Source organism: Poromitra crassiceps, assembly GCF_964638095.1.
Source record: "Poromitra crassiceps genome assembly, chromosome: 4".
In the NCBI taxonomy this organism is placed as follows: Eukaryota; Metazoa; Chordata; class Actinopteri; order Beryciformes; family Melamphaidae; genus Poromitra; species Poromitra crassiceps.
The window spans coordinates 1125878-1270056 of record NC_139626.1 but is presented as its reverse complement, the minus strand read 5'-3'; the positions used below and the strand labels follow the sequence as shown (position 1 = coordinate 1270056).

General features: G+C 44.4%; 5 protein-coding genes and 1 pseudogene across 7 annotated transcripts; 3 read left to right on the top strand and 3 right to left on the bottom strand.

Moving 5' to 3' along the window:
- The first annotated feature begins 2347 nt into the window (after positions 1 to 2347).
- Positions 2348 to 3376, top strand: LOC310775343 (UDP-glucose 4-epimerase pseudogene; annotated as a pseudogene). The gene has a single exon. The product of its transcript is annotated as a UDP-glucose 4-epimerase pseudogene (transcript).
- A 1910-nt stretch (positions 3377 to 5286) lies between these two features.
- LOC310774962 (protein phosphatase 1 regulatory subunit 1B-like) lies at positions 5287 to 14811 on the top strand (the record flags this gene model as incomplete). The annotated part of the gene is made up of 5 exons (XM_083635051.1): positions 5287 to 5424; positions 11750 to 11833; positions 13123 to 13198; positions 13707 to 13820; positions 14663 to 14811. The coding sequence occupies 5 exons, from the start codon at positions 5287 to 5289 to the stop codon at positions 14809 to 14811; spliced, it is 561 nt and encodes a 186-aa protein (XP_083491177.1).
- A 5176-nt stretch (positions 14812 to 19987) lies between these two features.
- LOC310774961 (UDP-galactose translocator-like) lies at positions 19988 to 21061 on the bottom strand (the record flags this gene model as incomplete). The annotated part of the gene is made up of 1 exon (XM_083635050.1): positions 19988 to 21061. The coding sequence occupies one exon, from the start codon at positions 21059 to 21061 to the stop codon at positions 19988 to 19990; it is 1074 nt and encodes a 357-aa protein (XP_083491176.1).
- Positions 21062 to 23234: 2173 nt separating this feature from the next.
- aldh18a1 (aldehyde dehydrogenase 18 family, member A1) lies at positions 23235 to 67891 on the top strand. Of its 2 annotated transcripts, none has more exons than XM_083635487.1 (18): positions 23235 to 23438; positions 23808 to 23886; positions 26026 to 26177; positions 28885 to 29034; positions 40914 to 41018; positions 41177 to 41329; positions 43192 to 43282; positions 52495 to 52619; positions 52961 to 53105; positions 53316 to 53389; positions 53698 to 53797; positions 55474 to 55694; positions 58318 to 58455; positions 58840 to 59035; positions 59875 to 59996; positions 62021 to 62207; positions 64273 to 64368; positions 66766 to 67891. In XM_083635487.1, the coding sequence occupies exons 2-18, from the start codon at positions 23829 to 23831 to the stop codon at positions 66960 to 66962; spliced, it is 2310 nt and encodes a 769-aa protein (XP_083491613.1). In that variant the 5' UTR covers positions 23235 to 23438; positions 23808 to 23828; the 3' UTR covers positions 66963 to 67891. The 2 variants fall into 2 exon arrangements, with proteins under 2 accessions (XP_083491613.1, XP_083491612.1); XM_083635486.1 differs by having other exon boundaries at positions 41177 to 41335.
- Positions 67892 to 72565: 4674 nt separating this feature from the next.
- On the bottom strand, positions 72566 to 76931 carry crygmx (crystallin, gamma MX; the record flags this gene model as incomplete). Its single annotated transcript, XM_083635495.1, has 3 exons — positions 72566 to 72841; positions 73451 to 73693; positions 76923 to 76931. The coding sequence occupies 3 exons, from the start codon at positions 76929 to 76931 to the stop codon at positions 72566 to 72568; spliced, it is 528 nt and encodes a 175-aa protein (XP_083491621.1).
- crygmxl2 (crystallin, gamma MX, like 2) lies at positions 75155 to 76265 on the bottom strand (the record flags this gene model as incomplete). Its single annotated transcript, XM_083636205.1, has 2 exons — positions 75155 to 75430; positions 76011 to 76265. Coding segments are annotated over 2 exons (531 nt in total), but the record flags the coding sequence as incomplete, so codon positions are not given.
- Positions 76932 to 144179: the final 67248 nt, after the last annotated feature.

Genomic DNA, 144179 nt, shown 5'->3' with positions numbered 1-144179 from the left:
TCCATCATCACGTGATTCCTAATAATATGTATATGATATCATGTTTTATGGTAAGTTATATGATGATCAAGTAAAACCTTTATTCAAACTTCAAAACATCAGAGGGTTTACATAGTGTAAATACTTCCTTAAGCTCTGTCCCATCTTCCTGTCATGTCAAAATAACATCAATAAATACTTGACATCTTGTTAACTAATAGCTATGTTTTATTAAAAAAAAAAATCCCATTCAATTCCATCAGCTGTATTTATTGAGGAAAGTATGATGTAGAAGACAGAGTGAATTTTAAGGCAGCTCACAAGAGTGAAAGAAATAATTTCTTGTACTGCCTGGGTTTGGGGTTTATTTTCCCCATAATTTATCTTTTGCATTTGACACTGTTCTTGTGTAGGTTATCATTCAAGTGGCAAATGTGCTTGAACAGGAATTGCTGCTTTCTCAAATAATATGTGGGTGACATCTACTGGCAATGAAAAGCTAGTGCACAACTGTCTGAAAACACTGATCTGATGTAATTCTAGCAGGACTTTTATACAGTATTGATCTTGTGTTTGTGTTTGCTTACCACTTGCTGGTCTAAAACTGATTATGATGATTTTGTGATGATGATGATGTTCGAATGATGAATCAATCGTCACAAGATGTTTTTGGAACGCAGCTGTTTTTTTTCTAAGGGCCATCTACCTACCATCTTTAGTAACTTGTAGTATTAATCATATATATTGTTGTTATTTTTGGATTACAATTTTGTCCACAATCTTGCAATCAAAACTTGTTTCTCAGTAATCCAATAAACAATTATTGGTTTAGCAAAAGTATCAGTAGATAATAGGTAACTCTAACAGATTACACTTTCAAGATATTTTGTCATCACAATGGAATGTTTCCTCCTTTTTAAACACTAGTTGCTGCTTAATTGTGCCAGGCACGGTTTAAAACATTATAAAAGGTCACAAATGTATGTCCAGTGAAACTGAAATTGAACTGAGCCACAGATTATATTTCCAAATTGTAAAGTCTGCTTTTTGTCTGCATCCTGTCAGCAGCAGCAGAGATCCCTGCCTTGCTCAAAGGCACTTCAGTGCAGATAAGGGTGGACCCTTGAGCTCACAAAGCCCATCTTTTTCCAGTCATGAGATCTGAGAGGAAAACGATCAGTCAGAATGATCACTGATAATTCAACTGGCAATTAAAGTGCATTAAAGGTGTCTGTGGACATTGTTATGTGTAGTGTATGGAGTGACATGAGCAAGTGCAAAAACAGCATTTAAATCCTCAGGGGAAACAACACACTCCTCTTCCACACTCTGCAACGTTACAGGCTGTGACATTTGTGCAGGTCACACGTACAGTTATTAGGCTGACTGTTATATTATTTAAATGTACTTATATTTCTATAGGGATATCAAGGCTACAAAAGGATTTCGAGACAAACAGGACATGATTCAGGTGTTCCTAGATTTACTCACCAACTATCAGGTCGCGGGGCCCCGGGGAATACTGCATCAGGTTGTTTCTGTCTGGGCTCCATCACGCTGCCTGCAGGGGGTCTGCTCCTGTTTTGGGGAAGGGAGGCTGGCCGTTCTCCCTTAACTTTGCCATGGTAGCTTCTTGTGCATGTTTTTCAAACGGACTTTCATGGCATTTCCCCTTGAGCAATGTCCCACATTTGATCACGTTCCACTACAAGACAATTGCTCTTATCAGACTGTATGTATATACGATGTATACTATACTGGGGGCCATATAGAAGAAGTACAAGACAAATGATTAGAACAAATTGAAATAAAGTTATGTTATGGTTCTGCCTCTTATACTGGGGACAGAAGGACCACTGGCATAGGGCCTATGTCTATCCTAATGGCTGAACAAACTGCAGGTCAGGTTGGCCAGCTTCACTTGCAGTGTTTAATCTTATTAGACTGATACATCCTTGGCTGGCACTAAGTCACTCTTTTAGCCTTCTGTTTAGTTTTTGTAATATAGGGATGTTCTTGTTGTTTCTCTATAACCCGGCATGAATGTATTTACTGTATATGCCATTTCCACCTTACATGGCACAACGCTGATGTCTGTCCCAGATGCTTATTAAACATTCTAGAGTGCTGGCCTTGCTTCCTTTACTTATGACACCAGTGATGTCACAATGGCTCGAGTGATGTCATCAGTGCAGAGTTACGACTGATTATGACTGATGACATCACTGATGACATCACAATTGCTTGAGTGACATCACTGATTAGATCAGGCACTGATTATGTCATAGGCACTGATCATATCATATCTCTCTCATATCTCTTTGCCAGGAATGAGAATTCAAAGGTTTTAACGGCTACTTGAGTGAGGATGGCCGAGAAGGTCCTGGTCACAGGTGGAGGTGGCTACATTGGCAGCCACTGTGTGGTGGAGCTCATTGAAGCGGGCTACTACCCCATCATCATGGACAACTTCAGCAATGCTGTGCGAGAAGGGGATGCACCAGGGAGCCTCCGCAGGATAGAGAAGTTCATGGATACCAGCATTGAGTTCCATGAACTAGACCTTCTGGACCGACCCGGCTTGGAAAAACTCTTCAAAAAGCATTCCTTCAGCGCTGTGATGCACTTGGCTGGTCTGAAGGCTGTCGGGGAGTCGGTGGAGCAGCCGTTGCGCTACTACAGGGTCAATCTCACCGGCTCCATCAACCTACTGGAGGTGATGCAGGCTCACGGAGTGCACAATCTGGTGTTCAGCAGCTCTGCCATGGTGTACGGAGACCCGCAACGCCTGCCCATCGACGAGCAGCACCAGGTGGGAGGCTGCACCAACCCCTACGGCAAGTCCAAGTACTTCATTGAGGAGATGATTGTGGACCAGTGCAAGGCTAACAAGGAGTGGAATGCGGTCCTGCTGCGTTATTTCAACCCAATCGGGGCTCATTCTTCTGGCCTGATAGGAGAGGATCCTCAGGGCATCCCCAACAACTTGCTGCCATATGTGGCTCAGGTTGCCATTGGGAGAAGAAAGCACCTCAGCGTGTTTGGGAACGACTACAACACGCTTGACGGGACCGGCGTGAGAGATTATATCCACGTTGTAGATGTGGCAAAGGGACACATAGCAGCTCTCAAGAAGCTTAAGGATAACTGTGGCTGCAGAACAGGCTACTCTGTGCTCCAGATGGTGAAAGCTATGGAGAAGGCCTCAGGAAGAGAGATCTCGTACCAGATCGCCCCTCGGAGGGGGGGTGATGTCGCGTCCTGCTACGCTGACCCTCGCCGTGCCGAGAAGGAGCTGGGCTGGAAGGCCAACTTGAACCTGGAGAGAATGTGTGAGGACCTGTGGCGCTGGCAGTCCAAGAACCCCACTGGATTATCCAACGGCCCAGCCTCTTGATCCAACTCCACCCTCTTCTAGTTTACATCATCCTCCATGTCATCGGGCCGGAGCAATCCATAAAGTTACTCATTTACTATCTCACATTCACAGGTTTGCATGATTCGCCATATTTAATTATTTTGATTCTGTACTGACTGTGATCTCTTAAAATTACCACACATGTTAGATGCAACGTGTAAAATGTCTCGTCTCTCTGTTTTCTGTCTTGCCATTTCAGTGTTGATGATGGTATTTCCTCTAATTACGTATTGCTCAATTAGGGAATAAATACATTTTCTTACTGAAGAAATTGTATGTCATATCACTACTACACCATTATGAAACCATCTGTGCTTTAATGAAAATGATTATGAAAACTTCTTCTGGTGTTGTATTGTAGTTGGCATCCTTTATGATCCATTACCGCCTCCATCTGGATTTATCCATCAACTATTTGCCTACATTCTGTCCCTTGTCCATCGATTATGAAAACAAGCGCAAACCCCGCTATATGCCAGGCCGCATGGGTGTTACTGATGACATCACTGATGACCTCATCCATCATCTGGCGAATCACATCTCCCGCTGCTGTTTGTTGTTGTCGATATGTGGCCTGATTCCACACGAGCGGTAATGGAATTGAAACATCCATAATCTTGACATCAGATATCTATAATACTGCCAAGCTAGAAGCTAAGCTAACAACAACACAAGTCAACTGTGATCTGCCCCGGATGGGGTTACAGTGCTTAGCTTCTTCTTCTGTGGAAACCACACTTCTTCAGAGAAACCACAGAAGAAGAAGCTAAGCACTGTAACCCCATCCGGGGCAGATCACAGTTGACTTGTGTTGTTGTTAGCTTAGCTTCTAGCTTGGCAGTATTATAGATATCTGATGTCAAGATTATGGATGTTTCAATTCCATTACCGCTCGTGTGGAATCAGGCCACATATCGACAACAACAAACAGCAGCGGGAGATGTGATCTATGGGATCGACACCCGGACAGCAAACGGAGTGGGCTGTCGGGACTCGCAGCAGAGGATGGTTCGTTAGATATCGATGTCATGTTCTCATAATTATATTTACAACCATAATGAACCGCGATGTCACAGAAAAGTGTCATTTACAGGGCGCGTGAATCTTGCCCCGTCTGCTCTCGTTATAGCCTGTTTGAGGATGATACGACGAGCTCAAAATCTTCCGTGGGCATCCGATTGAAGCCAAACGTATTTGGGTGAGTAAAACATCATATTTTAAGCTGGAAATGAGGACCGTGGTGTAAAAAACCGAAATTCTCCTTTAACCCTAAATGTTTGAAAATAAGAAAACCATGTGGCTTGACCAGGAATTGAACCCCTGTCCTCAGTTTGGAAGGCAAGTGTCTTACCCATTAAGCCACCATGAGGCGAAGCCAAGCTAAACTGAACTTCCTAACCTTAATCTTACCCCCCCTCCCCCCTCCCCCTAAAAAAAGGGGAAAAAGCAGTTGCGGCGACCAATCAAATGAGTTCGGGGCGTGGACATCCCGCGTTTGGGTCGCTCGGTTGGTCGCTCGTTGGTCGTTCTATGATCGTTCTGCACCTCCGAATTGCGATATTCCCGACAGCAATTGAAAGCAGCACAACGCGAGCCGAGGAGAGAGAGAGATAGAGAGAGAGAGGGGAGAGAGAGAGAGAGAGGGGAGGGGGAGAGGGGAGAGAGGGAGGGAGGGAGGGAGGGAGGGAGGGAGGGAAAGACAGAGACAGAGAACCGAAACAGGCGTAACTCAGTCAGAGTCCAGAGACACAACAGAAGGAAGGATGCTGCCCGCCACCAAGAAGCAAACTTATTCGAAAATATTTTTTAGTTTCGTGTAGAAATCGACTCTTCCAAGACTTGCTTTTTTCTCCTGGATTTCTCCGTGTGCCTGGCTGAGGCTGGGTGCCATGGACCCGCTGCTGCCCGCAGACGACGAGGCGCTGGAGCCAGAGACGGCCCAGGCCCGGGACGAGACCCGGAGAAGGATCCAGTTCTCTGTCCCCTCCTCCACCCCCATCCAGCTCGACCCGCGACAGGTGGAGATGGTGAGGCTCTGTGTGTGTGTGTGTGTGTGTGTGTGTGTGTGTGTGTGTGTGTGTGTGTGTGTGTGTGTGTGTGTGTGTGTGTGTGTGTGTGTGTGTGTGTGTGTGTGTGTGTGATGAGAGAGTGATGAGAGGGAGGTCTTACCTGGGTCACACCGTCCAACCCGTTTTTGCCTCTGCAGAGCAGTGTGCCACTTTGTGCAGCCTAAAAATAAACAGTTCTACATTACAGTTAGCCTAACACATAATCTGTGTGTGCTGTCATTTCAGATTTGTACTTATAATAATATTTTTGCCACATGCTCTTTTATATTGGTGTGGAATGTCACAATTGACTATAGTGCAGATTATCAGATTTATTTGTGGACATTTCCAGGCCAGCAGTAGGCTATTATTGAGCAGTTAAAGTGCTTCAGCCTAGCCTACAGGCCTATATGGTTATATTTCAGGTTTCATGCCAAAACAGTGTTTAGGGAAATATAAGATTTCCAATTTGAATAATCAGTTTAACAGAACACACAAGTTATTGTTACTCTGGGCGTGAGAATCAGTGTATGGTTTGCTGTGGCATCTGAAGCAGCATGCAGTGTCAGTGAGGCTGACAGAGCGTTTGCGTTTAGTGTATTTCTTGTGTTGGGTAGCCTATGACTCTGTAGGGCAGCTGAGTATGAGAGCAGCCACAGTTTTAGTAAGCCAGAAAACAAGTGATGAGGTCATTCAGAAGATGATGCACAGCGGAAGGGAAGGTGTGTGTGTGTGTGTGTGTGTGTGTGTGTGTGTGTGTGTGTGTGTGTGTGTGTGTGTGTGTGTGTGTGGGTGTGTGTGTGTGTGTGTGTGTGTGTGTGTGTGTGTGTGTGTGTGTGTGTGTGTGTGTGTGGTGTGTGTGGGTGTGTGTGTGTGTGTGTGTGTGTGTGTGTGTGTGTGTGTGTGTGTGTGTGTGGATGTGTGTGTGTGTGTGTGTGTGAGTGTGAGTGAGTGAGTGAGTGTGTGTGTGTGTGTGTGTGTGTGTGTGTGTGTGTGTGTGTGTGTGTGTGCGCGTGCGTGCGTGCGTGCGTGCGGTAATAAATAAATAAATAACAGTAATAAAGCCCTTATTATCACATCTGACAAATCCAATGAAAAAGGCCACAATTATTATTAGTAGGAGGGAAATGGAAGGTGTCAAATAAAGCATACATCAGTATTTATTTTTGAGCTTAGAGCTCAGTGAAAAGAGCTCTCATCTGAGCGTATTCTAGCGGTGGCCGTCCGCTCCCTACGGGGTCGGGGAGATCTCCACTGGAGGGTAAGTACTAACCAGGTGCACTGGCAAGAATGCTTACTTCTCCACGGCAGAGAATGCTGGATCTGGAATGTAAAAAAAATAAAAAAATATGTCAACTAGACACTCAAATATTTCTCACACATCTGGTGTTTACAGCCCAACGTACAGCCCATGGGGCTTTGGACTGCATTCTTCGCCCCCATGTGGAACCATCCACTAAGTTGCTTTTCTTGGAGATTAAAGGGCTATGGCACTCAGGAGGATTCCCCTCTGCCCGCCACCACAATAGAGAGGCAAAGTGAACATTACTTCCTGCTTCAGCACTGTACCAGAGATTTTCTTCCGCAAATGTATTTTTCCCATAGACATTTCGTAAAATGCTTATAAAAATAGTTTTATGTGGTCAAACCAAACGGCTCAGCTATATTTAGAATCGGGAGAGACCATAGAACATTTAACTAGGACCAAAACCTTTCTTTAAACCCGCATTTCTTTTAACGTTTTGGTCCGAGTGAAATGTTATGCGATCTCTCCTGTTTCTAAATATATCAGAACTGTTTGGTTTGAACAAGTAAAACTATTTTTATAAGCATTTTACGAAATGTCTATGGGAAAATAAATGGCGGATGAAAATCTCTGGTACAGTGCTGAAGCAGGAAGTGGCGTTCCACTTTGGCTCTCTATGTGGCTCTGCCGTGCTTTCACAGAAATCTCTCTGGCAGTTGGGAAGAAGCTCTCCCTGTGACGAGAGGTTCTGGTACTGCCAGACATCAGTCTTCTGCCATGGGGGAGGACCCTGAATAGTTGATGTCCTAGGTGGGTGGGGTTGGCCATCATTTTCTGAGGCCGCTTTAGCATCCTGGCAGTGTGTAGGTCCTGAACGGCTGGCAGGCTGCACCTGACCACCTTTTCAGCGCGGCGGATGATGCACTGCACTCTGGAGATGTCCTTGCGGGCAGCAGCAGCCTACCAGACAGTGATGGAGGGGGTGAGGAGGGACTTGATGGTGGAGGTTTAGAAAAGTACCAACGTTGCCTTTGGCACCTTGAACTTCCTCAGCCACTGATAAAAGTCCTCTGTTGTGCCTTATTGGTGGGAGCTTTGATGTTCAACTCCCATTTCAGCCCAGGAAGCGAAGGGACTCCACAGTGTTGACTGGGGAGTCACCCAGGGTGATGGTACATTCTTCCTGTAGTCCACAACCATCTCCACTGTCTTTTGAGCATTGAGCTCCAGGATGTTTTGACTGCACCAGGTCATCAGGTGGCTGATCTCCTAGCCTGAGTAAACCCAGCCTCCACGTGACCTCTATGTACTATCAGTCACAAAAGTGACGCTACAGGCATAGCCTGTGACGTCACGTTGAAGGCTGGCTTTACCCAGGCTATCGATCTCCTGCCTGTACGCAGACTCATCAACATTACAGATGAGCCCAATGAGGGTGGTGTGATCCACGAATTTCAGGAGCTTGACGAACTGATGGCTGGAGGTGCAGCTGTTGGTGTGTACAGGGAGAAGTATGGAGAGAGGACTACGCTTCCCAGCCTTACATGCTGCTTCCTGTTTGTTAGGAGGTATGTGGACCATCTGCAGATGGATTCGAGCACACCCAGCTGGGAGAGCTTCTCGTGCAGTACGGCCGGGATGATCGTGTCGAAGGCCGAGCTAAAGTCCACAAATAGGACCCTGGCATAGGTTCCTGTGGTGTCCAGGTGCATGAGAATGTGGTGGAGGGCCATGTTTGTTGCATCGTCCACAGAGCTGTTGGCTCTGTAGGCAAACTGCAGGGGGTCAAGGAGTGGGTCCAAGATGGATTTTAGGTAGGACAGAAGAAGGCGCTCGAAGGACTTCATGACCACAGAGGTCAAGATGACAGGTCTGTAGTCTTTTAGTGCCACGGGGAGCTGACAGGTCTGTAGTCTTTTAGTGCCACGGGGATTGTCTTTTTCAGGATGGGGATAATACCGTAGTTGAGGGGGACGAGGGACAATATTATGACTCTAAAACTTGATAACATTGAACCGGAAGCACCCGCAACTGTAATGGCGGTGACTGGTGCTGCTACTTCCGCTCTAGACCAGACAAGTTTAACAAAGAGGGAACAGACACACAGAGAACAGCGCCCTCTGGACCAGACAACCAGTTTAACAAAGAGGGAACAGACACACAGAGAACAGCGCTGCAGAAAGGAGCGATGCGGGCAATGCTTATGACGATGGACGGCAGAAATGAGTGAAGAAGAGTATGAGGGAATGGAGGAAGACGACAACGCTATAACACGCTTTATTTCTAGTAAATAAATAAATAAATAAAATGGCGGCCCAATTAATAGATTATGGTGATTGGATCGTGTTTCGGTGGTCTTGTGTAGCCACGATTGGACGATATGAAAATAGAAAGGATTGCCCAACCCTAGGCTCCATTATACTTTGGACCAAGTCTCTGAAGTCTTTCCTGATTAATTTGTCCAGTTAAGACTGAATGACTAAACCTCTTCAGCAATGCTTAACTTGACATTACAGTCACAATGAAACAGCTTTTTGTGAGCATCTTGCTCACAAAAAGTGAGCAAAATGTGCTAAATGTGCTAAAGTTCCTCTTGAAACTGGATATCGGGGTGGGACAAAAGGAGGGATCATTCAAAAGTTAAACCAATAAGATATCAGGTAGTGAGAGAAATGCAGTTTAACTGTTTAAGTAGAAATGTATGTCTTTATAATATAACACTTATTTTGAAAGACTGGGTAAAAAACCCATTGAAATATCCTAATATCAACCTGAGGGCTCGTTGATGCAGCTGTGTTTGAGCTGAAAGCAAAGTGGGCAAAAGGGACTTTTCAGGAGCATTCATCATTTTTGACAGTACAGAGATTTGATGTGCTATGTTCTCTGCTTCTCCAGATACTGCTTTTCACTTCTATTTCCATCCGTTTTCTCCTAAATTAGCCTACTGGCTGGAAATCTAAGGACAGCAAACGCAGTAACAAGATCACAGATCCATATTTTACACTTGCCCCAGTTTGATTTAATGATGCATTCAAGGGCTTCTTGTCGGCTCCTCCTACTTCCCGGCTCCGGATCAAATCATGCATTCTGCCAAAAAAAAAGTTTATTGCCTTAAATCTGTGTGCTCCGTTATACTTTGGACCAAGTCTCTGAAGGCTCTCCTGATTCATTTGTCCAGTTAAGACTGAATGACTAAACCTCTTCAGCAATGCTTAACTTGACATTACGTCACAATGAAACAGCATTGTGTGTGTGAGCATCTTGCTTTGTAAATCTGCTAAAGTTCCTCTTGAAACTGGATATCGGGGGTGGGACAAAAGGAGGGATATCAGGTAGTGAGAGAAATGCAGTGGCCTCACCTGCCCTATTGGTGCGCAGGTGTGTGTGTTGCTCACAAAATGTTATTGCCCTTGTTTACATGCAGGTGGGTGTGTATGTGTGTGTGTGTGCCCCTTAAGTTCACATCAGTGCCTATGATATCATCAGTGATGTCATAACAAGATGACTGTTCTTATATCACTATCATCAGTGATGTCATAAGATGATTGTTCTTATATCGCTGATGACATCATCAGTCTTATGACATCACTGATGACATCATCAGTGATGTCACAATGCCTATGCCCCATCAGTGGGACAAAAATCGAAACAGAGAACAGAGAGAGAACAGTGCCCACTTGCTCCGCTTTATATAATAAAGATGCTTATACAAAATAGTTTTACTTGGTCAAACCCAGCTCTATTTAGAATCATGAGAGACCATCATAACGTTTCACTCGAGAGAAAAAACAGTGTTGTCCCAGTGTGGTCCCCCCCCCCCGGGGGGGACCTAATGGAGATACTCCATTCTCTTAGCAGCATAAGTACATGCTTGACCTTCTTGTAGGCAGTCAGTGTAGGCAGTCAGTCAGGTGCTCCAACAGCGCTTTGGTCTTTTCACTGCACATGCCTTTTGTAGTATGAGGGATCTCTGTTAAACCAGTTAGGCTTTTTAAATTGACAGTATATTTAAAATGTTATATTTGCACACTACCCAGCAATTGCCTGCCTTTAATAGTTCATAATTAAAATTGAAATTTCCCTCACACAATGAAAGCATCTTCAAATCCAGTGTGTGAATGCCTTGAATGTGAGCTATGAATTTGCTGTGCTGAGTGATCCAGAAGCGTGAGAGTAACTCCAGTGTACCCACACATCTCACGCCTACACTCTTAGCCGTGATTGGCTTAGCAGCCACTTGTATCTCACAAAGGCCATAACACTTCTTAAAATAGAAACAGAGCTAAATCAATAGTGTTTTTCAAAATTCTTTCACACTATTCACTCCGAGTTATCCAGGAATCGGTTAAAGCCTTTTATGTGTAATCAAATGTCAAATAGATTGAACCTCATCATCAAAATAAGTGGGAATAACATCTCATCAAAGTAAGTGGGAATGACATTTTCTCTGTAGTATTTTTTCTTTGTTTATTTTGAAATTTTAGCACCTAAACTCACATGCAAGCATGTGAGTTTAGAAACAGTCAGCCACCCACTGATATTCCTCAGCCAATATCACAACCACCACCTTGCTTTCCTTTTGAAAACCTAAATCTTTAAATCATGTCTCTGTACACACACATTACATACATGTAAATTACTGTTGTGTTGTGTTGTGTTGTGTTGTGTTGTGTAGACCCTGACAATGTTTGTATTCCTAAAGATGCAATTGATTCTGCCGGCTGTCGTCAGTAACGAGGGGGGAGGTGGTACAAAGCCTGAATATTGGGCTGCAGGGCTGGTGGGTTTATGAACTCACATGGAGCTTTATTGCTTTCAATGTCAGCTATGTTTACAACATTAAAATATGTCTACATTCAGCAGTTTTCTTGTTTTTGACTTTGACTTTTACAAATGGTCACTCAGATATTAGCAGTGATTTATGCCTGATAATTTGTAGGCTTTATAAATATAGGGCTGCTTGATCTTGTGATACACATCACATCACACCACACACATATAAAATACACAGACATTGTGGGTTGATCTTTGAGGCTTTCTCTCTCTCTTCTCGCTAAGATTCGACGGCGGAGGCCAACACCAGCCACACTCTTCAGACTGACAGACGGCCCGTCGCCAGAGGAAGAAGGCAGCCCTCATCAGGTAGGTCACCTTGTGTGCTCTATGCAGTGATTCCCAACCAGTGGTACGTGTTCCCCCATAGGGTACTTCAGGAGGTACGTGTTCCCCCATAGGGTACTCGAGCAGTTTACAGGAGGTACATGGAAAGATTGCGGATTACAATTTGTTTCCACAAAAATATTCCAAGTCATTTCATAGACTCATTGCTAAAATGGATATATGTGCTCGCCACGATCACAGCAACTCAACCTGGCTTTGATTCTCATTCAGACATAACTCAGCTCAACAGGGCTCACTACCGTCTGAGGAGAAGTGCGCAAACCAAACAGGAAGTGACATGGGGTCACATAGCTAAAACACAATGAATTAAAAGCTCCCAAAATAAATATACAGAACAGGTGTATAGCCTACATGAAAAGCAACAACAAAATATGAACAGAAACTAAATGCGATTTTTGGTTAAATATAAACGAATTAACACATTGGTTACAGTGGATCCAACATGACCGGTGACAGGCAGTGGCTGATCTGCAGCTGCTGTATCCACATTACAACATGACCGGTGACAGGCAGTGGCTGATCTGCAGCTGTATCCACATTACAACATGACCGGTGACAGGCAGTGGCTGATCTGCAGCTGTATCCACATTACAACATGACCGGTGACAGGCAGTGGCTGATCTGCAGCTGTATCCACATTACAACATGACCGGTGACAGGCAGTGGCTGATCTGCAGCTGTATCCACATTACAACATGACCGGTGACAGGCAGTGGCTGATCTGCAGCTGCTGTATCCACATTACAACATGACCGGTGACAGGCAGTGGCTGATCTGCAGCTGTATCCACATTACAACATGACCGGTGACAGGCAGTGGCTGATCTGCAGCTGTATCCACATTACAACATGACCGGTGACAGGCAGTGGCTGATCTGCAGCTGTATCCACATTACAACATGACCGGTGACAGGCAGTGGCTGATCTGCAGCTGTATCCACATTACAACATGACCGGTGACAGGCAGTGGCTGATCTGCAGCTGCGGTGATGTGGACTGGAGAAGGCAGATGGCAGCAGGTCGGGGGAATGCGTATCTCACTGGACAGGGGCTCCATAGTGTGTAAACGTGATTACATGATTTTATTTTTAAACGTGTAAAAATTTTGAAAACAAATTGACAAATAAAATCATCTTAAAGTGATAGCCTTTACTAATTTATGAGACTGTGGATTGTGATGAACTCCATTACTGTAATATGACACACACAAAATCTGTTTTTAATCATAAATTGTATCCTTGTCCTCGGCAGTGGGTTTCAGGGGAAAACGGAGCCTTGAAGGCCAAACTGGTTAACACATCAGTCTACCAGCCACCCTCGCTCAAAGGTACATGTCTTGTGTGTTGTGTGTTGTGTGTTGTGTGTGTGTGTGTGTGTGTGTGTGTGTGTGTGTGTGTGTGTGTGTGTATGTGTGTGTGTGTGTGTGCGTGCGCACACACACACACACACACACACACACACACACACAGGGTGAGATTAGGGGCAGAGGCAGCTGTGAGTCTTTTCTGGATCATCCTGGATTATAAGATGGGCACACAGCTGCAGCATGGTCACAACACACACACACACACACACACACACACACACACATACATACTCTCTCTCTCTCTCTGTCTCTCTCTCTCTCTCTCTGTCTCTCTCTCTCGCGCGCACACACACTCTCTATCTCGATCGCTCACCTAAATTCAAACAAGCTCATGTCTTCACTTATCCCTCCCCTATCATATATGGGCAGTTTGGTTACGCAGTAAGTATTTTTTTAAACTCTGGGGAGCACTGTTCCTGCTTGTAATGTTAGAGTTTAGAATGTTAAATCATGACCCATGTCTTGCCAGCTGTCCAAAGGATGGCCCAGGCCCACCTGCCAACCCTTGGCATAGGCTCTGTGGAGAAAGATGAGCCCTCTTCTGGGGACGAGGGTGTGGAAGAGAGCCACCGCACAGCTACAGGTGGGTGGTGGACAGAGATGCCCAAATATCTAACACATCAATCTACCAGACACAGACTCTCTCACATTCTGTCATATCCTCTCCCTGTCAATTCTGCTATCTCAGATGCACACAAGACTCGTCAGTCTAGTAGTAGCCGCCAAGTATGCGGGTACAACGACGCTGGGCTCTGCGAGTCACGGGGCTGTAAAAAAAGAACGTCACATGTGACATGATGAGTCACATGATTTTAGATGGGTCAAAGTAATATTTCCGGTGTATCTTGCCCATTCTATGGTCAGACGAGTTGTAATATATTGTCATGTCATGGTGTTTTGGGGTCATTAATAAACGCGATTGATTCTGTTATTTTTCGATACATTTTTGGGTAGTGCTATTTTACATTGAAGTCAATGGGGAGAGGCTTGTGTTTCCCCCGTAAAAGGGGGGGGGGGGGACATGTGCCGCCTACAAAATGACGTATTGCCGATCTGATGTATTAGCCTTTTTAAAAAGGCAGGAAGTAACACAGGTGCAAGTAAAACAGTAACAAGGGCCCCGGCACTGCATCACCAAATGGATTGGAAGTTGGAAACCCTCATTAATGTTCTGCTAGCACCTGTGTTACCTACGGGTTTGGGTGGGGAAACATGGGAAATTAAAAAGGCTAATGGACCCATTTCACAGCAACTGTTTTGAGGTGGTAAAAGCAATAAAGCAGGTGTAACCAATACCATTAATTATGGTTTCATTCCGTTTAGGTGTTCCAGTGCCAAGGGGCCTCATTAATGTTATTGGCTATGGTTACACCTGCTTTACTTCCCGCTTTACCCCCTTTTGTCTCTAAATCCGTTTATCTTCAGATCTACCAGAGGAAAGCGGACCAATCAGGGGTCAGTCTGGCCTGCTGGATGCCTCCGGCGGCTACACCGTCCTCAGCCATGACCACAGAGAGGGGGAGGCGGAGGAGGCAGAGGAAAGGAAGGGAGAATGCCAAAGTGAGGGACAGTGATGGAGACAGAGGTGTGTGTGTGTGTGTGTGTGTGTGTGTGTGTGTGTGTGTGTGTGTGTGTGTGTGTGTGTGTGTGTGTGTGTGTGTGTGTGTGTGTGTGTGTGTGTGTGTGTGTGTGTGTGTGTCTGTGTGTGTGTGTGTGTGTGTGTGTGTGTGTGTGTGTGTGTGTGTGTGTGATAAGTGAGACGAATGTGTACAGGATTCAAGACATCCAAATGTCGTTTTTTTTAGACTTGCAGGTTTTCCAGGAAACTATCCGTCCGGCGTGTCGAGGCGTGTCGATCCCTATTGGAGTTGAACCTGCAGCCTTCATTTAAATTACAACTCTTTTAGCTCAATAATACCAGACTAATCCAACTTAACATTATAATGCATGCTTTGATATGATATAAAGTCTTTTTGTAACATGTTGATGGTGATAGGAGGAGGTGATGATCTGTGTGCATTTGGGATGTGGGACACACATGGGTGGGCATAGGGACATTTTTCTTCAATCAAATAATGTGTCTTTTCTAAATTTATTAAGCATATAAATTACATTCTGTGTTGATTGCTAATAAAACACCTATATTACTATGCTGATGGTGTTTGTGTGCTTTTATGTTCATAGGAGTTGAGTTTGTAATCTTGCACAATTACAGCACAATATTAAGGAAAGAATCAAATCCACAAAGTTGTAAAATAAGTCAAGGAAAGAAGTAAAGTCAAGTAAAAGAGTTTTTCAAGATTCAAGATTCAAAAACTTTATTGCCTGTCGCAACGCAACAGAATTCCTTCGTTTGACCAGGCTCAGGTGCATGTTACAAAACACATTAAAAACACACAGACACATATAATAAAAAACAAAACTGACAAAAACAGTGTTAAGATGTTAAAAGTGCAGTGACCATTTAAAAGACAATAGTAGAGGGTCCCATTTAAAAGACAATACTAGGGGGGAAGTGCAGTAGTTAAAAAGTAAAAAAATGTTAAAAAGTTAAAGTGCAGTTCCTACTTTAAAAGGTTGAGGGCGGTGATTGCGGATGGGATGAATGATTTTTTGTGAGTGTTTTTCCCGGCCAGTGGGACTTTGTAGCGTCGACCTGAGGGGAGTAACTGAAAGGATTGGTGAAGGAGGTGAGAGACCTGAGGGAGTAACTGAAAGGATTGGTGAAGGAGGTGAGAGACCTGAGGGGAGTAACTGAAAGGATTGGTGAAGGAGGTGAGAGACCTGAGGGGAGTAACTGAAAGGATTGGTGAAGGAGGTAAGAGACCTGAGGGGAGTAACTGAAAGGAATGGTGAAGGAGGTGAGAGACCTGAGGGGAGTAACTGAAAGGATTGGTGAAGGAGGTGAGAGACCTGAGGGGAGTAACTGAAAGGATTGGTGAAGGAGGTGAGAGACCTGAGGGGAGTAACTGAAAGGATTGGTGAAGGAGGTGAGAGACCTGAGGGGAGTAACTGAAAGGATTGGTGAAGGAGGTGAGAGACCTGAGGGGAGTAACTGAAAAGATTGGTGAAGGAGGTGAGAGACCTGAGGGGAGTAACTGAAAGGATTGGTGAAGGAGGTGAGAGACCTGAGGGGAGTAACTGAAAGGATTGGTGAAGGAGGTAAGAGACCTGAGGGGAGTAACTGAAAGGATTGGTGAAGGAGGTGAGAGAGACCTGAGGGGAGTAACTGAAAGGATTGGTGAAGGAGGTGAGAGACCTGAGGGGAGTAACTGAAAGGATTGGTGAAGGAGGTGAGAGACCTGAGGGGAGTAACGGAAAGGATTGGGGAAGGAGGTGAGAGACCTGAGGGGAGTAACTGAAAGGATTGGTGAAGGAGGTGAGAGACCTGAGGGGAGTAACTGAAAGGAATGGTGAAGGAGGTGAGAGACCTGAGGGGAGTAACTGAAAGGATTGGTGAAGGAGGTGAGAGACCTGAGGGGAGTAACTGAAAGGACTGGTGAAGGAGGTGAGAGACCTGAGGGGAGTAACTGAAAGGATTGGTGAAGGAGGTGAGAGACCTGAGGGGAGTAACTGAAAGGATTGGTGAAGGAGGTGAGAGACCTGAGGGGAGTAACTGAAAGGAATGGTGAAGGAGGTGAGAGACCTGAGGGGAGTAACTGAAAGGATTGGTGAAGGAGGTGAGAGACCTGAGGGGAGTAACGGAAAGGATTGGGGAAGGAGGTGAGAGACCTGAGGGGAGTAACTGAAAGGATTGGTGAAGGAGGTGAGAGACCTGAGGGGAGTAACTGAAAGGAATGGTGAAGGAGGTGAGAGACCTGAGGGGAGTAACTGAAAGGATTGGTGAAGGAGGTGAGAGACCTGAGGGGAGTAACTGAAAGGACTGGTGAAGGAGGTGAGAGACCTGAGGGGAGTAACTGAAAGGATTGGTGAAGGAGGTGAGAGACCTGAGGGGAGTAACTGAAAGGATTGGTGAAGGAGGTGAGAGACCTGAGGGGAGTAACTGAAAGGAATGGTGAAGGAGGTGAGAGACCTGAGGGGAGTAACTGAAAGGATTGGTGAAGGAGGTGAGAGACCTGAGGGGAGTAACTGAAAGGATTGGTGAAGGAGGTGAGAGACCTGAGGGGAGTAACTGAAAGGATTGGTGAAGGAGGTGAGAGACCTGAGGGGAGTAACTGAAAGGGTTGGTGAAGGAGGTGAGAGACCTGAGGGGAGTAACTGAAAGGAATGGTGAAGGAGGTGAGAGACCTGAGGGGAGTAACTGAAAGGGTTGGTGAAGGAGGTGAGAGACCTGAGGGGAGTAACTGAAAGGATTGGTGAAGGAGGTGAGAGACCTGAGGGGAGTAACTGAAAGGATTGGTGAAGGAGGTGAGAGGGGTCCTGTGTGATGTGGGTGGCTTTCCTGATGACTGACCGTTTGCATATCTGGCTGAGACACAGGCAGTTGTAGGTAAACTGTCCTGGTAAGAAACTAAGATTTATTATGTGGGTTTTCAACAAGTGTTTGCTTTTATTCATCTCTCTATTTGAGGCCTGCATGGTCTAAAATTTAAGCTTTTACCGCCATTATTAAAGTGGGGTAAGAGGATCCTTGTGGGGCTTCCTCAGGGGAAAAAATAATAGTTTATATTGACTGATAAGCTATTGATCAATCAGTCTGACATATTAGCCCAATAAAAAATAGACTGATTCTGATCATAGATTTCACTTTCTGCACTATACAGTATTACCTATAATACAGACTTTTACATCTAATGTGGATCTATTTGGGGGTCCTTCACATAAAAAGCTAGCCAAGTACTGTACCTAGTGTTCAATACTTACGCTGTAATGTTATTTATTACCATCATAAATTATAATAATATTGTTTGGTTTAATAATATGAATACTAATAATAATTAAAATAATAGCCTATTAGATTTTATAATAATAAGCCTTAGGTATCGAAGAAACTGAAATGCCATTTAAATAAGAAAAAAACTGGCTCACAACCAAAATGATGTGTCAGCTATTAAAGACATACAAAGGGAAAATAAAAGACAGATAAAGATGGACAAGAACATCTACAAACAAAAAGTAGAGGACAATATGGAGATGCATGGCAGAGGGAGCGGAGGGGGGAGTGGGGGAGACGCCATCGCATTCCTCCAGCGACATCTAGCGGTTTGGCTCCCGAGGGAAGATTGGGATTGAAAGAGCTCAACAAAATCTGATGGCAAGAGCTCCAACAGAACAATGATCTTCAAACTGCTTTGCTATTCTGACAGGAAAGCTATCATGGATGCATACAGAGCTGCTGGCTCTTCCCTCTCAACGTGAGTGACCATAAAACATTTCACTTGGAGCAAAAATAAAAACGATCAAAGAAAATGAAATATTAGATTTTTCATCGTTCATGCTTCATCATTAACAAAACGTGACATATTTTTTAGATACATTACTAATTGCATGGGCGTAGGATATGGGTGGGAAGGGTGGGACATGTCCCACCCACTTTTCTGAGGAGCTAAAATTGTTCCCACAACTTTTTTCAACTTGAAAAAATCTGCGACTGGTATTACTGTCTTTCAGAGGCTGTGCCGGGCTCATTTTTAAAGCTAGCGTGATAGTTCTTATATAGTCTCTTAAAACAGACTGTTTCATCTACATCCGGCGAATGCAGCTATACACAGTCTGTACGTTACACCCCCAGAACATGCACAAGGAAGTTGGGAAAAAAAACCTTCAGACAGGAAAGAAGTTAGACGGAATCCGACCAATCAAAATGCGGCATATTGGATTCTGATTGGACTAATGAGCGGAAAACCCGCCTTTCTACTTCCCATTCCGGTTGGTGCATGATTCTCCCCCAAGTACAGACGGTATGGTGGAAGCATTTGAAAATTGCGGAAGCCAACTCGTCTGTTCTAAGAGACTTATACCATATGAACCATGTCAACCTACCATGTCGGAAAGGGGGCTAAATAACGCTCCAAAGTTAGGCAAAATGTTGGCGAGGGAAAAAATGGGCATAGCCATTTTCAAAGGGGTCCTTGACCTCTCACCTCAACATATATGAATGAAAATGGGTTCTATGGGTAGGGTTAGGGCTGCACACCTTGAGTTGCATGCACTTTCTGTCAGAAAGGTGTCTTTGCCTTTGAACATGTTTAAGCTTTTTTCAATCAAGTCTAAATCTAACTTTAATACAAGTTTCTAAAAAAAGTTCTAATAATGTTTTTATTATTTTGAGAATTTATTTTAGATTTAGAACACAAATTGTCTATAAATTATAATACATTTTAATCTCATGTAATTTCACGTAACACCAGGCCACATCCTTCAGAGGCTGCGGGCCCTGATTTGAGACACAGCTAAAGAGAGAGACTGTCAGGCTTCAAGCAGGAAAAAACCCAAAAGCAGACGGACAACCAGGTAACCAGGTGTCAAAAATCAACAAAGGTTTATTTATTTATTTAACACAGGGGAAAGTGGATCAGGCAGGCAAAACAGGCAGGCAAAAAGATTCTCAGCAAGGTGCAAATGAGGGTTAGAAGCTTCATAGCGATGCTCAACTGGCTGGGTACAAACCGTGAATGGCAATGTTCCAGCAAGGACTGACAGGCCGAGGCAGTACTTGTAGGCCAGTGCTGATTGGTGGTGATTGAACACTGATGCTGGCCAGGTGTGTGGAGCCTGTGGAGCCTCCCACAGGTGGCGTCACAGGCAGAGTCATAGGTGGAGTTGTGACAGAGGCACAGAGAGGGATATTCAAACTGTTTTCACCAGGACTGTCTCCATCTCCTCTCCTCCGTCTATCCTGCTGCCGTGCGGCGGCGGCGGCGGCGAAGATGCGAGGGGCAGGCTGTACATGTAGACTGCTCCGAGAACAAGCCCCGCCCCCGCTGTGAACATGAGGTCGACGCGAAAAGAGAACAGGTAGATGGATGCGATGGTGGACACGATGATGGAGAAGGCACCTGCGAAGCCCTTCAGGATGTTGTCGGCATACTTCACCACCATGGACACCAGCAGGCCGCCGAACGCCTGGTTGAAGATGACGCACCACACCATGGGCGTGTAGCCAAACAGGAAGCCATGCTCGGCCACGGCTACCCCATCGTTCCACCACAGAGCGAGTGCGGCCAGCACCGTGCCGAAGATCCCCAGCTGCACATTCCTCACCCACACGGTGGCCGCGCGTCCCTTCAGGATCTTCTCAAAGTAAACTCCGGTGAAGCCCGACGACAGGCAGCTGAACAACACGGCAGCCAGCCCCACCGAGTAGTTCTGGCTGGAGCTGTCCAGCACCGACGCCTCCTTGTTCCCCTCCTGCTGCACCTGGACCACAGCCACACCGACAAACAGCAGCAGCAGAGACAGCCACTGAATTCTGGACAGAGACTTCCTCAACATCAACTCACTGAACAATGCTGTGGTCAGGATCTTCAACTGGTACGTGACCTGGAAGGTGGCAACAGGCAGGTTGGAGATGGCGACGTACAGCAGGTTGTTCTGCAGTGTGTAGATGAGAGACGGGACAGCCATCTTCAACGTGTCTTTATACTGAAATACTATGGAGTCCACCAGGAAGAAGACTGTCTCCTTCACATTAGATCTCCTCTGCAGCGTGATGATGAGCAGGCAGGTCACGACCTTCAGGACCTCGACCATGACGACGGCGGAGCTGGTGAAGAAGCGGTCACCGGGCAGCGTGCGCACGTATCTGATGCTGAGGACGAGCAAGGAGTTCTGTACCACTAGCACCGCCAGGCTGATGTACTTCAGCCGACTGTTCACGTCACTCTCTCTCCAGCTCGCTGCCTTCTCAATTCCTCCAGCCATGTTGAGCTGTCAACTATTATAGTAGTAAATGCCAGCCTATTATAAAGGCAGGAGCGTCTGTCTGTCTGTCCTTTGCGTATCTCGAGAACTGATCTCTGGATCGACTTCAAACTCTGGGAGTGCGCTTATAGGGGGACCTGACAGAGTACAGTGCAAAAAATAAATAAAAGAAATGCACACAACAGAAGTCCAAAATGTATGACTCACATAGCTACAGTTTAGTGTGTGCGGGGGAATAGTTCCATTGGAGTGAACGGAGATGACGCAAGTCCTATATTTCTATGGCTCTGGGGGATGCTACAGCGATATTTTACGTCAACCAATCACAGCTCACGCTGCTATGACATCATCTTCCATAGACCAATCACAGCTCCCGCTGCTATGACATCATCGATTTTGGTCAATAATGATGTCACTGATGATGTCATAGACATTGTGACATCATCAGTGGGACAAAAAAATGAAACAGAGCCCACTCAGTGGGACGAAAAATTTAAACAGAGCCCACTACAAAACTTGCTCCCATATAAGATAGATAGATAGATATTAATCCACATTTTCTTAAATTACCTTTAAACAAGTAAATGTAGAGGTAAAAACAATAACACTATATACTGTGGCGATTCGGGGTTTTAGCTAGGAACTGATGTGTGGGGTTGTTCCTGGGGGAACGGTGTGTTAGTGGGACTTCCTGTCTGAGCATGAGCCAGTCAAGATATGTGAGGGAGCGGAGTGGATGTGTGTGTAGCTGGGAGCATAGCCATGAGTGTAAAGCCGTGAATAAAAGCCTGTACCAACTATAAGTCTCCTGGTTCCTGGAGGAATACCTGATTCGTTACAATACGTACGCTCGCATCTCCCATCATCACCCATCATACTCTAGCCAGTGGAATAGTCTGCCCATGACCAATAAAAATGTCTCTAAAGTTGCTGAGCAATGAGTGAGCCGGGGTTTTCATTATTTGATTGCATAGTGAACAATAACTCATCAGTGTTTAAGGAGAGCGCTGTTGTAAAATGCTGTGTCACTGGCTTTATTAACTGTCAGCATTGGTCAGCATTACATTTTCTGCCTGTATGGCATTGGCAAAAACACAAATACAAATACGTCAACAAGGAACACTGGTAGGCTACTATTAGCCTACAGCTTAGTAACAACATGATAATAGGGGTAATATTGTGATAATAAAGATGTAATAATAATTATAATAGACCATGTATATAGAAATGTAAAAGCTGTGTTTCATCTTAAGGAACACCTCACCCTATAAGATCAAACATATAGGCTACATTTTCCTCTTACCTGTAGTGCTATTTATCCATCTAGATCGCTTTGTGAAGAGCTTATGTAACACATGCCATATTTTTTGTGTGTAACATTTATGTAACATTTTCTTGTTTGGGAAGGGACGCTTTGCACTGTTTGTTTGTTTCAGGTAACCTCGCGTCACTCTGGGATTCGGCATGTGTGGGAACGGAACGCCCACAAAATGTTAAACGGCTGGCGTGCGAGTGGGGTAAAACCGCCGATATATCTTATGGGCTGACTCACCAAAAGACGTGCTGCGGCTCTAAACTACATGTTTGGGGGTTCTAGAGCAGAACACAAGACGTCTGCTCAGATGTGAGTTTACTGCGGTGGTTGAATCCCCGATCGTGTCTGCCTGGGCTGGGCTATCAGCTAAATTCTAACTTTGTTGAATGGATAGAACGGGGGATTTACCCCACCCTGACCACGCCCCCAGCCAGGCTGAGCAGCTAACCCAGCGTATATTGTGGGCGTTCCTAGAGCCTGTATGGGCGTTCCCAGACGTGCCGACTGTCTCTATGGGCGTGCCGTGTACTTAGGGGGCGTGCTCTGTATGGGGCGTGCGCTCTGTACTAGCTACCACCACTAGCTAGCGCGAGCGGCTAACTTCGTGAATGCAGGACATGCAAAGGCATAATTAATGACACAGGAAACAACGCCTGAGCTTTCCCTGCGGAAAGGACATTTTGTAATTGAATGTGGAGCGGTAGGCTACTGGGCATTACACCTGACTGTATGTATGACCTGGTATAACCTCGCCTCGCGTCGTCACCAGGCACTTCTCGGCGAAGACCCGGTATGACTCGTACCGAAACTTCCATTTACGAGTCGTGAAATGACGTTTGAGCAAACCGGACAAGCGTGCTACACAACTGCAAGCTGCGATGGCAGTTTCATCAGCATCCGTTCGGAGGTGGAGCTCGTGTCTACGAGCCGAGCCCACCGGCTGGAAGCATACAGACTGCTGCTTCTCTTCTGCCAAACAAGATGGACATGAAGACCTGACCCAACAATAGAAGCCATTGCACAGGATAAATAACACACACTGGAACTTGAAGAACATTTTTAGTAAGAATAATACACGTTATTTATTTATTTATTTTACCAGTGAACCACTTAGCTTAGCGGCTATCTAGCTAGATAGTTAGCCAATACTTTTAGCTGTACATGTAGCCTACGACGTTAATGGATAAAATATAGTAAGCACTAGAGATATCCTTCAGCCAGATGTGCTATTTACAGATAGATACTTCATGTTTGTTTTTTCATGGAAGTAGATTTAACAACAGTTTTTGACCTAGAACTATTCTGACGCGAAATCCATGCCTGTATGGAGTTTTCTGGCCTATTACTGTAAGATGACTTGTTGCTTCACACCTCTCTATGTCTTTCATCTCTCTCTCTCTCTCTCTCTATCTCTCTCTCATTGTCCACTAGTTGTTACACGTGGGACTGACCATGCTGGTGATGCGGATGCTGTCCCTGTGCTCCAGGCTCACCAGACCACTGACACAAGGCAAGCCATGCTAGATTGGCATGAATATGTATCACATGTATAACCTGGTTGTCGTGCAGCCAGATGTGCTATTTACAGATAGATAATCAGTGTTTGTTTTTTCATGGAAATTGATTAAAAAAAAATCTCTTTAACACGTTGACATAATCAATACAGTCTGGTCAGGCTGGAGGTGGTGAAGTCCATGCCTCTATGGAGTTTTCTGACCTATTAGGCTACTGTAAGGATGACTTGTTGCTTCACACCTCTCTCTCTCTGTCTACCTCTCTCTCTGTCTCTCTCCCTCTCATGCGCTTCATTGCTCCAGTGGGATGTGTGTTGTCAGCACTGGGGTTTCAGCTTGTTGTGCTGATGTGGCAGTTTGCAGGCTGTGATTTCCTGTTTCCCAGGTTACAGCAGGATTTAGGGGAGGGCTCAATCATGTCATCAATGAAACAGGAGCCCAGCAAAACATGCACGTTTGCACAACAATTGTCTGTTATGTCCACTGACCTACATGACATCATGTCTTGTGTCTCGTTTTGGCACAAGATCCATAGAATAGTGTGCATTAATTTGCATGTACCATGTTTGTGTGTGTGTGTGTGTGTGTGTGTGTGTGTGTGTGTGTGTGTGTGTGTGTGTGTGTGTGTCACTGGTGGTTAGCCTAATCCTATTTTTATGCCTCCGCCGGCGATAGCCAGGCCGGAGGCATTATGGATCCGGGTTGTCCGTCCATACGTACGTCCGTCCGTTCGTTAACGCGATATCTCAGGAATGCCTTGATGGAATTTCATCAAATTTGCCTTCAAACATCACCTTGGACTCAAGCATGAACTGATTAGATTTTGGTGGTCAAAGGTCAAGATCACTTTGACCTCTCGAACGGCATTTTCAAGCTTGTTAACGCGATATCTCAGGAATGCCTTGACGGAGTTTCATCAAATTTGCCTCAAACATCGACTTGGACTCAAGGATGAACTGATTAGATTTTTGCGGCCAAAGGTCAAGATCACTGTGACCTCACAAATGCCATTCCCAAGTTTGTTAAAGCGATATCTCAAGAACGGCTTGATGGAATTTCTTCCAATTTGGCTCAAACGTCGACTTGGGCGCAAGGATGAACAGATTACATTTTGATGATCAAAGGTCAAAGGTCAAGGTCACTATGACCTCTCCAACGCCATTTTCAAGCTTGTTAACGCTATATCTCAGGACGGAATTTCATCAAATTTCCCTCAAACATTAACTTGGCCTCAAGGATGAACTGATTACATTTTGGTGGTCAAAGTTCAAGGTCACTGACCTCACGAACGCCATTCCCAAGTTCGTTAACGCGATATCTCAAGAACGGCTTGATGGAACTTCTTCTGATTTGACTCAAACATCGACTTGCACTCAAGGATAAACTGATTAGACTTTGATAGGTAAAGGTCAAAGTTCAAGGTCACTGTGACCTCACACACCCAATTTCCAAGCTCTGTAACGCAACATCTCAGGAGCGCCTTGATGGAATTTCTTCCAATTTGCCTCAAATGGCGATTTGGACTCAAGAATGAACTAATGGCGGAGGCATAATTCCGCGGTGCGGTCGTTCTAGTTTGTTTTTTCAAGCACAATTTGGAATCAGTGTGTCAGTGCACGGTGTCACGCAATATGATTTGGCTTTGTTTATTTTGTTGGATTGGTAGTTTTTCACTCTCAAATTGACTCACTAATATTTCATGGACCAACAATCTGTGACAGTGTGTTTACAGTGTCTTTCGTGGTTGTAAATGGAATGAATTTTCAGTCATGGTAACTAAGATTATGCGTACAGTATAATAAGTGGAAAATATAAGAAATCTCTGCTGTGCTAAAACAAATTCAGTTATGTTTTATAGGTTAGAGCAGGGGTCAGCAACCTATGGCATGGGTGCCACCTCTGGCACACGAAGGGTTAACCATTGGCACGGCAATGGACAGAAGCAATAAGTGCACAATTGAGAGTTTTTGTAGAAATGTCAAATGACCTACTTTACAGCCATTTGCAATTGCATGGCATGTTATTTATGTTCAATTAAAAACTCCCACAGGTGCACTAGTGGGTGAGAAAATGAGTTGCCCGCATTAAGCAGTGGGGTAACGTCAGAGGGTAACTTAAATTCTGCCCCTACACAGTTCCCCTGGGAAGGGGCCATGGCAGCTGCTTTGCCCACCGTGGTGGGCTGCGTCAGGCTAAGAGGATCGTGGTGAAGCTGGGCAGTGCAGTGGTCACCCGTGGCGATGAATGCGGCCTGGCGCTGGGGAGGCTGGCCTCCATTGTGGAGCAGGTGAGCGAATTACCAGGAACTATTGCAAAAAAATGCGAATATATCAAATAATCTCGAGGTTGTGTGATATGCAAAGTCATAAAGTTGCAGGCTTAATGCTTCTATGCTATTCTCCCACAAGTTTGTATTTAGGCTGTATATTAACAATGAAATTAGCCAAATAGTAAGTGAAAACATTAAAGGGATACCAGGAAATGTTTTACCTGGGTCCAGACCTTTGACTCCGCCCATTCCACTGACTTGAGTTTTGGCTGCTTCTGGTCTGTCATCGTGATATGCAACAGCCAGAGTCGTCTATATAGAAGAGTCGCGACATCTCCATTCACTCCAATGGACCAGTTTTTTACTCTCAAGAGTTCCAGGAAGTAAGGTCCTGGATTAAGCAGCACTGTCGAGTTGTAGCAAAATGGACAGTTTGTGTTGAGCTTTGAAAGTTTTTTTTTAATCAAATTGTACATTATCAGCTTTATTTTAGAATTCAAAAGTAGCACGAGACCCCTTCCTGGCTGTTCATTGGCTGATAATGAGTCACGCATTTGGTCCTCCGCTGACGCCACTCTCTCTAAATTGCTCTGGCAACAGCTATTTCCTCGGTTGAACAAACGATTAACCAATCAGCGCTGAGGGGGAAGCGGTTGCCAAGTGTGCCGAGGAGTAATACTAACAATGTGTTGACCAGGGTCCGTGTAAGCGTTTGTTTTTTATGCCTCCGCCGGCGATAGCCAGGCCGGAGGCATTATGGATCCGGGTTGTCCGTCCGTACGTACGGCTGTCCGTACGTCCGTACGATGTTTGTTAACGCGATATCTGAGGAACGCCTGGACGGAATTTCATCAGATTCGCCTTAAACATTCACTTAGGCTCAAGGATGATCTGATTAGATTTTGGTGGTCAAAGGTCAAAGGTCAAGGTCACTGTGACCTCTCGAACGCCATTTTCACGCTTGTTAACGCGATATCTCAGGAATGCCTTGACGGAATTTAATCAAACTTGTCTCAAACATCGACTTGGACTCAAGGATGAACTGATTAGATTTTGGTGGGCAAAGGTCAAAGGTCAAGGTCACTGTGACCTCTTGAACGCCATTTTCAAGCTTGTTAACGCGATATCTGAGGAACGCCTGGATGGAATTTCATCAAATTTGCCTCAAACATCGACTTAGACTCAAGGATGATCTGATTAGATTTTGGTGGTCAAAGGTCAAAGCTCAAGGTCACTGTGACCTCTCGAACGCCATTTTCACGCTTGTTAACGCGATATCTCAGGAATGCCTTGACGGAATTTAATCAAACTTGTCTCAAACATCGACTTGGACTCAAGGATGAACTGATTAGATTTTGGTGGTCAAAGGTCAAAGGTCAAGGTCACTGTGACCTCTCCAACGCCATTTTCAAGCTTGTTAACGCGATATCTCAGGAATGCCTTGATGGAATTTAATCAAACTTGTCTCAAACATCGACTTGGACTCAAGGATGAATTGATTAGATTTTGGTGGGCAAAGGTCAAAGGTCAAGGTCACTGTGACCTCTCAAACGCCATTTTCCAGCTTGTTAACGCGATATCTCATGAATACCTTGACGGAATTTCATCAAATTTGCCTCAAACATCTACTTAGACTCAAGGATGAACTGATTCGATTTTGGTGGTCAAAAGTCAAAGGTCAAGGTGAGCTCTCGAACGCCATTTTCAAGCTTGTTAACGCGATATCTCAGGAATGCCTTGACGGAATTTAATCAAACTTTTCTCAAATATCGACTTGGACTCAAGGATGAACTGATTACATTTTGGTGGTCAAAGTTCAAGGTCACTGTGACCTCTCACACACCCAATTTCCAAGCTCTGTAACGCAACATCACAGGAGCGCCTTGATGGAATCTCTTCCAATTTGCCTCAAATGGCGATTTGGACTCCAGAATCAACTAATGGCGGAGGCATAAGTCCGCGTTGCGGTCGTTCTAGTTTGTTTTGTTTTTAATGGAAATGAGAAAATGGAAATACCATGGTTATTTCGTATTTTCAAAATTAAACCAAAAACGGACCCGGTCACCATAGATAAGATAAATGCTGCTCCTGGATTATCTAACGTTAGATTCAGGCGGATACATTGGTCTCTTTTGATTGGTTAGGGAACATGGAATTCCTCTGGGGGAATCCCCTTATGGAAATAGCTTAGACAGGGGGCAATCTCAAACTAGAAGATGGAAAGTGTAACGAGTTGACAAAGGACATTTTAAATGTTAGGTATACAATTATCCCCCCCCCCCCCCCCACACACACACACACACACAATGGAGAAAAAAGTTTCCACATTCATAATTTGATTTTAGCTGATATAAAGTCATAGTAATAAAGAATAGTCCATTCAAAGCCTTGAGAAGATTTGCATCAAAGTTCATGATATGGAAACTCATAAACTGATATTATTTTCCTCATTCATTCTTTGGCCTGATAACCGACTTGACAGAAGTACTGCAGTTCATGTTGATCTGTGAGACGGCTCACAATCGTGACTATTCATAAGAATACTAGTAGACCAAGGAGACTGCTAACATAGAAGACTTAGCTGCAGTATCCAGCATCATCAATTAACTTGTCTTGCTGCTTGCCGTCTGGAAAGTTGGAAAAGCAGAAGCTTTGCTCACTCTGGACAGAGAAAATAAATATCCCTAATGTGGCCAGGTGAGCTAACTGGTTGTGTGTTGTCCAGGTGGCCATGCTGCAGAGCCAGGGCAGGGAGATGATGATCGTCACCAGTGGAGCAGTCGCCTTTGGCAAGCAAAGGCTGAGACACGAGATCCTGCTGTCCCAGAGTGTCCGGCAGGCCCTGCACTCTGGACATAATCAGCTCAAAGACATGGTAATATGAACAGAGACTTACTGCTAACAGTTTGAGGTCCAGGGCCACACACAGTTTGAGGTCCAGGGCCACACACGTTGTTTGACTGTGTAGTCTCCAGAGTTGCACCATATAGTTCACATAAAGACTGTGTAGTCTCCAGAGTTGCACCATATAGTTCACGTAAATAGCGCCCTCCCCCCAGCTCCCTTCATCATGCCGCCTGCTCTCACAGCAACTCCTTGTCGCGCTCACCACTGCAAGCTGGCTAAAGATATTATTATGTAATATTATTGTCGCGCTCACCACTGGAAGCTGGCTAAAGATATTATTATGTAATATTATTGTCGCGCTCACCACTGGAAGCTGGCTAAAGATATTATTATGTAATATTATTGTCGCGCTCACCACTGGAAGGAAGCTGGCTAAAGATATTATTATGTAATATTATTGTCGCGCTCACCACTGGAAGGAAGCTGGCTAAAGATATTATTATGTAATATTATTGTTGCGCTCACCACTGGAAGGAAGCTGGCTAAAGATATTATTATGTAATATTATTGTCGCGCGCACCACTGGAAGCTGGCTAAAGATATTATTATGTAATATTATTGTCGCGCTCACCACTGGAAGCTGGCTAAAGATATTATTATGTAATATTATTGTCGCGCTCACCACTGGAAGGAAGCTGGCTAAAGATATTATTATGTAATATTATTGTCGCGCGCACCACTGGAAGCTGGCTAAAGATATTATTATGTAATATTATTGTCGCGTGCACCACTGGAAGCTGGCTAAAGATATTATTATGTAATATTATTGTCGCGCGCACCACTGGAAGCTGGCTAAAGATATTATTATGTAATATTATTGTCGCGCTCACCACTGGAAGGAAGCTGGCTAAAGATATTATTATGTAATATTATTGTTGCGCTCACCACTGGAAGCTGGCTAAAGATATTATTATGTAATATTATTGTCGCGCTCACCACTGGAAGCTGGCTAAAGATATTATTATGTAATATTATTGTCGCGCTCACCACTGGAAGCTGGCTAAAGATATTATTATGTAATATTATTGTCGCGCTCACCACTGGAAGCTGGCTAAAGATATTATTATGTAATATTATTGTCGCGTGCACCACTGGAAGCTGGCTAAAGATATTATTATGTAATATTATTGTCGCGCGCACCACTGGAAGCTGGCTAAAGATATTATTATGTAATATTATTGTCGCGCGCACCACTGGAAGCTGGCTAAAGATATTATTATGTAATATTATTGTCGCGCTCACCACTGGAAGCTGGCTAAAGATATTATTATGTAATATTATTGTCGCGCTCACCACTGGAAGCTGGCTAAAGATATTATTATGTAATATTATTGTCGCGCTCACCACTGGAAGCTGGCTAAAGATATTATTATGTAATATTATTGTCGCGCTCACCACTGGAAGGAAGCTGGCTAAAGATATTATTATGTAATATTATTGTCGCGCGCACCACTGGAAGCTGGCTAAAGATATTATTATGTAATATTATTGTCGCGTGCACCACTGGAAGCTGGCTAAAGATATTATTATGTAATATTATTGTCGCGCGCACCACTGGAAGCTGGCTAAAGATATTATTATGTAATATTATTGTCGCGCTCACCACTGGAAGGAAGCTGGCTAAAGATATTATTATGTAATATTATTGTCGCGCTCACCACTGGAAGCTGGCTAAAGATATTATTATGTAATATTATTGTCGCGCTCACCACTGGAAGCTGGCTAAAGATATTATTATGTAATATTATTGTCGCGCTCACCACTGGAAGCTGGCTAAAGATATTATTATGTAATATTATTGTCGCGCTCACCACTGGAAGCTGGCTAAAGATATTATTATGTAATATTATTGTCGCGTGCACCACTGGAAGCTGGCTAAAGATATTATTATGTAATATTATTGCCGCGCGCACCACTGGAAGCTGGCTAAAGATATTATTATGTAATATTATTGTCGCGCGCACCACTGGAAGCTGGCTAAAGATATTATTATGTAATATTATTGTCGCGCTCACCACTGGAAGCTGGCTAAAGATATTATTATGTAATATTATTGTCGCGCGCACCACTGGAAGCTGGCTAAAGATATTATTATGTAATATTATTGTCGCGCGCACCACTGGAAGCTGGCTAAAGATATTATTATGTAATATTATCTTCAAAAAAGCAGGCAGCCAAGGCACTCTTCCAAAGGTTAAAAAAGCTTTAATATAAAATGCTTAGTAGGGCTGGGTATCGCCACTGACTTCCCGATACGATACGATTCCGATACACAAGGTCCCAAGTCGATACGATTTCCTATACGATACGATTTGATATCAATATTTTAGTTACATACCAGTTTTGCTTTGATAATGGAAGATATTCTCAAAGAACTAATGCTGTAAATTGTACAAGGAACCCTCTAACCTGGTGCCTTATTAAAAAATATTAATATTTACATTAAGAATCGACCATAAAGCAAGCAGTTACATCATGTAATTCTTTTGTATTTAAACATGACCAACATAGTCATTCAACATCTTATCTTTCTTTACAGTCTTCTGTCTCTTTCTTTACAGTCTTCTGTGAGAAGCCAAACAAATTTAGATTTCCACTATACAACAGAATCATTGAACAGCAGCATGTTGTAAACAGTGTTTCATAAAGTATAAATGCTTTGTAAATAAAATAAAATAAAATAAAATACAGCTCATGAACATTTCCAGTTCACAAACATTATAGTGCAAACAGATTTGAGGTCTGTACATCTGGCTCATGGTGCATGCACAATGCACATGTAGCCTATAGTATTTATGTTTTTGTTTCAACTACAAACATAAATAAACGTCAACTTGAAACTATGTTCTAACTACCACACACAGCATATAATATTATAGCCTATGTTTATTTAAAAAAAAACTTTTTTTTTTTTTTTGTAAAATGCATTTTAACACATTCACTGCCAGACGTTTTTTTTTTACTGTAGTTAGCTTCTGCCAGAGGGGTTTTTTGAGGATTCTGGCTCATCTTTCAAGACCCGAGGATTCTTTTCTGCTAAGATTTTGTGAACACACAATATCTCAAAAGAACTAATAGAATGTGTGCTTTCTCTGTCTAAAAGAGTTAGTTTGTAGAGTTAGTAGTTATGTAAGCATTAGCAGTTGAATACAGCATGGTTTCAGCGTCAGAAAAATTATTCAGAGATAAACGGCTTTTTGTGAAATTCGATAGAACAGTCACTTTAACCATTCATTTTTGGCTCTCTCTCTCTCTCTCCCTCCCCCTCTCGCTCTCTCTCTCTCTCTCTCTCCCTCCCTCTCGCTCTCCCTCCCTCTCTCTCTCTCTCTCTCTCCCTCCCTCTCGCTCTCCCTCCCTCTCTCTCTCTCTCCCGGAGACGCACTAGGTTTAATCCTAGTGAGAGGGGGAGAGGGAGAGAGAGAGAGAGAGAGAGAGGGAGGGAGGGAGAGAGAGAGAGAGAGAGAGAGAGGGAGAGAGCGAGAGGGAGAGTTGCTTCCAACTCCTCCCTCCGTGGGCGTTCTTCTTGGCTGCAGCGGCCGTCACAAGTTTGTCACCAGTCTCACTGCTTTGCTGCTGCTGTCCTGTGCCTGTCTGCGCGGCCGCTGTTTGAGGAAGTCTGGATGGACTCGCTCGCTTCTTGGAGTTTTGGTTGAGAGAAGCTTTTGCGATTCTGGTCATATTTATGCTGCGTGTTTCAAAGTGTGTTCCACCTGTAATCTATTATGCAAATTTGCAATCCCGCATCGCCAGCAATCAGCGCGAAAACGAAAGCGTTTTCCCCCATCCATTTTCATGAGAATGGCTGCTTTTTGCTTGCCTTCCTCTAGTCAGGAGGGCACTGTCGCCACTTAGTGGCTCGGTGGAATGGGTTGTAAACGTTTTTTTTTTTTTTTTGTGTTTTAATGTTTAATTACCATATGTAAGGTGTTGGCTGTTTGAGGAAGCTCCCATTTATTAACATTTCAACAAAACAACATAACACAACACCACCTGTGTTGTTATTTACAGTGCACACAGTGTCATACAGTGTCATACAGTGTCATACAGTGTGGTGAAAAGAGGGCAAGAGAGGAAATTAAAACAGAAGTGGATTTATAGTTAGAAAGAGTGCTAAAAAAGAGTTTTTTTTTTTTTTTTTTTTTTTTTTTTTTTTTTTTTTAATCCATAGATAAGCCGCACCGTTATATAAGCCGCAGGGGCCAAAAAAGGCCAAAAAACGGGAAAAAAGGTGCGGCTTATAGTCCCGAATTTACGGTAATACGTCATTGGCAGTCAACCGTTGGATTATTTTTGACGTATTAATACGTCATTGGCAGTGAACGTGTTAAAAGATCGATACTGGGATTTATGTATCGATACTTGTTCCTTCACATGAATATCGATTCAATATCGATATATCGATTTTTTTAACCCAGCCCTAATGCTTAGTTCATAATAGAACAATAAAAACTTGCCAACATGTACATGGGCCTTCGTCAGGGTACGACGAAGTGCCCTGACGAACTAAGCTGATGAACTAAGCATTTTATATTAAAGCTTTTTTAACCTTTGGAAGAGTGCCTTGGCTGCCTGCTTTGGTGATGATTTTCTCCCATATACCAAAGAGCACCTTCCTTCAGCTACTTTTTAACTTCCAAGAACGCCGCTGCCCTCCTGCTTTGTTTCATTGATATGTAATATTATCTCCTCTTTTAACCATCCTCTGCATCCCCCATAGGGCTGTCACTTTTCATTTGAAATTCGAATGCAACTTCGAATGTGGGGGAGGAGTTTGTGTTCGATATGTAAATTGACTGTTCGATTTTTTTTTTTTTTTTTTTTTTAATGAACCAAAATTAACCAACTGCTGCTTGCTGGTAATGTTAATCCCATGTCAGAAAAAGTCTCCAGATTTGTCGCGTTGGTCTCTTCTGAGAAAGATTGTCTCCAGGGTCTGAAAAGTTGTCTCGAGTTGGATGCAGCCAAGTTTGTGAGGCAGTGTTGTGACTGTGAGCGTCCAAGCAAGTTTCTTGACCCATGTGGTAGGCTATAAACTTAGATTTGCAACTGTTCGTTTTTAGTCATTTCAAGTACCGTAAATTCCGGACTATAAGACGCACCGGTCTATAAGCCGCAGCACCAAAATTGACTATTTTTTTCTTCTATAAGCCGCACCGGACTATAAGCCGCGGGTGTTTTGATGTTTAATTACCATATGAAAGGGTTCTGCACAGAGAGGAATGTCGGGAAAGAGATCGCTGTTTGGGGAAGCTCCCATTTATTTTCAACAAAACAAGCATTACGGTAGGGTAGGCTATAGGCTATAAGAAGTAGGGATGGGCATCGAATTTCGAATTTTCGAATAATCGTTGTTATTATCAAGGTCGACTTTTATTATTGAAATTCGAAATTCGATTTTTTTTTTTTTTTTTTTTTTTTTTTGAGTGAAATGTTGCATTGTCTCCCCTGATTCTAAGTATAGTCAAATCGCTTGGTTTGAGCAAGTAAAACAATTTTTATAAGCATTTTAAGCAAGGTTTATGGAAAAATTAATGGCAGATGAAATCCCATGAAGAGGGAGAGGGGGTGACTTTGGCACCCCTTTGGCACTCAGACCTGAGCCTACTAAATATTTAATGAACCACTCATGATTGTCAAAACTGTTTTTTATTTTCGAAAATGTCAATGTCATGTAACATGTTCTTTACTTCAGTGGTGCAATGCTTGTTTGAGCTAAAAATCCACAGCAGAAGCTTTTTATATTAATTAATAAAGCCGTAGACTTAGAATCAGGGGAGACAATGCAACATTTCACTCACAAAAAAAAAAAAAAAAAAATTTTTTTACATTTTTTTATTTATTTTCGAAATTCGAATTAAATTCGAATTTGGCCAGCGAATTTCGAATAGTGTTTTTGCTAGAAATGCCCATCCCTAATAAGAAGCTCCCATTTATTAACATTTCAACAAAATAAATACCGTAGCTATAAAAAATAAAACAATAATAATAATAATAAAACAATCCTCAAAAGGATAAAGTGCTGTAAAAACAATAAAACAATTCTCAAAAGGTTAAGGTGCAGTAAATAACTGGAAAACAAAAAACAATCCTCAAAAGGATAAGGTGCTGCCAACAAAACCAGGTACCGTAATCCTTCTCTTCATCTTTTAGATGAAGGTGCAGCAAACGGCTGTAAACAGAGTCAAAGTAAAGTCACTAATCCTCGTCTTCCTCGTCTTCCTCTTCTTCCTCCGTACTGAAACCAGCAAAGTCCTCAACTTCAGTGTCGGAAACGAACAGGTTCAGGGTGGCTTCGTCAACCACTCCTCTCTCTCCTTCGTTGTCGCTCTCAAAACCAACGAACTCCTCTTCGTCACTGTCCGAATCGAACAGCCTCTGAAGGCCCTCAGCTGTGGCGGCGTCCTCCTCTTCGTCACGCAGCAGTCCAGCCTTTCGGAACCCGTTGGTGATCGTGGATGTCTTAACACTCCTCCACGCTGTCAGGACCCACTGGCAAACTTGTGCGAAAGTTGCCTTCCTCATTCGCCCTGTTTTTGTGAATGACTTGTCCCCGCTCGTCATCCACGTCTCCCACTCGATGCGCAGCGCCACTTTAAATGCGCGATTGACACTGATGTCGAGTGGCTGGAGATGCTTGGTCGTGCCCCCAGGTATCACAGCTGGAATGCTGTTTGTTTTCTTGATGGCTGCTTTGACCGAATCGGTGATATGAGCCCTCATGCTGTCCAGGACGAGCAACGCTTTCTTTTGGTGAAAGAATCCTCCAGGGCGCTGGACGTAGCACTGAGACAACCACTCCTTCATGACACTTTCCATCATCCACCCTTTCTTGTTGACTCTGACGCAGATACCACTGGGCATTTTCTCTTTCGGCATCGTAATCCGCTTGAAAATCACCATTGGCGGCAGCTTCGCTCCAGATGCTGTGCAGCCTAGAACACAAGTGAAGTTGGTTCTCTCGTGACCTGTGGTTCTTAACGTGATCGACGATTCACCTTTCTTGTTCACAGTGCGAGTGAGTGGCAGGTCGAACGTCAAGGGCACTTCATCCATGTTTATGATCTGCTCCGGTTCGATGGAATGATCCTTGATCTTCCTTTGTGTGTATTCGCCGAAGTTTGCGATTTTCTCCTGGTAGTCGGGAGGGAGTTGTTGGCACACAGTCGTCCGCGCCCGGACAGACAGTCCCTTTCGTCTCATGAAACGAAAGCACCAAGATGGCCCACCTCTGAAATGTTCAATTTTCATCTCGGTGGCTACTGTTTTTGCCTTCAGTCGGATCTGCACCGTGGAAACGCCTCGGCCGTCTGCTCGCTGGGTCAACACCCAGTCCTCAAGGGAATCTTCAAGCTCCGGCCATCTGCTTTTGTGGCCTCTGAAGGACTTTTTTGTTTTCTTACACTGAGACAGTTCCTCCTGCTGCTTTTTCCAACGTCTCACCATCGATTCATTTATGCCCAGAGTACGCGCGGCTGCTCTATTTCCCTCTTTTAGTGCGAGTTCGACTGCTTTCAGCTTGAATGCTGCGTCGTGTGAATTTCTGCGTACCTTCCCCATGGTAAGTGAGAGACAGACTGCTCGTCTTGTTGTGATTCCGGGCTGATGAACTTTGCTTACCGTAATTACCATATGTAAGGGTTCACGCACAGAGGGGATTGTTGGCTGTTTGAGGAAGCTCCCATTTACCGTATTACCGTAACATTTCAACAAAACAACATAACACAACACCTTTGTTTATTTCGACAGTGCACACAGTGTCCGCGGTGTGGTGAAAAGAGGGCAACAGAGGAAATTAAAACAGAAGTGGATTTATAGGTAGAAAGAGTGCTAAAAAAGAGAGATTTTATTTGTATTTGAAATTTTTTTTCTGAAAAAATCCATAGATAAGACGCACCGTTATATAAGCCGCAGGGGCCAAAAAACGGGAAAAAAGCCGCGGCTTATAGTCCGGAATTTACGGTAGTCAAGTAAATGTGTTGTGTTGAGAGCATTATTGAGAGAGATTAAAAGCAGCACAGAGTAGGCTATCAGGGCTGAGAAGTAAAAACGGCTTTCAGTAAAAACAAGTTTGGTGAGTCCTTCATGTGCTGATGTGCGGTCGTTTGAGAGTGAAAGCGCACTCAGTACTGCACAGTGTTTCATTGCGACTTTTCACTGGCTGTTCTCACCATTGTACAATACATGCTGATCACTTTCTGAGTATAATGGCATCACCCCCAGCGCGAGGTCTCCACGGTGACTCACGGAGACTCGCGGGGCCCCACCCCCACGGAGCTTTGCTCGAGTATAAGAGCACCTTTACACGTCGGGCTGATGCCCGGTGGCCTGGACTGATTTTTTTTTTTTTTTTTTTTAATTACCGTAACCAAAAAACTTCGAATATATTCGAACGAATTTCGGGCAATTAAAGTTCGTTCTAACTTTATTTTGGGAAAAAGTGACAGCCCTAATCCCCCATATTCACCCCCCCCTCTTCTGGCCCATACACCGCACTGTCAGAGGATAGGGCTCGAGTTCACCCCTGACAACACGTACAATCATATTTATTTAAATGGCAATGGAATTGAATCATGCGAGGAAGCATGGCATTCAACCTGGAAATCGTAGTAAAATGGTGCACACCGTTTTCATATTGAACACACACCCCAGGTGATTCCTGTAATGTTATGTTCGCAGTAAGAAACGTAGCGTACTACTTTGATTTACCAAATCAATCTATAAAAAGTAAATGCTGTATATACAAATTAGTGAAAAAGACACAAGATGGGAAGAGCAGCTCTGGCAGGCTGCGGCCTGGGGCAGCACTTTGAGAACAAGTCACAAAAAGTCAGAAGGCGTCATCAACATGTCGACGAGTCTATGCAACCCCTAGTATGTATGTATGTATGTATGTATGTATATATGTATGTATGTATGTATGTATGTATTAGGGCTGTCAATCTCCCTCTATAATCAAATTCGAATTTCAGTGCTTTATACATTTTAATATTCGAATTATATTCGAATATTTTAATTAATTTTTAATTGAATAAAAAAAAAAAAAAAAAAAAAAAAAATTGGTCTGAGTGAATTGTTGTCTTCTCTTATGTTATGTTCTGATTCTAAATATAGCTGAATCTTTGGGTTTGACCAAGTAAAACTTTTTCTAAGCATTTTACCAAATGTAGATGGAAAAGTGAATGGTGGATGAATATTCAAAATAATATTAGGCTTATCACAAATAGTCCAGCAATGATGTTTATTTAAGAAAACATGTTCCTTGTACAATGTACATACATTCATTGCATTAGAAAATAGGTCAGATAACCAGAGCTTAGTTAATATTCATCAGTGATGTATTGGTGCTGTCTGAAATGCTAAAATAAAATAATTGATAATAAAAAAAGACACAGCCTTTGTTTGAGCTCCTTATCAATAAACAAATAAGTAAACTTTGCCAAAACAACAATGAGCCATGAAAAAAAAAAATCAGTCACGTATTGCACTTAAGAGCTACAGGTTTACATTCAGTATAGCAGCTTCAACAGTCAACTTCAGTTAACAATGAATGAACATACATTTTAAGAGCTACAGGTAGGTTTACATCAGTATAGCAGCTTCAACAGTCAACTTCAGTTAACACTCTTTTCTTCAAGTATGTTGTCAGAACTTGTCACTGTTCTAGTGTTCTAAAAAAATAAAAAAAATATTCGTTTAAAAAAAATAATAATAATCGAATTTCGTTCATAATTATTAAATTCGAATAATATTCGAATATCAAAATTCGTTTCAACAGCCCTAGTATGTATGTATGTATGTATGTATGAGTGCATGTGGATGAATGTGTTTAGTTTAACAAGGACGGATCAAGCAAAATGTGGAACACTATGAGGCCATTTACACCTGGCGTTTTCTGCCATCAGATTGCAATTAGATTGTATTTTATCACTTCAGCCTGATTCCATTTACACCTGGCGTTAACATGCGTTTTCTGCAATCTGATTGCAATCTGATGGCAGAAATGGTTGTCCTCTCAATCCGCATAAAGTTGCTGTATCCAGATTGAGAGGACACATTGCATTTACACTTGTGTTCAATGTGTACACATTAGGGCTGTCACTTTTTCCCAAAATAAAGTTTGAACGAACTTTAACACATTGAGTGCCAGCGACGCCATATGGCGTCATTAGAAATTTACCGTAGGCTGCCAGCGACGCCAAATGGCGTCAATAACTCGAAATTGTTTTTTTGACGGGGGGGTGTCGATCTATGCCTCTTACATCGCCTCTTACAATATGAGAGCTATTGAATGTGTCTAACCTATTTTACAGAACCCTTAGGTGGCGACAGCGCACTCCAGATGAGAGAAAGTGGAGTAAAACCATAGAGTAAAACACACAGAAGAAGTCGTTGGGGAAGAGGAAATCGCATCGCATCCGTCCGTATGCAGCTGCTTCATTGAAGCATAACGTAGCTGTGCCCCTGCAGCAGCCAATCTGCTGTCACAATTGAGCAAATCCGTGTCCGCTGCAACAGCCCATTCGCATGATCAGCCGTGGAGTTCTCAACTGGAAGCTGGTGACATACACGCGGCTGTAAAAAAGCTGGATCTAGCGGACTTTTCAGTGCTGAGCACACGCAGAGCAAACGCATTCACAGCAGAGCCGAGCAGAGCAGAGAGACACTCCTCCCACAACGGGGGGGGGGGGGGGGGGGGCACGCAGGACACTACAGCATACAACAGACCCAGGCAGCTGCAGCATTACATCAGAAAATATTAGCAATGAGTCAATGATGTGCTTGAAATGCTTCCTTTCACAAAAGGGTCATTATCTCAGCTCGTAGAAAAAAAGGGCTGTTTTTGGTCAAATCAAGCTATCTTCTCCGGCTCATAACTAAAGAACGGAAAATGGGATCAATAAACTTTTTTTTGCAGGTGATAGAAGAGAGTCTCATCGTTATTTGTGCGTGTTCAGTGTTTACATAGTAATTATTAAAGAAATTATATGACTGTTTTAAAATGCATTGCGGCCTATGTGGCACAGTACAGCACCTTTTGCCCAAGGGCCGTGGCACTCAAAGTGTTAATTGCCCGCAAAATGTTTGAATATATTCGAAGTTTTTTGGTTAATTTAAAAGAAATTGGCTGTATCCAACTCGAGACAACTTTTCAGACCCTGGAGACAATCTTTCTCAGAAGAGACTAACGCGACAAATCTGGAGACTTTTTTTTGACATGGGATTAACATTACCAGCAAGCAGCAGTTGGTTCATTTTGGTTAATTAAAGAAAAGAAAAGAAAAAAAAAAAAAAATCAAACTGGTCAATTATACATTCGAACATGCCCTCCTCCCCCACATTCGAAGTTAAATTCGAATTTCGAATAAAAAGTGACAGCCCTAGTACTACACAATGCATCCCTGACCACCTCCGGATGTGGTTTGGCCGATCAGATTGCAATCCTTCAATGCGTTTTGGGGGTGTTTACACCTGTACTTTCAAGTGATAAAACACAATCTGATCACAGAAAACGCATGTTAACGCCAGGTGTAAATGGCCTCTTTGATTTCACGATAATTCCATCCTCTAGAAGTTGGAATGAGAGAATGCAAAGCAATAACAGAAAATACAGTAACGGTTTTGCCCGGGTTTGTCAGGAAACCCAGGTTCTTTGGTTTTAACGGTTGATGTGTGTGTGTGTGTGTGTGTGTGTGTGTGTGTGTGTGTGTGTGTGTGTGTGTGTGTGTGTGTGTGTGTGTGTGTGTGTGTGTGTGTGTGTGTGTGTGTGTGTGTGTGTGTGTGTGTGTGTGTGTGTGTGTGTGTGCCTGTGTGTGCGTGCCTGTGTGTGCTTGCATGCATGTGTTGCAGACTATGCCACTCCTGGAGGCCCGGGCCTGTGCTGCGGCTGGACAGAGCGGCCTGATGGCCCTGTATGAGGCCATGTTCACCCAGTACAGCACCTGCACTGCACAGGTACACACACACACACACAGACACATACACACACAAAGGAAACACTTTGAATAACACTGTCTAGGATTGGCTGTAATTTTCATGGGACAAGAACAACACCTCAGTGCTCTTCTCTTCTAAACCCCCTGCCCCCCCCCCCCCCCTCATGTCCCTCTCAGGTCCTGGTCACAAACCTGGATTTCCATGACGACCAGAAGAGGCACAACCTGAACAGCACACTGCAGGAGCTGCTGCGCATGAACATCGTGCCCATCATCAACACCAACGACGCGGTGGTGCCCCCGCCCGAGCCCAACAGCGACCTGCAGGGGGTAAATGTGGGAACAGACAGCATGGGGGGGCGACGCCGGCTACCGCTGGTGGTGATGTATGCAGCGCGCGGCACAAATCCTGACGGGGATGGCAGAGAGAGTGTGTATCCATCCACCTTATTTCTAGCAGCCAATGATGCCTCTGGGTTTTTCTTCCGCTGTGATCCTCCCAGCCTTGTTGCTGACAGCTTGACACCCATCTGGACGAACAGAGCAAATCACTAATCAGGTCCAGCTTGGCAAAAATCTCGTCGATAAATATCCCTTTAAGAGCGCAGTGCATTCATGGGTAATCGCCTGCTGTGGCTAATATTAGCCGCTAGTTAGTTATGTTACATGGCAGTAAAACGCCACTGAATGACCAAATTGATATAACTTTTAACCATTTCGGGCAAAACCGTTTCCATACGGACCCATCAGCGTTGGTTAGTTGTTTATAACGTGGCTGGCTATATTTCTAACGTTCTATCTATCTATCTCTGCACACTGAAAATACTGGGAGGCGGTCCATAGCGTCTCTGTCGATGATTTGATTAGACAGTTCTGGGCATTGGCGTTGGCGTTGGCCAATCCTGGCGTGTTCCACCCCCAAATCGATTGTGTTATGGCGCAAAGCGAGTGGCTTTTAGGACGAACAGGCTCTCTGAGCCGCGCGCCACTAACGTTATTTTAGAGCAGCGCAGTAAATACAATATTCCTGGAACGTGAGTTTAACAAAACAGTTACATGTCCTCTGCATTCTACCGGTACATCAAATAAAGATATTACTGTTTGTTTTATTTGGTATGTTACATACTTATTGGCCAAGTTATGTTCAATTCAGCCAGGGTACAAGGGAGTATAGGCGCCGGCCATCTTTTCAAATCAAGTAGATTACCGTTTTAGGAAATGACAAGCTGCAACAATAAGTCACATTAAACCGGAACTTGTACCCACAATTATTTGTACAGCGGGGCATTCAAAAATAAGGTGGATAGGGTGTTAGCTAGCCGTTACCTGCAACATCCTCACTGATACCCCTCTGACACCCTGCATGCAGGGGGTGGGACTAACCTACGGAGGTAGACGCCTCCTTCGTCCGTTCTACCGCAAAATTAACTAACATATATCCGGTCTTGTAGATGCTATCCCTACCTCACTCAGTGCTTACAGTTTAGATGCCTAATTGCTACTACAGTAAGTGTTACAACTACTTTTTCTATTCAAACATCCCCATTACACAGTTTGAATACAAAATACAAGGAAAGTACCTCAATACCACACTCACCCACAACTTATGACAGTTCTTGGTCGATAGGATTCAGTTTAAAATACAATAAAAATGTTTGCACTAGTGTGATAGTCAAGATTGTGTTATACATTTTTCTCCATTAAGTGTCTCATTCAGTCAGAACTGCTAACCTGGACTGGAGAGTCAGATCTTCACATCAGTTTGCCATGATGAACATCCAGCAGAGTGACAGCTCACTCATCCAATTGAAAGCTGTACACATCTACATAATAAGAGTGTATAATATCAACGTCCCTACAGGCCTTTAGAAAAGCCTCAGTGGAGTGGGCGGGCTCTTCAGTGGAGTGGGCGGGCTCTTCAGTGGAGTGGGCGGGCTCTTCAGTTGAGTGGGCGGGCTCTTCAGTGCAGCTGCCCAGCGCTCCTGGCCAGCCGGTGGAGGACGAGCCAGGATGGGAAAAATGCGGGACACAAATTTCACACCGCCTCTTAAGCATGTGTGTGTATGATGCGTACAGTATTATGCATGCAAAGACAGAGTTTGTCGGTCCTGGACCTGACAGAATGAATGAGTTCACACAGCTGATGTTCTGTCTGCGAGGCTCACATCACTGATGTTCCTCTGTGGCTGTAGGTGATCAGCATTAAGGACAACGACAGCCTGGCGGCGCGGCTAGCGGTGGAGATGAAGGCCGACCTGCTGATCGCTCTGTCTGACGTGGAAGGTGTGTGTTTCCACAACAACCGTCTGGGTCAAACTGTTATGTAACACCGCCATCTGTCTGTGCACTCTGCACCGGGAAGAAGCAACACCAAGGGTCAACTAAGGGTCATAGGAGATGATATGTTTGACAGTGACGCTGATGGGTTTGACAAGAGCTGTGTGTGTGTGTGAGAGAGAGAGCACATACTTTTGGTATGAGAAAGCTAAGATGAAATGTTTTGTCTTTAGCTATTAAATAGCTTTATCTCTGCTAAGGAGGTTATGTTTTCAGTGCCGTTTATCCATCCGTTTGTACATCTGTTTGATAGCAGGATTACGGCAATAACAACCACTGGGTGGTGGGAGTGGGCGTGGTCATGAAAGGGGGCGGGGCTAGGGATAGGACAATCTGGGCACCCAGAGTCTATCAGCCTGATATGACTCTGGGACAGACTCCGTCTGGACCTACAATCGATCAGCTCCAACTCCATTCTCCATTCTCGCGTCAATTCGATTAAACAATAACCGTGGCGCACGCAAGCGGAAGTCTCTGCGCAGGCATCATCCACTATACAGCAGCAGGCATCATCCACTATACAGCAGAAACCCTGTAATGTAAGTCTCTGTGCAGGCATCATCCACTATACAGCAGCAGGCATCATCCACTATACAGCAGCAGGCATCATCCACTATACAGCAGCAGGCATCATCTACTATACAGCAGAAACCCTGTAATGTAAGTCTCTGTGCAGGCATCATCCACTATACAGCAGAAACCCTGTAATGTAAGTCTCTGTGCAGGCATCATCCACTATACAGCAGAAACCCTGTAATGTAAGTCTCTGTGCAGGCATCATCTACTATACAGCAGAAACCCTGTAATGTAAGTCTCTGTGCAGGCATCATCTACTATACAGCAGAAACCCTGTAATGTAAGTCTCTGTGCAGGCATCATCCACTATACAGCAGAAACCCTGTAATGTAAGTCTCTGTGCAGGCATCATCCACTATACAGCAGAAACCCTGTAATGTAAGTCTCTGTGCAGGCATCATCCACTATACAGCAGAAACCCTGTAATGTAAGTCTCTGTGCAGGCATCATCCACTATACAGCAGAAACCCTGTAATGTAAGTCTCTGTGCAGGCATCATCTACTATACAGCAGAAACCCTGTAATGTAAGTCTCTGTGCAGGCATCATCCACTATACAGCAGAAACCCTGTAATGTAAGTCTCTGTGCAGGCATCATCCACTATACAGCAGAAACCCTGTAATGTAAGTCTCTGTGCAGGCATCATCCACTATACAGCAGAAACCCTGTAATGTAAGTCTCTGTGCAGGCATCATCTACTATACAGCAGAAACCCTGTAATGTAAGTCTCTGTGCAGGCATCATCCACTATACAGCAGAAACCCTGTAATGTAAGTCTCTGTGCAGGCATCATCTACTATACAGCAGAAACCCTGTAATGTAAGTCTCTGTGCAGGCATCATCTACTATACAGCAGAAACCCTGTAATGTAAGTCTCTGTGCAGGCATCATCCACTATACAGCAGAAACCCTGTAATGTAAGTCTCTGTGCAGGCATCATCCACTATACAGCAGAAACCCTGTAATGTAAGTCTCTGTGCAGGCATCATCCACTATACAGCAGCAGGCATCATCCACTATACAGCAGAAACCCTGTAATGTAAGTCTCTGTGCAGGCATCATCCACTATACAGCAGAAACCCTGTAATGTAAGTCTCTGTGCAGGCATCATCCACTATACAGCAGAAACCCTGTAATGTAAGTCTCTGTGCAGGCATCATCCACTATACAGCAGAAACCCTGTAATGTAAGTCTCTGTGCAGGCATCATCTACTATACAGCAGAAACCCTGTAATGTAAGTCTCTGTGCAGGCATCATCCACTATACAGCAGAAACCCTGTAATGTAAGTCTCTGTGCAGGCATCATCCACTATACAGCAGCAGGCATCATCCACTATACAGCAGAAACCCTGTAATGTAAGTCTCTGTGCAGGCATCATCCACTATACAGCAGCAGGCATCATCTACTATACAGCAGAAACCCTGTAATGTAAGTCTCTGTGCAGGCATCATCCACTATACAGCAGAAACCCTGTAATGTAAGTCTCTGTGCAGGCATCATCCACTATACAGCAGCAGGCATCATCCACTATACAGCAGAAACCCTGTAATGTAAGTCTCTGTGCAGGCATCATCCACTATACAGCAGAAACCCTGTAATGTAAGTCTCTGTGCAGGCATCATCCACTATACAGCAGAAACCCTGTAATGTAAGTCTCTGTGCAGGCATCATCCACTATACAGCAGAAACCCTGTAATGTAAGTCTCTGTGCAGGCATCATCCACTATACAGCAGAAACCCTGTAATGTAAGTCTCTGTGCAGGCATCATCCACTATACAGCAGAAACCCTGTAATGTAAGTCTCTGTGCAGGCATCATCTACTATACAGCAGAAACCCTGTAATGTAAGTCTCTGTGCAGGCATCATCCACTATACAGCAGAAACCCTGTAATGTAAGTCTCTGCGCAGGCATCATCTACTATACAGCAGAAACCCTGTAATGTAAGTCTCTGTGCAGGCATCATCCACTATACAGCAGAAACCCTGTAATGTAAGTCTCTGCGCAGGCATCATCCACTATACAGCAGAAACCCTGTAATGTAAGTCTCTGTGCAGGCATCATCCACTATACAGCAGCAGGCATCATCCACTATACAGCAGAAACCCTGTAATGTAAGTCTCTGTGCAGGCATCATCCACTATACAGCAGAAACCCTGTAATGTAAGTCTCTGTGCAGGCATCATCCACTATACAGCAGAAACCCTGTAATGTAAGTCTCTGTGCAGGCATCATCCACTATACAGCAGAAACCCTGTAATGTAAGTCTCTGTGCAGGCATCATCCACTATACAGCAGAAACCCCGTAATGTAAGTCTCTGTGCAGGCATCATCCACTATACAGCAGCAGGCATCATCCACTATACAGCAGAAACCCTGTAATGTAAGTCTCTGTGCAGGCATCATCCACTATACAGCAGAAACCCTGTAATGTAAGTCTCTGCGCAGGCATCATCTACTATACAGCAGAAACCCTGTAATGTAAGTCTCTGTGCAGGCATCATCCACTATACAGCAGAAACCCTGTAATGTAAGTCTCTGTGCAGGCATCATCCACTATACAGCAGAAACCCTGTAATGTAAGTCTCTGTGCAGGCATCATCTACTATACAGCAGAAACCCTGTAATGTAAGTCTCTGTGCAGGCATCATCCACTATACAGCAGAAACCCTGTAATGTAAGTCTCTGTGCAGGCATCATCCACTATACAGCAGAAACCCTGTAATGTAAGTCTCTGCGCAGGCATCATCTACTATACAGCAGAAACCCTGTAATGTAAGTCTCTGTGCAGGCATCATCCACTATACAGCAGCAGGCATCATCCACTATACAGCAGAAACCCTGTAATGTAAGTCTCTGTGCAGGCATCATCCACTATACAGCAGAAACCCTGTAATGTAAGTCTCTGTGCAGGCATCATCTACTATACAGCAGAAACCCCGTAATGTAAGTCTCTGTGCAGGCATCATCCACTATACAGCAGAAACCCTGTAATGTAAGTCTCTGCGCAGGCATCATCCACTATACAGCAGAAACCCTGTAATGTAAGTCTCTGTGCAGGCATCATCCACTATACAGCAGCAGGCATCATCCACTATACAGCAGAAACCCTGTAATGTAAGTCTCTGTGCAGGCATCATCTACTATACAGCAGAAACCCTGTAATGTAAGTCTCTGTGCAGGCATCATCCACTATACAGCAGAAACCCTGTAATGTAAGTCTCTGTGCAGGCATCATCCACTATACAGCAGAAACCCTGTAATGTAAGTCTCTGCGCAGGCATCATCCACTATACAGCAGAAACCCTGTAATGTAAGTCTCTGTGCAGGCATCATCCACTATACAGCAGCAGGCATCATCCACTATACAGCAGAAACCCTGTAATGTAAGTCTCTGTGCAGGCATCATCCACTATACAGCAGCAGGCATCATCCACTATACAGCAGCAGGCATCATCCACTATACAGCAGAAACCCTGTAATGTAAGTCTCTGTGCAGGCATCATCCACTATACAGCAGCAGGCATCATCCACTATACAGCAGCAGGCATCATCCACTATACAGCAGCAGGCATCATCCACTATACAGCAGCAGGCATCATCCACTATACAGCAGCAGGCATCATCCACTATACAGCAGCAGGCATCATCCACTATACAGCAGCAGGCATCATCCACTATACAGCAGAAACCCTGTAATGTAAGTCTCTGTGCAGGCATCATCCACTATACAGCAGAAACCCTGTAATGTAAGTCTCTGTGCAGGCATCATCTACTATACAGCAGAAACCCTGTAATGTAAGTCTCTGCGCAGGCATCATCCACTATACAGCAGAAACCCTGTAATGTAAGTCTCTGTGCAGGCATCATCCACTATACAGCAGCAGGCATCATCCACTATACAGCAGAAACCCTGTAATGTAAGTCTCTGTGCAGGCATCATCCACTATACAGCAGAAACCCTGTAATGTAAGTCTCTGTGCAGGCATCATCCACTATACAGCAGAAACCCTGTAATGTAAGTCTCTGTGCAGGCATCATCCACTATACAGCAGAAACCCTGTAATGTAAGTCTCTGTGCAGGCATCATCCACTATACAGCAGAAACCCCGTAATGTAAGTCTCTGTGCAGGCATCATCCACTATACAGCAGCAGGCATCATCCACTATACAGCAGAAACCCTGTAATGTAAGTCTCTGTGCAGGCATCATCCACTATACAGCAGAAACCCTGTAATGTAAGTCTCTGCGCAGGCATCATCTACTATACAGCAGAAACCCTGTAATGTAAGTCTCTGTGCAGGCATCATCCACTATACAGCAGAAACCCTGTAATGTAAGTCTCTGTGCAGGCATCATCCACTATACAGCAGAAACCCTGTAATGTAAGTCTCTGTGCAGGCATCATCTACTATACAGCAGAAACCCTGTAATGTAAGTCTCTGTGCAGGCATCATCCACTATACAGCAGAAACCCTGTAATGTAAGTCTCTGTGCAGGCATCATCCACTATACAGCAGAAACCCTGTAATGTAAGTCTCTGCGCAGGCATCATCTACTATACAGCAGAAACCCTGTAATGTAAGTCTCTGTGCAGGCATCATCCACTATACAGCAGAAACCCTGTAATGTAAGTCTCTGTGCAGGCATCATCTACTATACAGCAGAAACCCCGTAATGTAAGTCTCTGTGCAGGCATCATCCACTATACAGCAGAAACCCTGTAATGTAAGTCTCTGCGCAGGCATCATCCACTATACAGCAGAAACCCTGTAATGTAAGTCTCTGTGCAGGCATCATCCACTATACAGCAGCAGGCATCATCCACTATACAGCAGAAACCCTGTAATGTAAGTCTCTGTGCAGGCATCATCTACTATACAGCAGAAACCCTGTAATGTAAGTCTCTGTGCAGGCATCATCCACTATACAGCAGAAACCCTGTAATGTAAGTCTCTGTGCAGGCATCATCCACTATACAGCAGAAACCCTGTAATGTAAGTCTCTGCGCAGGCATCATCCACTATACAGCAGAAACCCTGTAATGTAAGTCTCTGTGCAGGCATCATCCACTATACAGCAGCAGGCATCATCCACTATACAGCAGAAACCCTGTAATGTAAGTCTCTGTGCAGGCATCATCCACTATACAGCAGCAGGCATCATCCACTATACAGCAGAAACCCTGTAATGTAAGTCTCTGTGCAGGCATCATCTACTATACAGCAGAAACCCTGTAATGTAAGTCTCTGCAGGCATCATCCACTATACAGCAGAAACCCTGTAATGTAAGTCTCTGTGCAGGCATCATCCACTATACAGCAGAAACCCCGTAATGTAAGTCTCTGTGCAGGCATCATCCACTATACAGCAGAAACCCTGTAATGTAAGTCTCTGTGCAGGCATCATCCACTATACAGCAGAAACCCTGTAATGTAAGTCTCTGCGCAGGCATCATCTACTATACAGCAGAAACCCTGTAATGTAAGTCTCTGTGCAGGCATCATCCACTATACAGCAGAAACCCTGTAATGTAAGTCTCTGTGCAGGCATCATCCACTATACAGCAGAAACCCTGTAATGTAAGTCTCTGTGCAGGCATCATCCACTATACAGCAGAAACCCTGTAATGTAAGTCTCTGCGCAGGCATCATCCACTATACAGCAGAAACCCTGTAATGTAAGTCTCTGTGCAGGCATCATCCACTATACAGCAGAAACCCTGTAATGTAAGTCTGTGCAGGCATCATCCACTATACAGCAGAAACCCCGTAATGTAAGTCTCTGTGCAGGCATCATCCACTATACAGCAGAAACCCTGTAATGTAAGTCTCTGTGCAGGCATCATCCACTATACAGCAGAAACCCTGTAATGTAAGTCTCTGTGCAGGCATCATCCACTATACAGCAGAAACCCTGTAATGTAAGTCTCTGTGCAGGCATCATCCACTATACAGCAGAAACCCTGTAATGTAAGTCTCTGTGCAGGCATCATCTACTATACAGCAGAAACCCTGTAATGTAAGTCTCTGCGCAGGCATCATCCACTATACAGCAGAAACCCTGTAATGTAAGTCTCTGTGCAGGCATCATCCACTATACAGCAGCAGGCATCATCCACTATACAGCAGAAACCCTGTAATGTAAGTCTCTGTGCAGGCATCATCCACTATACAGCAGAAACCCTGTAATGTAAGTCTCTGTGCAGGCATCATCCACTATACAGCAGAAACCCTGTAATGTAAGTCTCTGTGCAGGCATCATCTACTATACAGCAGAAACCCTGTAATGTAAGTCTCTGTGCAGGCATCATCCACTATACAGCAGAAACCCTGTAATGTAAGTCTCTGTGCAGGCATCATCCACTATACAGCAGAAACCCCGTAATGTAAGTCTCTGTGCAGGCATCATCCACTATACAGCAGCAGGCATCATCCACTATACAGCAGAAACCCTGTAATGTAAGTCTCTGTGCAGGCATCATCTACTATACAGCAGCAGGCATCATCTACTATACAGCAGAAACCCTGTAATGTAAGTCTCTGTGCAGGCATCATCTACTATACAGCAGCAGGCATCATCCACTATACAGCAGAAACCCTGTAATGTAAGTCTCTGTGCAGGCATCATCTACTATACAGCAGCAGGCATCATCTACTATACAGCAGCAGGCATCATCCACTATACAGCAGCAGGCATCATCTACTATACAGCAGAAACCCCGTAATGTAAGTCTCTGTGCAGGCATCATCCACTATACAGCAGAAACCCTGTAATGTAAGTCTCTGTGCAGGCATCATCCACTATACAGCAGAAACCCTGTAATGTAAGTCTCTGTGCAGGCATCATCTACTATACAGCAGAAACCCTGTAATGTAAGTCTCTGCGCAGGCATCATCCACTATACAGCAGAAACCCTGTAATGTAAGTCTCTGTGCAGGCATCATCTACTATACAGCAGAAACCCCGTAATGTAAGTCTCTGTGCAGGCATCATCCACTATACAGCAGAAACCCTGTAATGTAAGTCTCTGTGCAGGCATCATCCACTATACAGCAGAAACCCTGTAATGTAAGTCTCTGTGCAGGCATCATCCACTATACAGCAGCAGGCATCATCCACTATACAGCAGAAACCCTGTAATGTAAGTCTCTGTGCAGGCATCATCCACTATACAGCAGCAGGCATCATCCACTATACAGCAGAAACCCTGTAATGTAAGTCTCTGTGCAGGCATCATCCACTATACAGCAGAAACCCTGTAATGTAAGTCTCTGTGCAGGCATCATCTACTATACAGCAGAAACCCTGTAATGTAAGTCTCTGTGCAGGCATCATCCACTATACAGCAGCAGGCATCATCCACTATACAGCAGAAACCCTGTAATGTAAGTCTCTGTGCAGGCATCATCTACTATACAGCAGAAACCCCGTAATGTAAGTCTCTGTGCAGGCATCATCCACTATACAGCAGAAACCCTGTAATGTAAGTCTCTGTGCAGGCATCATCCACTATACAGCAGAAACCCTGTAATGTAAGTCTCTGTGCAGGCATCATCCACTATACAGCAGAAACCCTGTAATGTAAGTCTCTGCGCAGGCATCATCCACTATACAGCAGAAACCCTGTAATGTAAGTCTCTGCAGGCATCATCTACTATACAGCAGAAACCCTGTAATGTAAGTCTCTGTGCAGGCATCATCCACTATACAGCAGCAGGCATCATCTACTATACAGCAGAAACCCTGTAATGTAAGTCTCTGTGCAGGCATCATCCACTATACAGCAGAAACCCCGTAATGTCGGCCGTCTGTCCCAGAGTCATATTAGTCATCAGAGTGATAGACTTTGGGTGGCCAGAATGGGGATAGGAAGGTCATAGAGAGTCGGGGTTCCAGGGGTGGGTAGGGGGAGTGGCTGGGGGGATGTAGGCCTTCGCCGAGGTCTGCACTCTCTTAGTCCACTTCTAGTTTATTTCTATTTTGAATTGAAAGAGAAATGATCCAGGCGTGTGGCTAGTGTAGAGGTAAAAGCACTCGCCTACCACCGCGGGGCCCCGGGTTCAATTCCCAGCAGCGGTACTTCCGGGCGTGGTCAGACGTTCCTACAGACACAATTGGCCGTGTCTGTGGGTGGGAAGCCGGTGTGGTATGAGTCCTGATCGCTGCACTATCCCCTCCTCTGGTCTGTCGGGGCACGTGTTGAGGGGAGGGGAACTGTGGGGAATAACGTGATCCTCCCACACGCTACGTCCTGCCGGTGAAACCCCTCACTGTCAGGTGAAAAGAAGCCACTGGCGACTGCACATCTATCAGGGGAAGCATGTGCTAGTCTATGGCTCTCCCCAGATCGGCAGAGGGGGTGGACAGCAGGGGGGAATTGGCCAAGTACAATTTGTGAGAAAATGGGAGAAAAATCTTTAAAAAAATTGATCAAAAGAAAGAAAATAAGAGAAATGATCCAGACGCTGGTGTACATGTTAGGGAAGGGTTTCAGATGATGTATGTATGTTGGAAGGTGTATACTTGATGTTCTCTGCTAGTGAACATATAACTGATGTAAGACTCATCCGTCTCTTAGGACTGTACGACAGCCCCCCTGGAACAGATGATGCTAAACTCATTGACATCTTCTACCCTGGAGACCAGCAGTCCATCACCTACGGTACCAAGTCCAGAGTCGGGCTTGGAGGCATGGAGGCCAAGGTACACTACACACTCACCCCATTAGATTGCAAAACCGTTTTTAGTATTCGCTTTTAGATTAAACGCCTTGTTGCTGTAAGCTGCTGCTCGTCAGCATGGGCACTTCATTCATGGCCATAATGTGACAAGTGCTTTAGTGAAGTGGCAGAACAAACCAGCATTCATGTTGGATCGGAGTAATTCTTTATCGTAACTCCAGGTCAAGTAGAGACTTAAGAAATCTTGAGACTGGAATGAAATTGAACTCCCAGCAGTTACCTCAAAAGTTGTGAATTCTACACAAACATAATTTCAGTGGTGTGTGTGTGTGTGTGTGTGTGTGTGTGTGTGTGCGTGTGCAGGTAAAGGCTGCCCTGTGGGCGCTGCAGGGGGGCACCTCAGTTGTCATCGCCAACGGCACCCACCCCAAGGTGACAGGCCAGGTCATCACTGACATCGTGGAGGGCAAGAAGGTGGGCACCTTCTTCTCCGAGGTCAAACCTGCGGGTGAGTTCTCTCTCTCTAAAGGTGGTCACACTGGGACATGTTGTGGACTTAAAGAAGAATTTTGTTTTTTAATAAAGTGTTGTTAAAACTCAAAACTCACTCTCTCTCTCCATCTCTTTTCTCACATCATCAGTTTGCAGTCATTCAAAGTTTGTGGTGTCCATTGCTCTGTGTTGACTGTGGTCGGTCCTGTCTCTGTCTCTGCACCAGGTCCCACGGTGGAGCAGCAGACAGAAATGGCACGTCACTCCGGAAGAACTCTGGCATCGCTGCACCCAGACCAGGTGGCACATCACAATGTTATACTAGTATACGAGAATAAAAGTCCACTCTGTGACGTGTGTGTGTAGAGTTAACTGACTGGGAATGAATAATGAGTTAACATTATCAGTATTTTTATTTGTTTATTTTATTTATTTATTTATTTATCTATCCATTTCTTTCTTATTTCCATTTTATTTTCCATAGAGGTTTCATGTAGAGATAACTTCATAGTCCAAGGTTTACTTTCATCAAATGTGGAGAAACACTGCCCTCTGGTGGTTGGACATGGCGTGTGCTCAGACTGGTTGTGTGATTGTGTATGTTGCAGAGGAGTGAGATCATCTGCCACCTAGCGGATCTGCTGACTGAAAAGAAGGAGGAAATCCTGGCTGCCAACAAGATGGACATGGACCTGGCTGTCAGCGCAGGTACAGAGAAACACATGGGCGGTGTAGCATCTTAGACCCTGGCCCTTAGGCAAAGCTGTAGCTCAGGTTGAAGGTTTTGAAGTGTGTGACTGCAGCAGCTGCAAGTCCATGAAGTGTAAACTCATAATATTGATGCATTTCCCCATTCCTTCCTGATTCATATTGGACTGACCTGACAGGAGAACTAAGCACAACCTGTGTTGGATAGTTGTAAGAGTACCAGTAGACTGTGCAGACTAATGAGAATATCTAGAGCAGTATTTCTTCAATACGTTTTCATAATTGGGGTGCTTTTGGTTTTGGCTTCATGTTTGTCAGTTTTTGGTCCCAGTTTCTGTTGTTATGCAGGTTGCAACATTGCAGCAGTTTTAATTTTGATAATAATTATGATAAAAGTGCTCATTCTAAGTTTGTATTCAAATAATTGGTAATAATTAAGAATCAGTCCTATGCACTTGTACTTATTCGATCAAAGAAATTGAAAGTGATAATTGTGTTTTGTGTGTGGTAGTAGTAAACAGAATTAGCAGCACCAGCTTGCCTTTTTGAGTGGAAATCATAAACTGTAGAAAGAGACATTTTGAAGCCTCGAGTTTGGTGTTTTGGCTGCTGCCATCTTGATTTTTGCGCAGCTCGTACGAGACGGCACAAGACCGGGAATTTCCCTCAGAGCTGCAGCTCCGCCAGCTATTGCTCTGTGAGCTTTATTGTCTACTTTACTCTAAACGGGTGACGAGTTATATAAAACTTCACCTCCCGTACATGTACAGGAGAAAAGGGAAATTGACTGTACAGACCAAAACGCTTTTTGAACCAGGCTGTAAGTAAGGGATAATGTCCAGCGAGTCTGTCATTATTGGAAAATAACAGTGAACAGGCACCGACGTGCAGCGTTTCCTGCCCGCGCTGCATTGCAGTTAACTTGACACACCTGGAAACAATGAAGCAGCGTTGCGTGGACATATGCTGCTACATGTAAAACACCAGCTGGGTAGAAACAACAACCTAATGATACCTGGGTTTATCTGATGGTTCTTCTAATGAAGAAAGCAAATAGGATCCAAGAGAGAGGTGTTTGGTAGGCGAATGTTACTTTGCCATTTCAACATATTGTTGCTAGCTAAACCTTTTTGCCACAGGGTGTCGCAATGAGCTTGTTCAATTGACTGGACTCCCTTGTTGTGTGCATTGATATAACTGACGTGACCTCTGTGCATGGGACCGCTCTGATATCGCTTGCAGCAGACTGTTATCCAGAAATAACAGACCGCTGAATGCCATGATTAACCAATCAGAATTGAGCATTCTACGAGGCCACGTAATAAACTTGTTTATTTACGTTGTAACATGGGGGTGAATGGGGATTGACTTGCTCTTGCAGCAAGCCTCAAGTGGCCATTCGAGGAATTGCAGCTTTTGTTACTCCCACGTTGGCATCAATGCGGAAGTAGAAAGCTGCCCCCTCAGTGGAAATATACTGTATCTCTTCTTTAATGTTACACACTAAGGCTAACATATTAAGCTCCATGTGATAAACAGACAACAGTATGATAAAATGTCTCAAATAGACGGCCTCAGTGAATGAGAGGTCTCAGCCGACAGCGTTCTGTAACCTCACTGTCCCTCTGTCCCCAGGCCAGCTGCCGTCTGTAACCTCACTGTCCCTCTGTCCCCAGGCCAGCTGCCGGCGGCCATGCTGAAGCGTCTGAGCCTGTCAGCAGCCAAACTCAACAGCTTGGCTATAGGCCTCCGTCAGATAGCGCTGAGCGCCCAGGACAGCGTGGGCCGGGTGCTGCGCAGGACCAGGGTGGCTCACAACTTGGAGCTGGAACAGATCACCGTCCCCATTGGGGTTCTGCTGGTCATCTTCGAGGCCCGACCTGACTGCCTGCCACAGGTACCAGCAGGCTGAGTACAGAGTTCTCATATTTCTCGGTAAACCTGTGAATTTAAAGATTGGACTTCCAGTCATGGCAAATACGCACAATATGAGTAAATTATTAAAATGTCATGGCAAACTTGGGATGTAAGTCCAGGAAAATCATAGCACCTCGTATGTTTTTCTCCTAATTGATGCTACTGTACAAGAGACTTTTCAGATCAAGTATGTCCTTGAACAAAGAAGAATCAGTGAGAATGAAGAGAACTGATTTCCTCAAATCAAAAGAAGTGGGGCTGCAGGAGGATGGGGGGTGGGATCAAGGGGTCTGTGTGCTGTGTCTTTGCACAAATTCTCATTCACAAAACTTTTATACTTTTAAAGGGGGACTGACCCCCCCAGATTTCTTGCAAAACGTTATTCTACTTGATTTAAAAACTCTGCAGGCAAGATGGCCGACTATACTCGATTCTTTAGCTGGCAGAATTCCTCCCCCATAAACTAACATATCTTGGCCAATAAGTATGTAACATACAAAATAAAACAACTCGTAATGTCTTCATTTGATGTAGAATGCAGAGGACATGTAACTGTTTAGTTAAACTTGCATTCCAGGAATATTACTCTAAAGATAACGTAAATGGCTCGAGACTGTTTCGTCCTGAAACCCACTCGCTCTGTGCCAGAACACAATCGATTGGGGGTGGAACACGCCAGGATTGGGGAACGCCAATGCCCAGAACTGTCAAATCATGTCAGAGACGCTATGACCCGCCTCCCAGTATTTTCAGTGTATCCGAGATAGATATCAAAGAAAACGTTATGAATATAGCCATGTTACAAACAACAAACTAACGCTGGTGATCCGTATGGAAACAGTGTTACTCGAAATGGTTAAAAGGTATATCAATTTGGTCATTCAGTGGCGTTTTACTGCCATGTAACATAACTAACTAGCGGCTAATATTAGCCACAGTAGGCATTACCCATGGATGCACTGCTCTTAAAGGGCTCGCGCCGCGTGAACTACAGTAATCACATGGGGGGAAAAAACAATTTTTCACATGAGTGGGGCACACGCTAACCCCACCGTGACGTCACGATGTACCAAATATCCCATTCATTTGAGGGCACAAAAAAAGCAGGGTTCAACCCATAGAGGGAACTTATGCTGCTGAAAATGATACAAATGGTACAATGGTAACAGTTTGGTCTCAAATGTGGAAATTTTGACCAGAATTCTTCACACACCACCCCCAAAGTCATATATATTGGTTAAAAGCTGAAAAAAAGTGTTTTGGGGGTAAGTTACACTTTAACACGTTCACTGCCAATGACGAGATATCTCGGCTTAAATTTTTTTTTTTTTTTTTTGACGGTGGGACGTGGATCAACGCTCCCCACGTCTCCTATAAAAATATTGGAGACAGCGAACGTGTACAACCCATTCCACGGACCCACTAAGTGGCGACAGTGCTCTCCACACTAGAAAAGGCAGAGCCAAAACTGTAGGGGAACGCGCGAGGAAACCATTCTCTACTGTAAAATGGATTGGCGAAAACGCTTTCACTTTCGCGCATTATCGCGCTGGGAGCTGGCGGTGGGGGATTCCAAAAATAGACTGGGTGGAAAACACACTTTGAAACACGCAGCATAAAGCCTAGAATCGCACAAAGCTTCATCAAAGCTCTCAAACCCAAGAAACGAGTGAGCCCTATCCACACTCGCTGCCAGGGAGGGAGGCTGCTCAAACTCGCAGCAGCAGAACACTCGCTTGTGACAAACGCTGCTGAAAGCCACCAGACACGCCCACGGAGGGAGGAGTTTGAAGGAGAGGGCGTTCAGAACTATATTGTTTAGATGTCTGATCTCTCACTGATGCCAAAAATAAATGGTTAAAGTGACTGTTCTGTTTGATTGAATTTCACAAAACTGCGATTATCTCAGCTTTCAGTCTCAAACACTGAAACCATGCTGTACTCAACGGCTAATATCTACATAACTACTAACTCTACAAACTAACTCTTTTAGACAGAGAAAGCACACATTCTATTAGTACTTTTGTGAACTTTGTGTTCACAAAGTCCAAGCAGAAAATAATCCTCGGCTCTTGTAAAATGAGCCAGAATCCTCAAAAAAACCCTCTGGCAGAACCTACCTACAGTAAAAAAAAAAAAGGCTGGCAGTGAATGTGTTAAGTATAAAAGAGGAAAAATGCATACTGCTTGCTCTATCACCCCACCATATCCCCCGACCACAGCCGACCTCAACAACAGGCCAGAAACCCCCCACTAACATGGAACCTCCCCTTCCCCCAGGTGTCAGCGCTGGCTAACATGGAACCTCCCCTTCCCCCAGGTGTCAGCGCTGGCTAACATGGAACCTCCCCTTCCCCCAGGTGTCAGCGCTGGCTAACATGGAACCTCCCCTTCCCCCAGGTGTCAGCGCTGGCTAACATGGAACCTCCCCTTCCCCCAGGTGTCAGCGCTAGCTAACATGGAACCTCCCCTTCCCCCAGGTGTCAGCGCTGGCTAACATGGAACCTCCCCTTCCCCCAGGTGTCAGCGCTGGCTAACATGGAACCTCCCCTTCCCCCAGGTGTCAGAACCCCCCACTGACATGGAACCTCCTCTTCCCCCAGGTGTCAGCGCTGGCTATAGCCAGTGGCAACGCCCTCCTGCTGAAGGGAGGCAAGGAAGCAGCCAACACCAACCGTATCCTGCACCAGCTCACCCAGGAAGCCCTTTCCATGCACGGGGTCACGGAGGCTGTGCAGCTGGTAAGACCAGGTTCCCGAACTTCCTGCACAAACCTAAATAGGATGACAATGATTTTGGAAACTTTCAGATCTAAACAATACAAAAAATAACAAATTCAAATCTGGAAATTCACCACAACCATTGCTCCATCCTCCCCATTGTGTTGCAAAATCTACAGAATCAGACTATAATGTCTTAAACAGGGGTACTCCAATCATAAGGTTTCATTTGGATATTAAAACCTATGATTTATGTACACATGGATCTGCCAGTTATGTCATGCAACCATTGTGTGTGTGTGTGTGTGTGTGTGTGTGTGTGTGTGTGTGTGTGTGTGTGTCTGCGCGCGTGTGTGTGTGCGCGCGTGTGTGTGTGTGTGCGGGTGCGTGCGTGCATGTCGCTAGGTGAGCACTCGTGAGGAGGTGGAGGACCTGTGCCGACTGGACAAGCTGATTGACCTGATCATCCCGCGGGGCTCATCTCAGCTGGTGCGGGACATCCAGCGGGCTGCCAAGGGCATCCCAGTGCTGGGTCACAGCGAGGGAATCTGCCACGTCTACATCGATGCGGAGGCCAGCGTCGACAAAGCCATCAAGATCGGTCAGCAAGACAGCGGTCCTCTTATTGATTTAGAAGTTCCTCATCTATGTGTGCAATTATTCAACTGAGGTAGTTAATTAAGCCACCCATCAGCCCAATGCTAGGAAACAGTGGCTGTGCTGCTTTGATAGCTCACCTAACTTCACTTTGGCACCATAGAGACACTGCATGAAATAGGCCATGCCCATCATGGGGGAAAGGCTCCGTTCATTTCCACACACCAGCGTCATTTTCCTTGAATTAAACATAGCTAAAAGCTGTTGTGTGGTGGGCTGCGCAGACAACAAATGTAAAAAATCACCAGTTAAAGTTTTTTTGTACTCCTGAGCAAAACAAGGAAGCCATTGAGAATTGGCGAGAAGAAAAATGTGGATCTAGCTGTCAAGGAAGTAAGTTGGAGTGTTCATCTTCCGTATATACGATCTTTTTCTGCAACACGCAACCATGCACGTGACATAGGAGAACGCCAGGAATGGAGGGGGGCTTTCTGTTTTCCCCCGTCTTGGGCGTGGTTTCTGAATGATGACGCGTTATGCAGTGTCTCTATAGGTTTGACTTCATTTCGAACTCAAGGACAATTTAAACTCGAGGTGTTTTGTGCGACCAGGTCAAGTAAGAACGAGAGTTCTCACCACTATGCCCACAGCTGCTCAGAAGTATAATGTGAGCGCTCGTTCTTACTTGTAAACCCTGGGTTGTAGCACAACCCTAACATTTTGTTACCAATATGTCTTCATACTGTTGATGATGGTGTCAACACAGGTGGTGCATTGCCATCAACACAGGTGGTGCATTGCCACCAAGCAAGTCAGTGATTGATTGAAATATTCTCCCTCCAGTCAGAGACTCAAAGTGTGATTACCCAGCTGCCTGCAATGCCATGGAAACACTGCTGATCCACCGGGACATCCTCAAGACCCCGCTGTTTGACCAGCTCATTCACATGTTGCGCACTGAACGGGTAAGGCACCACAACACAAACACAAACACACACACACTCCCTCACACTAACATTGTACTGAACTATTCCACTAACTCGCTATTTTACGTATTGCAAAAAAAATTGCATTACAAATTTAAACTTACTGCTTTTTCTCTTCTAATATTCCAAATACTCCACAATAAAAATCTGATTATCGATGATCAAGACCGAATGAGACCTTTATTGCCCCTCAGGGAGTTTGCTTTGCACAAAGAGCATACAAAGAATGTCAAAACATAACAACCATACATGACAGCACATAATATATCATAAGACATAAGCATGTAAGACAGCATAAAAAAGCATCATTTTAAAAGGACAGTTCAAGAGAGTGACAATTCAGACCAGGTGATTAAAGCTTGTTAAAGGAGGACTAACCCCCTAGATATGTATCAGAACAGTGATTTGAAAATACCTATGGAAAAAACCAAGAAATGACATATACTCTTGTCTATACTAAACTCTTTGGCTGTATTCAAGTCAAGATTTTTTTTCCGAAATCGACGCCATTACAGTTTGCCTACCGCCTCAAAAATAATTTATTTGAGAGGGGCAATATCTTTATAAATATCAACAACTAGCCAACGCTGGTGGCCTGTTTGGAAACAGCTTTGCTCAAAATGGTTGAAAGTTATATCAATTTGGTAATTCAGTGGCGAACTAGAAATTTAATTATTTTTGTGCATGTATCTCTATGGCAGCGTGTCTAACTACGTTACGAGAGCAAAGTGCCGTGGGCTCGTTACCGCAGCACACCGCACAATAGGACAAACCTCTCGCTCTGGGGTAACACAATGCGAGATTTCTCCACGTAATTCCCTCGTCTAACTAGAGATAAACCGCGCAATGAAATCCGTTTTTAATTTGCGTTTTGGGGCTTTTCGTGATTCTTGTTAAAAGTTACAACACCTATGATTTTTCCTCTCAGGGCGCAGGCAGTGCAGGGCAGAGCTCTTCTCCTCCTCACAGACTGTTCCCATGCAAATCCCCCCGAGGAGCACACACACACAGACAGAGCCAGTCGCTCTGCTCTGCTGACTTCATTTCCTGAAAAGTTGGCGTTGCTTGTACACAGTGACGATATTATATTAGCCGATATGTTTAGAGAAGCTTTGTCACGTTGTCACGTCGTAGTATAGCGTTATATTTTACATATGCGCTAAACTGCCATGAGATTTGTTTGCGGAAATGTCAGACTGTGCTCTCTCTGCTCGTCTGGCCGAGAGAGCCCAGCTGCTGCTGCGTGCGCCCCCGGAGCTTGGGGCTAGTGCATGAGGTTTACAGTACTACTCTCTCCCGCCTGCCTGGGTTGGAGACAGTGCTTCCAACTCGGACTGATAATATAAACATCATCATTCGAGCTTATCCAGGGAAGATATTAATAAAGTAGTGACACATTCAGCGGGAAACTAACTATAATTAAGACATGTGCCAACTTTGACGACGTTTGGTTCAGTATTTTAAGAGCAAACTTCAATAGGAATAGGCTTGGAGTTGTGAGGAGCCGAAAGGGTACAGGGGGGGTAGGGGAGTAACTATCTTGAAATCCCATAGTCTTTGGGGACAACCTGACGTCAGGTTGTACCAAATCTCCCATTCATTTGAGGGAGAAAAAAAAAGCAGTGTTCCACCCTTAGATGGCGCTTATGCCAGACATGCTGCTGAAAAATTATACAAATGGTCAAATGGCAACAGTTTGGTGTCAAATGTGGAAATTTTGACCAGAATTCTTCACACATCACCCCCAAAGTCATATATATTGGTTAAAAGCTGAAAAAAAGTGTTTTGAGGGTTAGTTCTCCTTTAAGCAGCTGAATACTGTGCGGGACAAAGGATGTGATGCCTCTTTTAGTCTGCATCTTGGCCGGGCATAACTACACCTTCGCCCTGAAGGTAAAAGTGTGGTAATCAAACTGAGATACTTTAGTAGTTGTGGTAGATGTGTTTTTGTTTGGGTCCAGGAAAACATCTTATTGATCAGTTTATCACTGTGGTGTCACCAGGTGACGATCCATGCAGGCCCTCGGTTCGCCTCCTACCTGACGTTCAGCCCATCAGAGGCCAAGTCCCTGCGGACGGAGTACGGTGACCTGGAGTGCTGCATGGAGGTGGTGGACAGCATGCAGGAGGCTGTGGACCATATCCATAAGTACGGCAGCTCCCACACCGACGTCATCGTCACAGAAAGTGGTAGGTCAATGTGTCCGTACTGACTACTTCATTGCTCTTGTCCTGCAGACACTTACATTCATTTTTCATTGTTTCCTCTCTTAACTGGGATGCATTCTAAAACTTGTATAAAACCCAATTCCAGATTCCAGATAATCTTAATAGCCATAGTGAGTCATCATATTACAAATGAGGAATTTGTCTTCACAGCAATAGGACGAATCAGCGTGACATCACGACACCGGGATATGCGGAACCCGGCAGCAGTTAACTAGTATGAGTTGTGCCAAACAAACGTTAATATCTCAAAAACTATACATCACATCGCTTATATTTTGGCATTCAGAGTGAGAGCAGAAGTAGCTCAAGGGTCTGATATATTATGTATGTCGTGTTAAAGTTGTGTGAACTGTCGCAGTTTTTAAAAGGAAGTGAATTTAATAAAAACACAGCCTGCTAGCGCGAGACACTCAAGGCTGGCTCCATAGGGTCCCACTCACTGGTGAAAGTAGACAGGAACGGTGCGGGACGTAGTACCGTTAAAAGATTCGGTGCCTGAACGCAGATCCCGGGAAGAAGGGACAGAGTCACGGGCAGCTGCCTGTCAATCAAAACCCACAGAAGTCGTCACGATCGCATTTCCAACAAGGAAACACATCTGCTGACGTTATGTTGTTAGGTCAGAATAAACAACAGTAGTCTCTCATCAATTGCTTCTAAATTGTTCCAGTGCAGTGTTTTAGACCTGTGTGTTTTTAATCCATGCTGTAACGCTATGCAACGCAGCTAGCAGCCAAAGATCTCACACAACAGGAACGAAGAGCAGACCCCCCAATGGCCTCCTTTCCACAGCCTGGGTAGAAATGAATAAGGGTTTTACAATTTTTAAAACACTGAATTGTAAACCTGTTTATTTTAGCCTTGCTTGGCCCAGGAGTGAATTTCGCTGGGCTAAAACTGTTACAGACATGTTATTAAGTATCTAAAACTGTTACAGACATGTTATTAAGGGCTAAAACTGTTACAGACATGTTATTAAGGGCTAAAACTGTTACAGACATGTTATTAAGTATCTAAAACTCGGTTTATGGAAATGTCCTCCACAGCATGGAAGGTAGTGGAAAAGTAATGGAATTTTATTTTAGGCCCATGGGAGCCCTGTTGGGAGCAAATCCCATACGGAAGCAGTAATACAAGAACATTGTAAGGTACACATGCCTTAATATGTTAGAAGATACAAATATGCATAATAATATTTCACATTTATCTTTTAGGTGGTCAGAAAAACAAAGCTGTGTTGAGCAGCTAAGAGTGAAATGAGCAGGACAACTCAGGTGTTTGAGGATTATTCTCTTTTGGTGGGTGTGTTGCTGCCATCTAGTGACCTCAATAGGTATAGATTGGAATAAAAATATGTTGTCTGTGTTGTTTGGTGTCAGACAATCTCAAAGTTGATTAGTGAGAGGCACTATGATTATTTAACAAAGTAATAAAAAAAAATAGCTACTTTCTTATAACTAATATAAGGCTGTACAGAAAACAATCTGCCATTGTTCAACGGACAGCGAGTTCCCTCATGCAGTATTTATTCGATCTTTTAAATCCAAATGAGCTGTATTTGATTATAGTACCAAATTGTCAAATACTTATAATAAACTATAAATGTGGTCATTCATATCTCCATGAAATAACCCTGGATATTGTCTCTGCATCCCATTCACTGTTAATGGAGCGGCTCCAGGATTTCTCTGGATGACATCATGGATTTACGGACTTGGTTCTGGAGAGGCTTGGTCGTGTTCACAAATCAAAACCAAACCTGTCTGAGATCATAGAAATGACATGGTGCAAATTGTGTTTCTGGGCGGATTTTCCCATTTGTTTTAGCATAAAAACCTCAAATTCCGAGTGTTAGTTATTTTTATGCTTTGACTTGAGTTGAATCCAATAAATCAATTCAAAAGATGTGGCTTTACTGGAATGCATGGTTGCCACTCTAGAAAGTAAAATTGATCGTCTTAATTCCTGAAATGTTTTGGGGGGCATCGGCTAACAGTAACAATAAGCTGTTGTTTTTCTCTGTCAGAGGACACAGCGGAGCAGTTCCTGCAGCAGCTGGACAGTGCCTGTGTTTTCTGGAACGCCAGCTCACGTTTCGCTGACGGCTACCGCTTTGGACTCGGTAAGTGCACGTGCTCTTTGTGTCAGGGTTGTCGGAAGAGATGTGGATCTATTCGCGGGTAGTTGATGGCCAAGACACTCTCGGTAACTGAAGTCTCGATGAGTAGGGAGGTTGTGGAACTTGATAGCTAGGTCTGCACTGTTCGAGGTTGGGAACGGTTGCAGAGGTTGATTGACGTGATCTTAGTTTATGAATCACTAGAGAGGGCCTGCCGGAACGGGCCTTTATAGATCCGAACATGACATCACCTGTGCTATGACATCACTACCGTTTGCGACATCATCAGAGATCGATGACATCATAGTAGGAATGATGACATCATCAGCTGCGGCCCGCAGCCGACACCGGTGCAGGGGAAGCCGGAGAGAGCGCGGCGACCAGGCAATTTGCATGGCAATAGGGGCTCCACGAAACCACCTTGCCCTTGCCTGGGGACCAGTGGAGGAAGGGTTTGTGCAGGTTTAACCAGGGGCGGCCGAGGACCATGGGAGTACTGGGACAGTCGGTCACGTGGAAGTGAATCGTTTCCCGATGGTTCCCAGAAAAGCAAAGGTCAACTGGCATGGTTCTTTCAGTAATATGGGCGAAGCGCTGGCCCCCGAGGGTTATGGCCTCAAGGGCGGGGGAAAGTGGGACGGTTCCCACGCCCAGTCGAGTAACAATACCGCGGTCCAAGAAGCACCCCTCCGCCCCCGAGTCGATGAAGGCCGGGAGGGCAAGGGGCTGACCCCGCCACGAGAGGGTGCAATCAAACGACGATACGGGCAGAGGGGCGCAGTCGGTCTGGCTCAGTAGCATCTGCCCAACGGCTACTGAGCCTAGTCTTTTGGTGCCCTGCGTCCTTTCGGGCAGGTGGGGCAGTCCTCGACCATATGGTCCGGCAAACCACAATAATGGCAGAGGTTGTCGCGGATACGGCGTTGTCTTTCCTCAGGGGAGACGTGGTCCCTGCCCGATCGAGAGGGGAGGGCAGCGGCAAAGGCAGGGGCAGGGCGAGGAACGGTATCTGCGGTGCGGGTGGGCGTCTCTTGGCCGGACCGAGCTCCCCCGGCCGGGATCAAGAACTTGAGCCTTTCGACTTCGGCCCTCAAACTCAGAAACTCAGCCCGACTCGAGTCGACCTCCGGCCCCCCCTGATAGCGTGGTGCCATCACCGCCTCCACTCTTTCTGCCTCCTTCAGTGCAGCACTGAAATGTATCGGTGCCATGAGGCGTAGGTGCTCTCTCACTCTCTCTGGGGTGACCCCCTGGATGAAGGCACTTAAAGCTAACTCCTCACGTGCCACTGGATCGAAGGTGGGGTAACCGCGGTGTGCGAATAGGCGCACATCAGCTGCGTAATTCCCCAACGTCTCCCCTTCTTGGCGACGGCGGCGATTCATCTGCTCTCGCATGCTGTCCGTGGAAACTTGATTACCAAATCTCCGTTCTAGTGCCGCAGCTAACGTCTGGTAGTCCAGCTGCTCCGTTGGCGTTAGGTCGAGTAGCACCTGCAGCGCGTTACCTTCTAGCGCTAGGGCAACGTGAACAGCAGTTTCCTGGGCACTCCAGTTGTTGTTCAACGCCGCCAGTCTTACTTGCGCCAGGTATGGCTCTAAAGGTGTGCTACCGCCATAACGCGGCAGCGTGAAGGTGGTCCTGGGTGACCGAGTGGCGGCCACTGGCGGCGGGGTGACTGCCATGGTTGCCGGCAGCAGAGGCACAGCAGCGGCTGCCGCTGGCGGTGGTCGGGTGACGACCACTGACATCAGGGCTGACGTCAGGGCCTGCACCGCTGTTTGTAAGGTCCCCTCGGCGACAAGACCTTTCGTTGACTCGCCTGGTGGGTCAGCTGAGGCGGCCGGCGGGGAAACCGGCGCCTCATGGTCCTCCTCCTTGATCGGTGGAACCTTATCCGCTAAATCCGTTTTAGAGTGATTCATACTGTCAGGGTTGTCGGAAGAGATGTGGATCTATTCGCGGGTAGTTGATGGCCAAGACACTCTCGGTAACTGAAGTCTCGATGAGTAGGGAGGTTGTGGAACTTGATAGCTAGGTCTGCACTGTTCGAGGTTGGGAACGGTTGCAGAGGTTGATTGACGTGATCTTAGTTTATGAATCACTAGAGAGGGCCTGCCGGAACGGGCCTTTATAGATCCGAACATGACATCACCTGTGCTATGACATCACTACCGTTTGCGACATCATCAGAGATCGATGACATCATAGTAGGAATGATGACATCATCTAACACTTTGGCCTTATCGCCACACTTTGTTTCTCTCTCTCTGACATTGTGCACTTACCCTGTTTCAACACTCCGCACATCTGAAATAATGTGTGTTTTCCCCCATCCTCTCTCTCTGGCTCTCTCTCTCTGTTTTGTCTTTCTTTCTGTGTCTTTGTCTCTCTATCCAGGAGCGGAGGTAGGCATCAGTACAGCCCGTATCCACGCCCGGGGGCCTGTGGGCCTGGAGGGGCTGCTCACTACCAAGTGGGTGCTGCGGGGCGACGGGCACACGGCAGCCGACTTCTCCGAGCACGGTACCATGAAGTACCTCCACGAAAGCCTGCCTGTCACACAGCACCTAGCTGGGCACAGGGACAGCAACTAGGCCACACATATCACATCACGGTCACTTTTCGGGACATTATACATTTCCTGGAAATGTACCCTAACCATAACCATGCCTAACCCCTAAGCTTAACCTAACCCTAAAAATCTGCTTTTTCCAAATTGGGGACACAGCTTTTGTCCCGAATTGGACAAGCCGTCCCCAATTAACTGGTCTTAATTCAGAAATTTGTCCCCGAAAGTAGCCTATGACAAACCACACACACACACACACACACACACACACACACACACACACACACACACACACAGTCTTATGTCACTTTTGGGGTAGTCTCGCCTCTCCTCCCCTCCCTACCCTGAGAGGAGTCTGGCGCCACGGAAACAGGCAACAGGGATAAGCCCTCCCCTGCTCTACAGCTGCTCCCCATTGGAGCGACTGTTTCAGTGGCTGCCGGATGTCCGCTCCCGGCTTATTACAAACTCTGTCATTGGCTCTGACCATGTCAATCAGAGCGGCTTCCACTCCCTCCTCCCTGTGTGTCGCTGTAAATAGTGCCCTGCAGCCTCAGTGAAAACAACAACGCTAACTAGCTAGCAAGCTAACGGTAGAAACCTACACGCTAGCTCGTTGCTACATGCTGAAAACGGCAAGTTGGATTGTTGGAAACGATTGATTGATTGACTTTATTTGGTGATGTCAACAAAACAGGGCACAGATACAAAAACAGACAATCACCGAGGATAAAAACACAATAAAGCCACAGGCTTATTTCCATTGCGGTCCTCTGAACATAAAACATAAAAGAGACAGACATGAAACAGGGATGGGTATCACCGTCAACACTCAAATTAAGATTTGTAACATTATTACTAGTTTGAAAAGTAATAAAGGCACACTTCAATATTATACAATACATATACATTTTTTGTTATATGTACAGGAATTACAGACATAAAACACATACAAACAACAAGAAGAAAAAGGGGGGGGGGGGGGGGCGGGGGCGTTGCGCAAGGGGGTGGGGGTGGGGGAACGAAAGGGGGGGGGTATTTTCCAAGGGCACTGCCGCTAAGCGCCGCCCATCGCAATCCCACTATGGAGACCTGCGGCGCCAGACTACTTTTGGGGTAGTATTTACATAGACTTACAATGCATTCCCTGGAGAATAAAGTGCAAAGTATACCTGACTCACCCGCGAGGGCCACGAGTGTCCGTGCGGCCAAGTGATGTCAAATCAGCAGACACACACCCCCACAAAGCTCCCGTGTGGTGAGTTTTCGCCTGGCCGTGCACACCCTAATAAATGTTCTAACTACGCGGACATGGCTGGGCGGACAAAGTGGAAAGTCACTTCCGTGAGGAGAAACCCACACAGAGTATAAAAGCTCAAAACGTTTTCTCGTCAGGATTCCGTGTCTCTGATTTCCATGTGACAGTCCATACGTCTAGCAGAATTCCAGCTTTACCCTAACCATAAACCATAACCACTACTTCCCTAACCTTAACCACTGGGGTCCCCAATCAACTGGTCTTAAGTCGGTTGTGTGTCCCCAATTTCGACCGAAGTAAAACGCACACACACACACACACACACACACACACACACACACACACACAAGATTGCTGATGAAAAGAGAGATGCCACTATTTGAAACCTCTGAAGCACCAGAAATGCTCCCCACACCAAAGATCCTTTCCCTCTGCACAACCAACCAGTCACTCCTATTTAAATATTCTGTTCTTCAAGGCCGAAAGTTTACAATGTTCTACCTCAGCTTATGATATTGTAAATGACAAGTCACTGTTTTTTATAAGCACAAGGCTATATCCATGAGATACTGTATTATGCGGTGATCTCAAGAGCATTGGTTAAGACTCTAGTTATCCCACTAAAGCCAGTTACGTTATCTAGATGTAACCGAGTGGTTGAGATAACTCGGGATTAGTTACTTTTATGACTAAGAAAACGCACAATAATGATATAGATTTTTTGGTATCTGTTTAAGCTATCAAAGCTTGGTTTGGTATTAAACCAAACTCAAATGCTGGATTTGTATGTAATCTTATATTTTCCTGTGAAGAAAATTATCTGGGCATATGATTTTGTGTATAAAAAGCACATGCCTTTATCACAAATTAATTTATGGTGCTCCATAATGGAGGATGACTACCGCGCCACCCGGCTCAAATAAATAAATAAACAAATAAACAAATAAATCTAATCTAATTATGGTGCTTGAAGCATCAATGAGTTCAAAACAAAAAAGAGATTTCCGCACACTTAAATCTCTGCAATAGTTCAAAAGCTAGTTACTTTGGCCTCGTATAAGATTCCACTTGACAAACCATATTTTGTATCTGCTGCCAATGGTCAACATAACAAGTACGGTAACAATTCTTTCTCGCCTATTAAATGATCATCATGAGGATGTTGTATCTTTTAGTCTTCACTATTTTCTATTAATTGTATTGTGATCTATATCCTATTATTTTGCCACTGCAATGACCCAATTTCCCCACAAGGATAAATCAAGGTAATGTTATCATCTTGTGTGTTTTATAATTAAAGGCCCATTCTGATCTTTAGTTGATGACGTTGGTTCATCAACCACATCATCCACAAAGTTTTACTTAATATTGTTTGTAAGTGCATTCAGGTCTCCCCCCACCCCCACCCCCCCCCTCCTCTGTAATTCCAATTTGAGTGGTCTGTTGTGCATTTCTGAATGAACAGGGATGGTGATCAGATGAGATGCTGATCTAGATCATTTTATATCTTGCCCTACTTTGTCAAATTTTCCAAATTGAATTGTTTTAGCTTAACCCAATCCTTGTGTGCGACGGATTTTGTTTTGAAAGGTTTATAAACATCTAATAGCTGGATTACAGTGTCAGATGTCAGACAGCCATATGATACAGAAGTATCATAAATGAAGCCGATTTATTGTATAGTAATATACCAGTAAAATCCACTCCTTAACTTAACACATATGCATCCATTTGATTTACAAATTCTTTTACAAGTTGTGCTCATTTTTCCATGCTTTGCTTCTTTTCCTGCTTGTTCCTTCTGGTGCCCAAAGCTTCTGTCAGAGCAGGAGGAGTAATTGAGAAGCTTGAGGGGAGAAGAACGACTGCCTTTAAATTAATAACATTCTGTGAACCTCTATCTGATGTCTTGCAATGCACATGTAAGCATTGGATCAGGTTATTTAATAGCTGTATTGTAGAATACAAAAAAAAAGATTGTTGAATAAGAATATTTGGATATTTTTCTGACTTCCTTTGATTTTTGCATTTGAAATACTGAGGATTTTTTTTTACACGTATGTTCGTTTCTGTCCTGACACTATCTGTCTTTCTACTTCCACAAAGAACACAAATTAATGCGAAAAGAAGTCGTACTGATCTGAAAAGCAGATGTCTAAAAAAGGGCCTTTTTAAAGTTGCCCATAGGGGAATTTGCATTGCTGGAAGTGGGGCAAGGAAGATGGAAGACAATACTATAGAGGTTTAATTATCCAGCCATCAGAAATGAAACGCGGGAGAAGAAAAACTGAGACTAATCATGGAATCACAGGCTTGTGTTCTGACTTTCTTTCTTTCTTTTCCATTATCTAAAGAATTCATTCTCCAAAACGTACGACTTACCCTTCAATCAGCTTCCCGTCACCAAGTCCAAAGGGTTCAGAGATGAAGAGGGAGACAAAACTCGGATCGCACTCTTTTTTTGTGTGCGTGTCCTTTTTATGTGTGAAGCGATTGAAAAGAGCATCTATCTAAATGACTTGAGGTAGAGACGGAGACATCCAGGGACATTGACTATTTTGCCTGTTTGATGCTTGATGTACTTGTCTTGGTATTCTGATATAATGCAATATCACATGGTCTTAGAGATGTTTGCTACAGTTACATTTACGTATGTCCAAAAATTGTAGTAGCCCCTATTTTCTACTTGATAAGTAATGAGACTCTGTCTTCATTTCATCATTGTCTTTCCAATGCCATGACTCCTATAAGGGGCAAAAGCTAAATGAGCTATGGGCAGAATTCAATGATAATTGTTTTGTAATATAAGTAGAGAATTCAGCAGAGCTCAGTAGAGTTTGCAGCAAGGACGACATACTGTATTTTCAAACAAACTAATTTGCAGAGCTTTCAGTTCTAGATTCAACTGCATTTGCTGTTTTTATTTTTATTCAGTATTTTATTATTATCATTATTATTATTCATAATAATAAGAATATTTTTTATGTAAACTTAGTTTGCAAGGTCATAACCATTTAACAGACATTACAACCACTTAACACAGTAGTGTATGGCCGTGGACCTTAAATGCTGTGTTCTGTACTGCTGTGCACCTCTGAAACTTGCGGTGTTTGGCTGCTGTTTGAAATGGCTGGCCCTTCATGACCCGCAGATTAACTTCTACTTATAACTGAGGCCAGGCAGCCTGTGAGTTTGCTCTCATCTCTTATCTGCCAGCAGATCAGATCCCATGGTGCACCCTGTTGATGCTCTGCATCTGCTGGGTATTGTAGTCCACCGAGGGCAAATCACTGGACTTGTACAGCAAAGCCGACAGTCCTTTAATTGGACATTACTCAAGGCCAAAACTCATATTTCTTGTTGTGCTTGATCTTAAGAGACTCTCAAATGTACTCCCCGCTGGGCTTCACATTTTTTTGAATCAATAATTAATGGTCAACGTTATTTATTCATGTGTATCTTTGCCAATTACGCAGCGTCTAATTAACAATTTCAATAATTGATATTTGTTTCTGAAAGGGTTCAGTATCTTGGGCTGATGAAAAATGCATGAGCGGGGATGTGGACTGGGTTTTGTTTTTTGTTCTGAGAGAGCTTGATGCTCGGGGCTAGTACCAGGCCACTTTGACTCCAACTCTTTGAGTTGGCACTGGCCCCTGTGATGTGGATCTAATATCTCTCATTCATGGACCCAAAGCGCTTACTCTGTACCAATGTGATCTCATAAAGACTCCTACATGCCCATCCTCAGATACCCTTTTTTTGTTCTTTAATAACTAAGTTCAAAGAATATGCTTCTGTTTCTTTGATAATATTGCTTTGTGTATAGGGGATGACGATGTCATGGCAGACTGTGGAAACTCGTGGTCTCGGTCGTAGTGGTTTCGCTTCTACATCTGAGTCTGTGAATCAATGTAACTAAAGTTCAATCGCCATAGTAAAGAGCAAGAATCCTTCAGATTTGACAAGCCATATCCCCCTGACCTTTTGATAGTGATAGCTTCAGTAGTCAATAGAAAAATAACAAAGGCTTCTTCTAGTTGACTTTCATTGAGATTTCTTTTATTGTGATTCCAATAGCAGGACAGGAGGTTGGGGACCGGCGAATCACACCATTCTGCTGTGAGACGACCAAAGAAAAAGAGATCACGATTTTCCTGTGAGCATCGCTTAAACCCTTGAGTCGGGGAAGAACTTTACCCAACAATGCAAAGCAACCCAACAAAATTAAAATGTCCCCAAAACCCCCGTCATTAGAATGTGTGATTTCAGATTTGGACATAACAGTGTTGAGACCACACTGAAACAGCAATGGCGGGAAGCTTCACAGTGGGGGTCTATGAGGGTAAAAAAAAATAGAGAGGGGAGCATCAGTTGCCCTCGGTGACGCGCCTCAGGGAGCCGAAGGTGGGGCTGGTGCTTCCCCAATCGCTGTACCTCCTGTACTCGCCGGGACGCAGGAAGTACTGGCGCCCCCTGTAGTGGGGGTGTTCATGGAGGATCCAGTAGCCCTCCATGACGTTGAGAGAAGAGATGTCGCGGGTGTGGAAACGCTCATTCAGGTCTGGGCAGTCCTCCATTAGCTCCATGTTATGCCCGCCAAAGTCGGAACGCTCAAAGATCTTCATCCTGTAGTTTCCATGGTACTGGGGAAGAAAGGAGGAAGGTTGAGAATGTGAGGTGAAGTCAACATTTGTTAAACTTTGTAGCATCACTTTCAAGTATAAAAATATACAAGTAGAATGATGGCAATATGGCATGAGGAGGTGGAGAACCTGCTTGTTTTTTGCTCCTGTATTGAATCTGGATTTAATGCTAGCTATATATATATATATATATATATATATATATATATATATATATATATATATATATATATATATATATTGCACTGTAGTTATGGTTAAAAAAAAAAGATCAAAAAAGAAGGGGGAAATGGAAACTTTTCTATGTGTAAAAAAGTGAAGATTTTTTTGAAATGGCACAGACTGGTGAGAGCAGTACGAATAGGCCTGAGAACTAAAATGATCCTAAGCTGCCACTGCTATAAAAGACTATCTAGAGAGGGAGCAGTACTACAGACATGGTAGACTATCTAGAGAGGGAGCAGTACTACAGACATGGTAGACTATCTAGAGAGGGAGCAGTACTACAGACATGGTAGACTATCTAGAGAGGGAGCAGTACTACAGACATGGTAGACTATCTAGAGAGGGAGCAGTACTACAGACATGGTAGGTCAGGTTGACACTCACAGGAGGCACCATACGGCAGGAGCGGATACAGTCATTGAAGCCAGCCCAGCGCTGGTAGTCAGGGTACTCGCCCTTGAGCAGCATGTACTGGTAGCCCCCATAATTGGGCTTCTCGTAGGCCACCCAACAGCCACTCTCCACCCTTATGGAGTTACAGCGGCTGAAGTGGCTTTGCATCTCAGCACAGTCGCTGCTGCACTCATAGTGGCGGCCCTGGAAGTTCTTGTCTTCGTAGAAGATAATCTAAAGATGAGAGATGTGCAGTTATTAATTACAGTTAGTAATTATGTTATTACCACAGAGCCACACAAAAGCCCCATAGCCGTTCACACACTGCAATCACAATTCATTTCTAGAAGCGAATAAGTTGAAGTGCAATATTTTAGCCTACTGAATGAATTTCAATCCTTTGACAAATTTGTATGACTTCTGTATAACAGCCATATGTTTTCATAGTACCAGCTAAGTTTGCATGTTAACATTAGCTAACATGAATAAATAAATGGAGAGGAAACACTAGCCATGCTCAACATTTGTTGGCCTATTTTCACAGGACTAAAGACTCCAAGCTCAACTGAATGACTGCAAGTTTCACTGTCCTCAAAAGAAGAGGTAGGCACACTTGTACTCTAACTTATTTCTCATTTTGTGTCCTTTATTTGACACATTGTTTAGTTCATTTTATGGAATTAAAATGTATTAGATTTATTCAATGAAAGTTTTCATCAGATTCATTGCAATGCTTAGCATTTCATTCTCAATGAAGGTCTTTAGCATTTTATATAACAAATTCTAAAAATTCAATTTGAGTCCGCAGTATTTCCCAATTCACCGCCAGTTTAAAAACGTATTTCCCTCTCAGGTCCACACATTAACTTCACAGTTCTTCGCATTAAGTATCTGAGAAGATCACTACCAAATCAGTTAGTTGGATTACATTTGGTTACCAAGTGTATAGAGAATAAGACTAACATCAGTCTTGCAAAAATAAATTGTAATGTTTGTTTTTTAGACTTTAGTGAGCAGTTACAGATGCAGACCCTATGGTTACAAACTGTTACCATATAAAGTGCATGCTTACCTTGACCATTGTGACTGTGTGAGGTTCAGACCGGACCAGACACTGGGCTGTACCAGACCTCTTTATAGACCCTGCAGGGATCAGTGACACAAAGCTTCGGGGTGTCAGCACAATACGCTCTATAGACTGCAGAACACTATAGGAGTGGCTTTGTCTCTGTCAAAGCTCTCTGTCTATGGAAAATACTGTACAACGGCACTTTCTCAAAGCGCTACAATAACAGTTGCAACATTTGCCTTTATTGGCACGAATGCCAGAAACATATATGCAGCCTGTGTGAGGTTAGGCAGGGGAGCAAAGAAAATAGGTTGGGCTCATTTTGATAGGTAAATGACAGTTATTCTGTAATAGCAACAATCAACTTTTTATGAGTTGATGCTATGGACTGTGCAGGCAGCAGATGACCAGCTGCAGCCACCAGAGTATTATCGTACTCCCAACTTTGAATATATATATATATGTATGTAAATGTGTGTGTGTGTGTGTGTGTGTGTGTGTATACAGTATGTGTATATATATATATATATATATACATATGAAAAGAGCTTTAATAAGACTACAAAGAACACAAGTATTGGAAAAACAGGTGTTTAATCTTAGTTTGAGCCGCTAAGGGGTGAAATTTAGGACGTGGTCCTCATCCTCCTGAAGGAGCCCACCATGGGGTTGTGGCAGCCCCAGTCTCCACAGGCCCTGTACTCTCCAGGGCGCAGGAAGTACTGGCGCCCTCTGTAGTTGGGGTGCTCGTAGAAGATCCAGTAACCCTCCATGATGTTGCAGGAGAAAATGTCCCGGTAACGGAAGCGCTCGTACACGTTGGGACAGTCATCCATGGACTCCATCATGTTTCCCATCATGTCGGGCCTGTTGAAGATCCTCATCCTGTACGATCCTCTGTACTGTGTGTGGCAGAGAGATTGGAACATGATTATTATGCTATTTTTGGCTGGTGTTTGGACCCCAGAGAGTCACTGTTGTAGTCATTTAAATAAGCAGCTTGGTTTCTTAAAGGAACACTCCGCCCATTTTCAACCAGCTTTGTATCATTAGAACATCAGTAGTATATCAGAAAACTGTAAACTACTACTGATGTTCTAATGATACAAAGCTGGTTGAAAATGGGCAGAGTGTTCCTTTAAGTAGTGTACGATTTTGAGTAACAGCTCTTTTGGATCATAGCATGATCCGATTCTTTTTCCTCCTAACTGCCAGAAACACTCAATGTGACTAACGGAATGAGAATGAAGACACCAACAAGTCTTATGGGGGGTGTATCATATTCCTTCTAAAGGATGACTGGGTCTCCTTGTGGACTTCGCAGCAGAGACTTTTATGCTTCGACCTGCCTGGGTATGTATAATGTATAATTGACACCAAAAGGTTGATTGACATCCATTTCTAAAGCAGCATTTGATGTACAAGGCGAGGAGTGGGGGGGGTGTTGGGGGACCAGCAGGCCTGGCTGTTGGATTGACTTACGGGGGGATACATCTGGCAGGAGCGGATGCAGTTGTTGAAGCCCATCCAGCAGTTGTAGTCGGGGTACTCGCCCTGACCCAGGATGTACTGGTATCCCATGTAGTACGGCTGTGAGTAGGCCACCCAGTGACCGCCGCTCACGCGCACGGAGTTGCAGCAGTTGAAGTGCCTGAAGGTGTCCATGCAGTCACTGTTGCACTCCCAGTGGCGGCCCTGGAAGTTGCGGCCTTCGTAGAAGATAATCTTGAACGGAGGAGAGGAGAGGAGAGAGAGAGAGGCATGTGTCACTCAGGTTAGTTTCATTATATAGATTGACTGGTTGCAATACTCGTGAATGGGCTGTAGGAGACACTGCTCTCCCTTGAACAGGCTGAAGTGCTTTTGCATGAGTCCTTCATGTATCTGGTAGGGTTAGGGTTAGGGCTCTACACTCAATCTGCAATCTTCTGTGTTTGACAGATGAAAATAAAGGCAAATGCAGGAGTATTTGTTGTGTTTCTGACTTTTATTTGAAGCAGAACACATTGGCTAATCTGGCAGGGTGACAGTTCCTCAAATGGAAGGAGCCAGCTAATTGTCGGGTTCATACAAATGCAATGAATCTGTATCAGATTTGGACACCATTTCATTGTTGAACCCCAGAGACAATTTTGCCCATGAGTGCCTATAGGTGTGGATTTGTTTGCCTCAAACATAAGGCGTGCTCAACAGCTGCCAATCTATTTACTCTAAAACCACAAACTACACCGAGTAGTTCTGCAAACTCTTTCCCCCCGCCGCCGCGTTCACTTTGCCTGTTGCAATATTCAACCCATATTCCCAAATGGTTGCGTTTTCCTCCGAGCCCCATCGTGAAGCAGTTGCTGTAATGCTTGTAATGCTTGTAATGCTGTAATGCGTGTGAGCTCATACCTTTCCCATGGTTGGAGGACTGGGGATGTGTGCGCACCGTAGCTCTAGATGCACTTACGGGGGGCCTTTTATACTGTGGCACTGACAACGTCAGGGACTGCTCCTCTTTACCTTTTCAGACGCCAACGCAGTTCCCTTTGTCACGGGCAACTTATTTCCCAATTGCTAGAGTTTACCTATAGAACTGACCCCCCTCGCCCTCAACACCATACAAGTGCCATTCTATTCTATGGATGCCACGGACCATCGTTCAGCCATGACCTGTTGATGCAGCCTTTTGAAATATCACACAAAGGACCTTTAGGTATGTGGCCTCCAACAACAATGCTTTTCATGTTGACAGTGGGTTCCTTTTTTGTTTTTGTTTTTTCTTGGGGGGGACTCTCTGCAATCTAGTACTTAACTATGACATGCTATTCATTTACATGTGTCTTGGTGGGTTTCACAATCATAATATAATTTCATTCATTCGCAGTTTCACAGTGTTGAGTTTGGATTGGTGCATATCGCCTGATCGATAAGGTCACAGTATCAGTATTGTATGAAGTGGTGTTGGTTGTAAACGATGCTGATAGCATCGTTTGAATGAAGCTCTTGTGTTGATGTAATCTAGAGTGATCGCTTGTCTCTTTTTGCTTCCATAGCCTGCAGTTGTACTATGATGCCAGACGGGACTGTTCTGTGTGCACATGTACTGTGTGTGTGTGTGTGTGTGTGTGTGTGTGTGTGTGTGTGTGTGTGTGTGTGTGTGTGTGTGTGTGTGTGTGTGTGTGTGTGTGTGCGTGCCTGTGTGTGTGTGTGTGTGTGTACTTCATATGAAAGGGGGGTTGGGGGGCATATGTGTGCTTGAGTCTGTGTATGAAGTGATAGTTGTTTGGACTCGGGTCTTTGGCTGGTAAGCATAGCCCAGAGCTGAAGGCGAAAAGGCCAGAAAGTGTTGCCCTCCTATGTTGTGTTCCCAAAGCCCAGCTGATGCCAGAGAGGTCAGTCTCATCCTTTAGCCTTTCATCAGGATAAAGAGCTCGTGCCCCCGCTCTCCACTTTGTGTGTGTGTTTTCTTTTTTTTTGCAGCTTCAACTCTGTGAAAAGGCAAATGTTTTCAGTAAACACAATAGCCATTATGTTAGCGGGGGGAAGGGGGTCGGGGAGGTGGGGGGGGGGGTGGTAGTATATCCAGAGCCAGATGTGACTGTGTTCCAGTGTTGAGGAACCACGTTGATAAGCTTTCGCTTCTTTGATCAATCGTCGCCTTGAAACTCTCATAGGCTTCAATAGGTTTCATGTTTGAAGCTGCACTCCTTCTCTGTGACATAAGTAGATCGTTGATATCCTTTCATCACACTGCGTAGTGTAATTGTGGCAGATTATCAGATGGGACGTAGTTTTGCTTGGTGAATTTCTGGAGCAAATATTTTCTCCATAAGAAAAGGTTTTATGAGAACATAATGATTGATTTTTATTTTTTTTCGTGGCACACAGAGTGCCCAACCCTCATGGGTTTTACAAGACACCTTTTTTGTTTAGTTTTACCGTTGCAGTGGTAAATTGAATCATATACATCAACATAATGCTCAAACAATCCAGTACATTACATATCATTACATCACACCCCAAACAAAATGTTTCTGTCTTTTCTCACAAACTGCTACAAAATAAGTTACTTTCCTGAAGCACAGCTCAAGTTTCTCATAGTCATACATCTAAAAAAAAAAAAAAGTCAACATAAATAGAGGACATTTTACTAAAGAGTACATACCTTGCATCTTTGTATGCAGGACAATAGAACAAAAAATTTATCTCGTTTAGAATTTGAATTAACACACATAAATATAAGAAACAAATAGTTAGATTTTTGTCATATATGATCATTCATAGATTAATTATTTCTTCCATCATGATTGCTAAATATCTGATCGATTTGCTCATTCCACACTAACCCTAACCCTATTTTATTTTGTAATTTTGTAATTTTCAGAAAATCAACAAACAAATACAAACAAACTTAGATAGGGAACAAGAAAAGACAAGGGGGAAAAACACATGTACAAAAAAAAACATACATATACATCGACACTCCAATATCACAACGTGGTGCCACCAGCCGCACAAGGTGCCTACATGCACATGGTGCCTACATGCACATGGTGCCTACATGCACATGGTGCCTACATGCACATGGTGCCTACATGCCCGCACAAGATGCTATGCATGGGATCTCACACAAGGGGGTCCATGAGAGCCCAGACGGGCGAGTCACCATCGCCCCTAACCTCGTCAAGGTATAGGCCAGAAACGGTTCTCACATAGTTAGAAATCTCTGAAATGAGTTGAACCTGAGTCTCTCCATCCGTATAACAGAGATCATGTGCGTCAACCACTGCTGAAAAGAGGGTGGAGAGGGGGACTTCCATTCCTGAAGAATGAGTTTCTTGGCGACAATTGTCCCCTGTGTCAGAGATGGTTTGATTTGCTCATTCTTGATCTAAGAAGAGCAGCAGGGAGGCATCGTCACAGACTGTACCAGCTCCAGGCTTACTGTTCTGTCACTGACCCTGACCTCTCTGTGGTCCAATACAACATCTAAAATATATACAAAGATTGCCACCACTACCATCATTGTCACTGTTCCCATTTTCATCAGCGAGGAACATTCTCTAACCTTAACTCATTAGTCAAGACCTCGCCTCTCTCCGTGTCTCCGAGGGGAACCTTGTTTCACAGGGCTCTCAAATGATCATCTTTAGCAGTGAAGACATCTCCTCCCCACCCTGAAGGGAAAGCAACATCACAGAGGCCCTTGCCTGCTTTCTCGGTTCCCCCCGGAGGAGAAGAAAGCTACCCGCTGCGGAGCATCTCCACGCTTCATCTCAGGAAGACGGTAGGAAAGGAAAGGAGAAGGGAGCAGAGTGGGGGGGCTGCATTGTGTCCGAGGATCTCGGCGTGCAATCTGAGTAATCGCATGGGAGATGACGACACTATTAGCCTGCAGAGTGACAGTCAGTTAGGGACCTCTGCGATTGATGTGCACCCCACAGTGAGAGGAGAAACTTTGACAGACAGACAGCAACCCGGCAGCACTAGTTAACTCGCAACCTTTTTCATCTACCAGGCTTCCACAAGAAGAAGGCATTCGTGTAGTAGTTGATACCTAATTAGAATGCCAATGTGCAGTTCACCCAGTCAAACTCATTTCAGGTCAGAACAGACATCTTCCACTTCGAAACAAATCAAGGCGTTGTGTCCCCTTACTCCAAAACCATGGTCTCTATGAGCCTGTTGTCTCACCCCGAAAATATTGTATGGAGAGATAGGAGAGCAGCCCTGCTTGGTGCCTCAAATGTTGTCCTTTCCTGAACAATGATGACCCCCCCCCCCAAAAAAAAAAGACTATGGTACCGAGGTGCAAACAAGGCGGTCTATGTGAGTTGTGCTCCTGAGAACAGGCTAATCTGCTGTTGAAAATGTGGCACGGTCGGACGGCAGTCGCCAAACGCCTCCCACACCGGGAGTAGAGTGAGAACCTGTCTTTTGCTTGAGAGATCATCCTCTCCATTCTTTCTGTCAGAAAATCTCCAGGCATCCTGCCTCTCTTGTCACTGCCAGCGCTCCGGCTCTATCGGGAGTGCCAGACGCAGGAGCCACTATGAGCTTGTGCCAGGGCCGGGATTTACCGCCACGCGTCTGATGTGTGCCATCTTTTTGCTGGGGGGATAATTAAAAGAGGAAATGGTGTTGGAAGAACAGAGTGGGAGAGGAGGAGGAGGGGGGGCCTGCATGGACCCAGAAAATGGATGCAGCTGTCAATTATGTTGAGTTGTTGATATCTTGTTGTTTGTTTCCCCTTTTGGAGATTTTGCGCTGAGCTATGCTCCACCAGGATTTAGTTTAAAAGTTTGTGCTAAATCTCGATTCCCCTACATGTAATTAAAAAACATTTAGGCTAATTAAGAACTACTTTCAGCATTGGAATCAGATGTTATGAAGGTTTGGATGCTGCAGAACTGTCTGCAGATGATCATAAACATGCAGCCATGAAGGAAAAAATCCACCCCAAAGTACAATTCAGTGGAAAGCTACAGTAGATATGAAGACCTCTCTTCCAAAACTAGCAAACAGCTAAGATTATTATTTGTGCATGTTTAGATTTAGAGGGGTGTTTATGGAGCTGCTCCATTGAGAGTGATTGGGTTTTTACACTCCAGTATGCTTTTATTTTTCATAATGTACAGTTCTGCAGCAGAAAGCATGTCCATATCCATAAAAATGCCCCGCATAGTATTGCCACAGTTTGGTCTCTCAATCGAGCAGCGCCAAGTCTTGACATCATAGATTTTATTCTTGGTTCTCCCTTCTCTGTCTAAAATGGATTTTCTTCACGGTGCGGCAGTTAGCAATGGCTATCCTGCAGGTAATCTGTGATTTCAGAATCATGGAGGGGTCTGTCTTTATTTCACTGAAACATTGTGAGATGCTCCGCCATGCAGCAGGACCTAAACTCAGTGGAAAGCAGGCCAACTCCTTCCTCTCCACACAGACACACCTGGGCTTCCTCTCCACGCAGACACACCTGGGCTTCCTCTCCACGCAGACACACCTGGGCTTCCTCTCCACACAGACACACCTGGGCTTCCTCTCCACACAGACACACCTGGGCTTCCTCTCCACACAGACACACCTGGGCTTCCTCTCCACACAGACACACCTGGGCTTCCTCTCCACACAGACACACCTGGGCTTCCTCTCCACACAGACACACCTGGGCTTCCTCTCCACGCAGACACACCTGGGCTTCCTCTCCACACAGACACACCTGGGGGAGTGAATGGCTGTTAGTTCCTCTCGCTCCTCATCCCCACGCTCTGTTTTGACGTGACGCGTCTCACATCCCCCCCGATGCTTTCAAGGTTTAAAGAGCAACTTTTCACCCTGTGATCCGGGTGCCTTTCAAACAAGTCACGTTGTTTACTGACACATGACAAAAAAAGTTCAACCCTCTCTCATCTCTCTGCTTACAAGACTCGAGCTCACCTCAGAGTCTAGTCGTCGTTCCTCCGGAGCCTCCTGAACAAACAGAGGCGAGGCGAGAAGGGGCCCCTTGCCTTTCACCACTCACTAAATTTGTAATCAGATGTGATGCCGTTATTCACTACCTCAAATTTGTCATCAAAGCAGATGTGTTCTGACAACAGCCAGTGACAAGTGCACCAGAGGAGAGGCGGCAAATCAGCTTTTTCGCACCGCCTATCAATTATTGATCATGTTGCCCCCGACACCCCCCGACACCCCACCCTGCAAGGAGGCACCTTGTGATAATGAAATACATCAATTTAAAAAATAAATAATGAACGGGGGTCGGCTCCATTGTTGCAAAGCCTTAAGAGCTTGATTGACTGACTGCACATTTTCCTGGTTGGCAGTCAGGCAGATCAAAGCAGGGCTCTTCTTATTGCCCAAGGCCACTCGCAATTTATTGAGAGGAGCGGTGCTGCTGTCCCAGCAGGTAACATTATTGGGCAGAGACACTCAGGATAATCATGACTTTGAGGTGCCTCTCAAATCCCACCTCTACTGCTCTCACACGCGCACGCGTGCACAAATGCACGCATATGATTTACAAGAAACCCATCCTTATTATACTAAATTAAGCAATGCATTAAGACTATATTAATATCCTCATGTGGAATATCCAGCTGTTCAAAAGCAGGGCTATCTTAGCGGCCTTAAATAGGTTATTGTTTGACTTTTGACATTTTTACAACGTATGTGAAGATTTTAGATCTATGCTGTCACGTGAGGAATTGCTCATTTTTTATTTTTTTTATTTCACAATGGATTTTCTAATTAATTCTGTAGTAAGAAGCAGGCCGTCACATATTAAACACAGTTTGTTTGAAAAGATCAACTGGGGGGAGGGGGGGTTGGGGGGATATTCCACGATGTGACATAAAATAAAATAAAATTCTGTACAAAAGTGTTTACAATGGCTATGTTGGATTAAAGGGACTGTAGTCATTTGAGGGGATAAACACTTGGAGGACAAAAATAGTGTGAATCTGAATTAAACAAATCACATTTTACATGAAACCTAAGCACTTCCTTTGTGGTGCATAGCACCTTGATAATGTTACTTTGGATTTGGAGTTTTTCAAAGCCCTTTGCTGTGCACCACATTAATAATACACAACAGAGAGCATAATAATGGCATGCGTTTTTCGTCCGCACGCTGCTTATGAGCACACAGTTAAAAATAATAGAGGTCTTCGATATCTTTCCCATACGACCCAGTCAAAACAAAATGTTGAAGTAATCAACCAGTTTTATTTGGCCGGCATTTTTTTTATACCACCATTTACACGTTTCGACTCCACAAGAGAGTTTCAATGTTTTCTAGATAATAAGTTTAGAGAGTATTTTGGCTTCATGTGGTGGTCAGATTTAGATATATTATTGTCTGCGCAACAGACTACATTTGACAAAGAAGTACCGGTAGTTTATTTATAAATAAGTAAATATTCATCAAATATATTTGTTGAATTTCCTCGACGTTTCTTGTGTTGCAGCTGTGTTTTATAAGACAATATAATAGTGATATTCTAGACATGGCAAGGCGGACTAAGAAAAGTCCGACAGCCCTTTTTTTTTAAACTGGCTGCGTGTAAATTAAAAGCTATGTCTTCAAGCTAATTAGTTGGATTGATCTTATAGTAAAACAATGTGGTAGGACTCTACAGATAAGACACGCTGGTGATAGTATTTAAAATGAGCTTCTAAACGTTTATAAACAAATGTTTTATGTTGTAAAAATTGAAGGTAGAATTCTGACATTTTCACATACATTGGATCATTCTTTAGGTTATAGCCTTGATTTAGACAACTATTCATTTAAAATGCATTGTTTTTTCTAACATTTGGAGCAAGAATATTGAACTGTACATTGTGAAAGCCATAGAAAAAAGTATGTATTAACATTTGGATGAGTGGAATGTAGACGTTGCTTTTTAGAAATGCACATAGATGGCATAATTTGGGTTAGACACTGATGTCTCATCATTTGGATGTTTTGAACGTTATTGCCTCAGATCTCTTATGAGAATGAATAACATTCTCTGCAATGAGAGCCTGCCTTCCTCTGCCCTTTACCATTATCAACATAGGACGTTGCCTTAGGCTTGATAGGGGACTAGCCACATTAGTTGATTGATTTATTTGGTACAAAATGATCTGATCATTAAACATTGGCCACTCATTTCTGTTCATAAAGTTGGGCAATATACATTTCAATAGCAATCATTTCAGTTTGTCTTGTCAGTTGGCCAGTTAGTTCCAGTTAATTTTGCAAAATGAGTCGTTCCAAGCACTAGAGGGCACTAGAAGCCAAAGCATTGGACATCTGCAAGTTTTTGCTATTACACCATCTCTCTCCAGCTGTGTGTGTGTGTGTGTGTGTGTGTGTGTGTGTGTGTGTGTGTGTGTGTGTGTGTGTGTGTGTGTGTGTGTGTGTGTGTGTGTGTGTGTGTGTGTGTGTGTGCATTGGTTTGCCTGCATGTCTACATTTGTAAGAAAGATTGGGCACACATGTAGGCATGAGATAGACACGGGCACACGTTCATCTGGGCTGTGTGTGTGTGTGTGTGTGTGTGCCGGGTCCATGGCTGCTCTCTGTACCGAAGCCTATTCAGTGCTCAGACATAGCTTTGCCAGGGGAGAGGTGGCACACCAATCGCTGCCGGGCAGAGGTGACATGTGGCTGCGGCAAATGCGTTTCCTCCAAACACACACGCTGCTTGCCCACTTATATGGCCGGCGCACACACACACACACACACTCCAGAGTTAGAATAGTTTCTGCAACAGCTTTCGAACAAGCTTAAAGTGAACTACAAAGACACGTGGACACACGCACACAGCATGCTCAAACAAAGTCACAGACAGACAATGGACAGTTAGCTTTGTAGCAGTTTCCACCCAGTGTGTGTTTTTTGAACGGCATGATGTGGATGCCGATTGAAAGATCAGTGCACAAACTGCAGGACTGCAGAGATGGCAGTTCTCCCATAGGGTCTCGCACAGCGCAGGCCTTTCTGTAGTCCACCATTGACACTATTCATTTAGCCAGTGTAAGAGGAGGTGCTGCTGGTGGTCTGCGTCTATGTGTTGTGGGGGTGATCATTTGAAAGTACATCCTCAAGCCCATGTGTGCACATTGCACGCCATATGCCATTCATCCTGGCGCCGGCAAAGGCTTCCAGACACGCAGACATTTTGAAATGATTTCATCTTGCCTCATTCAGGACAGCCGAGCAAGAATCTAAATTGAGTTGTCCGTTTCTCTCCCCCCCCCATCCGCATTGAAAAGCTCACATCTTGCATTTATGAATTCCACTGAAAAGACTTATCTCGGGGGGCCAAGCGCTGGTTTCCATTCCTACGGGGAATTAATTGCACGACCATGAAGCGAAAGGTGCGCGCGATGGAATCAAGAATGTTATTAACGTTCGTGCACAGTTGTTTTGTGTCGATGGACGGGGTAGTGAGACGCCGAAGAGCGAGCGAGGCCTCTGAGGAGCGGCGGTGTCCCTGGACACCGGCGAGGACGGGCCCTCAACAGAGTCCCTGGAAGACCCCCGCCCAGCTCCACTCCTGGAAGGCCCCCACCTGCACTCCTGGGAGTTTCAACCAAATTAAAAAAAACAATGATACACCAAGGGACAATCTAATGCCAATTCCCATCATCAAGACCCACATACTTCACTGTTTTACTTTCAACTTTTGTTCTCTCTCTCTCTTTTCCCTCTGCACCGTTGTTTTCTAGTTTGTTTTCCAGCCGTACTCCTCTGGCTGTCGCCGAGCGCTACAGCCATTTTCAAAGCCTCGGCTGTCACGCGCCGCCTTTGAGTCCCGTTTGAATTTTTAACGTACATGTTGTCAGGCCGCCGTCAGGAGTGATTGACAGCTCCGTCCCAGAGCAACACCGGGCTCGGCAGGCTGGCTGTCTTTTGTCAGAGGCAGCCGAGGAGAAGCAACAAAGGCGTGGAGGCGCGGAGGAGGGGAAAAAAAAACAGACATAAATAAAACAAAACTGCTCTTACCCATTTCTCAATAAAGACCAAATTAGATTAAACTTAAGGCAGTGCGAGGCAGGCAGGCAGGCAGTTGTGGGCTGTGGAAATAGACTTGATATTTCCTCTGGCTTTGTTGCCTGCCATTGATGGTGCACTGCTTAGACACCCTCTCAACAGGACACCAAAGGCAGCACAGCGAGAGTTGCATAAAGAGCCGGTTGTATATCTTTAATGTTCATTATCGTCTCTCTTCAGTGGCGAGAACATTAGCAGCGTTTGTCCCCTTGTTTTGGAAATAGATGTGAGATTTTGTTGGCCTTGTTCATCTGCCGTGTTTTAAATAGACACCGTTGACCACTTTGAACATGGCCTAACATGGACCTGATTGCAGGATGGATCAGAAACGGAGCTGTTTGAAAATGATGACTCAAGTTTTCAGAATATTTACAGGTGCATCAAGTACAATTTCTCCCCCCCACCCCCACCCCCCCCCCCCCCCCCTGCCCCACAGCACAAAATAACCATGAAATATCTGCGAGGGTTTGATGGGGTTATTGATCGATACCATAGTGACTCAACTATTACTGCTGAGATTTCTGGCTTTCAAACGCTGACTTTCCAGCCCGCACTGTTTTGGAAACAACCCTCAACCCCACCCCCACCATCCTCTAACCCCGCCCCCACCATCCTCAACCCCGCCCCCACCATCCTCAACCCCGCCCCCACCATCCTCGCATTTTCGACTGCACAGCGAGCGAACAATCACCATCACGACACATTTTTCTTCCGAGACAAAAAAAAAGAAGACAACAAAGCAGTAATACTGTGCATCACGTTATGTATTACTTCTTCACTAGATATTTCAAAAGATATAATTATCCAGCTTACTCATTGTCTTGTGAATATGTGACTTTATTCTGACTTTTCTCAATGAGGTCTTTCATCAAGTTATTAGCTCGTGCCCCTTTTAAAGAGAATTCACCAACAATGTGAGATACATTCTTCAAACTAATTCGGCGTCAGAGTCTATGGGATGCATTTTTTAGGTTCAACTGTCAATGTTGACCTGCTGAAGTGTCTTTGACAGTGTTGGGCAAGTTACTTTCAAAATGTAATATACTACATATTACTAGTTACTTTCATTTGAAAGTAATAAGTTACTTTACAATATTACTTTCTGTGTAGAGTAACTCGTTACTTATTACACTACTTTTTCATTACTTTTACCAAAACAACAGCAGCAGCAGAATGACATCGCCGCCCCGGAACCATCCCGAAAAATAATTTCAACCGCCTTGAAGTCAGTGTAAACAATCCAAAATTCTAAATGTTATTCTTTTCCTTTGTTATTGTCATCTATAGTGGTTATTTGCATAAAAACACACAGTTTGATTAGGAAATGATTGTATCTTTTTTAAATATGTGCTTTGATTTAATAAAATGTAACTCAATTTGTAACTTGAGTTACTTGAGAAAGTAACTGGTATAATATTAGTGAAATCCTATAAGTAATAAGTTATATTACTGAGTTACTGCTAAAAGTAATATATTACATGTAATATGTTACTTTTGTAATGAGTTACCCCCAACACTCATCTTTGAGCAAGGCACTGAATCCCTACCAGCTCCAGGAGCGCTGCTCTGTGGCCGAGGCGGACCTCTCTGTGTCGGGGGGAGAGAGAGCACAAAAAGACTTCAGGAATCAAATCAAAGAATAAGAAAAGATTGTTTGAACAGTACAATAGAGCAGTAATGCTTTAGTGGTGTAGATGGAAATGAGGGCTTCAAATCGTACCCACGTTCCAAATCAAGGACATGGGCGTCCCATCTGCCTTGGCTTACGAGCTGCAGCTCAGCGTGAAGAGAGCTGGCTGAGCAACATCAGCCTCAGGAAGTGGAACACCAAAATACAACGGCACTGCCTGTGTTGAGCAAGTTGTCCCTGTCAGGCCGCGCAGATGATTGAGACCGTCTCCAAAGACCACATTTTCTCCCCAATTGTACTTGGCCAATTTTCCCCCTGCTGCCCCGGTCGCTGCTCCACCCCCTCTGCCGATCTGGGGAGAGCCGTAAACTAGCACCATTCTTCCTCCGACACATACACATTTGCTAGTCGCTTCTCTTCACCTGACAGCGGGGAGCTTCACCGGCAGGACGTAGCACGTGGGTGGATCACGCTATTCCCACCAGTTTCCTTCCGCCCCGAACAGGCGCCCAGACCAAGCCGGAGGTAACACGGGGGGCGCAAACCTGTTGGTAGGCAGGGAATCTACCGCTACACTACCCGGACGCCCTGTGGCACTTTCTGTTGTCATGTCACAATTAAGGTCCTTACACATCAAGAGCGATGCGAATATACGGCACGAAATTGCGAGTTTTGACCCACCTGTCAATCACAGCCACAGATGTGTACACGTCGGAAGCGAATTTCTGAAAAATCGACCGTGGTTCGAAAAAATAAACGCTGCAATAACGCTGGCCGAAACTTCGCCGTTGGTATGCACGGTTGCATTGACTGATATAGGTTCGGAAAATATTATTGACGTGCGAATTAATCGCACGAAAAAAACGCTCCCGATGTGTAAGGACCTTTAGTCTTGTCATTATCTGCCTACTTACCCATGCTTGAGGAATGTTGACTTATTTTCAGTGTTGGGGGTAACTCATTACAAAAGTAACATATTACATGTAATATATTACTTTTAGCAGTAACTCAGTAATATAACTAATTACAATATGATTTCAGTAATATTATACCAGTTACTCTGTCAAGTAACACAAGTTACAAATTGAGTTACTTGAAAAAATCAAAGCACATATTTAAATAAAGATACAATTTCCTAATCAAATTGTGTTTTTATCCAAATAACCACTATAGATGACAATAACAAAGGAAAAGGATAACATTTTAGAATTTTGGACGGTTTACACTGACTTGAAGATGGTATAAATTATTTTTCGGGATGGTTCCGGGGCGGCGATGTCATTCGGCTACTGCAGTTATTTCGCTTAAAGTAATGCAAAAGTAGTGTTATATAAGTAATGAATTACTCTACACAGACAGTAATATTGTAAAGTTTCTATTGTAAAGTAACTAGTAATATGTAGTACGGTATATTACATTTTGAAAGTAACTTGCCCAACACTGCTTATTTTACCTTTGCACTAATCGTAAGTCGCTCTGTATAAGGGCAACTGCTAAATGGCTAAATGATTACCGGTATGTTGCAACTGTAGACTGTAAAAAGCAGCAGTGAACAACTCAAGTCAGCTGTAGATTTGAATGGGAGGTGAAAGTGTAAATAAGGTAACTAGTAATATGTAGTACGGTATATTACATTTGTGTAAATAAGGCATGTAAAGAGCAAAGGGATGTTGCTTGTGGGGAGTAGCGCACATGATGGAATGAGTGACTTCCACTCACTCACTGAAAGCTTCGCCTTTTTCCTTCTCTTTCAAAGGAAACATGACTGCCGTGTGATAAATCCTTGACATTTGACAGTCTTCTCAGACCAATCAGACATATATATTTTGTATCTTCGCTGTATTGAGGAGCAGCAACAAGGAGGAAAAAAAAACCTATTGTCACTTTCCTCAAGCCTTTCAAAGGCAGTCTCCTCTCCGGCCACAGCTACTCTATCAACATCAGATATCACTTCTTTCTTTCATCTCTGTTTATTTCTCTGTTTTTTGGAGATGGGCACTTGGACTTGCGACGTCGCACTTAAGTCGCACAGTGACTTGAGACTTGACTTGAGATTCCTCCTCAAAAGACTTGAGACTCGACTCGGACTCGAGATCTGGGACTCGTGAACAATCTTTATTTTTTTTATTTTTTTTTCCCAATTGTCTTTTTTTTTTCTTATACACAACATACAGTGGCAATACAACTTTATAGACCAGACGCCTTACAACACACACAATGCTGATACTGTACAGTATGCTAATAGATAAGGGCATGATGATAATACAGTACATGCTTTGGATTCCATTTGAGCTCTGCAGTGTTCTAAGCAGACTGGATGGCATCCAGCAGATGATGCTCATTACAACCATATGAGACTTGAGACTTGACTTGGACTTGTGACCAAAGACTTGAGACTTATCTTTGACTTGCCCCTCAAAGACTTGAGACTTATCTTTGACTTGCCCCTCAAAGACTTGAGACTTATCTTTGACTTGCCCCTCAAAGACTTGAGACTTATCTTTGACTTGCCCCTCAAAGACTTGAAACTTATCTTTGACTTGCCCCTCAAAGACTTGAGACTTATCTTTGACTTGCCCCTCAAAGACTTGAGACTTATCTTTGACTTGCCCCTCAAAGACTTGAGACTTATCTTTGACTTGCCCCTCAAAGACTTGAGACTTATCTTTGACTTGCCCCTCAAAGACTTGACTTGGACTCTAGCTCAAAGAGTTGAGACTTGACTTATACTTGCAAAAAATGACTTGTGAGCATCTCTGCCACAATGTGAACCTTCTCTGCAGTTCTCAGGATCAACTCTACTGGGCTGTACTGAAGCACACTGTTTAGTTCTCTATGGGGTATTGTTTCAGAATGTGTTCTACTGTAATTTATCAACTGTGTTATCTTGGAGGAAAAGCGAAGCGCTAGAGGGAAACAACAAAGACACCAGTCTCTCTAATTACATAATTCATATCAGCCATATTCATATAGTCTATATATCCATATTGTATGGATGAGCGCACGCGTGTGTGTGTGTGTGTGTGTGTGTGTGTGTGTGTGTGTGTGTGTGTGTGTGTGTGTGTGTGTAAAAGCACAGATAACTCTGAAGTAATAAATTAATAACGTCCTACCATGGGAGAATGTGAATGAGCGTGTTTAGTCATTCTGTTTGACAACAGAAGGAAACGGCCTATTCCACTGGGTGGAAATCAAATTTCACACTTTTCATAGATACAGTACTGTTCATAGATACAGTACTGTTCATAGATACAGTACAGTATTGTTTCCTCCTCCACTGTTGGAAATATTATTGAGTCTTGCATTGGAAGGGAAATGGCTCAAACAGCACTCGAAGCAATATTGAAGCAACTTTTGTTTGGCCATAAACCAGAAGAAAATCATATCAAGGAGAAAAGCACTATGTGGTTGGAATGTCCTTGGTTTAAACTGGAATTGTTTTTTGAAGAAAACACAAACTAGTTCATGACTCCTTATAAAATTCAGTTTAGGACTGGAGGACCTTGGAAATAAAGATAGCGCCATATGCTTGTTTACGGTGCTGCTTTGCAATTTTCTCAAAGTTTCTCTATAGATTCATTTCAAGGGTACTGTGTACCCTGTAGGCTTTTTGCACACAGTAGGCCTATCTGGTAGCTATACTGCGCCTACTGTAGAAATAACATTTCTTTATGAAACATACAGATTTTTGCTCAAATAAATTGAAGATAAATTGTGACGCATTTTACCCCCCACACCCACACACACACACACACACACACACACCCACACACACAAAACAATGAACTGCACATGGGCTGAAAACCAATAACATGCTGTCACACAGCGGCTGTACAATGAGCCATTCTTCCTTGTGATCTGTCTAAAGAAAGAGATCTCCCGATGCAGATGGGTTTGAGCACATGACGTGTGACTGAACCCAATGGATGATTAAAAAAAGATGGAGAGACACACAGACTTCTCCGCTGATTCCGACTCTGAAGTCAGCCAGCCAGGTGTCGAGTGTTTCGGCAGCGATCGTTTGAAAGAAACTTGTGAGAGACAGAGAGCGAGCGAGAGTGACTGATAGACTCTTGAGCGATTATGAGCTAAGAACAATGTGCCACAGATAAACAAGCCTTCACATCTCCAAACGGGAAGTCTCAAATATGTGGAACGTTTGAAACATTTTTATTTTTTTATTTCAATGAAACGAGCCCTCCCCTCTCGTTGCAGCATGTGCATGGGTAGAGACACCGTACCGCTGCTCCACTCTGTCCTGCTTTGCACAAGTGAGTAATAATGGGAGGATTGCTGCTGTCTAAACGGAGCTATGGCAAACAGCTCATCGCCGTCTGTTGCTTTTGTGCAGGGCCGATCTGACCCCTGTGTTGCACCAGGTGTGCATTGCCTTCATCCCCCTCTCCTTCATATTTACACCCCTGCCGCCCGCTATGAATGATTCACTGGCAGAGAGAAACACTGCAGCCCAGCCTCCGTTCCCTCTGATCTCACTATGTTGTGTAACACTTGAAAAACCCTTGCGTTCTCGCACTTGTTTCTGTGTGTGCTTTTTTTTTTTCCTCCACGCTCTCTCTCTCTCTCTCTCTCTCTCTCTCTCTCTCTCTCTCTCTCTCTCTCTCTCTCTCTCTCTCTCTCTCTCTGGCTCTTTTCTCTGAGTTACATTCAGTATTGACTGTTTATGCTTTTGAATGTTGTCGGCGAGGGCCCGGGGCTTGCGGATGGGGGGAAAAGCGCTCTTCTTGACACACTTACGCCCCCGTAGTGAACTCGAGCTCCCAGCGCTCTCGCAAAAGCACGCAGACCTTCTCTTCCCTCTCCCGCCCTTCCCGCTCTCTTTCGCTCCCTCTTTCTTGCTACAACTGGGAGCTCCTCTGAACATCAGCGCCCCACGTTGCTCCACTCCAAAGATCACCTTATGGAAGATTAAGATGCTCAAATGCTCAAGCAAAATATTTACACAATAACCCCCCTCCTCTTTGCATCAAAGCGGAGACAGTGGAGTTGTGTGGAGTGATCTCAAACAGTCACCTCTGAGCAGAGAAGGCCTGGGTCAAACCTGACAGGGAACAAAAGTGATCTCTCCATCTTCAGGTCCTCCGTGTGCCTTCTGTCTGTCCGCCTTCAGATCCCCTTTTGACTCAGACTCTCTTTACACACACTTCCTTTACAAACATCTCCAGCCCAGTTCTGATGAGAAATGACGAGCGTGGATAATGCTTTGCTTAAACGCTTAATGCGCAATTCACAAAATAGTTGCCCGTTTGTAAATTTAACTCGCTTTCCCTCTGATCCGTCTGCCAGAATATATTCCTTCCGCAGTCACAGGGGCAGCCTCGTTCTGTGTGGGTATTCTCAGCAGAACAGTGGAGAGATATAGAATTAGCAATGTTTTAAGTGTGATGAAGGCAGCCCAGGGAGCCATATGTTGACTGCTGTAGGCAGCGCAGGTCAGCCAAGTGTCTTGGATGAGTCTGTGGACTTGCTCTGTGCAGCTACGTACCAAACTGCATCTTCATTCAACACAAACGCTTGTATGGCTCAAGATAATACGCAGCGACAGCGAGTAGCTCGCTAAAAGGCCAGTGTGTGCTCTTTGTGTCGGCGCAGATGACTGTGATGGCCAGCTTAAAGTCTTCAGTGAGTGGTGGGCAGCCCGTGTATTATCACTGCATTCTCTTGTGTGTCCCTTCTGCTTTGATATCAAGTGATTGACTCACTGGCATTTTCCAGATAGGGAGGTGGTGGGGAGGTGGTGGGGAGGGGGAGTCCTGTTCATGTGCTTACACAACATTTCATGGTCAAAAATGGTGTTGAGGCGCCTCTTGTTCAAGAGGCAGACACTAATGGAGTCAGTTTGAAGGCTGTTTGGAGTGTATTTAATGAACACTGGTTCACACAGTCAGATCCGTCAGCGCTGACAACCCAGATCCTGTAATGTCCATGTTTGGAGATTATGCTACAAATTAAACAAGCAGCACATCTGTCCCATTGTGCCCACGAGGGAATATACCTTCAGTTCACGAGACAATGAAATACAACTGCATCCTCCCCACATGTGAGCAGATAGATGATAGCTATGATGATAAAAACCAAATGGGATTGTAATGTGAGAAAAGCCCCGGGTCTGTTTTCTGTTGCTTCATAATCAGTGAGCAGTGACAGACCAAAGAGGATGCTGCTCACCCACAGACAAAGGAAGGTGCTAGGGCTCAAATGTGTGCTGGCTAGTGGAGGAGGGGACACTGCACCCCCCCCCCCCCCCACACACACACACACACTGCACCCCCCCCCCCCCCCCCCCACCACCACCACTAAAGGAAGACATCATTATGAGTAAATGACATGAGGCGGTTGATTCTGTTCCACTCCTGCCCCCTTCCCTCCCTGCTTTGCTCCTGCCCCCCCCCCCCCCCCCCCCCCCCTCCTTCCCTCCCTGCTTTGCTCCTGGCCACCGGCCTTCAGAAGCGCCTTCAGGCCCGGGCTGCAGCTCAAAGGGACGGTCCCTTCGCACGTTATTGATTGGACACTCGATAAAAGGTCACAGGGGCCCCTTCTCTGCTGTGGGGTCCAGGACTCCCGAGTAAGCCCCTCTACGTCTCGCTTTCCTCACAAACTATCTCACGCACACACACAAACACGCGCGCACGCACACGCACACACGCACGCACACACACACACACACACACACACACACACACACACACACACACACACACAGACAGACACAGGGAGAACAATGTCCCCTAGCCACCTGGGGGATAAGAGCTTGCAAACAAGCTAATCATTATCTATGTGTGTGTGTGTGTGTGTGTGTGTCTCTCTCTCCCTCTCTCTCTCTCTCTCACACACACACACGCACGCATGCACAGAAACGGCTCCTAAGTGGCTGACAAATGTCAGAATGGCTTGTATGGGATTTTTAAGAAAATGATTTATTAATTGAACTGGTTAATGAGGTCCCTGAGGCCTGCACACTAATTGAGAGCCACAGAGCTGGCCAGGCAAGAAAGCCAAAACACAAGCGATGGCTCAAACAAATAGAGAAGCATTGGAAACTGCTAACTCTCACACTCAAACACACACACACACATACATACGCGCACACACGGACACACACACAGTCACCCATAAATTAACGCATAAATAAACAAACAACTGTTTACATTTTTTTCCTCTTCTTGGGCTTCCCCTTTTCCGCGCATAATTTTGTGACCTGCCAAATGTTCTCCTCCTCTTGATGTTCCAGCGATGGAGAGAGACGCGCAGCCACGGAAATCTGCCACATTGCACAAAGCATCTGTCTCCGCACAGCACCCTGCATTCATTAAGTTTGTACCAATTAGCAGCCACAGCTTATAGCACAAACCTCCCACTTTGAAAAATCTTCCTAAAGTGAGTGTGTCCCTCAATGTGCCCTTGTGTCACCCAACTTTATCTTCACAAAGTCGCTTTTTCTCGCATAATTAGAGAAGAAATCCATTTCTTCGCCTATCTTCTCCCAGGCTCTGTCTTTGTCCCTTTTTACTTTGCGCTCGAGTGCACCTTGAGAGCGGCTGTGCTTTTGTCAAGGAATCACACCAAGGTTGTCTGAAAGACTTATGAGATGGAGTCATAGGCGGAGGTTGGTTAGGGGACCAGAACACAGAGGGAGGCACGCTGACACTTTGACAGTTACACCTGTTTCAACAATTATCCTGCTCTCTGATAACAGCTGAACCCCTTGGATGCGCGCTTCGTCGAGTTAACCGAAAGTTTTCATTGGTGGCAAAGACTTCCAAGCCCCAGTTTCACAGCGTTTGAAGGATGGGTTATTGTGAGGAGGAGAGGGGAAAAAGGACAATGTAGCTGATGATGCAGAGCATTATAAATAGATCTACAACACAGCGGTTGTATTTTAATTTGAAGTGGAACATTCTACAGATTCTCATCCATGGAGTAGACTTGAAAGACGGTTGGAGAGTAATTGGTAACCTTAGTATAGTAGACTATTTACTCTTCTTGTCAAATGGTACTTGATGATTACATCACTTCTAGTAAGCAGCCGTGTTGACTGTGAATATCTGGGCTTAAGTGTGTTTGATATCAGCTGGATACATACAGTATATATATATATTATATATACAGTATATATATAATATAATATATACAGTATATATATATATATAGTAACACAGAAGTAACACAGGTATATAGTATATATATATATATATATATATATATATATATACCGTATATATATATACACTATATACCTGTGTTACTTCCTGCTTTTTAAACACATACAGCTGTATTTTTGTAGGCTTACCCAGAAGTCCCTGCAGTGCTGGTTCGTAGGCGGTAAAGGCAACGGGATTTTTGTATGGGGATTTTAGTTAAATGCATGAAATTTCTTTCCTGGCGCTGCCAGATGGGTGGTTTTGTTTTCACAATCAAGATCTTACGAGATAATCTAGCTGGCATGCAAAAAGGTTATCAAATAAGGTCTGGTTAACAAAAGTTTATGAAACAGCAACGTTTGTGTTCATCAAGATAATCTTCACAAACGAGGACCACTTTTATGACTTATGAAGCGTTTTCTGAAAATCGCGTTAAAAAAATGCATTTACGCTTCAAAAGTCAGAAAACCACCAAAATCCCCATACAAAAATCCCATTGGCTTTTACACGTACAAGCCGGAGGTGTTATCCGGACGCATTCCTGCAGTAGCTGTCATTTTATACACGGCCTCTAGAGGTCTAGGCATTGATGCTCAGCATTCAACACCATAGTACCCTCCAGGCTGGTATGCAAGCTCAAGGACCTGGGACTTAACACAGCAATGTGCGACTGGATCCTGGATTTCCTGACAGACCGCCGCCAGGTGGTGAGGGTGGGCAACCTCACCTCCTCCCCACTGACCATCAGCATAGGAGCGCCCCAGGGGTGCGTCTCCAGCCCCTTCTGGTATGACCTCTACACCCACGACTGCGTGGCGACTCAAACCTCTAACACCATCGTGAAGTTTGCAGACGACACAGCAGTCGTGGGGCTGATCTCGGGGAGCGACGAGACGGCCTACAGAGAGGAGGTGGGGGCCCTGGAACAATGGTGCCAGGACAACCACCTCTCTCTGAACGTCTCCAAGACCAAGGAGATCATTGTAGACTACAGGAGGGGGGGGGGCGCACACCCCCCAATCACCATCAACGGCACAGTGGTGGAAAGGGTGGACAGCTTCAAGTACCTGGGAGTCAATATCCACCAGGACCTGACATGGGCCGGCCACACCGCCACTGTCGTCAAAAAGGCCCAACAGCGAATACACGGACTCAAGCGCCTGAAGAAATTTGGGCTAAGGAAAGAAATCCTCAGGGACTTCTACAGAGGCACCATTGAAAGCCTGCTGACTGGCGGCTTCACCACCTGGTACGGGAACTGTACCACCATGGACCGCAGGGCGCTACGGAGAGTGAGACGCGCGGCACAGCACGTAACAGAATGTGAGTTGCCAGATCTGCATGAACTGTATAAACAGCGGTGCCTCAGGAGGTCCCTGAAGATCATCAAAGACACAAACCATCCCCACAACAGCCTGTTCTCCCTGCTACCCTCAGGGAGAAGATACAGGGTTCCGAAAGCACGCACAAATCGCTTGAGGAACAGTTTCTTCCCGCAGGCCACGAGACTCCTTAACATACACAAATAGTGTAGTAGCCGCACTGTACCGTACTGTAGCTGCTACCATTACGTATGTCTAACGTTTAATTGTATGTTTAATAAGGAATATGCTATTTGCACCTGTATGTCAAATACGCCGAATTTAAAATGCCGAGTTTAATTGTATGTTTAATAAGGAATATGTTATTTGCACCTGTATGTCAAATACGCAGAATTTAAAATGTTTAAGCACGTCTAAAGTATGCACCCGACACGTGCACCTATGTGCAGTGAATATGCCACTGTCTCTGACTTGTCTTATCACTATACTGCCTTATGCTTGTTGTGTCTCTTGTGTTTTTGCACCCATATGCCCTGTTATATTTGTTATATTTGTACTATTTGCACTATGTTGTAAACGGAGTCCACAGCACAAGAATTTCACACGTGATACTTGTACCATGGAGTGACAATAAAAATCTTGAATCTTGAATCTTGAACATGTATCTACACATGTTGAACGTGTTTTATACATGACCTCTAGAGGTCTAGGCATTGATATACAGGTATCTACACATGTTTAACGTGTTTTATACATGACCTCTAGAGGTCTAGGCATTGATATACAGGTATCTACACATGTTGAACGTGTTTTATACATGACCTCTAGAGGTCTAGGCATTGATAAACATGTATCTACACATGTTGAATGTGTTTTATACATGACCTCTAGAGGTCTAGACATTGATACACATGTATCTACACATGTTGAACGTGTTTTATACATGACCTCTAGAGGTCTAGACATTGATACACATGTATCTACACATGTTGAATGTGTTTTATACATGACCTCTAGAGGTCTAGGCATTGATACACATGTATCTACACATGTTGAACGTGTTTTATACATGACCTCTAGAGGTCTAGGCATTGATACACATGTATCTACACATGTTGAACGTGTTTTATACATGACCTCTAGAGGTCTAGGCATTGATACACATGTATCTACACATGTTGAATGTGTTTTATACATGACCTCTAGAGGTCTAGGCATTGATACACATGTACTGTATCTACACATGTTGAATGTGTTTTATACATGACCTCTAGAGGTCTAGACATTGATACACATGTATCTACACATGTTTAACGTGTTTTATACATGACCTCTAGAGGTCTAGGCATTGATACACATGTATCTACACATGTTGAACGTGTTTTATACATGACCTCTAGAGGTCTAGGCATTGACACACATGTATCTACACATGTTGAACGTGTTTTATACATGACCTCTAGAGGTCTAGGCATTGATACACATGTATCTACACATGTTGAATGTGTTTTATACACACCCGTTAGAGGTGTGTGTCTATAATGCATGTATGGTAATCGAGGTGTGTGTGTCTATAATGCATGCATGGTGCAATCTAGGTGCAATGTAGTTCATCGTTGAATGATTTTTTTGTGTTTTCTCCAAGCAGAAGAGTAAAGTTTCCTGATGTGGAACTCGGCACAACAAAATACCACACTCTACACATTATAATTCTAATGATAGCGTGATCCAGTCTTACTACAAGGTCAGTGTTTGATATCTGGGCTAATTTCCGAGGCCTTTATAACAGTCCTCTTTAACATTCATAAGCATACATGACCCCGGCAACTAGAGCGCTATCGCATTATGATTGCCCGCTTAGCACTCCCGCATTGGGAAAGTTGCCCCCGCCCCCTCCCTTGGCGTTCCTGCAGTAAACTCTGCTTCTGACCCACATTCCTTTGCTCTTGGGGGAGCGCTTGTTTTGCGTCTCAGAAGGGAGAGCCGGATGGTGGGTCAAGGGGTCAGATGCTATTGAGCGAAGCTTCAAGTAAAATATATGAATAAATAGCTTGATTAACGAACAGCTCCACTGAAATCGTAGGAGAAAACCAGAGAGTGAACTTGACCGAGTCGTTGTAGAGAAAATGTAAAAGAAAGAAGACAAAAAAATCTGAAATTGTGTTCTTGTCTCGTGTTTGAGAGATAAAGTTAAATTCCTTCGAGAAGAAGCATTGTTTTGGTCGATTAACGAACAGTCTGACTGAAATCATAGTAGTAGAACGTAAGGTGAACTTGAATGTGTAGTTGTAGGGCAAAGGGCAAAATTTTCTGAAATCGTGCTCTTGCCTTAGTTTGGAAAATTCAAAATCAAATGCCTTGGCACAGAAGTAAAAACTAAAGTCAGGCCGAACATGGCCTGAATAGTTCCAGGCCAAATCCAGCAACCTCAAGAATTATATTTTGGAAGGAATGAAACGCTCAGCTCAGGGCAGCAAAAGCTTCACTGCTGGCCCAACAATCCTCAGAATCAAGAACTATATGTAGGCTAATTTCATAAATGCAATACCTTATTGTACATCATTTGTTACTATCAGTCTGTTCCTCTCTCTCTCTGTGGGATAACCTAGTGTAAAGCATATGCCATGACCTGTCTGATCACTCTCCTCTGTGGTATATCCAGGTCAGAAAATAAAACCTGAACTCCACAACCCTCCGAAAAATTCACAACCTCCCTTGAATCCCCTCAACTGTTAAAACAAACAAAGTTATACATTTGGACTGCCGTATACTCTTAATTCAATTTAGATTTAGATGTTTCCCAGATGCCAGGGTCTTCTAGCAAAACTTAGCCGAAATAAGCATCTTGCTTCTGTGAAAATGTGTAGACACGAGCGGGGCGGCTTTAGCTCAGGAGGTAGAGCGGGTCGGCCAATGACGCAAGGGTTGGCGGTTCGATCCCCGCTTCCTCCCAGCTGCTGTCGTTGTGTCCTTGGGCAAGACACTTAACCCTCCTTGCTCCCGATGGTGTGTAGGCACCCTGCGTGGTAGCTTGCCGCCATTGGTGTATGAATGGGTGAATGTAGACTATCTACTGATTGTAAAGCGCTTTGGATAAAAGCGCTATATAAATGCAGGCCATTTACCATTTACCATTTTTCACTTTTTTTTTTTTTTAATAAGTCAATACATTGTGAAAATGTTGTGGTCGGCTTGGCTTAGCAGTTGAAAAAGCTAGCGCCAGGGAAAACGTTAGCTAACCTTAGCTGATAATGGGGGGTGGTAACTTGACCTTGGCTTTAATTGTATTTCTCTCAAACACCCATAGTAACTGTGCTATAGTACCTTTTGTGAAATATAGTTAGATGCGGGCTGTAATTATAGTTATATTATAGTTGGACCAAGTTTTTAATTATAGTCCGATTAAGACAGCACTTGCACAGCAGTTTAGAAATATATGAATAGCAGTATTATTAACTCTTTTTTTGTACATCAAAAGCATTTTATTTCCTCAACCCACCCTCTGAAATCAATTCTAATTTTCAATTCAGTTCCAGGACTTGTGGAATAGGGACATTATTAGGTGCTCGGGCTGGAGCTCCTCAGAGCTGGGCTGTGTGGGTGTTTGTCACAGCTGACAGTCTGTGGGTGCATCTGGAGGAGACGAGACGTACTCACAGGATTAGACGCTACATGGCGGTGACACTGGACCTGTGAGCACGAGTATATTTCTGCCCCTGAGCAGCTAAAAAGCTTGTTTTATTATTATTATCTGATCATGTGGCACTTTACTGTTGTTCGCTTTTCCTTCTTCAAAACTAGAGTCTCGACTCTATCCAGCAGCTATGATGTAGCCTGGTAGCCATGATGTGCATACAGTATGAGCAATGTGACGAGCCGGGAAGATCGTGTGGACGCACAGAGACGTGATCCGAAAACCTGATATTTATGTTCAGAGCTCAAAAATCGCATAAATAAAAATAACAAGTGCAGCCACTTCTGTCCTGCTCAAACACGACATTATAGCCCATAGTGTCACCTATGGCGGTGTCCATGCACAAAAGATTTAATGATGTAAGCATGTGACTGTGCCTCAGCCTACACAGCGAGGCCCTGCTGTCCCAATCCCCCTCAGACTGGCATAGATCGATGGCTGCTTGTTATTGACATGACACCTGCCGAGCTGGGCTTTAAGCTATCGAAAACCGATGTGGCAGATCAAAAATAGGACGCCAGCTTTCATGTTTGTAAACAGTATCGATTTGCATAATAACCTCAAAAATTAGTTCCCCGGATTAGGCAAGGACAAACCTGTTTCAGCGTTTGTTATGATGCCCGCAGCGTACGCCTAATTAGAGGGAAAAAAGAGGCAGAGGCTGTGATCGGCTTGAAAAACAGCCTGTGATCGACTTGACAAGTCGGTGCTTCGCTGTCAACACCTTTTGCTTTGCCACTGTTAATGAAAGCCATTTTTTCCCATTAAATAATAAAATAAAAACACACCTCTAGACTTCTTGGCAGACAAAAGCGCTGATGCGTCACTTTTACATGGATGCAAATTATTGCTGCGTGTCACAATCATTTATTCATGAAGGGGGGGGCTTCTATCTGATGGCGGGTTTACCTGCGCCATGGACGTGCTCTCTCCTCCACCGTGCCATGGACGTGCTCTCTCCTCCACCGTGCCACGGTGCTGAGAGAGATGTCAGCCTGCACGAGTGACGAGGAGCCAGATGTACTAAAGAAACGATAGATGCCACTCCCTTCACCAGACGGGTCCAGTTTAAAACCGCTGAATTATGCATCCTGGAGACTGCATGACACAAACACAGAATGACTTGTCAGTGCTGAATATCTCCATTTCCTGTCTCAGACAAAGCCACGACCTTTTGGAGCTCCGCATGTGATGTGGGATTCTTACCAAGGGGCATTGTTTAGCTGTAAATGCCTGTAGAGTCCACTAATATTATATGCAATGAGAGGTCATTATAACTTCTAAAGTATACCGTTGTAAGGGTGGGAGAATAAATCGATACAGCATAGTATCGCGATATTTTGTGTGGCAATATATCGTATCGCACGAATGCCAAGTATCGTGATATGTTATTATACAAATTGTTAAGTGCATCATGCAACATTTATGACAGTGTTGGTCAGTCTGTCTGCTTGACAATCCCATTTTGCTGCAATACAAATGATTGAAGTGAGATGAACAGACTGGAAACTTCATTTCATTAGATATTATATATATATATATATATATATAAACTTAGACATTAGATAAAACAGATGTTGACCATGTTTTTTTTTCCTTTGGGGTCATAATTTGCCGTTGAAAAAAGGTAATACCGGTAAATGGCCCCTCGGCCAGGGGCGGAGCTCGCCATCTTGGGCTGCTCGGAGGCGGGAGGCCTCTCTGGGCTTCCCCGCGGCTGTGCGGCGGTCTCTGACGCTGGGAACAGCTGTTGCCAGGGGACTCATTCTGCAGGAGCGGAGGTCCCCCTCTTCACCTTCTTTCCGGCTGTGGTTGATGGACATGATCTCTGTTATAGGGATGGAGAGGCTCGGGTCCCTGGGAGCCAACTCGCTTGGAGGGTTTCGAACTATTTGGGACCCGTTTCTGGCCTACCTTGACGAGGTTCGGGGCGGTGGGTGACATGCCCGGCTGGTTCATCTTAGACCCCTTGTGTGGGACCCCATGCATGGCGTCTCTTGCAGGCACAGAGGCACTCTTTTGTGGGTGGTAGCACCACATTAAATATATATATAAAAAAGAAAAAGGGTAATAAATCCCAATATAATGCAATATCGCAATACTCAATATATCGCAATACTATCTTATCGTGGTAATATCGTATCGTGGGGCATCTGGTGATTCCCATCCCTAGTAAATGTTATGACTTTACAAAAAAAAATACTTTAATTGCCGGCAATTAAAGCTGTAATCCTATTGAATTCCTGTGCATTGCAATCCTTTTGCAGTCCAGTGTTGCAGCAGCACAATAACCTGACTCTGCCAGATGGGGGCGGTAGCACAGAGGCATCACAACAAAAGACGCTGCAAGGCAAAGATGAAGGAGCCTTCCATTCCAACTCCCAGTTGTGGACATTTTTTTCCGTATAATCCATTGCAACACAATTCCTGCCGCAAGAATTCCCCAGTGGAAAATGCGAAAGATTAAAAAAACACGGGTTTATGGAAAATAAAGGGCTAGTGGTGTCTGACAAGCCTTTAAATCTAGGACAGTCATCCCAAAGAGGGATGCACATACTCATTGCAGGAACATGAAAGGCCAGTTTTAACTGTGTTAAGAGGGAGATGGAGATGCTAGGCCATTAGCTGGATGGTGTAGCCTGTGAAGACTTCTTCGACACCCCATATGTTTGTAAAATGTCGCACCGCTTTTTATGATCGCTTTCTTATGAGAGCCAAACATATTTATTCAGTATGCCCTTTTTTTCCTGTTTCAGACGCGTGTCAGAATAGAGAGCCGGTGGCATTGCATCAAGGCAACAGAAGAGCAGTATTTCATGAACTAATGCAGGTCGTGCGGCTTTGTCTGTTTCCTGATATTTTGTTACAGTTTTCCCCCACTATTTGTTTTAAATCAAAAGTGGACACCAGTTCATGTCTTGGCAAGAGAAATAGCAGGCGGAATGAGGGGAGGTGGAGAGTTGGAACCATAGAAAGACACACGGTGGAAAAGACTGGTGTTGGCGCTGCTGATAGCAGCAGGACAGGAGACGGTCTTACAAAGAAACGGGTCGGGACAGAGGATTTGGAGCGAGGTTCGTGGTGACACATGCGTGGATATGGCAGGATGCCTCTCCCAGACCCACCTTGAGAAAACAATACCATATGTGCGAGCTTATTTACGAAGTGCTGACACAAGGGCCTGAAAGAATTAGTATTCTGTTAGGTAAATGTTTTCCTCTGGGCGCTCTCTCCGCAACAGCTTACAGATGTTTCAGCCATGGAGAGACGCGCAAGGCTTTTCCCACCACGGCATGAATGAAAAAGCATGCTGAAGGTTTAGCCCAGCCAAGCTCCGACAGTGATCTACTACTTTTTGCTTGGCTGTACTTTGCGGAGTACCCCCAGCGTTGGCCAAGTTTTTTTCCTCTGACAGAGACACTATTTAGTTGCTGCTTCCATAGACTCTAGCAGATTGTTTTTTTCTCTGACAGAGACACTATTTAGTTGCTGCTTCCATAGACTCTAGCAGATTGTTTGCCACATAGTTGTCAAGCTGGCCGTTCTCCAGCGGCAGATGTATTGGCAGCAGCGCAGTAAAAACAGAGGAGGTCTCAGACTGCACTGCACGGGACTGTAACGGAATAATGTCAAATGCAATATAAATATGTTCACAGGCCTAACTGCTTCTCCTACCTAATCTGTTTGGTGATAGAGGAAACCATGGCTGTGAATAGGTTTGTTCTTTTTCTGTGTGATACAACAAACAAACATTCCTATGCATCCTTCTCTCTGCATTTTTTTTTCTTTTTCCATTTTGTCACTCTTTCATACTCTCTCTCCCTCTCTCTCTCTCTCACACACACACACACACACACACACCACTGCGGGGGCCCCTAAAAGCAAACGGAGCCAATCTTGTTTACAAGGAGTTGCGTAGGACCAGCCGACTGCTGCGGCTGGTCGGCCCCCAGCCTCGACTCCCATTTACCAGTGGAACAAACGGCCAGGGAGGGGAGGGGGTGCAGGGGGGAAACATTGTTATCAGCAGGCCAGATAAACCCCCTCCAGAGGTAGTGCTGATAGAGAGGCAGCCCTGCCGCCGGCCAAATAGAAAGATCCTATCTGGTCCTCGCACTGAGCTGGGTGCAATCAGTACAGCAGAGGCAGAGAGCCTTCTGTGTGGGGAGAGGAGACGCAGCATCACCAGGCCTTTCGAGGGGCAGCTGGCTCTCACTTGTCTTCTCCAGATGGAGGGTTGCAAGGGCTCTCGGGTTCGGCCAACGGTGGCGCGGCTCTCGGGTCAGAACGCAGAGGGGTCGGTGTGGGTGTCCAGAGAGGGAAAGGGTGGTCAAACAGATGCACTATGGAAACCAATGTGTTTTTGTGATTGAAAGACTTTTATTAATATAATATATATAAAATAGTGATGATTATTGTGAAATAAATAGTTGACAAGAGCAACAACAGAGGAACTACACTTAACCTCTGTCTCGGTTTTCCCCTCTTTCCTCTTTTCCCGGGAACAAACACAACTATTATCTGTCCATGAGATCCCAACCCCTTGGGACTTGTAACATGTGGTCTAACCTAGTTTGTCGACTCGACGTTAGTTAGGGCATGGATTATTTAAGATTTCTAGCCAAGCAGGGTGCATTTGAGAGGTTTGGCAACATTCGTTTATTCCATGGCAGCAAAACCTTTTAGTGATTGAATGGAAAATAATGGAGCTTGAAACTGGCAATCAACCATGATCTGAACACATCCCCACAACAATGGTCTGAGCAAACAAGTTAGCTGTTTTCTGACCTAGGTTTTATCAGCCTGGCCTCTCTCTTGCTGTTGGTGTTTATATACACATACAATATTTAGCTGCCAGCCTCAAGCCAGCCAGGCTAGCCTTGCATGAGTCCTGCACTCTTCAATAAGTGAACAAAGTGCTGACAGCTAACTAGCTAGTTAACATCTAAACACGAACAGCAAGAGAGAGGCCAGGCTGAAAGTAGGTTTTGTGGAATGGAGAGTGAGGAAGAGAACAGACAGCAGGACAGACACAAGAACGGGAGGAGAACACAGAGAAGCAGGAGGAACAGAAGAACAGAGCAAGTGCACTAACTGACCATCATAACTAAACGTATGTGTCTGTATCTGTCTTTCTTATTTTATATAACTAGAAATCTCACGCGCTGATTTCTAGGGTGGAGACTCTGGAGAAACTTGCTTGAGTGACATCACTGATGACATCACAACTGCTGTATCATCATCATCAGGAGTAAGTGGGCTCTGTTTGTTTAAATTTTTGCGTGGGTGGGTGGGGTAAAAAAAAAACTGACATCACGGATGATATCATCGTCAAGTCTCGAGTGACATCGCAGATCGGATGATATCATCAAGTCTCGAGTGACATTCTATCACTAGTGGACCTGTGGGAGTTAGCTTGATCCTTAGGGGTTCACTCACCCCTTGTAGGGAGCACCGCGCCGCTTTGCAGCGTGCTGCAATCTGGACCCCCCTAGTTTGTGAACCCTAGGTAGGGGCCTGCATGCATTATTAGTATGATGTGATCAGTAATATATCACCAATACACCACATCCAGCCTGGGACCTGTGCCTTCGGGTGAATGATATTATCACTCTCGCAGACCTCTGCTAGAATACTTTTCGGGGCAGACTTTTTACCACTTGAGGTTTTGATTGAATATGGAAAACACACTTTGCAAGGCTTGAAATTTACTGCGCACTCAAATTTACGATGTTATCCCCTCGTCCTTGCTGTAATTGTCATTTTCCAACCTCTCGTTGCTCGAAAGAATTTTTACTATTTATTTTTCATTTCCGGGTAATAGCTTTTGCGGATGTCTCGAGCACGCTCACGTCTTTTAATTGACCTCATGTTTCTCTACAGAGAGCACTGTGAGTGTAACAGAGCCCGGGGAAGTGTGATAAGTCAAGCTCATTTTCCCCTCAAATTAAACAGACCAGAGAGGAAAGTTTGCATTTATTCCATCTTATAACTCTCTCTCTCTCTCTCTCTCTCTCTCTCTCTCTCTCTCTCTCTCTCTCTCTCTCTCTCTCAAACACCCTGTTTGTAGTTGAACTCTTGACTGTAGCCAGGTGCTCCAAGAAGGTGGGCTAAAGGTGGATACAGCTAAAAACAGGCTGTAAATGATCTCCTTTCAAGTCAGCTTGGCATCTCAGGGCTTGTGAAGACTTGGATTATGGCAGGTGAGCAGTTTGGAAGCATTTTGGGTTTTTTTCTGTTTTTTTTGTTTTTTTTTACATTTGAAAGTTGGTGCCCATCCACTTCAGTTGTTTAGGATATTTCTGCTGTGAAACTCCATCAATGTTTGGCGGACTAAAACAAAACTCCAAGTCCTTCCATGCGGACATGGGTGAGTAGATAATGACATAATTTTCATTTTTGAGTGAACTTATCCTTTAACTTCACCTTGACTCATTCTGAACACATTTTCTCCTCGTTTCGTTCAGGCTTTATTTCCCCTAAGAAGAATATGTACTGAGACTATAAATAAAGGGTTTGTCAATTACAGGGAAACTCGCTTATTCTGGACTTCACCTCCTGTAACCGATACTAGTTTTGCGACATGAATAAAAAGGCACTTTCACTGAAGTTTGCGGTAATTGCGCTTGAGTAAAATATGTCCGTAGTCTTTTCAGTTCTATTGGCCCGTTATGATATATGGTGGTGGTGAGAGGCCAAGCTGCTTCATGACTCTAGAGGCAGAGAGGAGGGCGGTCATTGCTCATCTTATTGGCATACTGGAGCACACACACACACACGCACACGCACACAGTGCACACACACCTACAAACATGGGATAAATGAGGATGTTTTGGATGTACACACGTGAGTTGGCCTCACACACATGCACAAAACTACTCTCACAAACACGCACACACCACGTGCAGGAAACAGGTATATATGTAAGGGATAATGGATAGTGAGCCGGTGATTACTGGCGAAATAATGACCGACAGCTGATATTGAGCCCGACGCGCAGCGGAGGGCTTAATCATTCACCTGAAGGTCATTATTTCCCAGTAATCACCAGCTCACTATCCATTATCCCGCTTAGAACACGACCTACAAATAAATCATTCAATAATCTGACAAAAATAATTATTCAAATAGATTTTTTAATAGCGTTTTCAACGACAAAGCATTTTCATTCATAATTGGCACACAAGACACCACAGCTGCAACTGGTTGGCCTAATTAGTAGTGTCTTGCTGACAAAAGGCTCTTATCAACTGATTAATCCAGGTGTGGCAGAGCAGCGGTCGGTTGTCGAGAAATAATGACCGGTGAATCTTGTTGATTGACCAATCAGAATAGAGTATTCAAGAGAGCCGTGTTCTAAATATATATACACACACACACATATATATATATATATATATTATGTATGTATGTACTGTATGTATGTATGTACAATGCATACTCTCACACGTAAGTGGAAGGAATCACACACACTGGATGTGTATGCATGAATATGTATCCCTTCACATACATGAGCAAGTACAGTACACAAACACACATTATGGGTGGCACATAGTGTAGCCTATAGCACACAGACACATAGTGCGTAGCGTACAGGCACATAGTGTACAGCACACACAGTCAGAGTGAGCATTGCCTGTGACAGATGTTGGCAGGAATATTGCCAGGAAGAAAGCCTTTTTATATTTGGTTTCATTCTCTCTGTGTTTTGGCATGCCTATCTCTATACACAGTGTGGCCATGTCGCCTATCTCTATACACAGTGTGGCCATGTCGCCTATCTCTATACACAGTGTGGCCATGTCGCCTATCTCTATACACAGTGTGGCCATGTCGCCTATCTCTATACACAGTGTGGCCATGTCGCCTATCTCTATACACAGTGTGGCCATGTCGCCTATCTCTATACACAGTGTGGCCATGTCGCCGGAGCCGCTTCCTTTTCTCTTTTTCTCTTCCAGTTTCTGTGTGTCGTCGTCATCGTCCCCCCCCCCCCCCCCCCCAAACACACACACACACACACACACGTGTTATCATCATGAAATTGAAGTAATTTGTGCCAAGTGAGATTAGAAGCGGATCGGGCAAAGCGAGAGGGACATTAGCAAAGATATTTTTGTCAGTAATGAGCTAAGTCTTTGTTATGCGCCGGGCTAAGGGGGTCTAATGATGACGTTTGTAGCGAGAGACGGAAGCGGAGTCTCCAGAGTCCACTCACAGCCACAAACCACGGGCTTTGGTGCAACTCTTAACTCTATTCAATTATGCAGATCAGCCCATTGGGCTAGCGTTGGCCGTCACTTTAATGATGACGTGGGTAAACAGACATAGCTTCCTTTCTTTCTTTAAGAACCCCCCCCCCCCACTCCCTGCCCAACCCCCGTATTTCTTATTTTTCACCCGCAAGAAAGTTAATTGTCTTAGTCATTAAAGAGGTATCAGCTGTCACGCCACTGACAAAGACAGAGAGAAAAGGCAAGGCAGAGGGATGTGAGGAAGAGAGAGTTGAGAGAGGTTTATTTTGTTGCCTTCCAGGCTGATGGCAAAGACTCTCTCCTAAGAAGCAATCATGATATTTTGATGCCGGATGAGGACTGATCAACCTCTCCAGGCAAAAAGCCCCCTTTGGAGAATTTCCTCTGTTCTCCCCAGTGGCCACCGGGTGGCAGAAGAGCACAAGGAACCCGTGGCTCTTTGAAACGCCTCGGCTGGGCTCACCAGAGACGGCGCGGGGAGGCTTTTTGCCCGTGTGCGAGGCAGGCAACTACAAAAAAAGCGACCCCAACAGCCCTGGAAAGTGGAAATGCATTGATACACTTCTAAACATGCAGTCAGATATGCAGATACGCTTCAGGATCACATGGTGCAGTGCAAGCAGACTCGCTCACATGCAATTACATGCAAGCAACTAAGGTTATATATTTTGTCTTAAAAGGGCCTTTTGTGAAAATTATCGCTGTTGTTGGATTGTAATATTGAACTAAAATGCACTGCAGTGAAAATAAAATATGTTAGGGACAAGAGATAATGCAAGGTAGAATTTTATAACGTTCAAATGCATTTAGCCATACAGTATATGATTCAGTGAATTTATGGTAATGTTATTAATGCCTTCTCTCCTAACCCATTAAGGTGAATAACCTATATGATCAAAGGCATAATGTGGGCACAAAAACTATGGCGGCCTGCAAAGTTTCACAAGGAAAAGGGTTACAAACTGTTTTCATCTGCCAGTGGTCACGTTAAATAGAACTGCCTGGTATTTGTGGCTATTGCCATTGATAATTATTTTACTTGCTTACACAACAATGATTTTCTTACACCAATGAATGTAAGACATTGCATAAGCCTACCTATTGCACATTGTGTAATGTCACGTTTGCTACAGTATTCTACTTTTATTCTACTACTACTTTTTCCTATTCTACTAGTACTTTTTCCTATTTTATAATATAATTTCTTTGGATGTTCTTTGGACTAAATGCTATGCTAATCTCATTCTTTTTTTCCCCTCAACTAGAAATAGTACCATAAAACAGCAGAAATTGCTGTCAGCCTCTCAAATATGACTTTTCCCCCAACTTGCAGTGACTGACGGAAAGCAGTCACTTTTGAGTAATTTATCTTTGCTACTGTAAATTTATTTTATGTGAGCAGCCTGTGTCTGTGTATGCAGGAGTAAGAGCAAAGTAAAGGATTTGATCGAACAATGTGGCGATATTGCATAATATTATTGTCTTTATGGAGCTTAACTTAGCCTACACAATCTGACTGTCTAGCCTTTTAGGTGGGCACCAATCAGCCAATCAAAGGAAGAACATTATAATGAAATCATTTTTTTCCTCTAGTGTTTCTTTGTATTTCGACTGATTGCACATCGGATGCCCTGAGCACTTGTGACTGAAGACAAATTAACTTGGGAATGATTGTCACATCAAAGTCTCTCTCTCTCCTCGCTATTCATGTATGAGTCTGGGCATCAAGACCAAAGTTGAGTCCTCAAAGTCGGGTGAAAATAATTCTGGCTCTTGCGTTGGCTTCATATTTTGCTTGTTGTCTGTCCCCTTGTTTTTTTTCCGGTCTGCCCGGAGGAACTGGGGCCACTGAATAGCAACGGTCACCACAATTCAGCCCCCTCGCTTTGTGCCGTTGAAGTAGCTTAAGGATCAAGGCCACACACAGAATGCTTATACTATGACGGTATTGTCACCCAGTGTGTTAGTGTTTCACACAAGGCTTCTGTGTAGAATCCAGCCCTTGAAAAATGTCTTCCTGCACTACTTTGGTCTACTGTCTTCAGTGTCAGTCTGCGTACAGGAAGGGCCTACAGTACAGTAGTCTCCTTGGCAACTCTGCGCTCTCCACATAAAACTAGAAACTCCTGATCCAAACTGAAGGGGACAGTGCAGGGATACGCGCAGCCTACCAACCTGTCTCTGTCTGGGCTCTATTTTTCTGTGGACAAACATTAAATCTTATTCCGTTCTCGTTTACCCGAAAGCTGCACCCAGATTTGAGTCGCGCTGCTGGGCACATGACAAAACAAAACACCCATAAAGGTGACATCTTCCAAATCAGAATAACCACCTCCCTCCTCCCCTTTACTGTATTAAAAAAAAAAACACCCTAGGGAACAAATACTAAGTGAAAGGATGTAGGTAAACCAGAGAAAGTGTGCGAGGGAGAGATGTGGCCATTGTGAGTGTTTATTGGACGCCATCTTCTTGTGATGTGACAGGGTCTCTCCACCGCCGCGTCTCGGCGCGCTCAGCGGGAGGCTCGCGCTCCCGCTCTCCCCGGCGCCACTGCCAGCCGTCTCTGCCGAGGTGACGTGCTAATCATTTAAACAGCCCAATCAAAGGCAATGCGATGTTTCACACAAGGGAGAAAAAAGGAAGGGAGGAAAGTGATTATTAGTGTTTGGGAGAGGCAGACAGAGTGATTGAGCTGAAGGAGGACTTTGATTTTGGGGCCTCTCGTTGTTTTGCAGAATGGCATTGGGTTTAGCCGCCAGCCTCCAGGATGCTGGTGAGCTGTCAAGGTATGATGGGAACGTTTTTTTTTCCCCCTCTCTCCTCACACACAAAGACACACACAAAGAGATCCTACTCATAGCAGTGTATTGTAGTGGGCCAATACCCAGTCCATCCTCAAGGGAGGAAATTAGGGTTTTGTACTTTTAGGGTTTTTGTGTTTCAATTGTTGTTGTTTGTTATTGTCATTTTTATTCCGCATTGTTTGAGAAGAGCAGTCGAATTTTAGGGATGGTTTGAAGGGAAGAGTCACTTTGAAAATCACTTCTAAGGAGGAGTTGGAAATAGTTAATGTTCGTTTTGGTTTGTTGTTAGGCTATACTGTACATTCAAATCACTATCTGGAATGAAAACCTCCACACAGAAACAGACATCCGCACACCACACAAACACGCGCACGCGTGCACACGCACACAGCACAGCACAGTGGAGATGAATCACCTTGGCTTGTCAAGAGGTTGGCTAATAGACACATTTGATGTCACGCAAAGCAAAGCCCACTGGTGCTGAAAGGCTTTTGTTAGTGTGTTGATATCACCTCCTGTGCATAAAGCTCCACTTAAAACAATAAATAGCAATGAGCGCCTCCAAAAGCCCCAGCAGTTTAAACTGCACGCCTTTGATATGGGATACCTATTACTGTTGGCTTTATCTCATGGATTGGATTCCCACACCTCATTCGTCTGCTGTTTCAAAGCACCGAAACCTTCAACTGGAATATGTTATCGGCACATTAGCTGCTCTAGAGCCACTACCAACAGCTAATGTGACTGGGACACCAATTTACCAGGAGGGGAGCGACCTTTGAACTTTGCACACGGTGCTCACTGGATTCATGCCATTTGAATGGGACGCTATGTAGAGGCTTACATGGGTTATGACAGAACTGGACGCGCTGGACTTGCGCCTCAAAGTTGCACAGCATTATACATTGAAAGATGACTTTACCATTAACTCTCCAAAACTAGTAATTACATTATATATATATATATATATATACCGTATATAGAGCTGGACACCCTCCTCTCCGTCTTTCCTGAGGATGGTACTCCTCTCATCCTTCTGGGAGACTTCAACATCCAGCCAGTAACCTTACAATCTCTGCCTTTCCTTAACTTCTTCTCATCCTTTGACCTTTACGTCTCTCAATCTCCTCCTACTCACAAAGCAGGGAATGTGCTTGACCTGGTCTTCACCAGATCCTGCTCCACCTCTAATCTCACTGTGACTCCTCTTCCTGTATCCGACCACCACTTTATCACCTTCTCCCTTCCCATCCCCCTCCCCTCCTCCCACCCATCTCCCCCTCACTCTACCACCACCCGATGCAACCTAAAAACTCTCTCACCCGACTCCCTCTCTTCTACCGTCCTCTCCCTGCTTCCCCCTGCCGAGCAATTTGCTCTCCTGTCCACTGACGAGGCTTCCACCACTCTTCTCTCCTCTCTCTCCTCCGCTCTTGATTCTCTTTGCCCACTCACCACTAAGCCTGCCCGATCTTCTCCCCCTTCTCCTTGGCTGACTGAATCACTGCGAACTTATCGAACTGAGCTTCGGGCAGCTGAGAGAAAATGGAGAAAATCACATCTCCCTGTAGATCTCTCTTCCTACCACCTTATCCACTCCAACTTCACCTCTGCTGTCTCCAAAGCAAAAACCTCCTTCTTCATCTCTGAAATCCAGTCCTCTGCATCCAACCCCAGTAAACTGTTCTCCACCTTCTCCTCACTCCTCAACCCTCCCTCCCCCCCCCTCCTCCCTCTCTGCTGATGATTTTGTAACCTTTACTAAAAAGGTGGATGACATCAGCTCCTCCTTCCATCCTCCAGGCACCCTCACTAACACTCCCGACTCCAATCCTGCTCCTCGGCCCCCTGTCCCTGGTTTTCCTTCCTTCTCTCCCCTCTCTCCCGATGAAGTGCTTAAACTCATCAGCTCGAACCGAGCCACTTACTGCCCCCTCGATCCTATCCCTTCCTCTCTCCTCCAAACCATCTCACCTAACATATCTCCCTTCCTCACTACCTTCATTAACTCCTCTCTGTCCTCTGGTCTTGTTCCACCTGCTCTAAAGACTGCAAGAGTCAAGCCTCTGCTTAAGAAACCCTCCCTTGACCCTACTGCTATTCACAACTACAGACCTGTCTCTCTTCTCTCATTCCTTTCCAAAACCCTCGAACGAGCAGCGTCCAAACAACTTTCTCTCTATCTCTCCCAAAATGACCTCCTGGACCCTCTGCAGTCCGGTTTCAAGGCTTCTCACTCCACTGAGACAGCTCTTCTTGCTGTCACAGAGGCCCTTCACACTGCTAAGGCCTCATCCCTCTCCTCTGTTCTTGTCCTCCTTGACCTGTCTGCTGCCTTCGATACAGTCAACCACCAAATCCTTCTTTCCACTCTGTCTGACCTCGGCATTTCAGGTTCTGCACTCTCCTGGTTTGCTTCCTACCTCTCGAACCGCTCATACCAGGTCTCATGGAGAGGGTCCCTCTCCAGATCCTGTCCTCTTACCACCGGTGTCCCCCAGGGCTCAGTCCTGGGCCCCTTACTTTTCCTTCTCTATATCAGATCTCTTGCCTATGTGATCTCTTCTCATGGCTTTTCTTATCACTGCTATGCTGATGACACCCAGCTTTTCCTTTCCTTCCGCCCCTCCGACACTCAAATCGAGGCTCACATCTCTACATGCCTCAAAGACATTGGCGACTGGATGTCTGCCCACCACCTCAAGCTCAACCTTGGTAAAACAGAGCTACTCTTCCTCCCAGGAAAAGACTGCCCTCTCGCAGATCTCTCCATCTCCATTGACAACACCACTGTACTTCCCTCCCAAACAGCTAAGAACCTTGGGGTGCTCCTTGACAACCAGCTGTCTTGCTCAGCCAACATAGCTGCTACAGCACGCTCCTGTAGGTTCTCTCTCTACAACATCCGCAAAATCCGTCCCTTTCTCACAAGAGAAGCGACTCAACTCCTGGTCCAGTCTCTTGTCTCCTCCCGCCTGGACTACTGCAACGTGCTCCTGGCCGGCCTACCTGCCACCGACATCCGACCGCTTCAGCTCATTCAGAACGCTGCAGCCCGTCTGGTATTCAACCAACCCAAATTCTCTCACGTCACTCCCCTCTTCCAGGAGCTCCACTGGCTCCCCATCTCGGCCCGCATCAAATTCAAGACACTGGTACTGGCCTACAGGGCAGTACACCAGTCAGCTCCCCTGTACCTGCAATCTATGGTCAGGTTCCAAACCTCCCAGCGCTCCCTTCGCTCCTCCACCAGTGCAGGTCGCCTCGCCCCTCCTTCGCTACGGGGGCTCAAAAGTCGCTCATCCCGATCTCGACTCTTCTCGTCCCTGGCACCTCAATGGTGGAACGAGCTTCCACCTTCGATCAGGACGGCTGAATCACTGCCGATCTTTCGGAAAAGACTAAAGACTCACATTTTCAGGCTCCATCTGGGCCCTTCTTGATCTAACTTCGTTCTCTCTCTTTATTAAAAAAAAAAAAAAAAAAAGTATATATATATATATATATATATACTAACCTAAACTTGTACCACTAACCTAAACGTGTACCACTGTTCCTTCAGAAGTTGTAGTTGTCATAGACCGTGCTCCATAGTTGATTGCTCTATTGCGGACAAAAAATGTGTTATTGTAAGTCGCTTTGGATAAAAGCATCTGCCAAATGACATAATGTAATGTAATATATATATATATATATACACACACACACACACAGTATATATATATATATATATATATATATATATATATATATATAATGTAATTACTAGTTTTGGAGAGTTAATGGTAAAGTCATCTTTCAATGTATGTATGTATATATATAATGTATATATGTATATACTCTATATATATACAGTATATATATACCGTATATATATACTGTATATATATATACAGTATACACACACACACACACACACACACAAAATGGTAATTATATTACATATAATTATTTTACTTTGATGTTGCTTTCCCAAAATAGGCAACTGCAATCTCTCTTATCTTCAAAACACAGTGTGGTGGGTTGTTTTGCAACACTTCATGGTTTCATGAATCTAGAATCTACATGCAGGTTCTGCTGTTACTAGAGCTGCAACAATTAGTCGATTGACAGAAAATGAATCACCAACTTCTGTATTTAACACAAGCAGTAACCTGTAATTGCTGACAGATACACAGAGTGTATTAAGAAATGTCTTAGGGAAAGACAGAAAAACCTTACCAGTCTACACTCTCTGTAGAATAGAAACACCTTACCAGTCTACACTCTCTGAAGAATAGAAAAACCTTACCAGTCTACACTCTCTGAAGAATAGAAACACCTTACCAGTCTACACTCTCTGTAGAATAGAAACACCTTACCAGTCTACACTCTCTGTAGAATAGAAACACCTTACCAGTCTACACTCTCTGAAGAATAGAAAAACCTTACCAGTCTACACTCTCTGTAGAATAGAAAAACCTTACCAGTCTACACTCTCTGTAGAATAGAAAAACCTTACCAGTCTACACTCTCTGAAGAATAGAAACACCTTACCAGTCTACACTCTCTGTAGAATAGAAACACCTTACCAGTCTACACTCTCTGTAGAATAGAAAAACCTTACCAGTCTACACTCTCTGAAGAATAGAAAAACCTTACCAGTCTACACTCTCTGAAGAATAGAAACACCTTACCAGTCTACACTCTCTGAAGAATAGAAACACCTTACCAGTCTACACTCTCTGAAGAATAGAAACACCTTACCAGTCTACACTCTCTGTAGAATAGAAACACCTTACCAGTCTACACTCTCTGAATAATAGAAACACCTTACCAGTCTACACTCTCTGAAGAATAGAAACACCTTACCAGTCTACACTCTCTGTAGAATAGAAACACCTTACCAGTCTACACTCTCTGAATAATAGAAACACCTTACCAGTCTACACTCTCTGAAGAATAGAAACACCTTACCAGTCTACACTCTCTGTAGAATAGAAACACCTTACCAGTCTACACTCTCTGTAGAATAGAAACACCTTACCAGTCTACACTCTCTGAATAATAGAAACACCTTACCAGTCTACACTCTCTGAAGAATAGAAACACCTTACCAGTCTACACTCTCTGAAGAATAGAAACACCTTACCAGTCTACACTCTCTGTAGAATAGAAAAACCTTACCAGTCTACACTCTCTGTAGAATAGAAACACCTTACCAGTCTACACTCTCTGAAGAATAGAAAAACCTTACCAGTCTACACTCTCTGTAGAATAGAAAAACCTTACCAGTCTACACTCTCTGTAGAATAGAAAAACCTTACCAGTCTACACTCTCTGAAGAATAGAAAAACCTTACCAGTCTACACTCTCTGAAGAATAGAAACACCTTACCAGTCTACACTCTCTGAAGAATAGAAACACCTTACCAGTCTACACTCTCTGAAGAATAGAAAAACCTTACCAGTCTACACTCTCTGTAGAATAGAAACACCTTACCAGTCTACACTCTCTGAAGAATAGAAACACCTTACCAGTCTACACTCTCTGAAGAATAGAAAAACCTTACCAGTCTACACTCTCTGAAGAATAGAAAAACCTTACCAGTCTACACTCTCTGTAGAATAGAAAAACCTTACCAGTCTACACTCTCTGAAGAATAGAAACACCTTACCAGTCTACACTCTCTGAAGAATAGAAAAACCTTACCAGTCTACACTCTCTGTAGAATAGAAACACCTTACCAGTCTACACTCTCTGAAGAATAGAAAAACCTTACCAGTCTACACTCTCTGAAGAATAGAAAAACCTTACCAGTCTACACTCTCTGTAGAATAGAAACACCTTACCAGTCTACACTCTCTGAAGAATAGAAACACCTTACCAGTCTACACTCTCTGAAGAATAGAAACACCTTACCAGTCTACACTCTCTGAAGAATAGAAAAACCTTACCAGTCTACACTCTCTGAAGAATAGAAACACCTTACCAGTCTACACTCTCTGTAGAATAGAAAAACCTTACCAGTCTACACTCTCTGTAGAATAGAAAAACCTTACCAGTCTACACTCTCTGAAGAATAGAAAACCCTTACCAGTCTACACTCTCTGAAGAATAGAAACACCTTACCAGTCTACACTCTCTGAAGAATAGAAACACCTTACCAGTCTACACTCTCTGAAGAATAGAAAAACCTTACCAGTCTACACTCTCTGAAGAATAGAAACACCTTACCAGTCTACACTCTCTGAAGAATAGAAAAACCTTACCAGTCTACACTCTCTGAAGAATAGAAAAACCTTACCAGTCTAGTGGAGGACTTTTTGTCCTGGTGTAGCGACGCCTTCCTTGAACTTAACATAACAAAAACGAAAGAGGTATGTATAGACTTTAGACATAGCCCCTGTTCTACCCAGAACAGTGTCGTTCATGGCCAACCAGTGGAGATCGTATCCAGTTACAAGTATCTGGGCACGATTATTGACAATAAACTGAAATTTGATGTAAACACTGACATGCTGTGCAAGAAGGGCCAGCAACGCCTTCACTGTCTTAGGAAACTAGCCAGGTTCAATGTTGACAAAAACCTGATGAAACTGTATTATAGTGCCTACATTCATTCGGTCATTTCCTTCTCCTCTGTCTGTTGGTACGGTAACCTGGCTATCAAAGATAAAAATTCTCTTTGGAGAATTGCGAAAACCGCTTCCAAAATTATTGGCATCCAACTGGATAGCCTTGATCTCTTCTATAATCGACAGCTCCTCAAGAAAGCCTTGACCATCTGTTCCGACAGTGCCCACCCACTCAGTACAGAGTATACGCTACTGCCTTCTGGCTCTCGTTTTCGTGCCCCTAGGACTACAAAAAATAGGTACAAACATTTCTTCGTCCCTGCCTCGATCCGAGCAGTCAATGTTGCCAGAGGTAGGTAGAAATCGTACGTGATGTTTCAGTTCCTGATACTGACACTTGCACTGGCACTTTATGATGGCACTTTTATGATTTTATGATTTTATGATTCTATGATTTTATGATTTTTATTTTTATTTAAGATGGCACTTTTATTGTTTACTTCTTGTCTCTGTGAGGATGTCCTATTCATCCACCAGAGTTGGTTGCATTTTAATGTCAGTATTTGTCCCGTTGACTTTGCTGATAATTTCGTTTAATTTTTCCTTTTATCGTTTGCACCAGATTTGCTCAAGTTAGGTTGTCCCATGCTATGTTGTCAGTCACATGTCTGTTGTTGTTTTGTTTGCCTGCACTACTGCCTGCTGTAAACCAATTTGCCCTTTCGGGACACTAATAAAAAACTTGAACTTGAACTTGAACTACACTCTCTGAAGAATAGAAAACCCTTACCAGTCTACACTCTCTGTAGAATAGAAAAACCTTACCAGTCTACACTCTCTGAAGAATAGAAACACCTTACCAGTCTACACTCTCTGAATAGAAACACCTTACCAGTCTACACTCTCTGAAGAATAGAAACACCTTACCAGTCTACACTCTCTGAAGAATAGAAAAACCTTACCAGTCTACACTCTCTGAATAGAAACACCTTACCAGTCTACACTCTCTGAAGAATAGAAACACCTTACCAGTCTACACTCTCTGAAGAATAGAAACACCTTACCAGTCTACACTCTCTGTAGAATAGAAAAACCTTACCAGTCTACACTCTCTGAAGAATACAAAAACCTTACCAGTCTACACTCTCTGAAGAATAGAAACACCTTACCAGTCTACACTCTCTGTAGAATAGAAAAACCTTACCAGTCTACACTCTCTGTAGAATAGAAAAACCTTACCAGTCTACACTCTCTGTAGAATAGAAACACCTTACCAGTCTACACTCTCTGAAGAATAGAAAAACCTTACCAGTCTACACTCTCTGAATAGAAACACCTTACCAGTCTACACTCTCTGAAGAATAGAAAAACCTTACCAGTCTACACTCTCTGAAGAATAGAAACACCTTACCAGTCTACACTCTCTGTAGAATAGAAACACCTTACCAGTCTACACTCTCTGAAGAATAGAAAAACCTTACCAGTCTACACTCTCTGAATAGAAACACCTTACCAGTCTACACTCTCTGAAGAATAGAAACACCTTACCAGTCTACACTCTCTGAAGAATAGAAACACCTTACCAGTCTACACTCTCTGTAGAATAGAAAAACCTTACCAGTCTACACTCTCTGAAGAATACAAAAACCTTACCAGTCTACACTCTCTGAAGAATAGAAACACCTTACCAGTCTACACTCTCTGTAGAATAGAAACACCTTACCAGTCTACACTCTCTGAAGAATAGAAAAACCTTACCAGTCTACACTCTCTGAAGAATAGAAAAACCTTACCAGTCTACACTCTCTGAAGAATAGAAAAACCTTACCAGTCTACACTCTCTGTAGAATAGAAAAACCTTACCAGTCTACACTCTCTGAAGAATAGAAACACCTTACCAGTCTACACTCTCTGAAGAATAGAAACACCTTACCAGTCTACACTCTCTGAAGAATAGAAACACCTTACCAGTCTACACTCTCTGAAGAATAGAAAAACCTTACCAGTCTACACTCTCTGAATAATAGAAACACCTTACCAGTCTACACTCTCTGAAGAATAGAAAAACCTTACCAGTCTACACTCTCTGTAGAATAGAAACACCTTACCAGTCTACACTCTCTGAAGAATAGAAACACCTTACCAGTCTACACTCTCTGTAGAATAGAAACACCTTACCAGTCTACACTCTCTGAAGAATAGAAAAACCTTACCAGTCTACACTCTCTGAAGAATAGAAAAACCTTACCAGTCTACACTCTCTGAAGAATAGAAACACCTTACCAGTCTACACTCTCTGAAGAATAGAAAAACCTTACCAGTCTACACTCTCTGAAGAATAGAAAAACCTTACCAGTCTACACTCTCTGAAGAATAGAAAACCCTTACCAGTCTACACTCTCTGAAGAATAGAAACACCTTACCAGTCTACACTCTCTGAAGAATAGAAAAACCTTACCAGTCTACACTCTCTGAAGAATAGAAAAACCTTACCAGTCTACACTCTCTGTAGAATAGAAACACCTTACCAGTCTACACTCTCTGTAGAATAGAAACACCTTACCAGTCTACACTCTCTGAAGAATAGAAACACCTTACCAGTCTACACTCTCTGAAGAATAGAAAAACCTTACCAGTCTACACTCTCTGAATAATAGAAAAACCTTACCAGTCTACAATTATTTAGCTTAGTGGTCTACACTCTCTGCAGAATAGGCTAATGAAAACACTTAGCCTATTGTTGCAGAGCATGCAGTTTGTCCTTTCAAAAGTAACAAATAGCATTGATCGCGTTCTGTGAGTCATGGTCGTAACTACCATTGAGCACACCGAGGTCTGGACCTCTGTAATTATTTCCTGCCAATAGGAGGAGGACTTTTAATTTAGATTGTGATGAAACGCTATGCGATGGACCTTTAAGTTGATAATATGGTGTCCAGGCCAATTTGCGTACAGATCTGCGTGCCGATTTGGGGTCCACTTCTGTTGAGTGATGTCAGCTGCACGCCAATCCGAGGAAGCCTTTGGGTGGGACGCAGCGGTATGCAGCCAATCAGAAATGCCTGGCAACCGGCTGCAGTCTTGCCTGTGAGAGATCACAGTAAACACCCATTTCCTACAGCATATCTTTGAGCTACAAGTGAAGAGAGTGCATGTCCTCTTGATGATGATGATGATGATGATGATGATGATGATGATGATGATGATGATGATGCATGTCCTCTGGGAAACACATGTCCACATGTCCACACATGTCCTCTGGGAAACAGAGAAAACTGCCAAAGCGACGGTGAAACTAGCGTTAAATTAACGGTAGTGGAATGAGGAGCTCATTGTGTGTTTATAGACCAGTAACGTTAGCTTAGCTCTCCAGTTAGCTTCCACTGTCACGTTGGTTTACTAACCGAGTTTCTGAACCCTAGTTAGTTAGTTAGTTAGTTTCTGAACCCTAGTTAGTTAGTTAGTTTCTGAACCCTAGTTAGTTAGTTAGTTAGTTTCTGAACCCTAGTTAGTTAGTTAGTTTCTGAACCCTAATTAGTTAGTTAGTTAGTTAGTTTCTGAACCCTAGTTAGTTAGTTAGTTTCTGAACCCTAGTTAGTTAGTTAGTTAGTTTCTGAACCCTAGTTAGTTAGTTAGTTAGTTTCTGAACCCTAGTTAGGGGCCTTAACCAGTTTGCATCCAAGACAGATAAGAAAGACCGACCCAGTTTTACAAAACAGAGGAACTGGACGAGAGAGAAACTATAGTTTCTAGAATAGCTTCAAATTCTGATATTTGAGAGTAAATATAACAATAACAACTTTTTCTCACTGGCAACTGAAATCTGACACAAATTGAAATAGTAATTTATGGTACACTAGTACTTGTTATTGAGAAAAGTAGAAGCTTTGCCGTGCCAACACTAGACACCGATCCAGTCAGTTAACAAGACTAACAAAAGTCCACTTACAGTTGATACTTACAGTTGATACTTACAGTTGATTTATAGTATCTGAAATGTACACAGAACTTTCTTCGTCTGTCTATGCCTTTGAGCGCTCTCTTGATAACTTTTTGCTGGTATAAGAAAGTTCATATAAAAAGTATAGATAGCCTAAGCTTTGTCTGAGATTTCAATCATTTCAACAGGACAGACCAATGAAAGCCCAAACACCAGTAAAGACCCACTTTACAGTACATATTAAAGTAATGTAATGTAATGTAATGTAATGTAACATATTAAAGAAGTATAGTAATGAAACTACCCTCCCCCCCCCCCCCCTTTGTCAGTTGTTGCCTTAAGGCCCAACACAGATATTGTGTCCCACAAACAAAACAAAACAGGACACTTTTTGCCTTCTTCAAGTATGGATGACAATAACACTAAGAATTCACATAATGTAGTGTCCATTTCCCCAACGAGAGAGTTAGCATCTTTGGATTTATCCTGCTTAAGGCAAGTTCACTGTGGATTTGCATATTCATAATGCCCACAGACACATTACGACAGATTTTACTCTACAAAATTGTGTTGAATTGTCGTTTTTGGCTGGACCGCAACAGCAGGACCAGCCCTATAAACCCCAATGTCTGTCACTGACTGACTGACTGAGTGAATAAGTTACACGGTTGGTCGGCCTGAAAACGGTCCAGCCATACTAGGTTTTATATTGCTTGTCATTCAAACCTTGGTTAAAAGTCTGTGATATATCAAAACAATAAGAATTTCCATCAACTTTCAGCATTTATTACTTTAAAGGGATAGTTCACATTTTTAAAGTCTAGCTCGATTTGCTGCTTACCAATGATGATGTTGTTTGCTACTAGAGTTCTTTCTCAGCACAATCAATCCTGTTCTCATAGTAGCTCTGGAAAGTTGGGAAAGGTCAAGTGAGCCTCAGTCAGTTTGTACATACAGGAGCGTGACCTTCAGTGACCTACATACAGGAGCGTGACCTTCAGTGACCTACATACAGGAGCGTGACCTTCAGTGACCTACATACAGGAGCGTGACCTTCAGTGACCTACAGTACATACAGGAGCGTGACCTTCAGTGACCTACATACAGGAGCGTGACCTTCAGTGACCTACATACAGGAGCGTGACCTTCAGTGACCTACATACAGGAGCGTGACCTTCAGTGACCTACATACAGGAGCGTGACCTTCAGTGACCTACATACAGGAGCGTGACCTTCAGTGACCTACAGTACATACAGGAGCGTGACCTTCAGTGACCTACATACAGGAGCGTGACCTTCAGTGACCTACATACAGGAGCGTGACCTTCAGTGACCTACATACAGGAGCGTGACCTTCAGTGACCTACAGTACATACAGGAGCGTGACCTTCAGTGACCTACATACAGGAGCGTGACCTTCAGTGACCTACATACAGGAGCGTGACCCCTTTGACCTTGTATGTGTTTATGCCCAACGCTCCAGAGCTACTGAGGAACAGGATGGATTGGGCTGGAACACTATGGAGTTTTCATCACTGCCGTCAGTTTTACCGCGGTTTGGCGGTTAACCGGAAACAAATCAAAGTACCCTACAGTACAGTACAGAGCAGAGGTGAAGCCGACTGGAGCGCCTATGAGCAAGAAAATCATGCTGTGGCCTATCCTCTCTGATGTAGTTCTCGTAATCCTAAATAATAATATCTAGGCTACTCCAAATAAACACGCAGCACTGCAAGGAGCGCCTGCGCAGTGCTTCATTCAGACTCAGAGGTCGACACCGACTGCCTAGCATCTCTCAAACACTGCTGCAAATGCTATGATCTCATCATTCCGTGAGTTTTTCCAAATGGAGGCTTTAAAAGCTCACATGTTCAGAATCCTAACACAGGGATTGTTGTCAAATATCATGTTTGCATGTTTCTACCTGAAACACAACACACACCCGCTTCTACCTGAAACACAACACACACCCGCGAGCCGAGTAGCCGACCCAGGGCTGCAGCATGCAGCAGTACACACGTCCCAAAAGGGGTGAACAGCAGCTGAGCTGAGCCAGGCTGCTGTCTGTCTGTGTCTGGCTTTTTCCATCGATCAATTCAGCGCCATCAAAACATGTCAAGTTATTTCACATGTGATTACTCATTACTGACATTAGAACAACAACGCCATGTGTGTGAGCCCAGGCACAAAAGACACGTGGATGTGGATCAAAGCATTCATTAATTTGCGCATCACGCTGCTTCATATGGAATAGCTAAACACATCCACAGCATAAATAATAATATGCTACTGGACATAAACAGACTTTTCCCAGACAAACCATGTATAGAAGAAACACTTCAAAGAAATCCTGTGGGTTGTGAGCATGTTGACTGAGTGTTGTGTCGGTCAGGGGAACGCATGAGGAGAGGAGAGGAGACAGGTGTGTGCAGCCTGCATATCATTCCCAATTAATGAACAGAGCTCAACATTTGACCCTGTGTTGCTGGTTATTTCCTTTATATATTGTAAGACTGGCTATAGCCTACTGAACTTCTTTGGCAGTGTGTCTGTAATTAATATAATAAAGTAGACTGAAATAAAATGTAAAAAAAATAAAATAATAATAAAATGCGGTGATGACGGTAATGAGCGCAACCCCGCGGTATAGAGTCTCATGACCGCGGTATTGCGGTTATCATCCCAGGCAGCCCTATCTACCAATCAACATCATCGTTGGTAAGTAGCAAATAGGGCTAGACTTTAACACATTATCCAGTAGCCTGTTGACCTTGTTACTCCAGTGACTTCTAGCAGTGTTGTGTCTTCAGCCAATTTAAACATTGGCAGCTGTTAATGACCATCTTAACTCCATGTCAGTCACTGACCACAAAAGTACCACTGCACACAAATTGTCCACCGCCTGTAATTTTCCCTAGAGGGAGGCAGATGTTGAGTATCTTGTCTGGTTTTGTAGTGGTGGACCACAACTATGCTTTGTCGAGGTGGCAGAGTAGCACTCCATTGCTTGGATTGTGTGTCTGGATCATAGAGCACAGTGCCATTCCGCCTCTCCCGCCTTCTCTCCTTCCCTCTCTTCTAAAATAGGAGCGGTGAAGAAAGCCTGTTACACACGACAAGTTTAGCACCGCTCCGCTCGCTACTTTTGGTTAGCCTCAGAGGCTCGCTGATTCACTATGAAATGCCCCCAATTAAAATAAAGGCCCAACTGTTATGGCGGCGGACAATTTCTCTGCATTTGTGCCCCCCTCCCTTTTGCATCGAGCAAAGCCTGACAGAAATAGCCCCATCGTTCGCGTCTATAGGCCCATCACAGCTCAAATTACATGTAATATGTTTGGATGCATGCGTTATGTATATGTTTATCCCCTTACGAGAGCTGTCATTAGTCAGGACGCAGTGCATGTGAGGTCTTGCATGATAACAGGGTGCGTTTGTAATGCCGTGTGTGTGCAATGCACTCCATATAGAATATGGCTCTGTCTGCTGGGTGCACTCTTGTTGTGATTGTGCTGTTTCTGATGCTGCAGCAGAAGCAAGCAGACATCTCCGGCAGCAGCCACCAAACAGCTCCTGAAGGGGCGGTCAGGCAGCAGCTGTTTGTTTATTTAGATCTAACTTGTAATTACGTCTGCGACAGACTGCGCCGCGTCGAAAAGGACCGATTTGGCTCCAGCCCGCCAGCCAATCGCAGAAGGGCGCGCTCACTGTCCCTCTTGATTACAGTTGTGCTGTTAAGCCGTGCCGCGTTCCATCGGCTCCGGGCGTAGTGAGACGCAGGATCCCATTAAAGAGCCACCGACTGTTCTGAACGTGTCGGTGTGTGAGTGAATATTTCACATGACAGAAGAGCGCTGTTTCTTTGCCCGCCATTAAATGGCCATCTAGCATCAGTGTTGCTCAGAAATGTGGGAGACAGGCCAAGCCAGCGCACAGCAGAAAGAAGCACGTTGCAAACAGTGTTTGTTTGTGTTTGATTACAGACTATACTGTAGGTTAGCGCCTTGCTGTCTCTTTCAGGCCCGTAGCCAGGGTTTGAGAAATACCAAGGACATTTGTAGCGCGGCATGGGGGGCCCAGGGGGGGCTATGCCCCCCCGGATAAATGTTTTTGTCCATTTTAAAGTAAAATGCTTCAATCTGGTGCATTTTGAGAGCAAAATGAAGAGGCTAGATCTATAAAGAACTACATACATCATGTTAGATTAATATACTCTTTACTGTGCTGTTGCTTTAAAATGATACAAAAAATAAATGTCTCCCCATATAATATAATTTATATTCTGCATACAGGTCACATGGCAGAATACTGCTCAATTAAATACAATGGCCCATCTACACAAACATCACTTACAGAGGAGTTAGTTACCCATTCACTTCAATAGAACTGTCCCCAAAGTCTAGCCCCAATCTAGCCTCAATGCAAAATCTGAATGTTGTGAGTTATCTCTCTTCCTTCTATAGCACACAGAGAGGAAGCAAATTGTTGCATTTCCGATCAACTGTCGCAGTAAAACATCAATGACAGATGAATAGATCTGGGGACCGGGGCTATTTTTCTTTTAAAAAAAAACTTTTTTGTTGTTGTTGTTGTTGTTGAAAATACCGAGGTCATGACCTCGGTGTCCTCAATGGTAGCCTGGTCTCTTTTCATGTTTTGTGCTGAACATTGTTCCGGAAACAAGGTCTCTTTAAACAGCCCATTTACACCTGGTTTTGAAATGTGTCCGGATACGTTATCTGGATAAGGAAAAACCAATGAAAGAATGTGATGAGATCTGCCTGTCCACATCTGGAGGTAGTCTGGCTCACATTGTGTTCAGATCTCTTTCACCCCATTTACACCTGTTTTTTTTTTTATATGTACCTGTATCCAGATAACTTATTCGGATACAGGCCACATTTAAAAGAACAGGTGTAAATGGGGCCTTTGGTCGGGATGCAGCAACACTACAAGACTTTGTCCAGGTGGGGGAAGGATTTCTGCTTCCGATACAAACTGGATGTAAATATCCCTCTGCTAGCTGTGGATGCTTGCTGTGTTCCCCTCGTTTGCCATTCGTAAGCAGTTGTGACGACCTCATCAGTTAGACGGCGCTGACTCCAAGACGGAGACGACAAAACCACAGACCTCAAAACCAGAGGAGAGCAGGAAGACAGAGACTCCACTTCACAGGAACCTCTCTCCTGCTCCCTCTCTCTCTCTCTGTCTCTCTCTCTCTCTCTCTCTCTCTCTCTCCCTCCCTCTCTCCTTTCTTCCCTCCCCTCTCTTCACCCACTAGTTTAAAGTTGTCCTGGCTTTTATTTTGAGAAATATTAATTTGGTAGAAGAGTGGTGTCGCGTCTGAAACACAGCACAAAGGGAGAAAAAAGGGAGAGATGGAGAAGGGAGGAAAAGGGGCAATGCTTGCACAATTCTCTCTCTCTTGACGTTTTGCTGAAGTTTGTACGCCACTTGAGCCCCGCCGTTTCCCTCGCTAATGATACCAGTGGAGCCTCTCTGGGGAAATGGCGTCCGTCGCGCGCCTGGCTTTCACATTTCCAGCACCAGGTATTTTGGGATGCACATGCGGGGACTATGAGGCACATCATTCCAAGAGCTCCTCGCTCGCTCTTCTCTCTCTCTCTCTCTCCCTCTCTCTCTCTCTCTCGTTCTCTCTCTCTCGCTTCCTCTCTCCTCTCCAATCGGCTTCACTCCTCTCCTCTTTTTTGTTGTTGTTGTACTTCTGCATACGCACACAGTCTCTCTGTCTCACTCTAGTTCTCTCTCTCTCTCTCTTCTTCCTCCCTCCCTTCCCTTTTCTCTCATACTTTTTGATTTGAGGATGATTTGGAATGTGGGGGGAAAAGATGCGTGCACAGGAGAGGGGGGAATTCTTTTGTATTAACTTATTCATTGTATATGAAATCAAGAGGTCCCCCCCCTCCCCTCCTTTTGGTTAAGGCAAATGAATGTTTAAAGAGGTAATTTACTGGGCCCTGGCAGGATCCACATTGTGTATGACACAAACAGGCAGCAACAAAAGGAAATTCTAATCTAGACAGTAACACGACTGCACAGAGGATCCTCCACGGGGGGTCTGGATGAATTATACAAGAATGTGTGTTCTCCCTCGTTTCCTTTACAGGTCTGTTTTTCAAGGCTATCGCCGGCTCCCACTTCAGAGGAGAGGCTCGGCCCGCTGAGGTCAAGCCCATATTGACAAATATCAAGAGGCAAAAAAGGAGCGCCCAAAACGCAGATATGAATAAGTAAAGCAGAGAAGCACAACATAAAGCGACAAGGGAGAGAGGGGAGGCAGGCAGACGTTACACACCGCATCTCGTTGGCCATGATGCATGCGGGCCCAGGCGAGGTTTTGTGCGGAACTGAAAGAAACATGAAATCTCTGCACGTCTGGGCCACTTCTGTTTAAACGGGAAATAATGGTTTGTTGGACGGCGTTGCAGAGCTGTCAGGGTCTGGTGAAGGGAGGGAGGGCGTCGCCGCCGACAGTCTGCCACACGCGCTCACTGCAGGCCTGCAGCACCCGCACACCACCTGCTGGGGGGGGGGGGGGGGGGGCTGAGCAGAAATATTGTGCAAAAATTAATTTCAGCAACTTCCTCTTTTGCTTAACACTTTCCCCGCCAGAGTATGGTTTTTAAGTTGCCAGCAGCCGCCAGCATTTTTTTAAATCATATTCACTCATCTTTCAAGACCCCCCAGAAGATGCTGTTGTATGAATATGTAAACTGTGAATATATCAAAAGAAAGAACAGAATGCTACAAACAAAAGGACAATCTTCCAAATATCAAAATAGAACAATGAGGAAGAAGGAAATATTTAAAAAGCCTTTATACGAGGGATCAGCCGATCAGCATTTTGGTAAAGAAACGGCGTCACTGGGTGGAAACGCCAATGGGACCCTATGGAGCCAGCCTTGAGTGTCTCACTCTAGCCGGCTGTGCTGTTGACTAACACTTCATTTTAAAAACAGCGACAGTTCACACAACTTTAACATGACATGCATTATACATCAGACACTTGAGCTAAAATATAAGCGATGTGATGTATAGTTTTTGAGATATTACCGTTTGTTTGGCACAACTCATACTAGTTAACTGCTGCAGGGTTCTGCATTTCTGGGTGGATGTGATGTCACGCTGATTCGTCCTATTGCAGTGGCTAAATAATTTAAAAAAAAGCCAATATGTTTCGAATTTCGGTGTGGCTTCACTTAACCTATAATGGCAACAGGCAATGAGAGGCAGTCACATGACCCAGATAATAACATGACAGGTGTCAGGCGTCCTCCATGTTCCTCCGTCACCGACCTGCCAGTAGGAGCACGGAGAAAGTAGTGTCTCCTTCCTGTACCGTGACCCTCTACTGAGCCATACAAACTCTATCCTCCCCTTTCCGTTTCCCACTGACCTTCTTCTTGCTTTGTTTTTGGACCTGGAAATGCTGTACTATTTCACAAGATCCGTAACAGCGCCACCTATTGTATAAAAGTGAAAACACTGATTGCCGGTGTTGTATCGGCGACAGTTCACCCGTCGAGTTGTGTTTCCATCCTTCTCCTTCGGCCACGGAAGGCGCGTTCCCCTGGCGTTTTTGCCGTTGAGCAGGTGAACATGTTGCTTCCTTCCCTAACCTTGACCCATATGCAATCCCTAACCCCAACCAAGTGGCTACCAGTGCCTAACTCCAACCAAGTGGCTACAAGTGCCTAACCCCAACCAAGTGGCTACCAGTGCCTAACCCCAACCAAGTGGCTACAAGTGCCTAACCCCATCCAAGTGGCTACCAGTGCCTAACCCCATCCAAGTGGCTACCAGTGCCTAACCCCATCCAAGTGGCTACCAGTGCCTAACCCCAACCAAGTGGCTACCAGTGCCTAACCCCATCCAAGTGGCTACCAGTGCCTAACCCCAACCAAGTGGCTACCAGTGCCTAACTCCAACCAAGTGGCTACCAGTGCCTAACCCCAACCAAGTGGCTACCAGTGCCTAACCCCAACCAAGTGGCTACCAGTGCCTAACCCCAACCAAGTGGCTACCAGTGCCTAACCCCAACCAAGTGGCTACAAGTGCCTAACCCCAACCAAGTGGCTACAAGTGCCTAACCCCAACCAAGTGGCTACCAGTGCCTAACCCCAACCAAGTGGCTACAAGTGCCTAACCCCAACCAAGTGGCTACCAGTGCCTAACCCCAACCAAGTGGCTACAAGTGCCTAACCCCAACCAAGTGGCTACCAGTGCCTAACTTCAACCAAGTGGCTACAAGTGCCTAACCCCAACCAAGTGGCTACCAGTGCCTAACCCCAACCAAGTGGCTACAAGTGCCTAACCCCAACCAAGTGGCTACCAGTGCCTAACTCCAACCAAGTGGCTACCAGTGCCTAACTCCAACCAAGTGGCTACAAGTGCCTAACTCCAACCAAGTGGCTACCAGTGCCTAACTCCAACCAAGTGGCTACCAGTGCCTAACCCCAACCAAGTGGCTACCAGTGCCTAACCCCAACCAAGTGGCTACCAGTGCCTAACTCCAACCAAGTGGCTACAAGTGCCTAACCCCAACCAAGTGGCTACCAGTGCCTAACCCCAACCAAGTGGCTACCAGTGCCCAACCCCAAACAAGTGGCTACAAGTGCCTAACCCCAACCAAGTGGCTACCAGTGCCTAACTCCAACCAAGTGGCTACAAGTGCCTAACCCCAACCAAGTGGCTACCAGTGCCTAACTCCAACCAAGTGGCTACAAGTGCCTAACCCCAACCAAGTGGCTACCAGTGCCTAACTCCAACCAAGTGGCTACCAGTGCCTAACTCCAACCAAGTGGCTACAAGTGCCTAACCCCAACCAAGTGGCTACCAGTGCCTAACTCCAACCAAGTGGCTACCAGTGCCTAACTCCAACCAAGTGGCTACAAGTGCCTAACCCCAACCAAGTGGCTACCAGTGCCTAACTCCAACCAAGTGGCTACCAGTGCCTAACTCAACCAAGTGGCTACCAGTGCCTAACTCCAACCACCAGGGGGCCACTGACCATTGCCTAACCCCAAGCCAAGGAAACAGATCCAACACTAGAATATCTCAACAATGGCCGGCAACGGCGGGAAGCATTCCGTCATAAATGATGGAAAATCAATCGCAGGGAAAGAGTTAAGAGCAAGGCATTTTAATTAATGTTTCTTCATTACTAATAGCTAAATAATTGTGCCAGGGCTGTCAGTGTAAATCTTAATCCAGATATGTCATGCTTTTATTTTTCATTTTGACGGACGCATTTTCCCATCAAACAAAAGTATCAATAAAAGCCTTTAGGCTAAAATATCCCTGGACATACATACATCCATCTGTTGGCCATATTTCCCCTCTGTCTTCCCCCCTCTCTCTTCTCTCTGACCTCTGACCTAAGCAGGCTTCTCTTTTCTTCCTGGCCGTGTCCCTCGTCCTGAGAGCGGCATCAGGTGGTGACAGAATCACCCAACCACCCCAACTCACCTCTTGTCACCACTGATTTCCTTCATAGGTCAGAGGAGCCGCACAGGGCAGCCCGCTCCCACCCCCGCCCAGTCCATCATACCCTGGACAATCAACAGGCCGCGGGCCCCTGACCCCTCCCCACTGCTCGCCACCACCCCGCTCCTGAGAAAAGGAGTTTGACCTTTGACTCCTCCAGCAGACAGCTCAATCTGCTTTTTATGGCAGTGGTCATAGCAGAGAAAGCGACAGCACAGCCGTGTGTCACATGACAGCACAGCCGTGTGTCACATGACAGCACAGCCGTGTGTCACATGACAGCACAGCCGTGTGTCACATGACAGCACAGCCGTGTGTCACATGGCTCTCTGGAAAAATAAAAACAACCTCTCGGTATGTAACCCCTCCTCAGTCAAGTGCTTACGTGTCAATACATGAAAAGTCTAACATGGCAAATTACTTTGGCCATGTTGCCCGTCCTCATAATATTACTGTACTGAACTCCTTTCTTTTCCGAAGCTGTTCATTCAAAATCAATAGATAATTTCGTAATCTATAGCTTCTGCAGCCTTTATGCTCACGCGTATACCTCGAAAGTCATAACTCCACACTGAAGAATAGCATTTGATAGAGTGTGTGGGGTGGGGGGGGGGTATTTAAAATGGAGAAGTCTGATGCAAATTTGGCCCCTCGCTCACAGCAGAGCTGCGAGTGATGTTTGCTCCCCTACGTCCTCTGAGCTCCAGCACTGATTTAACCTCCAGGGACGAGCAGCCAGTGATCACGACGCTCAGAGGAAGTTAGCGGCCTCCACTCTCCAGAGGCCGGCGCTTCCTCTTGATTTCGCCTGTTCTGTCGAGAAAGAAAAGGAAGGTAAAGATAAAAAAAAATCATCCCCCTACTATGTGGGTGGGCTTCATACAATTGTAAAACTGCGTCATCAGCGCAAAGATGAAACTCGCTGTGTGTGTGTGTGTGTGTACATGTACGTGTGTGCGTGTGTGTGCATGTGCGTGCGTGTGCGTGTGTGTGTGTGTGTGTGTGTGTGTGTGTATTTTAGGCAAGGTGCCTGCCCCACAGCTAGATAATGTGAACAGAAGCAGATGGGGAAACTTAAACGCACACCCACTAGGGTATAGCAGAGCTGGCACAAAGTAAGAAGAGGTCTTAGAACAGCTCCCAGCCCGAGTGCATGCCAGCACTCACTAGCACTGAGACTGGATGACAAAGAGAGAGCGGGAGAGTGAGTAGTAAGTGAGAGAGAGAGAAAGAGCATTGGGTGTGTGTGTGTGTGTGTTGTACAGCACCTCTATTTTTGTTCTTTTTGTATATTTATTCTTTTATGAAACTGTAGGCACTGTCCTTCTGTTTTGTGTCTCCATCATATAGTACTGTATGTAACATAGACCTTTATATATATATATATATATATATATATATACAGTATATATATGCATACAGTATATATATATATATATAAATATATATGTGTGTATGTATATATATACATACAGTGTATATATATATATATACAGTATATATATACACATATATATAGTAGTATATATATATATATATATATATATATATTATTATTATTATTTTTTGTGCTTACATTATCCTAAATATTTACAACAATATTCAAACCCAGAGAAATCTGTAATTTGAATCAAGGTAATGGTGCATTACGATACGTCAGAGATGAGGAAGGAAGTTGCCGAACTAGCTAGCTAGCCACTCCCACTCTGTCCTTTTTATTCCATTGTTTTTATTCCTCACTCACCGATCGATCACAATCATTCATTCCCCTTTGCTGCACGTTCTGTCACCAAAGCTGTCCGATTAAGACAGCAACTCCCATGATCCCACACTACCACGTCACATACCACCCTATCGCGTTTTATTGTGCCGCGGATGGGATAATATTAAGGATTTTATGCCAGAGGTGGGAAATGTTTTCTTGGATGATTAACATATCCTTTCATGATGTTGATTAAAAATAATAATAATCAAGGTGGAAATGGCACCCTCAAGTGGCCATGTGGCACTTCAGTGTATTTGCTGTTATTTGTTTAAATACAAAAAATGGGGGGGGGGGGGGGGGGGGACATTCAATGTGACTGTGTATTGAACGTGGGTCCTCATGCATTGTGTCCAATCACAACAAATGATATAATGAATCTGTCTTTAATTGGACTTTAGTTTATAACACAACTGTTACACATTATAGCAGAGTCAAAGAGAGCAATAGCGCCCACTTGAGCATGACGTTACATTACTTTATCATGCTCACCAATTCAAATAAATGTGTACGAAGGAGACTGACAGTGTCAGATGCTTCATTGAAAAACGGACAAGTGTGTGTGTTTATTCACAGTCCCGGGAAATTCTGCATCAAACAAGCTTATACATGAACATAGTTCATAGTTCACTCACTTCTTGCTCTGTTCACCTCAGATAAGTAACATTAGCAATATCTCAGACAGGCTGTGTTATACAAATACACAAATGCACCAGCACCACACACCCAAGCCCAGTTCCAATGTGCCCTCTGTCTTTTAATTATTTTGCGCAATTAAAATGCAATAAAACCCTTTCAAATAGGCATAATGAGGGACAAATGTGCCCATGAGATATTATATGTGTGTAGGCTAATTATTTGGGTTTATGCACATTGCACATTTTCAATAACCATATAGCTTGGTTATTTCAATACATTTTATTTGTCCTAAAAACAACCAATATTACCCAACAACCTCTACTCCCATGTAGGGTTCTGTAAGGTTTTGCTGAAAACAGGTTGTTGTTGTTGTTGTTGTTGTTATTGCAGAAAATGGTGGTGTAATGCTGAGAAAAAACATGATTATTATAGTATTAACCGCTGATGCACATTAATGGTCCATGTGTCCAATTGAGCCAATGTGTCCATGGCATGTGTATCTATTTTAATTATGACATCAAAAAGTGACCGTTGACTTTTCCACCTTTTCTAAAATCATCCCCAGTCAGATGTGGAGCGGAGAAGAACTAAATCACTCAGACTGTACAGTAATCATCAAGAAGCAATAGTGCCAGTCATGTGTCCCATCATTCTTGCAAAGCATGCAAAATACTTGGCTTATCAATGTACGTCTGGCTCTCCACGAGCCAGACGAAGCAGGCTAGGAGTCAAATGGGCCAATGAGTCTTCACAATCAGATGCACATGTTGCTGCATGGTGGGTGGGTGGGTGTAGTTAATACTAATGGAATGAACTACGGTAGACCTTCTCCAGTCCCAGTGAAGAAGAGCGGTCGCTCTTTCCCCTCTGGAGATGAAAACACTGTTATCTCAACAGGAGCAAGGAGGGGGGAGCGGTGAGAGTGAGAGTGATACTGAGGAGGGGGGAGCGGTGAGGGTCAGAGTGATACTGAGGAGGGGGGAGCGGTGAGGGTCAGAGTGATACTGAGGAGGGGGGAGCGGTGAGGGTCAGAGTGATACTGAGGAGGGGGGAGCGGTGAGAGTGATCGCTGGCCAATGGGCAAAGGTGCTCCTAGTGCTGAGATGCTCAGGGAAAATCCGCCCTGATCTCAGGCAGGTTCACTTCAACACTCCTGACCTTCAGTCTAGACTTTGGAATGACCAAAATGATCCCAGACCATGCTCTCACTCATACAGAGGCAGCAGTGTCCAATCGTACATTTATTCTCTATAATAACGACTGGTATGTTTTAAATCACAGGTATACTGTACTGTAGGATGTAGAATAGAAAAATCTCCTACAAGTATAATACTATAAAACCCAAACATTCAATTTATTGTGCAATTGGAGATTTTTTTTTGCAAACTTGAGAAAGTTTGCATCTAGCACCTAATATAAGGACATCTAGCACCTAATATACTGTCTCTACAAGCCATTATTTGAGGCTCAGTCATTCGAATAATGAAAATGTGCATTATGTTTTGACAGAGGAGTGAAGAGAAATACAATGAATTAGCTACCGAGTGCAAAGCCATCCAGCACTCTTGGTAACTCAATTTGTGAAGTGCTTATTTACCTGATGTCAAACGCAGAACCAAGTAAACTAAACATCCTGCAATTATTTGAACAACAGCAGCTAAAAATATGACACTGGTTACTCTTATTGTTGTAAAATGCCCAAAGTATATATTTTTTAATTTTATTTTTTTCACATTTTTACCAGTTAACGATCACATTATTTGTTTTGTACTTACATTATATATATATATATATATATATATATATATATATATATATATATATATATATATATATATATAAACCTATATTCACTGAGAATAAGAGGATAAAGAGGTGTTGGACTACTGTATGTTTAAAACGGCAATGAAATGTACCAGTAGCTAAATAGCTGTTACATAAATACCTAGAATGCTAGGACCAACTAAGAGCTCTTTGGATAAGTTACAGTAGCAGGGATAAGGCCAGCTGCAGGATCTCATATAAGATGGAGAACCCTCCAGAGCCAAAGGCGCCACGGGTTCAAAACAGCTCAACTCTCAGAAGTCACTGATAGCTGGTCAGCAGGAGAGAGCTGTCATGTAGAGTGTATTGTCAGCCTTTTTGTGAAGAATAATCCCAAACTCTTCATACTTCTCTAGCTAGGTTTAAATATTGTCATGACTGGAGGGGAGCTTATAACAGTCTGTCAGACTGAACAGGACTTGAGTTAGGTCAAGGGTCAATATTATCCATACTGATCATCAGCTCACATTGCTCTGAGACCCTTAGCTGCTCTGCTTTTTGAATAGTGCACATTTCAGGAGTTTTGTAATGGGCAACACCTTTTGGATGTGAAGAAGAGAGATGTGCCAGAAGGCAAAGCTCTCGATCTACCGGTCGATCTTCGTTCCTACCTCACCTATGGTCATGAAGGATGGGGTCGTGACCGAAAGAACAAGACCACGTATATACAAGCGGCCGGAATGGGTTTTCTCACGAGGGTGGCTGGCATCTCCCTTATAGGGACAAGGTGAGAAGCTCGGTCATCCGCGAGGGACTCAGCGGAGAGCCGCTGCTCCTTCGCGTAGAAAGGAGCCAGTTGAGATGGTTCGGGTCATCTGGTAAGGATGCCACCTGGGCGCCTTCCTAGGGAGGTGTTGTTCCAGGAACGTCGAGCTGGGAGGAGACCACGGGGCAGACCGAGGGCTAGGTGGATATCTCCACGCTGGGCTGGGAATGCATCGGATCCCCCAGTCCGAGCTGGCTAATGTAGCCAGGGAAAGGGAAGTTTGGGCTCCCCTGCTGGAACTGCTACCTCCGTGACCCGATCCCGGATAAGCGGTTGAAGATGACGATGAAGATGAAGGAGTTCTCCGGTGGCTTGCTGTGTTGAATGCGTCCTATATCTAAGGCTCACTGAAATGTTCTTTGTGTGCACTGTGGATGAGTCAGTCAGCTTGTACATACAGGAGGAGTGTGACCCCATTGACCTTTGCATCCATTCCCCCCCCCAGCTTTCCAGAGCTACTTTGAGAAACAGCAGGGAGTGTGCTGAGAAAGAACTCCACCAATCAACATCATCATTGGTAAGTAGCAAATAGGGCTAGACTTAAACAAAAATTGAACTATCTCTTTAAGGTCTGGAGATTACCCATGCCTCTCTGGCACACACACACACACACACACACACACACACACACACACACACACACACACACACACACACACACACACACACACACACCCTTGTAAAAACACTCAAGTTTGATTGATGAGGAAATAGCTGGTAAATTGCAGTGTCCATCCTGATGGATGACATCATCATGTATGCCAAACAAGGGGCTGGCCCCTCCCTTCTCCCCCCTCCCTTCTCCCCGCTCCCTTTTGCTTACAATTGATCAGTGGGAGTTTTGAATGGAATGCATGAGGAGGGAGAGCCGTTGACGTGGCTCTTTACTGCCCCCTCCCTCCCACCCACACATCCATCTTGATCTACAGGGGCCCGGGCCCTGACAGATCCAGTGGCACTGTTTGTTTAGCCCGTACATGCATAGACAATCAGTCTGTGTTAAACAGTCCTTCTGCTTTACATGGATTATTGTTTACACAAGATCTATTATAGTGGTCAGTCTAAAAGGAGAGAGTTATTGAAGGAGGGACTAAGAGAGATCGGCAGTGATTGTCAATCCTGGAGACTTTCTGTCAGTTTGTTTGTTCTCATCATCCAAATTTGCTGCAAACCGTTCTCATGCATTTTATGTCCCGCCAGGATATTTGTAAAAGCACGTCCAACAAAATAAAAAATGTTATCAACGAAATGTTTCTAAATAAATAAATTCAGCTCAATTAATAATATAAAAGCGTTGCCTTTTACCATGAGACAATGAGACACACCTTGTAAATAAGTGTAAAGTGTAAAATAAAGTCTGGAGAAGACCTGTGGTTGAGGTGGGGGGGCACAGGAGAGCTGTGCATATCCCTCAATCAGGCTCTTTACACGTGTAAGCAGCTTTGCCAGGCCTCGTTCTCCCAGAGGCCTATTTTGTGGAAGTCATCCAAGCGCCACCTCATATTCAAATGGGTTGACAGGTTAGGAGGGGGGAGGGGAGGGGCGGGGGGGGGGGGGAGTGGAGACGACTTGATTGATGGGCCAATGGCACGCGGTGGCGGCTGAGTTTATGAGCCAGAGCAAATCTGAATATTGAGAATGCGGCCATCGTGTCACACTCGCCATATTAAGAATTATTTGACAATGCATTATGTTGGAGATCTGTCACGCAAAAAAGATGAGTGTGCCCTCCCCCGCGTCTGAAATTACAACCTGCGGTGCGGTGAGGAGTAGCTTTGTGAATCCTCTGTGGACTCTTCCTGACATGGGGCCCATCGACAGGGGCCTTCCTCACTTACTCAGAGTTAGCGACTGCCACAAAAAAACCCCCAGCTAAAGTAGAAATAAAATAAAAATCTGTATGCATGAATTCCACTGTTGTTTTGTGCCTCAGATGCATATTGCTGACCATGCCCTACAGTAGCATGCATGCATGTTCTATCATAAGAATAACTTTTGAACTTTGAGTAAGCAATTGGTTTATACAGTCACACAGAGAGGCAAATTACACCCATAAATGACACAGCAAGTGGCAGCAACGAGATTGATGTGTAAACTAAAACTAAGAAGTAACCCTGGAGGCGAGCCATGGTGGAACACCTGATGCGTCTGCCCACAGCTGACGTTTTAAAGAGGTCAAAACTCTTTACTCTTTACTGTTCCATGCAAGTTATTAGGCCTATAAACACGCCCCCCTCGTGCATCCCCGGGCTTACACTGGGAAAGACACAATGTTAGCAAATGGCTTCCACCTGGGCCTAAACCACTGACCCCACCTGGGCCTAAACCACTGACCCCACCTGGGCCTAAACCACTGACCTCAATAATATGGACAAACCCATCCACTATTTTTTGGGCTCACATTTTGCAGTAAAGTGTTGTCTGTCACCATCTTGGGGTCCTTGCGCAGCTTACGTGAGATAGGGTAGTGTCCTCTAGAGAGAGTGGCGTCAGCGGAGGACCAAAATGCGATACTCATTAGCCAATGAACAGCCAGGAATGGGTCTCGCGCTACTTTTGCATGCTAAAATAAAGCTGATAATGTACAATTTGATTCAAGGGATGAAAAACCCTTTCAGAGTACAACACAAACTGTCTATTTTGCTGCAACTCGACAATGCTGCTTAATCCAGGACCTTACTTGCTGGAACTCTTGAGAGTAAAAAACTGGTCCATTGGAGTGAATGGAGATGTCGGGACTCTTCTATCTACACGGCTCTGAGATAGGGGTTTCCCAGAGCTGCAGCTCCGCCTGCTATTGGTCTGTGATCGGCAAGCTGCGCGATCACTGGACAGGCGATCTGTCAATCACCCCCTTTTATATCTTCTATTATTTTACTCCAAACGGGGGAGTTTATAAGAAGTGACCCCCCTACAGTTGTTATGAAAAGGTGAAATTAGCTATATAGACCAAAACCGTGTTTCGGTCCAGGCTGTAAAAGATGCTTAATCACTGTTACAAAGTGGGGCATGAATGAAGGGACTTCTGAGTCCTGCCTCAAGTGGCCATTCGATGAACTACAGATTTTCACTTCACTTCCACATCAACAGAGGAAATCCATGTTTGCCCACTGGTCTAAACTGGATTGGTGATAGCTGCTGGTTCTCCGTGACGGCTAATCTTAGTTTTCTGAGTGGCACATGATAGCACTTAGCACTTTCTTGCGCAGGCCAGGGGTTTCCCACAGAGCCGCAGCTTCGCCTGCTATTGGTCTGTGATTGGTGAGCTGCACGATCACCGGACAGGCGACTTGTCAATCACGCCCAAAACATAATCGTCTTTTCTATCGTCTATTTTAGTCTGAACGAGTGAGTTGTATAAATATTAACCCCCCGTACAGTTGTCATGAAAGGTGAAATGAGCTATAGAGAGTAGACCAAAAGCGTGTTTTGAACCAAGCTGTAAACATGTTTAATCCTGCTGTAAAGTCGGGCATTTTGAAAATGGGGGTGAACGGGGAAGGACTCCCTTTTGTGAGGCAGCCTCAAGTGGCCATTCGAGGAACTACAGCTTTTATCACACAGGCTCTGTCCAAGCCTGAGCTTGCCGCCTGCTTGTGACACAGGAAGTGAGCAGAGCATGCTAATGGAGGAGCGCGCTGTAATAATGTCAAGGTGTTAATCTGATATTCATTTAGATGTGAGCCGCGCTCCTCCAAATGGTGCAGGAAACAGATCATTGGCCCTTTAATAGCAATCAATGCCTGATCCCCCACCCACCAGCGTCCCCCCCCACCCCCCACCCATGCATCATCTGCTGTGCTGTGTGTGTGTGTGTGTGTGTGTGTGTAGGTGTGTGTGTGTGTGTGTGTGTAGGTGTGTGTGTGTGTGTGTGTGTGTGTGTCTGTGTGTGTGTGTAGGTAGGTGTGTGTGTGTGTGTGTGTGTGTGTGTGTGTGTGTGTGTAGGTAGGTGTGTGTGTGTGTGTGTGTGTGTGTGTGTGTGTGTGTGTGTGTGTGTGTGTGTGTGTGTGTGTGTGTGTAGGTGTGTGTGTGTGTGTGTGTGTGTGTGTGTGTGTGTGTGTGTGTGTGTGTGTATGCTATGGTGTGTGCTGTACACTGGGAGCCATGTTTTTTCCTCTGGGGGTCTCTTTGGCTGACCCGCTGACCCGTCTTTCTCTGAGGACAGCCAGCTAAGAAGCAAGCAGCATATCAAAGAGTGGGAGGGCACAGCCAGGCCACTGGGTTTCTGGCAAAATCATCTCAATAAATAAATATCACAAGACACCGCCGGTGGGCAACGCTTTGATGTGGGGGGGTTGAGCCCCATTCTCTCTTTTCTCTCTCACTCTTTCTCCACCTCGACGCCGGCGCTTCTCCTCTGTCTTCACTCACCGCCAAACCCCGACCGCTTGCTCTGACAAAATGGCTCCTGTGTGCACCTATACACATTTCAGCAGCGCCAAACGTTGCGGGGCTTGTAGTTTCCCTCTGAGGAGATGAGAGTTGGAGAAGCACAGTTTTGTGTTATCAATAGATCCAGGGCTTTGGATTGGTGAGTGGTCGGTACCAAGCGAGAAAAGCCTTTATTTTCTGATACAATGGCTGAGACACTCAGGTGAAAACCAAAGTGTTTACATTTCCAAAAATGTATTTTTCCTTTGTCTTGTCTCAATTTCAATTGTTTCCAGAAGGTCAGATGAGAAAGGATTGTGTACAACTATAGCCTGCATCTTGCGGTGTCTGAATCATTCTTTTGATTTCCTTGCCAGTGTGGCCAACAGTGAGTAAACCACAAGTGATGGGACTTGGTACAAAAATATTATTTTATCTCTGTCACATTTACCACTAATCCTTTCTCAACATTCAGCTGTACTTTTATCTTAACTTAGTAATGAAGGCAACTCTGTCCTTCTGTCTGTCCGAATCCATTTACGGTATCTCTTCGATGGGTCGATCGATCTGAAACTGCACATGGGCAGTGATTGAAGAGAGAGTGGTGCCAACGGAAGTCCGAAATGCTTTATAATGCTTGACATAGCTATTGTGTGTGGGGGAATAGTTCCAGGAAGTAGGCTATGTTTGAATACCCGAAGCAGTATTTTGGTAACCTGACGCTGCCAGATGGACGGTATAGCTCCACATACGTTTCACTAAACCAGTCGAGAATCTCTTTAGATCTCGCGAGGTTATCCATCTTGCAAGCAAGGTTAGTATTTTGGTGCTGTTAGATGTGTGTTTTTGGTTATTTTGAACGGCTGTATCATTTGCTTCCATTCTATGGTGATACTAACTAAGTTGATGATTGTAGCTCACTGTATAGTGTGCGGAGAGTGATGGTAAAGGCAGTGTCTATCTTGGTTATGTATGGGGGATATGGTACATGAGCGAAACTCCCGAAAAGTTGGTGTATCCCTTTAAGCTGTTCATTAGCATTTTTGGCAAGTCTGCGCGGAGTTGTGGCACACGCATCCCCGGGTATAGACTAGTTATCATTAACCATGAAATTAAATGTGTAAGCTGCTGTTATATTTAACAAGGCTTATAGGGCCCTATTCTCCCACAGGCCTTCGGCGCAAAAACTGGCCTTACACGCAAAAAACGTGCCTTGCGCCTGCCTCGGGAAGATATCAACATGGCTTTAGGCCCCCAAATGCGCTTTAGGCGAACTGGGTGTGGCGCAGTCCCAGAATGGGCGAGAATGGGCGTTTCGGCCTTAAATACCAGCCTAATGATATCTTCCCACCTGGCATAAATTTAGCGCTTTGCGCTTTTGAAAACCAGGCCTATTCAGTGCGCCAGTTGCACGGAGCGCTCCTCTGGCTCTCCTCTGTCACTCTTCTCTGTGTCACTCCGTCTCTCTTGCTCATCAGTCTGACAGGCACAATACGACTCTCTCTCTCTGACTCCCTCGCTCAGACAGACACAACACACGTCCGATAGAAAAAAGAAGTTGTAAGTTCATTGCCTGGCATGTGAAATCTCCCAGCATGCATTGGGCTAATCCATTTCGCTAATAAATAGCAACCAAATGAGCCGAAATAGATATAAAGGTAGATCTAAATAATGTGTAATGGTAACACCACCTGCAATTGTAGAACATTTCAATATTGGACCAAATAAAACATGAAATGAAAACACCACCCTATGTGAAACATATGTCATATTGGGGCTATATATATCCCTTGTATATTTAACGTGATTTAGATGAGTGACAGTGTAACGCGGTTCTACTGTCATGTCCTACTGTGATGTCAGCTCCAATAAATTGGCTCTAATTCACATTTTAGTTTTACAATAAAAACACATTTATGCAATGACTTTACATAATGTAGGCTAAGTGTGCATCATCCTACCTGTGCAGCAGGGGAGAAGAAAAGGTAGCAAAACAATATCATTCTGGACAAACTTTCACCAATCTAATTAATCTCATCATACAGATAGGCTATATTTTTCTAGCTGATGCGTTTAGAACATTCTTTTCACTTTGCTCTTGCTATAGTGTAGTGTATTTACATGCTTGCAGTATTTAAACTGCAGTTAGATTGGTTTGAGAATAATATGGAATAATAGCCTATATATGGAGACAGACAAGAGGGGATAAAAGGGAGGGGGGGAAAAAAGCCCTCGGCTTTTCTGAAGTCGGACTGGATCGCTCCGTGGAATTGGAGCTGAAAAGTGAAGCATGTGATTAGTTTACTGCACTTACCCAATGAGCAGATAGTGCATAATTTTACGCTTAAAAGGCGTGGTTGTAATGCTTAAAGGCTGCGTGTAGCGCCGATCTGCGCTGCGCTGGGCGCTCAGCGCAGTTTATAGGCTGATGCAACGATAGGGGCCTAAATGTGTAATCTGCTGTTATATTTAACAAGGTTTATATAGTATAGGAGAGTTGTCACTGGTTAGGACTAGTTATCATTATCCATGAAATTAAATGTGTAATCTGCTATTTAACTAGGCTTACAGTATATAGTATAGGAGAGTTGTCACTGGGGAACATTTTCCATCCTGGGGAAAAAAATAATTGTTGAGGAAAATGTCCTGATGCAACTTAGTGTCCCAAGTTTGTTCAAGGGAGTTGCAAAGCTTTTGCTGGCTGTTGCCTCAGTCTGCCACGAGACATAGACACATTTTGTTTGATGGCTGACCCTCAGGGATGAATCACAATGTCTATTTCATACACATACTGGACAGTCTATAGGCTATTGTTTTCAGCCGAGACTTGCTTGCCTCATCCCTTTGACTGCAAGCACTGAACTTGAGCAGTGAGCGTGGAGAATAGCTGA

Excerpts from the sequence above, each read along its gene's own strand:
- aldh18a1 (XM_083635486.1), top strand. The coding sequence starts at position 23,829 with ATGCTGGTGATGCGGATGCTGTCCCTGTGCTCCAGGCTCACCAGACCA. Across the intron at positions 43,283-52,494 it reads CGCTCTGTCTGACGTGGAAG|GACTGTACGACAGCCCCCCT; the intron begins GTGTGTGTTTCC and ends TCCGTCTCTTAG. Across the intron at positions 62,208-64,272 it reads CGTCATCGTCACAGAAAGTG|AGGACACAGCGGAGCAGTTC; the intron begins GTAGGTCAATGT and ends TTTCTCTGTCAG.